This window comes from Brassica napus, chromosome C4, assembly GCF_020379485.1.
Source record: "Brassica napus cultivar Da-Ae chromosome C4, Da-Ae, whole genome shotgun sequence".
Taxonomy (NCBI): domain Eukaryota; kingdom Viridiplantae; phylum Streptophyta; class Magnoliopsida; order Brassicales; family Brassicaceae; genus Brassica; species Brassica napus.
In genome coordinates, this window is record NC_063447.1 from 32223856 (window position 1) to 32353360 (window position 129505).

A 129505-nucleotide genomic window follows, 5' to 3' on the forward strand; every position below is an offset into this window, starting at 1 on the left:
AATGTGCTTCGGTCACTTCCGATCCAGATTTCATCATCTCATTCATGAATAAGTCACGCTCTTATCTTTTGATAAACTTCCAAAAAATGACAATCAATTGTTCTTCCGTCTCACCAAACATAAGAATCTTGAAATGGGTTTAACCAACGTGGAAAAACATCATGTCCCACTCGTTAAAAGATATGGATACGGATCCGGTGATTGGATTCATCATCGGTCTTTACATGGTTTGATTTCCTTGGATTATGCATGTTTTACTGTAATTTGGAATCCTACCATGAGACAACATGTTACTTTTCAAAAACCAAATAATTACAACATATTTCTAACAAGATATTTAGGATATGATCCTATTGGACATATGTATAAATTGTTGTGCATGTCATATCGCTCCAGTGAAGAGACGCATGTTCTTACATTGGGAGCTAAAGAATCATGGAGACAAATAAAAAATATTCCTAGGTTTTCTTTACCAGGTAATGAGATATGTATCAATGGCGTTTTATATGTTGTTTTGAGCAATGGAGATCGAGCTAAATTATTAAGTTTTTGATATGAAGACTGAAAATTTCAAATTAATCCAATGTATGCACAAATACTTGAAGACTAGTCTTCATTTGGCGAAATACAAGGGAAGATTAGCACATTTTTTCTTAGAAGAGCCATCTTTTTCCAAATTATGGGTTCGTGAAGATGCCGAAAAAGAAGAATGGTCATACCAAGAATTTCATATACCATTTTATCCATATGATCATGTTCTCAATGTTTATTACTGTTTATGTGGTGTGACGGATGATGGTGAGTTTATCTATGTTTCCATATCATGGCAGGATAAAAAGATTCATGTATCTTATTATGATCCAAAGAGGAAGAGTAACATGACGATCAAAATTGAAAGATTTGATGATCATGAAGACTTTTGGCTTCGCAATGGATTTCTTGATGATAATAATTGGCAAGTTATGGGAATTATGCCGAATCACATTGAGAATATCATGTCTGTAAAGAACTTTACTTGCTTAACTTCTGTATGATTCTTCTGAGTGTTTTAGTTTTATGTGTGCACTACAATAAAACAGGACCTTAACAACTACAGTATTAGTAGCTAGTTGGTCGTAATATGGGCTTTACGACCAGTTAACTTCGAAAACCGATTGGTCGTTAGAAGCTGGTCGTAATTAATTATTAGAGGCACATTAGTCGTAATATTATGACTAAACGAGTTAGTCGTAAATCAGACGTAAATGTACGACTCAGACAATTGGTCGTAAGTTAATCGTAAAAACATTAGTCGTAAAGGTGACGCACATTTACGTCTCATATATTAGACGTACATTGGTCGTAACCTTACGACCAATTTACCTCTTATGTCGATGTTTATTAGTCGTACTGTAACGACCGCTTTACATCGACGTTAGATGTTCATTGGTCGTAATTTGACCAAATTTATTTATTTATTTTCGAATTTTATATTTATTTACGAATTTTATATATTAATTAAAATCAAATATTTAAATTTAGTTTGATTTAAATTTTTAAAAGTTGATAAAATTAAAAGGAAATATCTAACATCCGGAAACATAATAATATCCATAATATAAAACATTCAAAATATAAATTAATTAAAACCGAAAAAACATAAGTATTAAGGTTTATTTCGTCGAAGAGGTCGGAACTATGCTCATCCGCACGTCGCTCTAAATCCGCCAGTTCTTCCGGAGTGCGCTCGGGAATAAAGGTCGGACATAGAGACTGCTACCTAGAGGCAAGAGCCGGGTTTACGTTTGGGTTTGACTCTATCATCAGATCAAACATATTTGCCATAACCGTAAATTTGTCCTTGTGGTCGGCAATGACTTCTTTGGCAGCTGTCAAATCCCTACGGAGAGAAGATTTTTCTTCCATTCTTGCAGTGTGTTCAGCTCTCGCCCTCGGGACATCGTTCACAGTCCTGATCCCGACCATACGTCCCCTTTTCTTTGGGACAACCTTCAATTAATAAATAGATATTAATTAGTACATATGTAAAACTAAGTTAAAGAATAAAAAAAAGTAAATAAACATATATTTAAAAGATCGAATATTTTACCTGCTCAAAAATTTTGTCTTGTTCGACAGTGGATAGCTGGACCGGTGCACCTTCCGGATTTTGTTACGACAACTGAGTCTGGACCTCCTGGATCTGAGCCTCAACAGTGTTGCAGATCCTCTCTACTTGAGGATGCGAAAAGGTGCCATCAGAATGCTGGTGTGTCGTCTTGTAAAGTCGGGCCAGAGATGGTGGTGCTCCTTCTTGGGCAGCCTGTATAAAAAAAATTTAAATTAAACTCACGCATTCAATAAATACTTAACTAATATATATTTAATAAAATTAAGAAAGATCGCAGACACAATTTGTAGTGCCCTCCCAGCGTGTGGAATCTGTCCGGAAGTATGAGGTACTGGCAGAGTGGCAGGATACCATCATCATCACGGGTCAACCAAGCCGTAGAGCAAGTGAGAGACCTTTGAACTGACTTAGGCAAATTCCAATAAGCCATCAAGCCCTTCCCAACGTCATTGCTGAGGTAGGCTTCTTTTGCGTCGTCCCCCATAACCCTCCACTTCTCCTTCCAATCACCAACAATGTTCTTTAGGCGAGCCATCGCCTTTTTGTAGAACGCTGCCTTCACCGTTTCGTTGACAGTAATGGACCCATTCCAATTTTTGCTACAAAAAATCATTAATAAAAATAATTGAATTAAATAAATTATTATTTTTAAATAAAAAATAAATAAAATTATATTTAAAACTAACCGCGAAGCACTTGAACCAAGTCCTCCAAACATGGTCAGGTGTAAGAGACCAGTTCGGATGCGCTTCCCGGAAGTTTGCCCTGATGATATCTCCAACGCTCTGTCCCACACAATTGTCCGTCAAAAACCTACAGAATTTGAAAGAATACATATATTCAGACCAATATGTATAATTAGAATATTTAAATGCAATTAAAACTTTAATATATTAAAAATTACCAGTAAGTGTGGGGTGGTCGATCTGGATGGATGATTGGTAAACCTTCTCGTCCCGGCATCTGGAGAAGGTCTTCCACTGTATATCTTTCATATGGTGCATTCGGTGGCACCATCAAATCTGGATGAACAGCTGCAGGAGCCGGAGCAGCTTCGGGAGCAGTAGACTGCTGCTGAGGATGGTGTGGAGGATGATGCTGCTCATACCGAGGCTTCTGTGGAGGCTCATCGTACTGGGGAAAGAATTGAGCAGGGTCATCAAACTGCGGATAGTAAGCTTCAGGGTCATATGCCTGTGGAGGCACATACAGAGCAGTAGGAACTTGGCTCTCAGGGACATTCTTTTGGTCGGATGCTGTGCCGTAAGTAGAAGCTGATGGATTCGGCTGTCCGAGAAAGGTACTCGCGTAAGAGTTTTTAGGCGCAAGGTTCCTAAGTCTCTGTCTACCGCAAGCCATAGCAATATTGTCACTCTGGAAAAAAAACCAAAAAAATAGATGGTTATAAACGATTCAAATTTTTTATATAAAAATAATCTAAACATATTCTAATTTGATCATAATCTAACTCCATCATAATCTACTTCCATCCTAAACTAATTCCAAACATAATCTAATCACCTAACTAACCACCTAAAACAAAAAAGAAAAAAAAATTACCTAGAGAGAGAAGGGAAGTCGTTGTTAGAGAGAAGGGAATGAGCAACCAAATGGCTTTGCGAGGTCTGTGTATATATAAAGTTTTGGTGTTAGTCGTAAATGAGTTGTAATTTTGCGACCAATGAGAGACTAGCGGTCGTAAAGGGTTCGTAAATTTACGACTAATGGGGGACCAAATATTATTACGACCAATTAGGAACTAATTAATTTTTCCATTTTCGACCAACGAGAGACTAGAAATCGTAAAAGAGACGTAAATTTATGACCAATGTGGGACGAAGTCCTTTACGACCAATGAGGGACGAAGAACATTACGACCAACTAGGGACGAAGTACTCAACGAGCAATTAGGGACTACCGTTGTAATATTTGAAAAAAAAAGAGAAGAAAGATACTAGAATCACATGTGGGAAGAAACAAGGCGAGACCTACGTAAGTCTCACCTTGTCTCCGCCCACATGTGTTCCAGTATCTTTCTTCTCCTTTTTTTTTTTCAAATATTTCTAATTTGATAGGCAAACTTGTGAGTAATTATCTCTGATTAGAGAAGCAAACTGGTGAATAATTATCTTTGATTTGAGAAGCAAACTGGTGAGTATTTATAGGAAATTTCGAAAAGTTTTACGACTAATTAGCTTCGTCTCATTTCAGATTAGTCGTTATGGAGTCGTATATTACGACTAATTAGCTTCGATTCATTGTAGATTAGTCGTAAGGGAGTCGTATTTTACGACTAATTAGCTTCGACATATTTTAGATTAGTCGTAACTAAGTCGTATTTTACGACTAATTAGCTTCGACATATTTTAGATTAGTCGTAACTGAGTCGTATTTTACGACTAATTAGCTTTGGTTTGTGTTTATAGCGTAAAACCGAAACCCCAAACCCCAAACCACAAACATCATAATTGAGCAAACATGATCTAATAAGTTATATATATATTATTTGTAATGCAATACAAAGAGTTTAATAATACAATAGAACACAAACACTGTAACATAATCAAACTCGATCACTCATCATCAGAAACTTCATCCACTTCATCATTTTCTTCAAATTCAACTTCGTTGGCTTCGTCTGTTGCATCGTCTGGAAGTTCTTCATATCCCTGGTTGTATGGATCAACAAGTTAGATATCATTTGTAGCTTGCTCAGGTACTTCTACTTCATTTACGGCATCTTCTTGTAAAGGCGGTTGTTCATCAGTCAAAACTCGGCCCCGAGGTGTAACTTTTATAGCGGCTAACCAAGATATTCCAGATTGTCTGATCCTCGGAAATGGAATAAAACAAACTTGGTCTGCTTGAGATGCCAATATGTAGGGTTCAAATTTGATGTACTTCCGTGTATCATTTATATCAACAACTCCAAACTTGCTATACCAAATACCTCTATTGACGGTGGGGTCAAACCAGTCCCATTTGAAGAGAACACATTTCAGCTTCACCAGGCCGGGTAACTCCACTTCGATGATCTCATGTAAGATTCCATAGAAACCAGTTTCACCTTTCACACATACTCCATAGTTCATTGTTGCTCGCCGACTTCCATATTCGTAAGTGTGAAAAGTGTAGCCTCGTGTGAAATACATAGATTTTGTGGTGACCTTAGCGACCAGACCTTGTATCATTTCGTGAAACCACTGAAGATAAAATGGATCATCATAATCAACCTGGATCATCAACATATATATATAAATATATAACTTCATTAATTATATAATAAAATAACATATTTAATTAATTATATTGATGTATACCTGCGCTTTATGCCAATATATATGATCATTAAAGAGTTGGTCTTAATTATATACCTGCATTTTCAACTACTTCACAAAATGTTGGTCTTTCCTTTTGTTGAGATCATTGGTTGATATCCCTGGTATAGCTTCTTCGACTTGGGCAACGAAATCGCTGTTTTATGCCAATATATATGATCATTAAAGAGTACTATATATATGTGTGGTAAAATGTAACGGCCAAATTAATTTTAATTACCTTTCAAAGGACTCAATCTCCTCGCAGTTAAGGAGTATATATGTGTGGGCACTGTAAGCGTCATCTGTACTCGACCACCAAACTTCTTTCAGTTTCCCACTTAGACGTCCAATTTGACAGATAATGTCTGGAACATCTTCAACAATATATGTCGGCATAACACCACCATCATCATATATGCTCGTAGACATTTTCCGTGTCCGTACTTGGGACCCAAAGTAGTACGACATGAAGTGAGATGTTTCCTCATTCAAACTCCCAGCAACTATTGAACATTCCACCCTAGTCAGATTTTTTGCTTTCCCTTTCAAATATTTCATGGCTCGCTCGTAAGGATACATCCATCCATTATGAACAGGTCCACGAAGCAATGCCTCGTACGGAAGGTGGACAACTAAATGTTCCATGACGTCAAAAAATGACGGAGGAAAATTTTTCTCCAAGTTGCACATCATGATCAGGATATTCTCATCAAGTTGTCTGATGACATCTACAGTCAAGGTGCGTGCGCTAAGATCTCTGAAAAAATTTCCGATGCCTACAAATGTACAAGCCAACGTAAGATACTTTTTATATTTTTTTTCCAACAAAAAGTAATAATAACTTTATTTGTTACCTGTAAGTGCCTCGTGAACATTTTTTGGAAGCAACTCCGCAAATGCAGATGGTAGAAGTCGTTGCATAAACACATGACAGTCATCCCTGAAAACTTATGTCCCTGCTGATCAACACATCTTGATATATTTGAAACATATCCATCAGAAAACTTCACATCTGATGCCACCCACTTGAACAACGCTGCTTTTGCTTCTGCCGACAATCTGAAAATGGGAACCGAAATTTTCCCATCGTTTCTAAATATGCAGCTCAATCCTAGAATATAATGCAGGCAAATCCAACCTTGAGTTCTTGTTATCTTTTGTTTTCCCGGGGACATTCAAAAATGTATTGATGATGTTGTCAAAGAAGTTTTTCTCTATATGCATCACATCAAGATTGTGGCTAAGTAGATATTTCCAATATGGAAGTTCCAAAAATATACTCTTCTTGTGCCAATTATGCTGTGTAGCAGACATATTTGCAGTTGTATGCCAATTACCCCCTTTCTTGACTGTGTCTTGTCCACCATAGTAATCAATATCCTTCTCGATTTCCTCTCCAGATAAATATGGTGGAGCGGTGTCTCGTACAACCCTTTTTGACCGAAACAATTTCTTGTTCCTTCGGTACGGATGGTTAATTGGAAGAAATCTCCGATGACAATCAAATCAGGACGTCTTCCTACCATTCTTCAGCTGAAACGCGTCTGTGCTTCCCATACAATAAGGACAAGATAGCCTCCCATGCGTCGTCCAACCTGACAACATCCCGTATGCAGGAAAGTCACTAATGGTCCACAAAAGAACTGCTCGCATTGTAAAGTTTGTTCTCGTTGAACAATCATATGTCTGCACGCATGTTGACCATAATTCCTTCAATTCTTCTATCAAAGGCTGTAGAAAAACATCAAGGGACCTCTTCGGATGTTTTGGCCCAGGTATCAATATACTCATGAAAAGCAATTCCTTTTCCATACACATCTCTGGTGGAAGGTTGTATGACGTCAAGAAGACTGGCCAAAGCAAATATTGTCTTCCAGACATTCCAAATGGACTAAAGCCATTTGTGCAGAGCCCAAGATAAACTTGCTGGGGTTGCTTGCAAAATCAGGGTACACTGAATTCAAGTGTTTCCACGCTTTTGCATCAGAGGGATGATTGATCTCGCCTTCCTTCTAAGTATGTTCTGCATGCCATCTCATCGATGTTGCCGTCTTTCCAGAATGATATAATCTCTTCAGTCTATCCTTAATAGGTAAGTGCCACATCCGCTGGTACGACACCCTATTCCGCCCACGTCCTTGCGGTTTATATCGTGGCTTCTTGCAAAATTTACACTCTAACAATTCTGCATTTTCTCCCCAGTATATCATACAGTTGTCTATACACACATTAATCATCTCCGAAGGTAAGCCAAGGCTATGAACCAGTTTATGAATCTCAAAATAAGATTCAGCACACAGATTATCTTCAGGCAAATACTCTTTAAACAACTGAGCTCATGCATCCATACAAACTTCAGGTAAGTTATGATCAGTTTTGATATTCGTCATCCTAGCTGCCAATGATAATTTAGAAAGTCCTTCTCTACAACCTTCATAAATTGGCTCATTAGCTGCTGCTAGCATTTCATTAAATCTTTTTGCATCCAAGTTAGGCCCCTCTACATTTTCTACATCCTCTATTACTGATCTTGTTTCACGAAATGCATCTGTAACCATATCATGCATCCTATCATGATCTACCATATGATCCTCTTGAAGGTTACAACTTTCAGAAGGCAAATGGGGTTCATCTCTGTTACGAACATTTTCAACTTGATTACTACTACTAGCTTCATTCCTATTATCACTTTCTCCGTGGTTAAACCAGATATAGTAATGTGGAGTAAATCTTCTATTTGCTATATGTTTCCAAACCGTTTCACTAGCAGCAAATTTGGTATTGTTGCATTTACGACAGGGACAAAACATTTTACCCGTTTCCACTGTGAGAGACGTCTGTCCGGCCTGGTACATGAATATCTCTGCTCCGTTGAGAAATTCTTCTGTTACTCTTCCCCTTGAATCTTTATGCGCATACATACAACTCCGAAGCTCATAGATATTTCTAGACATTTTTTTTTACTCTTTTTCGTTTTTTTTGTGCATCTTAAGAATGAGGGAGAAGATCATATTTATAGGAAAATTTTGATCTTGGTAGGTAACAATGTTACAAGAATTTACGTTTAATAATAACTTAACCACCAATGTACAACTACGTTTCTCGTAAATTGGTCGTTAATCAGATGGTAGATTTTCGATGTAATTTAGTCGCAAATTTACGACTGCCTTACGACTACCTGAAAGTGTAGTCGTAAATGCGAAGTTAATTTACGACCAATTTATGACTAACCCGATTAATAGCAAAATTACGTCTAAGTTACGACGAAATTTACCATAGTCGTAACTTAGAGTAAAGTCGAAGTTAATTTACGACTACACATTTGTAGTCGTAAATGGTAGTCATTACTCTCACGTTTGTTGAGTTTGTGGGCTAAGCATTTCCCTCAAATTAATACAATAAGAGCGCATATTTTAGGATAATACAATGAAACAAAGAAAAAAATAATGAAATTTTCAGTTTGGAAAAAATGGCTCTTGGGATCAATTTACGTTCGTGAATGCTAAAGATTTTGAATTAAAAAAAAAATGAGAAGAAAGATGTCTTGTAAGAGGAAATGTGTAACTGAGTCCTCAAGTAACTTGTGACTAGGAGTCTAGGACACACCATTTCCTTCACTTTATCTCCCTCTTTATATACCTTAAACGTTGGAACTTTCTTGATGCTCTCTGCTTTCGCCAATGCCAAGCTCTCGTCCACATCCACCTATAGACGAAACATACCCAGTTTAAAAACCATAACTTGTTATGTAACAACACAAGATTGAGCATAAGAACATGTGGTCTCGCCTTGTAGAAATGTACTAATGGATATCGCAAGCACAACGTGTTGACGAATGGAGATATATATAACTTCACTTTGTCAGTTTGATGATGATTTGAAGTGAAACACAAAGATTCCTGAAAAAGGAAAGTTGCTATTTTCAGCAAAGAGAAAACTGAAGAATCATGCAACTCGCAAAGTGGGGTTAGTTAGTTAGTTTCTTACCGGGAAGTGATGTCATGGTCTTGAACTTATCCAAAGTTGAAACCTCTTCTACTTCGTTGTTGAATCCCAAGTACTTATGTTCTTCACATTTGTTCGATAAAGCGGTCTTTGCTCTCTGTAAAGACTCAACAACCTCACTCCCTAGTCCCTCCTGGAAGTTCCTTTCTCAATACCTCAATAGTCTATAACCGCATCATCCCAACTCAAACACTTCAAAACTCTACTGTTTCAAAGCTCTTTATACTTTAGCGCTTGATTACAATCATCAACAGATTGGTCCCACATGCCAAGCTTAAACCAACACGCTGCTCTGTTGCAATACAGAACCGAGTTGAAACCATCGTACTTGAGCCCGTCTCCGTAAGCCACACTCGCTTCTGAATATCTCCCGAAACTAAAAAGCTGGTTTCCATGTGTACGAGCTTTAGCCACATTGGTTACATATAACGAAAATGTCCGTTATTCAACTTTTTTCTTGGGAATGGAGGGAAAGGGAAAAAGACTTGACATATAATGAAAATGTCCATTACATGTGATTCTTATAATTTAGATTCTTTCATTTCACAGTAAAGAGAGAGACCAAAGCATTGTGCTCTCACCACACTTCAAATGCTAGATCATCTCTGGATCTAAACCGCTTGAAAGTTTCTTTATTCCTTTTCTCATGTATCTTCAACAAGTAAAGGAAGAGCTCCAATTCTTTTAATCTCTCCAGACTAACATTCACAAGAGACATCAATACTGAAAGCAGAGAGAACATCACATGTGGAACTCCAAAGAGATCATTTATTCAAACAAAACATTCACGCCTACAACTTCCAAAAGCTCTTGTCTATCTTTTCAAAACACGATTACAATTTTCATTGAAGCTGATAAGTTTAACAACCCTTACACTCAGTTGGACTGACGCAGCTCTGGTCGAACGAAATCTGCATCTTCAGGAACAGAGATATCGACCGTAGGCCTTAGCTGTGCACAAACCTCAATAGCACCATGGACTGGATCAGCAAAGAAGTTGCTGATCAAGTCTTTGTTGATTGGTGCACCATTGTCCACAGCCACCAAAGCTTGTTGAGTCAGGTTGTAGTCGAACCTCGGTGCCCATTTCCTCGATCCCAATCTTGCAGTGGTCGAGCAGTTGTCCACCATGAAGGACACTCCTCTAGCATGCATAAACGGGTTTAGAGAGTCAACAGATTCAATCACACTCTCGTTGATGATCTCTGAGTATGAGTGACCCTTCTTCCTCAAGATCTCGATCTACATAAGATCACAAAAACCAAGATTTAATGTTTCCGTTGACCAAATAAAAAGATACAGTAAAAACTCTATAAATTAATAATGTTTGAACTATATGGTATTTTATTAATTTACAGAGTTATTAATTTACAATTTTTTTAATTCTGTATTTTAGAATATATTTTTATAAAATAAGAAAAATAGTTGATTTTAATTTACATATATTAATTAAGTTTAAGAAATATGACTTTTATTTATGTTACTTGGTGTATGTAAAATAATTTATTAACTTCTGAGTATTATTTATCTACTGAATATGATTTTTAAAACCAAAATCAAACTGAACATAAACAAAAGACATGCGTACATACCTGAGCCATCATAAGAGCAACGTAAACTCCAGCAGTGAAGGGATACAACGGACCCAAGTCACCAGCTGGTCTTGACTTCCTGACGCGTTCACCGACCTTCCACATTCTTGTCTGATCAATCTTTCCCATTGGGAATGCAGGCAAGCCCTCCTTGTCCTGTTACAAGCAAAGATATTACCAATTGCCATCAAAATTACTTTGTGTAAATGTAAGAAGAGAAAAGGTTTGAGCGAGGAGCCATTACGTAGAAACGGCGACCGGCTAAGACAACACTCCTAATTTCGCTGCCAGCTGCTACGTCCTCGTAACATTCATAGAGAATCTCCATGCAAGGATAGAAGGATGCACTGTAGGCAGTCTCGAAATCTTTTTTGCCTTCTTCGGACAAGGAGTTGTAGACAGCCAACATTCCCTGAGTAGAGATAGTCCTCGAAATGTTTCCTGTGATGCACTCTACTGTATTCTTGTAAGCCAAGTCTTCACTCATTCCGTTCTCGGTGTACCTTCTGAACAGAGACTCCACTATTCCGTGAACGGCACCAAGCAAAATACCTATTTAACAAACAAAAAGATTGAAGATAAGTTTCAGCCTTCAGGCATGGGATTGAGAATAGAAAGACGGTTATATAAGTGAGGCCTCAACGCACCTCTTTCTCCAAAGATGTCACTCTTGTACTCTTGCTCAAGAGTAGTAGCAAAGGTAAAAGGAGAACCAAGTGCTACTGACCATCCTAGAGCAACATCTGCGGCTCTACCATCAACATCCTTCAAACAGATAGTGAGAAAAATGAACACGGGAAGGTATAAATAGCTTTAGCTGTATAGAGAGATGGAAAACCTGGTGGACAGCAAAACTAGCGTTGATTCCAGCACCGTTGATTTCTTTGCCTTGGACATAAAGCCTTCTCACAGATGGACCCATTCCTTTAGGGCAAACAGCTACCACGCTGATGTTCTTTGGGAAGTCAAGTCCCATTGACTGTAAATGCCCCAGTAGAAACCCGTGTGACAAACCGAGAATGCTGTTTGGTTTCATGTGAGAGAATATTTTCTCATAGTTATCAGCCTGTACAAACATGATACATTAGAGCTTAAATATATATACGTTAAAATCTCAAGCTAATTCAAGATTCTGAAATGCACTAACCTGAGCAGCGTCAGAGATCAAAAGCAATACAAGATCACTGCCGGAGATAGTTTCCCATATATCACCCAAGGTACCACTTTCTTCGGTGAAGCCAACAGCACGTGCCTCCTCGAACGATTTAGAGCCCTTTCTAAGCCCAATCTACATTTTCATGGAATAAAAGAAAAAAGAAACCAAGTCAGGGCATAGCCTTTCAAGTAAAAGCAGGAAGCAAAGATTTAATCTGAAAAATAAACAAAAGTATTAAAGACAACACATGAGTTGGGGATTACCTTAACAACGATGTCAGACTTTGCCTCCACAAGTGAATCCCTTAAATTCTGAGCTTGAGCAGGTCCCTGCAAATATATATATATATATATATAGAACTTAGCACGAGAAACGCAGAAGAGATAAATAAAATTGTACTAATCTAATCAGTTTTTTCTTTGAGACTCAAATACAAAAGAATACACCTTAATATTAAAGTTGTGACCAATTTAATTCACATGATCTAATCAAGAAACTATCTCCACAGTCAACAGTAATCGCTTTGCTTTTTAAGTAATGAATCACAAATCAAAGCATAGCAATTCAGTAAGAACCGAAAGAAGTAACATGTTGATTAAGGAAAGGTCAGACACTAGAAGATAAGAGACAAAAACTACCTGAGATCCCCAGCCAATGACACCAATCTGCTTAATCCCTTTGAAAGCATCAGGAAGATGCTTGAACAAGTCCCTTCCTCCTCTCACAATGTACTAAAACAAACATAAGCAAAAAACAAAAAAAACAAATATTAGCAATAATCATAAATGATTAACCCAAAAGAGAAGATATTTATAGAATAAGAACCTCTTCGTGACCAGCAAGAGAGACTTTCTCCTTTTTGAACACAGACGTCTCAAAATCGAGAGAAAGAGGGGCTCTGACCGCAGCCGACGCGACCATTCTCGCGGAGAGGGAAGATCCGGTGCCATTTCCAGAAACGGTGGCGGTGAGAGACCTCAGAGACTTGGAAGCAGAGGAGATGAAACCGATGTTGGGGAAAGCAAAGGTTGAGACTTTCGATGACCTAAGGGCTTTGGAGGAAGAAGAAGCAGATGGGCATGAGAGGGAAGGAGTGATGGATGAAGTCGCAGCCGCCATTTGAGCCTCAGAGTGTATTGCTAATTAGGGTGGAGAGACAACAAGCGCACACCTCTCTCTACTCAAGACGACGAAGTGGTATATATTTAATTAAAAATAAATATATACTATATTAAAAGGATATATGAGCTCGATTGAGCCTATCCACGTCAGTATAAAAAATCATCCAATTAAAACATAAATAATTGACACATCAGATGACACATCCTCTTTTCTTCTATCGACGACCCCTCTTCCAAAAAGTTATTGTTTCCGCTTCGTCTTCCCTTCTAAACCCCTTTTCTTAAGTATTTTCATCCAACTTCAATTATATTCCAGTTCCAGTCAATCGATTCCTCGCCTGCCTCGCCTTCATCCTCCAATGGAGAGAGATGATTGCTCGAACCTAGATCGAAGCTCTTCCCCTTCTTTTCCTTACTATGGTGATTGGAACTTCGGTGTTGATTCCAATCTAAAGCCTAAGGTAATGTAAAGTCCTATGTTTTCAAGTGTTTCGAGAATGGGTTCTTTGCCAAGAGATTGTTGATTTGATCAGATCTGTCTTTGGGGATTTTGTAAAGTTCTCGCCTTTATAATTCGGGCATTGCTATATGTACCTCAAGTATTGTAATCAAAGAGATTGTTGATTTGATTTGATTTTATCAGATCTGTCTCTGGTATTTGTAAAGTTGGTAACTTTATGATTTGGGCAATTTGCAGATATGTATCACGACTAGCACAACTGGATTGGATCAGATTCTACCGTGGATGTTCTATCATAAGGTTCTTCGCATCTCCACGTTTTTTCTTTTTGTAGAAGGGAAAGCTACTACGCCCACCATTTCTAAAGTTCCCGAGTCTATTCCTGTGAGTTCTAGCTTCTTAGACTCTTAGTCCTCTAGGTGTACGTTGACTAAGATAATTATATGCCCGGATTTTTAAAATTAGAATCACTCTATTATCACTGAAGAAAGCTAAAGCGAGTGAAAAACTATGCATCTAAAGGTAAAATAAAATCACAATTTTATATGTTTAATTATATCTATATATATGACAATAATTTGGATTGTAAAAATGATTTAGGGCTCAGCATGTATTCAAATATATTTTCACTGATATTCCCTAACAGATGAAGATGTCATCCAATTTGGTATCTCAGTATCTTCAAAAGAAATGACGGCAACTGAGAAATACTAAAAGTGTTTTTTACTAAAAATTTAAATTATTTAATATTTATAGAATGTATATATTTAATAATTATATATATATTTTAGTTTTCATCTAAATACTGAATATATTAGTTTATAATAACAAATTCAATAACTTAAGAAAAAGATGTAAAATATATGTAACATCGGGTTGAGACGATAAGAAATGAATTAATAACAATCCTAATTTTTTTTGGTTCTCTTTAACTGAAACGCTTCATCTATTCATTTTCCTCATGTGAAAGTTTTTGTTTTTTGGTATCATACATTTTAACTTACAAAATTGCTTCTTTTTTTTCTTTTAGTAGGCTTAGAAGAAGCACAAGTATGATGGTGTAAAACCGAAGAGACCATAAAAAGAAAGGAGGAGGAAGATAGAAAAAAGACGTGGAGAAATCAAAGAAAGGATTTTTGATAAAAGGTAAAAGCGCTTCCTTTGTTTCACAACCCAAAGATTCAGACTACGCTGTATTTTTCTACCGTTAAATATCCACTCCTTATCATCACAGTGTATGCAGTCTATAGTGCATGGAGTTAAGTCAGATGATGTTGCTCGGTTACTGAATCGTGCTCGCCACTACTCAGCTGTGCGCTCACATGGCTTATATCAGCCGAGAATATAAGAAAAGGTAATATGTTTTATTTTTTCTTTGAAGTGCATGTCTCTCTATCTTTATTAGTTAAGTAGATACTCATAAGCAAGAAAAACATATATTGAGTTTGTGAGCTTTGTTAGGCGATGCTGGTCCTTCCCGAAAAGTATGGAGAATGAGATGTTAGGTGAAGCTTTTAAGAAGCTTAAGAACCCATATGAGGTAGTGATGGTGGTTCATCATTTGTATCGGCGCATCAAGTTCATCCATCTCTGATCTCCCTAGCTGTTTCTATTGGGGGTAAGTCTTGATATTTGTTTGTCTTTTTTTTTCCATTCACAAGAGAATAGTTGATTTTGCGAGGTGATCCTTTTGATGATTGCACTCAGAAGGACTTAAACAAGCCACTGATTATTGCAGAGAAGGAGTTGAAGGTAGGAGAGGAAGACTAGGAAGTGATGCAGCTCCGTATGAGACACCTACCAATGTAAGTGTTATTGACTTCGCTCACTTTCACATCAACGTGATGGCTGTATTTATCATCTAATTATATCTTACTTAGTGGCAGCCAAAACCAACATGGAGGTGTTGTTAGAGGTGGTTGAGGAAGAGGCCAAGCTGGTGGTGGCAAAGCCGCAAAGACAATAAAGGTGGCCTAGCTAAATATTGTTGTGCCTAAAAGTGAGATTGAAAAATGGAATAAAAAGCTCTAACATGGTATTAGGAAGAACGTGTAGATAACAATAGCTGAAGGTTTTCTACATTTGTGGATCATTGGGTGAACATGCTCCTATCTCAAGGAGCATCCGGAGGTAAATCCTGTGTTGCTCAGATTTGTGCAGTGATCTTTTTTGTAATTCAGTGGCTACATGAGAGTTGTTTCTGATTGAGTCAGAGTTTAGAGTCTGCAACGAGTGTACGATAGGAGACGGTAATGATGATAGAGCTGAATGATAGCGGTGAATGACTGACTCATCACACGACCGGGAAGAAGTATAAGCTGAAGGTGAATGGTGAAGACGGACCAGTTATTTTCTTATGTAAGGAAGGCGGGAAGGATTCCATCTCCATCAGTAACTTAACTCTCTTCACACTCAAGATGGTGTGGTTACAGTTCTATGTTCTCTCGACTCTTGAGTTGTTAGTTGTTTATCTAATGGTAAGATATTTTCTCTGTATGTAAACTTGATCGTCTACGAATCAACCCTCATGTATTTTTGTTTCTATTTGTCAGAACAGAGTATGTCGATGATTTTAGCCCATAAAAGTGTTTAAAGTTTATAAACACTTCAGATTTAGCATTAAACAAAACTTGATGTAAACTTTTGAGGCCTTTTTTGCTACTTTTTGAGGATTGTTCTACAATGAGTAGTAGTCATCAAAAGAAGTGGCATCAACTCATATTGATTCTAAATACCATAAGGAATTTCTAAATACCATAAGGAATTTTTAATACTGTGACTTAGAACTTAATTGTTAATAAAAAGTGCAAGTTCACTGATTTCAAGCAAAAAATATAAATTTTTGAATATCTACTATGTTATAATAGTGATGTAGTATGTTCTCAGATTTTACACATATAATATATGGTTCATTTTTATCGCAACCAGATGACTTTACCTATGATTAATAAAAAAAATTTCATGATAATCCAATATATAAAATAAGAAATGTTTGGATCATAATTTAGATTTAACTATTCTTTATTCATTTCACATTTACTCATTTTTCTCTATATTTTTAGATAGTAAAAATGATAAATTGTTAGTTTACTCATTTCTAATTCAATATATGGTTTATACTTTATAATGTGCATTATATATATTAAATATATTTTATTACGACAAAAATATATATTTATATTTATCTAATCCCGGGCGTAGTCCGGGCAAAATCTCTAGTAAATTATAATAATGCATACAAATGGATTTCAACGTTCCCCTTAAAGGCCTGTTAAGGCCCATAAAACCATTATCTCAACGTTCTTTTATTGGTTGTTGTCTATCAACAACTTTTCCAGAAGTGGACGACACACGTGTCTGCTCTTTGTCAGGAGTCTAAAGAGTCAACACAGTGAACGGTCTAGATTTAATCGGATGGTCTAGCGGCAAAGCTAAAGAAAGCCAAGTCGTGAAGGGCCATTTAAGGCTCAAACTACGTGCTTTCATTGGTTGGTCCACCAATTGCTTAAATGTTGACTTCCAAGCGGTGATGATACACACGTGTCAAGTCTTTGTCAGTAAGTCCTTAAAGTCAATAAAATAAACGGTCCAGATTTAAAGTAAGTTAAGAGGATCGGGTGGAGTACAACTAACGCGAAACCTCTGCGTTTCTTCGTCTTCTCCGACTCGTGAGATTGTGACAGTAGGGCAAACAAAGACTTTAACTTTAAAGATTCTACGAGGCGTGGTTGATCGATTTAGTCATCTGGGTTTTCTTCTCTAGTGATTCTGAGAATGGATCAAGCTTCGTCTTCATCGAATGTTAAGGATGAGAAGAGATCGTCCACTGATTGGGTGGGAGGGACCCTACGGTATAGTTTCAGCTTTTGCAACGCACAAGTATGGCGCTTAAAACAGATTGGTGATTGACTCTGCTCGTGATGTTTCATGTGGTTTCTTGTTCATGAACCAGCATGTTGGTTACACACGACAGTAATCGTTTCTGGTTTTGTGGAATTACTTAGTGAACCGGTGTTTGAATTGAGAACCCAGTTTATTTTAAGTTAAGTGGAATTGAAGTACGAGTTATGACACCAATTCGAACCCAGTATACATGGTAGAGACTCGGCATGGAGAGAGAGTCCCACCAGGGTTCGAGCAAGAATATTGGTACAGACCCGAGAGAAGGAAAATAAGTTCCGCTTCTCCCTCTGGCGCGAGTGATTTCGCGGGAGGTGGTTACAGAGGGGAGTTCTGATCAAACTCTGCTGCCTCTGTCCCTGGATCTTCCCTGAAGTGAAGATCTATGGTCGGGAATCGCTATCCTAGACAATCATGCTGTCTGAGTTGGTAGCTGATATAAGGTAATCTAAATTACCTTTCTTTTTTTTTCCTTTTTTATTAATTAACCTAAATTTAATAGAAGTTAGGGGCTTTATAGCAGTTCTATTTAAATATGGTTTATTTCTCTTAATAAAATATAGGTTTCATTTAGCAGTGTCTATGTAAAATTATATATGTTTCAGTTCGAAAATACAGAAAATATTTTTTGACAATAGATTTCAAAGTTAAACGAAATTAAAACACAAATAATTCAATTCATTCATGTGCCTTGAAAGTTACCTTGTTAAATAAATTGAAGTTCCACAGAAGTACTCTGAAGTTGGCATGGGCATCCGATTTTTCGGGTCGGGTTCGGATCGGGTCTCGTCAGGTCCGGATCTTTTGGTACCTGGAAAATTAGACTCACATAAGTACTTATAATTTTTCGAGTCAGGTCCGGGTCGGTGGAATTTTATAACCTACTCAATATTCAATTTTTTTCTGTTACCCAGTTTATTATTCCACCTAATTATTTTGTCCATTCTAATGCATGAAATTTTAATTTGTGTTTAATTAAAATTTAACACATATAATTTAATAGAGATAACTAGAGGGATTTGGGTACCCATTTAGGTTCGGTTCGGTTTAGATCTATTAGGGTTTGAATTTTTTGGGATTAAAGATTTAAGCCTCATTAGTATTTATAAATTTGGTTTGGATTCCGTTCGAATCTTTGAGCTTTCGGTTCGGGTTCGGATAGCTATTTATTTTAAATTATGTAAACAAATTTAAAAAATCCCAATATACCTTGACATCGTTAAAATTCAAATAATAATAATATACAACATATAAATTTAAATAATATATGCTAAATATCTAAACTTAACATAAATTTGGGTTTGGTTTATATTTTAGAATGGAAAACTGTAGATATTTAATGTATTTCCGGTGTTCTGAATATTTTTTTTGTTGATATTTTGGAATTAATTTTAGCTATTTAAAGTATTTGGATAATTCTAAGTATTTTTAAGTATTTTGGATATTAAATATAAACTAATTAATATATTAGGTATAATTCCTAAACATTAATTATTTGATAAATGATTTGCCACATGGTTTCTTTACAATCACTTTCACAAAAAAAATGTTACATGTCTACTAAACTTGATGACATACCTCATTGCTAAATATCATGTGGACAATTACATTTAATGTTGATTTATATTTTTGATAAAATTTTTAGAATATGATAATAACTCATACATTGATTTATATATTTGGTAAAGTTTTTAGAATATGGTAATAATTCCTAAATCATTATTAACATAAATATATATTCAAATATGAAAAAAATATTATTTAGTTACATTTTTATAATTATAAAATTTTATCACTAAAATTTTCAATACAATTTACAATTTTCTAAAAAAATTATATATTTTTATTCGTAAAATCATTAGTTTCTTTTATAAATCTACAAATTTTATAAATATTGTTTAGTTTTATTTTTTGATAATTATATCATGTTTATATCATTTATTAATTTTATACAAGTTTATTTAATATATTTAACCAAAATAAATAGATAAAATATATTTAAGATTAAAATTTTAAATATATACATATATATTCTTAAGTATAATTTTAAATAAACAAAATTATTTTTATCTTAATTTTATATTTAATTAAATTCATATCAAAATACTTGTAAGAAAATAATAAAATCTACAATATCAATAAACAAAACGTGATTATGTTAATTAAATGCAATTTTGTTAGTTTGATAGAAAACTATGGAAAATTGATCACAATATTAGTTCAGTGTAAGGTTGGGAATTATTATCCAAGATGGATCCGATTCAAGATCTACTTCGAGTCCGTTCTGAAAATAAGATACCCGTGATGCCTGGATCCGGATTCGGATAGTAAAATCAGGATCCAGATTTTTAAAATATATTAAATTTTTAATTTTATTAATAATTATATTTGATATAATAATATTTATCCATACAATTAGGTTTAATTTTAATTTTTATAATATTATATACATGTATATATTTTCAAATATTGTATAAATATTTAATTTATGTATTAATTTTTAAAAAAGAATTATTATTATTTTAATTATTTTTTTCAGATCCAAATATCCGTGATTATTACAATAAATAGAATTTAAATACCAAAATCACAGATCCAGATCTAAAAACCTTGAAATTTTTGGATATCCGGATCCGTCAAACCACTGGGATCAATGGAACGGTTGAGAAGTTAACAAGTAGTATATTGGATGTGGGTACTAATAATAGTATACGGGGTAGACTGGAAGTTACGTCAACCCTTGGCTGGTCTATCAACTACTCAATGCTGACTTCCCAACGGTGGCCGTCCACAGCTGTCTAGTCTATATCAGGAGTCACAAAGGTCAATACAATGAACAGCCTAGTTTTAAAGATTGGGTGGTTAAGCCGTTAAGGTAAGCTCAGAAACATGCCATGTTGGAAAACGTCCGGTTAATCGTGCAACGGTGACTGGCCGTGGACGGACGAATTAATCCCGAGTAGGCCGAGGAATCATAAAGCCCATTCATTAAGGCCTGTTAACTGTTTTAAGGTCCAAAAGGCCGAAATCTCAACGTTCTTTCATTAGTTTGGTGCATCAACACCTCCTTTAATGTTGACTTCCCAGCGGTGGACAATATACACGTGTCTAGTCTATATCAGGAGTCACAACAATCAACGGTCAGGATTAAAATAAAGTTAAGAGGATCGGGTGGAGTACAACAAACGCGAAACCTCTGCGTTTCTTCGTCTTCTTCGACTCGTGAGATTGTGATCACAGTGGGGCAAAAGAAAGACTTTAACTTTAAAGATTCTACGAGGTGTGGTTGATCGATTTAGTCATCTGGGTTTTCTTCTCTAGCGGTTCTGAGAATGGATCAAGCTTCGTCTTCATCAAATGTTAAGGATGAGAAGAGATCGTCCACTGATCCTGTGACAGTCGATGAAAACGAGGAGAGAGAAGCTATAGAGATTCCTCTCTTCCAAGTGCCTGAATGCTACGTTTATTTGGTAAAATTTCTAACCTTTATTAGATTATATTGAGATGGGTATTTGAAATTTCTAATCTTGATTAGGTTCTATTAGGATTATTGGTTAGATAATTTCTCGATGGGGTCTCTGCAACCATATTAGCGGTTAGAGATGCCTTGAAAGCTCACTGACATTGTAAAGTGCCGTTGTTTAGATGATCTTGAAAATTCACAAAAGATAAATGTATAATAGACAACATTGCAGCTTGATGGACTCGTTTTATTCTACGGTTTATGTTTTCTACTTGTCAGCAAGTGAGCTCGTCTTCGTCTTGATTGTATGCAGATACCTCCAAGGAAAAGTGCAGCTTCCTACAGGTTCTTTCTTGCCTTCATGATCACACAATGTCTGATCTGTAGTTAGGAGATTCTTTAAGAACCCTTGTTTCTGCTGCTTAGCCACTGATCAATAACTCGGAACAAACTTATTGAACCAGTTCCTGAAGTTAGTAGGAGTGTCTGTTTAAACTTAATTTGTATCAATATAGTCACTTTTCTACTTACATTTGCTTTTAATCAGCTCAACTTGGCTTCTTAGGCCAAAGATGTGAGTAACCTGTCGGAAGATGGAGATAGACATGTGTTCATACCTTTTATATGAATGATCCTTACAGGGCAGATGAGTGGGACGTGAACAAATGGGCATGGGAAGGGGCATTGAAAGTGGTGAGCAAAGGAGAAGAGTGCATAATTAAACTTGTAGATAAAACCACAGGAGAACTTTACGCTCAGGCCTTTCTCCGAGATGGTGAACTTCATCCAGTAGAAGCCGTAATCGACAGTAGCAGGTAACAAAAGAAAATGAACTTGGTCTTATCTTATCAATATGTGCAGCTATTCTAACATCAAAGCTCTGTTTTTGTCTTGTAGATACTTTGTTCTCCGTGTTGAAGAAAACATAGGTACTGACCATATAGATATATCGAGATGTAACGTTGTTTTCGATTATACTTATTTGAAGCCATTGCAGGTGGTCGTGCTCGTCATGCTTTTATTGGACTTGGATTCAGAGAGAGAACTGAAGCATATGACTTCCAAGCTGCACTACATGACCACATGAAGTAACATTCCACTTCTATTCAGACATTAGAACAACGACATTATCTCTGAATCTCTCTCTCTTTGGTAAAGGTACCTGAACAAGAAGAAGACAGCAGAAGAGATGGAACAACACTTTCAGAACACATCATCTGTTGATTACAGCTTAAAGGAAGGAGAAACCATTGTTCTTCAACTAAAAAATGTAAGACTTACACTTATTAATCTGCAAGCTTCTTGTTTTTTTCTTCACATTGAGATGATTGAAACAGAGGAGCGAGAAAGACACAAAGACTAAACTGGTAGAGAAGAGTCTGAGCAATCTCTCGTTGGACGATAAGGGCAAGTCAATAGAAACCATTCCTCCAATCATCCCACCGCCTCCACCTCCTGGACCGCTTTCTCCTGCGGCAACCACACCGAAGTCCCCATCAAGCCTCAGCCTCCAAAGATCATCTGAACAACAAGATCTAGATACAAAGCGAGAAGAAGCAGAGAAGAAAGAAGACCAAGAAGCTAAAGAAATAGGCGCTGAAGATGCACCAGATGATGACTTTGGAGATTTCCAAGCTGCAGGGTGATTTGAGTAAACCATTTAAGTATTTTACCATACAGAAAGCATCGTTTTATAAGTAATGTGACTGATCAAAGTTTGGATTGTTTGCTTTTGAGAGAGTGAGAGAGAGTCCACCTTCTGTACAATTGCACACAAAACTATTTCTCTGAACTTATGATTAGATAGATAAACTTTCAAGTCTTTTCATTTATTCACCATACATAATGAAAAATTGTTAACTAATCTTTTGTGGAGGATTTAGTGACTTAGATAGAAAAAAAATTGTTAACTAAGTTAGAATTATTTTGCACATATATTAGATATTTTAGTTTTTGGGTTTAAATATAAAATTAGTTTGATATATTATCAAAATTAGATATATAAAATAAAAAAAAATAAACAATTTTTTTTTTAAAAAATACAATACTAATATTATTGTTTAGTTTAACAAATTTACACTAATTTAGATCGTATCAATTGAATTTTAAAAAACCATCTCGGTTAGGACGAGTTGCTGCCTACACCTATTCCGACCATCAAGAAAAGTACGGCAAACAGGAGCATCTGCAGGGAAAGGCATTCTAGAAATCAGCTGCTCAGCTTCCCTCACGTACCCGTTTCTAGCCAAAAGATCAACGGCGCAACAATAAAGATCCATATCTGGTTCAACTCCATAATCCCTCATCTTCCAAAACAACTCCATTCCTTCTTTTGCCATACCACTATGTCTGCAAGCAGATAGCATAGAGATGAAAGAGACACGGTCCGGCTTAAACCCCAGAGACACCATTTCCTTAAACTTTTCAAGTGCCTCATGTCCGTATCCATGAATGCCAAGAGACGAGATTAATGCCGTCCATGTAATGACGTTCTTCTCTCTTGTTTCTTCAAACACTCTGACTGCACACGTAACGCTTCCGCATTTCCCATACATATCAATCAATACGTTGCAGACGAATGTGTCGGCGCGGTTGAAATCTGTTTTTGTGATTAGGCCGTGGATAGAGCTTCCAAGCGCCAAGTCGCAGGACTTAGAGGAAATGCTTAAGATGCTAACGTATGTGAAGTTATCAGGGCGGATGTTTGCTTGGAGTATGTGTTTGAAAAGTTCAACAACCTCTCCGTGCCTATTATCAGAACGAGAGAAAGCCGCAATAGCAATGTTCCAAGATACAGTGTCGGGTTGCTCTAGCGTCGAGATCAGCTCTACGGATTCGTTGTACTGCCCTGTTCTGCTATATATTCCAGCGACAATGTTCAGTGGGACGACGGAAGAAGGCTCGCTAGACCAATCCAGCAGAAGAAGAGCATCGTTCATCAGCTGATTGTTAGCGTAGGATCTCATAAGAGAGCTTAACACATAGTCGTTGTCTTCATATCCCATTCTCACAATAACAGAGTGCAGCTGTTGTAACTCTATGACACAACAATGTTTGAGAGCTGTCGCGAGTGTATATTCAGTTGGTCTGAAACCCGTTTGAACCATTTGGAGAAACAATGAGAGAGTAACTGGATCGTCTTTATTGGCGTAACCCCAAAGCAGTGTATTCCAACAAACAATGTTCTTATGAGGTATAGAGTCGAAGCATAGGCGTGAATCTTCCAGACTACCACATTTACCATAAAAGTCTATCAATGCGTTCCCCAAGTACGTGTCAGTCTCGCAGCCATTCTTGATCAAGGTGCCATGAATCTGGTGTCCGAAACTCAACGTCTGCGTACGAGAAGCGGCGCTAAGAATACTGACGTAAGTACCTTGGTTCGGGGAAAACTCATGCTCTTGCATACTTACAAAGAGTCTGAGTGCTTTTAGAGGGCTCTCACCTTTGGCTGTTGCGCCAATTATAGCGTTCCATGACACTATATCCCATGAAACTGCCTTCTCAAACACTCTCTCTACCATATTTGTGTTGCCACATCTTCCATATGCACTGATAAGAGAGTTAACGACGTGAGTATCACAATCTAACCCTCTTTTAATAGCTGAGCAATGCAATTGTTTGCTAGTTTCCAAGTCATTTTCACAAGATACACTTGACAACACACCCAAGAAAGAGCTTTCTGACAAACATTCCCCTGTCCCAACAAGCTCACGGAAGAGAAACATACATTCTTTCAAGAAACCACCACGCCCCAACAAAGACATCATATGGTTCCACGTCACCAAGCTCTTCAACGGCATATCTTCAAACACCCGTCCCGCCACTCCCAGTAACTCAAACCTCCCATACAAACACAACAGCTTAGTACCAACATATGCATCCGCCGTAAACAACCCATACTTCAAACTCAAACCGTGCAACTGAGTTCCAACACGAACATCCAACGATGGAGAAGACAATAAGCCACAAACTGTTAACTGACTCGGCGAAAACCCAAACTCCCTCATATCCGAAAACACACGCCAAGCTTTCTCAGCGTGCCCGGATTTGCTAAACCCGCTAATGACCGTGTTGAAGGAAGCTGTGTTTCTCTCAGGCATTCTATCGAACATCTTGGCTGCACGAGATATCTCACCGAGCTCCACGTAAAGGGAGATGACGTTGTTGCAGATATAAACGGGCTGATAAAGGGTGTACCATAACGTGATGGAAAGGGCGTGGAGAGCTTTGGTTCTCGTAAAGGAAGGAGCTTTACGGCAGGCGTTGCGTAAGCTAAGTAGACGGTTGTTGGGGTTGGCGAGATCTCCATGGGTGAGGCTCATCCAGGAGGTGAGTGTAAAGAGAGAACTTTTCAGGTGCGATGCGTATAAATACAATAGCTCAGTCGCGAAGAGTCGGATTTGAAGTTGCCACGATGAGTCACGATGACCGGAGACGACGAACCGTGAGCAAGAAGACTTGCCGCAATTTGTTTTTTTCAAGTTAGACCTAGTCAACCCTCTGGTTCGATTAGAGAGTTTGATGTCAAAAAGAAAATAACTAAAATAGTTTTCATGTAAAAACAAGCTGCACTTAATTAATAATACACTGACTGTTTATTTTAAAGTATTATTATTTTAAATTTATATACTAATTCTTAAATTCTTGACCATAAATCATAATACTCAAATTCTAAATTTTCACTTCCAAAAAATTAGACTCTAATTCTTAACCAATCAACCGATTCAACCGTAAAGGTATATATGTTTTAAAGTAATTTCAACCTAATGAATGTTTTTTTTTTTTGAGAAAGGGCTTAACCTAATGAATATTACTGACTCATTTTTTCCTTATGTACTATATTATGGTATAAATTTTTTTCGTTATCCTAAAATATTTCTCTAAAAGCATTATATGATATGAGATTGTGTGTTAGGTTAAATAATATGGACATATTCATTTTAAGTTAGTTGTAAATTTTAATCTATTAATATTATGGAAAAAGTAAAAATTGAAGAGGAGAAAATTTATATGATATTTTATTATCAAATGATAAATATTATATGAAAAACAAGAAAGTGAGACATACCTAGATTCTCATCTCAATGCTACTCATAAATATTTCAGCAAAAGCGCAATTTGCCAAATACTCAGTGGAATCATAATAAGTTTTATGTCACATTATATGTTTATGTATGACAAGATATTTTTAGCATCGTTCGTTCTAGCCAGAAATGTACACCATTAGGACACAAAATAACATCTTCAAGAACATTAAAAAAAACAATTGGAAGACACCATACTTAATGGTATTCAAAATGGATGTCTTGCTTTCTAAAGGTATTTGATTGTCCCATTTTACATTGTTAAAATCTATACTATTATTTACGAAGTGATTTAGCTTATTTGTCATGATTTCCATGATTTTAGTTAATTTTGCTTATTTGTCATGTTTTAATTAAGTTTAAGCTGAATCATTAATTTATTAGTAGTTTTTAGTTGAGTCCATAATTTATTAATTTAAATAATATAACTATAAAATATGTAATTAAATATATAATTATTTTGATTTTGCTTATGTGTCATGTTTTCCATGATTTTAGTCAATTTAGCTTATTTGTCATTTTTATTAGGTTTTAGCTTAGTCATTGATTTATTAATAATTTTCAGCTGAATCACTAATTTATTAATTTAAAACAATATCCGTAATCAATTTTATATATAATTAAAAATGAATTTTGATTTAATAATATTTAAATCTATAAGTTATATTAAAATTCTTATTTTCTTATTTGTCATATTTTATTAGGTTTTAAACTTTTATATAGGTCACTGATTTATTATTAATTTTTTATCTGAGTATTTATCAATTTCCACAAAACCCGTAATGAATTTTATATATAATTAAAAACGAATTTTGATTTAATAATATTTAAATCTCTATATTATATTAAAATTCTTATTGTCATATTTTATTAGGTTTTAAACTTTTATATAGCTAGGTCACTGATTTATTATTAGTTTTTAACTGAGTATTTATTAATTTTCACAAAACTCGTAATGAATTTTATATATAATTAAAAGCGAATTTTTATTTAATAATATTTAAATCTATATGTTATATTAAAATTCTTATTTTCTTGTTTGTCATATTTTATTAGGTTTTAAACTTTTATATAGGTCACTCATTTATTATTAGTTTTTAACTGAGTATTTATTAATTTTCACAAAACCCGTAATGAATTTTGTATATAATAAAACACGAATTTTATTTTAATAATATTAAATTTATATGTTATATTAAATAATTAATTATAAACTAATATAATAAAATTGTGAAGATATATTTAAAAATTAAGAGAATTCTTATATATATTGTGTTGCTATCTGAAAACAATATTTTTATTATAAAGTTAAAAAATTAAGATATAAAACAATTTATAATTAAATATTAGTCAAACAAAAATATTTATATAAAGATAATTTCTAAACTATTTCTAATATATGAGTGTTTTAAAACTTTTAACACAATAATAAGTACATAGTTTGATGAACATTTTTTTGACATATATAAATAATTTGATGTTTGATTTAACTATTTAAAATCATAAATAATAACTTAACTTGTAACTTAGTTCAAAACAAATTTTCTTGTTTTCACTTTAAACCAGTTTAATCCGTGAAACACTATAGCTTCAATTGGTGACCACTAGAAGAATGAAAAAAATAAACAAAATAAAAAATAAAATTTTATTTGAGGAAATGAAAAAATAAAAAAAAATAGGAATTTTTGTTCAATTTGTTCCTTATCAAAATTGCATAGGGAAATTGTTTCTTATAAATTCATTGCTCCATGGGAAATTTAGAAGAAAAAAGAGGGATATATCTTTCAATAATTTGACTAAAATTTTAACATAACTGGTATAAATTTTGAGGAAATTCACTATAATTTTTTTCCTTCGATATGTTCACCAATTAGAGTTTTATTATGCCGATTTTTGGATTAATAAGACATAAAATAAGAAGTATTCGTACGATGATTATGCCCGCATGTGCGGACAAAACACCTAATTTAAAGTAAAAAACATTTTGATGGTCGCATTTTTTTCTAATCTTAATCAATAGTTTGATATATAATTTGAACTGCCTAATAGTTTGGTTTTCTCTTAAAACTAAAAGCAGTGCACGAGTCCGGAATATCATGGTCCAATAGTAAGGATGAGCTCCTTCCTGCACCCAGGTTACGAGTTCGAACCCTGCCGGAGGGAACTACCTCATGATGTCTCTGGACACCCTACACGGATATGGGTCCATGCTTTAGGGCTCATTTGCATACCTGGAAAGATGGTCTATCCGTGGGCTGCCCTTTGGGGATTAGTCTGGGCCCTTCTATAGGCCCTGGATACCCTCAGGTTAAAAAAAAAAAAAAAAAGTTGGTTAAGATCCATGCACTGATATGAATTTTTAATGCTTGCAAAATTGACGAAACCAAATCATAAGATAACCTTTTTACGAAAGACTTACTTGGTAACAAAAAGTAAAAACCTAGTTATATATGTTTCGGTCGTTAGTTTTTTTTTTTTTGAAAATGTTTTTAATGAAAATTGAAAAATTCAATAACAAAAACTTGTGGTAAAATAGCGGATGAATTACATATAGGATGAATTACATATATTTAAGCCGGGAAGTAAAATTATTAAAAAAACGTAGTAAAAACAAAATATATTAGCGGCTCCATTCCTACAGTAGACGCGACGACGCAAAATGATTGCAAACTGGCCGAGTAGCTCAACAGGACCAATAGCGTGACACACATTGAAATGACCACTGTTATTCCACGAGATTAGAAGCCACCAATGACGCCTCAACCCAATCATTTCGATCGCAAGATACAGATTATCAACCCGATAGACTCCTTGATGGCGATGAGGAATCACCACCCCAATGATGAATTAGAAGAGGTGATGGCGCTGGAAGAATCTAACTCGTCCGCCGTGAGCAGATTTTGACGCTTTGATCTTTGAGATAATTTCCAATCCATTTCTAAACATCATTCATCTATAGTTTTCTTCAAAAGTAACATCGATACATTGTAAAGATAAGAATTAGAACAAAACTTATCTATATATATTAGTTTTTATGTTTGAGAAGAAGTATAAAGATAAGTTGGAGATTATCTAAAATAATACAGGGGTGTTATCAATTGTGATTTAAAATCAATTATTAATGTTTTGTAATATAGTAAATTTTAAAATATTAAGATAGTTTAAATTGATGGATTCTAGAATCTCTGCAGTATGCATTGGATTTTGAGTTCAATCATTTATTCATGAGACTCTATAAAAATTTATTTGAAATCAATCAAAAATACAAATAATTTTAAAATCTTTAAAAGTTGAATAACAATAGATTTTAAAAACTGGATTTAAATAATTCATTGATTAACACTAGATTTTAAAATAGAATTTGTAATCATCATTCGAATAACAATGTATTGTGTTTAGATTTAAAATTTATTAAAATACATGATTGAATAACACCCCCTACATCTTTAGTATAAGATGTCGTTTTAGCACTACACAAATAATTAAATATTTGATTTACTTAGCTTATTAATGATTTAGCTGTGGATTATTTATTTTTTCTTGAAATTGAGTTTCTTAGAAACAAAAAATAAGAAACCGAATTGTTTTGAAATTTCTAATTTTTTGTAAATCAACAAAATGATTTTTTGTTGTTGTTTGGTCTGAAGTCCTAAAAGCTAATATGTACTTTTTTATACTTCAAGATTGATCCCACTGTGAACAGAAAAGTAAAAACGAAATCCTTTGCATCATTTATCAGCGCAAGAATCGATCCTCGAACTTTTCTCAAAGACCCATCCACATCTCAATTCTACAAATTAAAGATTTGCTCGATTCCAGTTTTTTTTTTCCCTTTGTCAAAGATCCAAGTTGGGTTACTAAAGTTCCGAGAGGAGACAAATAAAAACTGTATCTAGGGTTTCGGAGAGTTTGGTCGTGACGGGTTTTTAGGTGTGAAAGTAAATGGTGGATCAGCCTACCCTCGACTCTATTTCATCTCCCTTTCTTCGTCAACCTCTTCTTTCGATTCTCTGCTTCGATTGTGTTCGACAAAAGCAATGCTAAGCGTGATCCGCGTGCACCTCCCTTCCGAGATTCCTATTGTGGGCTGTGAGTTAACTCCTTACGTCCTTGTTCGCCGCCCTGATAAGACCGCCGCCACTGATGATGTCCCTGAGTCAGCTCCTCTCGATGGCTACTTCTTGAGATACAGATGGTAAAGTTTGAAACTTTCTCGGTCCTGGCTTGTGGGTTTTGTCTGATTGCTTGTGGGGTTTACTTAAAGTTTGAAACTCTGATCTAAAGTCGAGAGATTTACTCAAAAAGTTTGAGACTTTGGTCTAAAGTTCAGAGATTTATGATTTGGGTCGTTGATAGAATTTGCTAATTGGTTTGGGGATTGTAAGAAAGAGACAGCAACAATGGTTTTACATTTGTTCTTGTCTTAAAGTCCTAAAGTTTCATTCTTACTTTTGAGACGTTGGTCTAAAGTTCAGAGATTTATGATTTGGGGCGTTAAGAGAATTGCTAATTGGTTTGGGGATTGTAAGAAAGAGACAGGAACTGTGATTTTACTTCTGTTCTTGTCTTAAAGTTTCATTCTTACTCAAAGTTTGAAACTTTGGTCTCAAGTTCAGAGTAAGAATGAAACTTTGGACTCAAGTTCAGAGATTTATGATTTGGGTCGTTGAGAGAATTGCTAATTGGTTTGGGGATTGTAAGAAAGAGACAGGAACTATGATTTTACTTCTGTTCTTGTCTTAAAGTTCCATTCTTACTCAAAGTTCGAAACTTTGGTCTCAAGTTCAGAGTAAGAATGAAACTTTGGACTCAAGTTCAGAGATTTATGATTTGGGTCGTTAAGAGAATTGCTAATTGGTTTGGGGTTGTAAGAAAGAGACAGGCTATGGTTTTACTTCTGTTCTTATATTAAAGTTTCACTCTTTCGGATTTAGGTCGCTAAGAGAATTGCAATTGTGGAAAAAGCAACATCGACTATGGTTGTACTTCTGGTCTTGTCTTGAAGTTTCATTCTTTCTTCCTTTTCCTTGTAGGTATCGAGTACAGAGCGATAAGAAAGTAACCATTTGCAGTGTGCATCCAACGGAACAAGCCACCTTACAATGTGTATTCTGCTCAAAGCGTAGAGCCCTCGTCGCAAAAAGCTACCACTGCTCTCCCAAATGCTTCACAGACGCCTGGCAGCACCACAAGACTTTGCACGAGCGAGCAGCTGCAGAGAACGGAAACGAGGAAGATGAGCTAACTCGGTTTAACAGCACGGGCTCCGGTGTTCTCGCCAGTACCTTATCCGGCTCAATGTCGAATCTCACCCTCGCCAATAACGGCCCCACGCCGTTCTATCCTTCTAGCATCACGCAGAAGAACGGAGGAGAGACGCTAATCGAGGTCGGGGGTTGCAAAACGTACACACCGACCGCTGATGACATTGGCTACGTGTTGAAATTCGAGTGTGTTGTGGCTAATGCAGAGACTAAACAGTTTGTGGGACATCCTAGTACAATTTTGACATCACGTGTGATCCCTGCGCCTTCTCCGAGTCCTCGTAGGCTTATCCCTGTGAATGGAGCTGATGTGATGGGTCACTTAGATCAAGATGGTCGGACTCAGAGTGCGGGATCGTTCACTGTGCTTTCTTATAATATTTTGTCTGATACTTCTGCAAGTAGCGACCTTTACAGTTACTGCCCTCCTTGGGCTCTTTCTTGGCCGTACCGAAGACAGAATCTGTTGAGGGAGATTGTTGGTTATCGTGCTGATGTAGTTTGCCTGCAAGAGGTATGTTTTTATCAATAATGTTCAAGAAATCGCTAGGCGGTAGTTATGTGTTTTATTATAGGGGATTATTGATTATGCAGGTGCCTAAACCGACTTTATCAATGTTCAAGAAATTGTCAGGCGGTATTTAGGCATTTTATATGAGATTATTGATTATGCAGGTGCCTAAACCGATTTTTTAGCACCTAGACCGGTAAAGAAAAAATCGTTTCGTTTAGGTTAGATTTGTATTAAGTGGATGCTTAGGCAGGCGCCTAGACCGATTTTTAGAACAACTGGTTTTTATTGTATGGACACTAGTTTAAGTGTGGTTATAAATGAAAAAAATGTTCATTCTTATTCCTTTATGGGGCAGGTACAAAGTGATCATTTCCACGAAATTTTTGCACCGGAGTTGGATAAACATGGGTATCAAGCTCTCTACAAGAGGAAGACTAATGAGGTTGGCTCAGTAATGATTCTACACACTCCCTTCTTCTTATGTTGGAAAGTCTCTTAACCTTATCTTACACGTTGCTAGGTTCTAAGCGGAAGTACAAGTGCAATTGACGGATGTGCAACATTTTTCAGACGGGATAGATTTTCACATGTCAAAAAATATGATGTTTGTATCTGTTCTATATGCATACCTGCTCTTATCTATTTTATATTTTCAATGCTAATTCATGGGACTGTTAATCTAGGTTGAGTTCAATAAGGCTGCTCAGTCTTTGACTGAGGCTATAATCCCTCATACGCAGAAGAGAACTGCTTTAAACCGACTTGTGAAGGTAGTTTTTGGCATGCTTATAGCTGATTGTCAGAGAGTTAGTTTTGTACATGACTGATTCTTGTGATGACTGATTGTTATGCTGTAGGATAACATTGCGTTGATAGTTGTTCTTGAATCGAAGTTTGGTAATCAACCTACTGATCCTTCAGGGAAACGCCAACTTATCTGTGTGGTAGAGTTTCCCTCTTTTTCTTCTCATTCAATTGTTTGTTGAGAAGATGTTCTCATTTTGTTGCTGTAACTTGTTGGAGTGTAGGCAAACACACATGTTAATGTTCAACAAGAACTAAAGGACGTGAAGCTCTGGCAGGTATGTGCATCTCTCTCTATCTCTATCTTAAGTTTCATTGACCTCGAGAGAATTAGTATTCACCTCATTGTTATGTTTTTTTTTATTCTTTTGAGTTTTGTAGGTTCATACTTTATTAAAGGGGCTAGAAAAAATAGCTGCTAGTGCTGATATCCCTATGCTTGTATGTGGAGACTTCAATACTCTTCCCGGAAGGTTTTTGTTTAATTCTTCTGATTTGATATTATCAAATTTCAATACTCTCTTTGGTGTTAGAAAAAGCTAAAGCTCTGAATTTTTTTGATTGCAGTGCTCCTCATACACTTCTTGTAATGGGGAAAGTTGATCCACTACATCCAGACTTAATGGTTGATCCCCTTAATATCCTGCGTCCTCATACTAAACTGACTCATCAGCTACCTTTGGTAACATTATCTTCTTCTTCTTCTTCTTCTTCTTCTTCTTCGGTTTTGCCCTTTTTTGTTTGCCGAACTTTGATGAGAGAGTTTTGCTTTTTCAGGTGAGCGCTTACTCATCGTTTGTGAGACCGGTGATGGGACTTGGATTGGAGCAGCACAGAAGGAGAATGGATCTTAATACAAACGAGCCTTTGTTTACTAATTGTACAAGGGAGTTCATTGGCACTCATGACTATATATTTTATACAGGTTTCACCATATTTTTTTTAACTACCTCTCCTTGTTCCGACTACACCAGAAAATAACTTTGTTTTTTTTTTTGGTTTTCAGCGGATACTTTAATGGTGGAATCTTTATTGGAGTTACTGGACGAAGATGGATTGAGAAAAGATACAGCTCTTCCTTCACCTGAATGGTCTTCTAATCACATTGCACTCTTGGCTGAGTTTCGATGCATGCCTAGAACCAGACGCTAACCGCTCTTTCACTACCTTCTATCCATCCCAAATTCGCTTTACAGAAGATAGGTTTTTGTTTGTTTGTTTCTGGTTTTTTTTAATCAGGTTATGACAAGAACTCTTTAGACAAACCCCTGCCAAAAATATGTCATAGAGAGGACACAAAGGTCGGAAGTGGTTCTGATACTAGAGGCAGATCATGTTCTGAAGTTGGGTCATTCTTTAATGATGACCTCCTCTGTGTTGTTTTGTCTATACCTTTTGTTCTTCTCATTTTGATCAGTTTTAGAGATACCCCTTGTTGCTCTCATGTATCCTTTCCATTTTTAATAAAAATATGGTTTTAGATCTTAACTTATAGATGCTGTGTAAGACGAGAGAATTCTTGAAAACAATGGTCGACTAGTGAACAATTTGACAATTTTATGTATCCTTCCATTTTTCTGTTGCATGTAGATTTTTTTCTTCCATGGCTCGTCTTTGTAACAATGTAAATTTTAGATTCTTCAACTTAAGATTTTTTCTTCCATGATACTCTTGTCTGTGCACACAAATCCTTTAATGTCAGTGTTCTACACTCTTTCCCTTGTGGATAACTTGCAGAGATTGTGAAAACGGTCTGTGAACAACTTTCATATTTTTATGTAGCCCTCCAATAATTGCAAAAGATTCAGAACTCAAAATTTCAATTCAGACGTGAGACATGTCAACTAGTACATTATTTAAACATTTTAAACAAAGTTTCTTGCAAAATTAAGACTATATGTGAACGAGAAAGAAGTCTGTAGATAAGTTTATAAAAAGGCATAGAGAGTTCATTGTTTCATAAACTGGTGGTTAGATATCATGGCTTACAATCAAAATCAACAAATGCTGGCTCTATGCATAACAATAGCAATAATGTTTCTTGGAGTGAGATCAGATTTGAATCAGGACATAAAAGGGTGTCAAGATTCCATGTCTGATCTCTACTCTTGTCTTCCTTTTGTCACTAACAAAGCTAAAGCTCCAGACTCAACATGTTGCACCACACTCAAAGAAAAATTAGACAAAGGCCAGACAAAAAGATGTCTCTGCACTCTTGTCAAAGACAGGGATGATCCTGGTTTAGGGTTCAAAGTTGATGCCAACCGTGCAATGAGCCTCCCTTCCAGTTGTCATGTCCCTGCAAATATTTCACAATGCCCAGGTGATAAATCTCTTACAATTTAACAGCTACACACTGTCACAAAATTAGACTACTCTCATAATTTTATATTTTGTTGCAAAAGAGCTTCTACATTTGCCTCCAGATTCAGTAGCGGCTAAGATTTTTAAGCAATTCACTGAATCCTCTCAGAATGTTGGACACAAAGGTACTAACTAATATTACTTGTTTTACAATTTTATTTATGCTTGTGCAAACATTATTCATCCTGTTTCTTGGAACTGGAACAAACTAAAAAATATTGCAGCTGTATCCACAAGTTCAAGCGTTAAAGGAAGAGATAAGAAGCAATTTGGACTAATGATGGCTGGAGCTTTCTCAGTATGGTACTTAGTGTAATCCTTTGTTATGAAAGTTAATAAATACAACCAAAACCGCTATAAGATTCATATCAATCAGTTGTGGATGTACCATGGTTTGTTAAATAAAACATATTGAAACACAGCATCTGATGAATCTATCTAATATGTGATCGTATGTAATATAACTGAATATAATCCTCGTTATGGAGCCACTTGCCTTTAGAACGGGGCTTAATATTGTTGAAGGTTCTGGAGTTAAAGCAAATTAGCTGTGTACTTTGAAGCATGTCAGACGAGGAAACATCTGAAGCAACTCTTCACGGCTTCGTCTCTGCATAATTAATCATGCCGTTAACATTAGGTTAAAGAAAAAGTGTCAAGTCTCCATAATACACACCTTAATACCGATGCAGCCATTGACATCAAGAGTGGTGAGTGTGGCAGAGCAGGTCTGCGAGAGAGTCTCCAGACATCTATCAGTCACACCAACTATTCCAAACAAGCTGCAATTTTGTTTTTGTTTTCATTAAACGGTTGTCAGCAAAAAAGAATCATAAAGAATATAAAGCAAATAGTTCTAGAATTGGATTTAGTACCTGAGAAATTCTAGAGAGGTACAACTATTAGCAATTGTAATAACCCCTGAATCTGTGATCCGCACACACCTGCCACATGTTTAGATGCATTTGCTATGATGAAGATGCATCTTTATTATCGTCATCTTTCTTGTAAGTGGAGACTTGGCCTACCATGTCAAGTTGAGAGACTCTAGCTTGATGCACTTAGCCATATGAGTAAGCCCCTCATCAGATAAATTCTGAAAACCAAAGTTGCACTCTTAGTTACAGATCCTATAGAAGATAAGAAAACCATAACTAATGTACTGCACCAGCTTTTACCTGAGCACCACATAAATCTAAGAACCTTAGATCAGCCAAAAGTGATATTTTCTTGTAGGCTTTGTCTGTGAATCTACAAAAATTGCAAGATCAGTTCCAGAACTTACAACAGCTAGAGTTTCAATACAGCCAGAGTAAAAAAAAAAAAATGAAATATGCTTCTTGTAATACCCTGAAAGAGCATAGAGGTTTAAGGTCTGGAGAGTAGAACACTTATGTAGCACATGAAGTAATCCATCATATGTGATCTTAACACACCTGACAACGTCATAAACAACAAGACCAAACACCACAACACAAGTATTCAAATAACAATGTAGCCTTACAAATAAACTTCCATCTAGCAATGTTATGGATTATCCATCACCATAAAATAACCAACATTTTACTTACCTAGTGATATTCAGTGGCTCCAAGTCTTGATAACTTTCAGCTACTAGCTGCATACCTTTGTTGGTTATACTCTGCAGCAATTAGTGCACACATGTGAAAAAAACATTGCCATAATTACAGCTACTAATCACAAATAAAACTCCTAAGAATAAAGATTAAGATACCTTGCAGCCACTTAGGTTCAAATCAATGATGGTTCTGCAACTGTTCACTAGATGTCTAATGCAATCATCAGTCACCCTGTGAAAATAATCCTAGAATTAGGCTCCTCTGATAAGGTAAAAAAATAAAATCAAGAAGTGTGACATAAATGTTACCTCACATTCCAGTAGATAGAGATAGCTTTTAGATTGGGACATATGCTAGTTATAGCTTCGATTCCACCGTCAGATATCTTTTGGCACCCATTCAGATTCAAGCATTTTAAGCTTAAAAGAGCATTCTGACACTGAAATGTTCATACATCACCCAGTGAGTAACCAAAACAGGTAGAAAGATACAAGTAGTCAGATGTAATTACCTGGCTTTTCACAAGTTGAAGATGATTGCCTTCAATACCCTCAGAGAACTCGAGATTGATATGCTTCACTTGACGATATCTTGGCTGCAAGAACAGTGAATCACTTTCCCAAACACTCACAGTACAATCTCAAGAATCAAAAGAATCAAACTTCGTCAGTTTTAAACTAACCAATAACAGAGCAGCTAAGAGCTTATCCCCTGCATTAGTCTTCTCGCGCGAGTCAATGTTCTGAAAGAGAGCAATTCAACACTTATAACTGTGGTCAAATTGGAAAGACCTGAGAAGTAAGTCAAAGTTTGTTTTTACCAGCCAGATGGAAGGGTAAGAGAGGTGTGATAGAGAGCCAAGGGCTAACGAGAAGGAGAGAGATTAGATCCTTCTGAGGCAATTTCGTGCTCACTATCCTCATCAAGGTTGTCACTATCTCTATCCTCCATGTCTCTTCTGTTACATTCGTAGCTTCCATGATTGTCAATCCAAGTCCTTTTCTATCAATCAGCCTTAGGACTAGAGTCTAGGAGCACTAACTAGCATAAGCTAGTTGTTCAAAAAAAAAAAAAAAAAAAGCATAAGCTTCCAGAGTCGAGAGTGGGGTCCTCTCCACGCGTTGGAACTTGTTTGTTTTGTTTTACCGGAGACAAAAGTCGAAACTCTTTTAGGTTCTGTCTGACGCCAGCTCGTGAAAGGGCTTTACCTTAACTGTAGCATGTGGGCCTAATATACTTAGAAGTAGCCCTGCGGTTTTGGATACTTCGGTTTATTGGGGTCGAATATTTTTTGGTTAATCCGGTTCGGCAACAATTTCACTGAAGTAAACCAAAAAAATTTGGTTTGGTTTTTGATTAATTTCAAAACTGTAAATTATTTCGAAAATATTAGATTTTGTTATGAACCAGATTGTGGATGACTCATAACCAAGAGATTATAATTTGTAATATTTCCATTTATCTATGACAGTGTAATCTTCTATATAAGGAACTTCTATGTTATGAATAAAGATAATCTTTTCCATTACTTTTATAACACGTTATCAGCACCACGAAACTCTAAATCCCTAAGATAATACCTAAATCGAAAAACCCTAAAACCCTAACCCTAGCCGGTGATCCAACGAACCCTAAACCCCGATCGCGTCTCTTGTTCCCGCATCTGTTCCAGCTCGCGTCCTAGATCAGCTTCAGCCCAAGGCGTTCCTGATCCTAGCTCAGACATTCGCGACCTGAGAGCAGCTCCAGCATGCGACCTCTTCCTCGTTCGCAACAGCATCAGACAGCTCGCGTCCGACGATCAAGGCGTTCCCGATCAAGCAACAAATGACGTCTGCGACCCGATAGAAGCGACTTGATCCATTCCAGCTCGCGTCCCGTTCGTGTCCAGCTCGCGGCTCAACTCCTTTGGTGGTCCGATTCAACAATCATCTAAGGTTAAAAGGTAATTCAAAATCTAAGAACCCATAATCGAACATGGATTGATTGATAAAGAATGAAACCCTAAAACCCTAATCTTTATGAATCAAAACCATAGGGTAATAGATCAAAAATCCTAATTGAGTAAATCGAAGCTCTAAAAGTTCGATACCCCAAACCCTAAATCATGTTCCTACATGATTAAAACCCCAAATCGGTGTTTACAAGTTAAAATCCGATAAATCCTAACCATATATCTATAAACCCTAAATAATTAAGTATCAAAATTAATTATGCTATAATTATCAAATCACATATTAAAACCCTAATCGAATATTTTGAAATCAAAACTGTTTTCGGTTTTCATAATTGAGGTTTTAAATCTGATTGAATCTGATGCTATGTTGCTAGAATTGTTTGACCGTTAAATTGATAGATTTATTTTCTCATCCTGCTTGGTTAATTGTTCATCTGATTTTAAATTGTTTAAACCGACCAGTCTGTTAAAACATTGATTGAATCCGATAGGTTGCTAGCTTGCTTTGCTTATATAATCCGATAGGTTGATAGATTGACTGAGGTTTACTTGTTTAAAATCCGAATGATCTGATTGCATGATTCTTGAGGTTTAATATCATCTGCTAGGATTGATAGTTTTGTAATCTGATATGTTTTAAATAGAAACCCTAAATAATCCGTATGATAGGTTATATTGATCTGATTTGGATGTTTTTGAGAATTGAGAATCCGTATGCTAGGTTGATAGATTCATGATAAAATCTAATGTCTTGAGGTTTAAGATTGTATGCTAAGTTTGATTAATTTGATTGATCTGATTATACGTTTTTGAGGTTTGATAAATTCGGATACTAGATAAATTATTTACACATGGTTTATGCTAAATACCAATCAGCCTTGAAACTGATTCATTTAAATTCATGCTTGAAATCTATATTATAGTATTGCTAAAAACAGCCTTGAAACTGATTGAGTGATTAATAAATCTTTTTACTAGTCTTGCTAAAATCCATTGATTGTTAAACCCTAATTGCATGATTAATTGAATCCGTTTTTGCTAGTCTTGATAAACCGTAATATTATGAGCACATAGAAATAGTATTGTTGAGACTTGCTAGAAATTGACTGATTGATTAAATGCATTTAAGATTGATAGTCTCATTGTCCTCACAAGATTGAAATCCGAATTGATTGTTTTTAAGAGTAAGGTCGCATGAAAATTATACATAAATAGTGAGTGGTATATGATTTGAGATGTCGAAAATCAACCTGAATTTTGCTGCCCTAAATCTCTCTGGAGATAATTATTTACGGTGGACATTGGATACAAAGATTATCCTAAAGTCAAAAAGACTTGGTGAATGTATCATAGAAGACAATAATGCCAATGAGAAAAATTGATACATGACAATATTAATTATTAGCCATCATCTTATTAAGAGTCTCAAAGATCAGTATCTGACTATAGAGAATCCTCTAGACCTTTGGACAGAGTTAAAAATTGAGATATGATCACCAAAGAACGGTGTTATTACCAAAGGCTCTATTTGATTGGAGGAATCCCAGAATCCAGGACTATAAGTCTGTGGATGAGTCTATTGCTAGCTGGGCAAAATAATGGATTACTGATGAGAAACAATGAATTGAGACCTCCTGGATTAACCCCATTACCTGATACCAATAAGACCGCAGAAGAAAAAAAAAGGTAACCACGTCCAGAATGATAGACCACACGGTCATGGCCGTGGAGGGTGGAAAGGACGTGGCCATGGCCACTATAAAACATTTGGCCGTGGGAATCACTATGGCAGAGGCCTTGGGTATCAACCCAATTTGAGCCATGGTCAAGACAGTGGCCGTGGTATATTCTTTAAACCACAAAGCTCGACCAAATCAGTGTGTCATAGATGTGGAATGGGGAACCATTGGGATAAGATATGAAGGACTCCCAAACATTTTTGTGACCTCTATCAAAGAGAGTCTGAAAGAGAAGAATCCTGAAACCCACTTGGTCTATAAAGATGATGAAAATAATTTCGAACATGATCAAGATGATCTTATGGAATATGAGACTTATGATTGCCTAAAAGAATCAAGTTGATAATCTGATTTCGACATCAAACTTGTGTGATTGCTTTGCTTGTATGTTTTCTCTGAACTTTATCTCCTTGAATTTATTTCTATTACATTGTCTGCTTAGATTAAATGAATGAATGATTTTTCTATATGAGTACACTGAAAAACACCAATATAAGTACTAAAGCAGATATCGCCAATCTGAAATAAGACTATGGCTAGGCTAATATATTATTGCCTAAGGGTATGCATCTAGAAATCAGTGATGCCTTAGATTCACCCAGCTCTAAGAGCAATAGCAGCCTATTGAGTTTTAAAGATATAAGAATGAATGGTTTCCATATTGAAACAATGGGCAAAAGAAACAAAGAGTTCATGCATTCTCTACTGACCTAGACTATGCATAGATCAGTATAATAAAGGCTAAAAGCCTGCGAAAATATACACTTTATGGCACGACCGGATTGGCCATCCTGGTTCAAACATGATGCAAAAATTGATATTCAAAAGGCACACATTAAAAGATAAGAAGAGTTATCCCAAAGAATCTCATGTGTGTAGCATGTACACAAGGGAAACTCATTAGGCCATCACCGATAAAACGGCTACGAGCTCCTTTTTTCATAAATAAAGACTATATGTCTAGATAATACTGGTGAATACATGTCCCAAGCGTTTAAATGATTATGGTATGCCCATGGGGGTAAGTGTGGACAATTCTGTGATACATGTCCATACCAAGAACGGCTTGGCCGAAATCTTTTAAAACGCAAATAGCTGATTGATAGACCATAACTTATGAGGTCAAAACTTCCATTCACAGCTTGGGCCACATGAAATTACATGCACCTAAGTTAATATGCATCAAACCATTTAGTGAGCATAGATATCCCCTATCACAATTATTAACGGGTCAAGAGCCAGACATACCCCATCATAAGACATTTGGATGTGTTGTCTATGTACTAGTTGCTCCACCGCAGAGAACTAAGATGTGACCTCAAAAGGAGGATGGGGATATATGTTGGATATGATTCCCCCACAATAATAAAGTACTTTGAGCCAACTATGGGTGATTATATTTGAGGCCAGATACACGGATTATTTTAAGACCAGGAGGAGAAAAAATAATAATAATAAAGCTGGTAAAAGAATGGTAAAAGAATGGTAAAAGAAATAGAATGAAATCAACCATCAAAGTCTTGGCAAGATCCTCAGACTAAAGAATTTGAAATAGACGTCCAAAGATTATACATTTACAAAACTAGCTAATCAAATGCCAGACACATTTGCTGACCCAAAAAAGAATGACTAAGTCATATATAAACCAGCTTGTAAAGCACCAACGAATTTGATGTCCAAGAAGAGATAAGTCAAGTTGCTACAGAGTCTAGACAACATATGAAACGTGGTAGACCAAATAGGTTTCAAAAGATAAGAATCCTCGGAAACAAAAGAAAGATGCAGAGAATGATAATCAAAATCCAAATCCGAGGTTACTAAGGAAACCATCCCAGACATGGAGATAAGGCCGGCCGGCTCTAAGGTACAGGTACCAAACAATGTATCTTGGGACGCCAAGCTGCAAAGTATTAAAGGTCCTGATAATAATGAATCTCAATCGATTATATCATGTCTGGAACATAATGGAACCAATAAGGAATGTCGACATAAGATGATTTATTTGCATACAAGGTAGCACTTGAATTTATGAATATAAGCGAGGATCATGAACCCACGTCAATATAAGAGTGCGCACTCGTAGAACATATTGGATTGAATGGAAACGTGAGGTTAAATAGTTTAAAGAAGAAAGACGTATTTGGCCATATGATTAAGACGTCATATAATGTTAAAACCAATAGATATAAATGGGTCTTGTGAGGAATAGAAATCGGGAGATATAAAGCTGATGTTGCACAAGGATTCTCACAAAGACCAGTAATAGATTATGAGGAGACATACTCCCATGTGGTGGATGCAACTACTTTTAGATTTCTCATAAGTCTGGCTATATAAGAGAGAAAATTAGACTCGCAGCAAATTGATGTAGTGACTGCATATTTATATGGTCCACTGGATAATGAAAGTACTAGAGGGTATTGAGCTGAAAGTACAGCAAATTCTCGAGAACAATATTGATAATCATCAAAGTATATGATCTGAATATCCTAGTAACCTCTGGATACAATTTCCCAAACAATTGAATATCTCAAAAAAGAGTTTGAGATGAAAGATCTTGGAAAACAAAGTTTTGTTTGGGATTACAGCTTGAGTACATTAACAATGAAATCCTTGTGCATCAAATAGTATATACAGAAAAGGGTACTCAAGAGATTTAATATGGACCAGTCTCACCCATTTTCTAGTACATGGGCGTGAGATCACTTGTTTTGGACACTGATCCATTCAGTCCAAAGGTGGACGATAAAGAAGTCCATTTAGTCCTGAGATTGACGATGCAGAAGTATTGTTTTAGACACTGATATGATTGGTCCATAAGAAGGACGATGAAGAAGCCAAAGACGATGAAGAAGCCTTTGATTTTGGTTTATTTTATACTAACCAGCCCAAAGAGGGGTTATTTGGTTTTGTTGATTTGTTTTCAGACAGGTTATGTTTTACACATGGTGGTACACACATATTATAACAATATCATCCAAGATTTCGTGTGTGTATTTGAGGTCGATGACTCAATATGTTCGATCAGATTGTGACATGGCCGATGGTAAAGAAGAACCAACTATCATGTTCGAGGACGAAGCATATTCTGCCCAAGATCTTCATCACCCACGGATTGCAGAAAATTGGAGAGGTCCAAGGGACCTTCAGTAATGTCCAAATCAGGGGGGGATAATGTGTATTGTACTCTTTTTCCTTCACCATGGTTTTGTCCCAATTGGGTTTTCCTGTTAAGGTTTTAATGAGGCAACATTAAAGCACATTACAAGCTCTAAATAGTTATGACATCCAAGGGGGAGTGTTATGAACCAGATTATGGATGGCTCATAACCAAGAGATTATGATTTGTAATCTTTCCATTTATCTATGACGGTGTAATCTCCTATATAAGGAACCTCTATGTTATGAATAAAGATAGACTTTTCCATTACTTTTACAACAAATTTTGATTATTTTTTCTAAAATACTCGGTTTACGATGGCGCAAGTAACATTGACCCGGAAAGCGATCTCATGGAGAAACGAGCTGTGGGAGCTTTACGCGAGCCTTGAACTTGACTGTGCACAAGAAGACCAAGAGAAACTTGTAAGAACCTTATTTTACTACCGTATGACAACTGATATTTGTAAAGAATAATAAGAACATAAATTAAAATTATAATACCGAAATATAAAAATAAAGAAGAATTGCAGAGCCGAGATAGTTAATCTATTTCCTTAAATTTTTAAACGCCCCGTAGTGTGACGGTTTCATGGCGCTCAGATACCTTTATTAATCACTTTGGTTTAGCTATATTGAAATATGGGTTTGTTCCTAGAAACCAAACCCAGATTAATATACTACTCAATACCAAACATATGACTAATAATGTTTAAACAATAACTGCACAATAACAAATCCATCAACGTATTGTTTTTACTAATTAAATACCAAAAGTTAAAACATATTTTTGACCAAAAGCAATAAACCCTTTCCCTTTGCAATTTGTAACGGTTTGATATAAAACCAACATCATTTTTTTTTCTTTTTCTTTTCAAAAAACCATATTGAAAATGATAAAAAAACTGACATATTTTTTTTAAAAAAAATCATTAAATTTTGCAATTTAATATAATCAATAATAAAGCACAACAACCTAAACACGTAAGTGCAGGAGAATTATTTTAAATAATTCAACCGATCCTGCAAAAAAAAAATGTTAGCTCAAGAACAAAAGCTTTACACAATATCAAAAGCTGGTTATCCAGATTTTGTTTCGAGACTGTCGATTAACCTATTCTTAAAAAACAAGAACTTTTAACAAATATCAGTATTGTTAGTGCAAAAGCATAAACAATATTTAAAGATTTAAGAGTGTAAGAACCTTATTTTACTACCATAGGACAACTGATATTTGTAAAGAATAATAAGAACATAAATTAAAATTACAATACCGAAATATAAAAATAAAGAAGAATTGCAGAGTCGAGATAGTTAATCTCTTTCCTTAAATCTTTAAACGCTCTGTAGTGTGATAGTTTCATGGCGCTCAGATTCCCAGGATACAACTGCAGCATTGTTTCTGTTTACCATCACCGAAAAACAGAATCTATCGAACCTAATTTTGTATTGTACTCTCAGACTCAAAAACTAAGAAAAATATTCAAGTGGAGGATCTTGGTTTTGTTGTTGTTGATCGTATGAGTCCGTTTTTCTAAATGGTTTATTAACCTTATATAGAAAAGAGATTGAGAAGCACAAGTTAGTCGTTTTCACAAAACCAAAACGTACAAGTGCATTATGGAGACTTTTAATACATATATTAATCACAATAAAGATGAGTCAAACACCATTATCACCTAGATTTTATTGTGTGATTAAAATGAAGATATTATGTTTGATCAATCTGAAAAACACTAATATATTTCAATATGGATTTGCTTTTTTGTGTAAAATCAATTTAACAAATTAACAAATTAATGGATATAATGTCCAATTAACAAATTAAGACAATAGTCCAAATCCATAATCTCTAAAGTGGCTATTTGCTAATTATTACATTTAGCCAAATTTTGAAGCTTTATAAGCTTTTCAAGTAACCCACTCTAAATCTTCATTTCTCATTTAAACCACTACGATTTTGACATGTGGTTACACTACTTCATAGTGTCAAACATTCGGTTATTCCGACGAACGTCTTCGCCCAGAAACTTACCGAAATATAGTGTAAAACAATTTTGTCAAAAACGAGTTCCAACAAAACTACTTGAGAAGCACATGAGAGGTGAGCTCCACATTCCACATAAGTTCACTCGTCTGTTCACAAGATACCCTGGAGTTTTCTACCTCCCGTTGAAGTGTAAGACAACTACTGTGATCCTGAAAGAAGGGTGGAAGCTAGTGGAACCGCATCCTCCTACTCGTCTTAGAGATAAGTTCTATCATGTGATGAGAACAGGGTTTCTTCATAGGGCTAGAGGGTTAGGCATGGTCTCAAAAGAGGAAGTATTGGTTGATAAGGAAGACGATGAGGAAGAAGGATCTGGAGGAGAAGAGATTGTGGAAGAAGATTCAGAAAATGACTAACAATAACAGTTGAATCCAAATGTTAAGACACTATTACTGCAGTTTTGTCTCTGTAAGCATGAGAACTCTCAAAGGATATAGTGAGAGATTGTATTTCACCAAGAAAGATTGTCAACAACAATGGAAACCAAGAAGAAGAGCCCTTCCCTTCTGACCGTTTCTTACCACCACCAAAGGAAGTAGCACGTTAAGCGTATCTTGTGAGCCACTCAGGCACCTTTTGCTCGGCTTCCTGCATAACCTCAAGCGAGCTCCCTAGCCAGTGATGCATTGTTCTCATTGAAGAATGTGGTCGCTACACCAGATTTGCCTTCACGTCCTGTCCGTAAACTACGGTGGACAAAGTCATGGATATCATTCGGTAGATCAAAGTTCACTACCTGAGCCACGTGTGGAATGTCAAGACCACGTGCCGCCACGTCTGTTGCAACCATAATGGGTGTCCTCCCACTTTTGAATGACTCCAGTGCCACTTCTCTTTCCTTTAAATAAGCATAGCATAAAAGAAGCTTGCCAGATTTAGTCAATAATAGCAAGGTTTGATGTTCACATTAACATTGAAGACTTCTATCAATCAAACGAACCTGTTGTGTTTTATCTCCGTGAATGGAGGTTGCTGGAAACTCATTCATGCACAACCAATTTTCCAAAGTGTCAGCTCCTGTCTTTGTCTCCACAAAGACCAATGTCAATGACTTCTGTGTATTTTCAAAGAGATGAAAAGCGAGCATTATTCAGAGTGTGAAGAATCATGATCCATAATAAAGCCTTGGATAAGTAAACAACAGTTACTACCTCGTCCCCGGTGCCATTCTCTCTCTGAGCGTGTAGCAAGGCCATGAGATGGCTTCTCTTGTCAGAATCATGGACATACTCAACCTTTAGGGTGATTAAATCAGGGCTTGAACCAACCATTTCCACAGCCAAGAATATGTAGTTTGACAGGAAATCAGATGCTAGTCTCTGTACAAGAAAATTGAAAAGTTAAAAACCAAACATTTCTGTGCAGACTATAACACTGATAAGGCCTTTCAACCATCATGATTTGGGTAAGAAAACTATTATCCTCTGAAAGATTAAGCTCTTTACTATAATTTAATTGAGAAAGAAAAGGGTGTTTCCTGGAGTCTAAGTAAAACCAACCTGGATCTCCCTTGGAAACGTGGCACTAAACAACATTGTCTGTCTGACCCCACGTGGAGGCATGTCCATCTGTTCAACAATCTTTCTAATTTGTGGTTCAAACCCCATGTCCATCATCCTGTCCGCTTCATCAAGAGCTAAAAACTTAATCATCTGCATTGTGACTGTAGCTCTCTCTAGCAATTCATTTAACCGGCCAGGTGTTGCCACAAGGATATCAACTCCCTTCTCCAGTTCCATGAGCTGTACAACCAAGAGAAGATGAGATCAAACAAATCAATGAAGCTTGAAAAATTGATGTGACTAACACCTGGAACCAGGAATAACTCCGAAGTTTGTAAGAAAAGAGCTAGAGCAAACCCAAAATCAGTAAGCCATAAGCTGCTACTCACATAAACCAGACAAAGCAAGAAAACCAAGAAACAAAAAAACTATCTGTGTAGGATAATTACCTGCTGGTCAATAGGTGTTCCTCCATAAGCAACAACAACCTTCACACCAGTTTGGTAGGAGAATTTTTTGGCTTTATCACGTATCTACCAAAGAAAACCACATAATGAGAAATGTGTGTCTATTGTAAATACACAAAGGGTTTAACTGGTTACCAAAAGAATAAAGTTGCATTACATTCCCTAACATTTCTAAAATAATTTATCACTAGATCTCGATCCGCGCAACAGCGCAGATTTTTGTTTTCATTTATTTTTATATAAACATTTTGTTTTCAATTCTAAATTGGTATATATTATAATATATGTGTCTATCAATTTTTAAAACAAAATAAGTTTACGGTATATTTTTTCCGTTGAATAGATTGTTTCAAACTTTCACATGTATATGTATCTTCTTCTATATATATATTTTCGGATTATTATTTCATTATTAAAATCGTAACTATATATAAAGATTAGTAAAATGTTGTTTTATTATCATATTCAAAGATATTGTGACATTTCACAAATTTAGAAAGTTTTTAAAAAATTAAACTTTTTTCTTCATAGATTTATATTATCGAGTAAATAATTAAACATTTAGTTTTTGTTTAATGTTTAAAATAAACTATATAGTTGAAAATTTGTTTTCATTGGTTTAAAGGTAGTAAAGATTAATCATTGTTAGATAATATGATTTTTGTTATTTAAAAAAAAATCTTTATAATTTTAAAATTTAACATCAACAAATATTTAAATAATTAACATATGGAGGTATAGTATTACAACATTAAATTATATCTATTTGATTTATACTATCTATAAATACAATAGATCATCTATTGTTTAAATTCAATTATTGATAGCCCAATAAAAATTTCTGGTATGCCCAAAATTTAAATAATAAGATTAGAGATTAAATATAACATGACTTTCTATAAATAGGTCCATTAGGTCTAGTTTTTTTAAAATTACACATGAATCAAGGTTGTGACTTCTGTTTTAATATATAAGATTTATATAGTTTTCTCTTTTCATTCATTTTATTGTAGAGTAAATAAAACAAATTTATTGTTTTTCCTAATCATTCCTGTAATTTTATTCTTATTTGTTCTTCTTTTATTTGTTTTTGTGTTCTTAGGATGGTCACCAATGAGACCCAAAGATTGTTTCACTATGCGGGAAGCCGGGAACGAGTAGATTATCAATGTTACCTGGCTTGCTAGCTCCCTTGATGGTGAGAGGATGAGTGCAAGAGGATAAACAGTCCGCGAACCAAGAGGTCTCTCCCCACGCTGATCTCTCATGATTCCACTAATGATCGGAAAGCAAAACGCAGCCGTTTTACCAGACCCTGTCTGAGCACAAGCCATCAAATCCCTTCCGGCAAGCAGTATAGGGATGGCGTGACGCTGTATTGGCGTTGGCGTCACGTACTTGCACCTCCTGATGTTGAGATTCAACGCCTCCCCGAGATCTATGTCTGCAAATGCGTGAACGGGAGGAGGCACGACTTCCCCACTGGTCTCAATGGGAGTATCTGTTGGAATGAAAAACTTTATAAAGATGGAGAAAATGTTTAAGTGTTTGAAGAGAAAGAAGTTTTGTGAAGAAGAAAGCTTTTATAACTTAGAAGATGATTCTTATTACTTAGATGATTCTTACAAACTTGGATACTTCTTGATGATACAAAATGAAAGGGGAGTGGAGGTATTTATAGTCTCCAAAATACAAAATATCTTACATATTTTAATCCTAAATCTAGAGAATTCTACCATAATATCTAAGATTTTTTATTATAATTATCTAGATAATTCTATGAGAATATCTAGATTTTTATTCTAAGGAGGTGGAAGATGATTCTAGATATTGGACTAAGGTTGGACTAAAATGATTAGTAAATTATTAGCCCAAAATGTGATCCAAATCAAGTTTAACTTTCAACACCCCCTCTTAAACTTGATTTGGTTACTCCTAGCAAACTCCTCATCTTGATAAAGTCTTCTCGCTTGAGTGGCTTGGTGAAGATATCAGCTACTTGATCATTTGTCTTCACATACTCTAACTGCACATCCATCTTGGTAACACATTCTCTAATGTAGTGATAACGAGTATCGATGTGCTTACTCCGATCATGGAAGACAAGATTCTTCGCCAATGCTATTGCCGACCTGTTATCCACAAAGATTTTTGTTGGCTCCTCTTGTGGCAGGTTCAACTCCTTTAGCAAGTTTCGTAACCAAATAGCATGGCAAACACATGAAGTAGCTGCCACATACTCCGCTTCACAAGTAGAAAGGGTGACTATTGGTTGCTTCTTTGACATCCATGTGAAAGCGGTTTCTCCAATGAAGAACACGAAGCCACTTGTGCTTTTCCGGTCATCTACATCTCCACCCCAATCGCTATCGCTATATCCAATAAGCCTGTAATCTTCAGAGATAGAGTAGTACAAGCCAAAGTTGATTGTACCTTTGATATAGCGTAGGATCCTCTTAGCTGCCTTGAAATGAGTTGTTGTTGGATGCTCCATGTATCGACTCACAACTCCAACTGCGTGTAGGATGTCGGGCCTTGTGCACGTTAGATATCGTAAGCTTCCAACCAAACTCTTAAAGAGTGTTGGATCCACACTCTCTCCTTCTTCTTCCTTTGATAACTTGACTCCACATTCCATTGGCGTGGAAACTGGATTTGAGTCATCCATCTTGAACTTCTTAAGCACCTCTTTAGCATATCCTTCTTGAGTAATGAATATTCCATTTTCTTCTTGCTTTACTTCAATGCCAAGGTAGTATGACATCAATCCAATGTCGGTCATCTCGAACTCCTTTGTCATCTCCATCTTGAAATCTTCAAACATAATCGGATTGTTGCCAGTGAATATCAAGTCGTCAACATATAAGCATGCAATCAATATATCATTGTTTTGAGTTTTGATATAAAGTGCATGCTCATATGGACACTTGATGAAGCCTTTCTCCTTGAAGTACTTATCAATCTGAGTGTTCCATGCTCTTGGTGCTTGCTTTAATCCATAAAGCGCCTTCTTCAGCCTTAAGACTTTGTCTTCTTCTCCTTTAACTATGTAGCCTTGTGGTTGCTCAATGTAGACTTCTTCCTCAAGGTCTCCATTTAAGAAGGCTGATTTAACATCCTTTTCATGTATCCTCCAATTCTTTTGGGCTGCCAATGAAATGATTAGTCTAACTGTTTCTAAGCGAGCAACTGGAGAAAATACCTCATCATAGTCGATCCCGACTCTTTGACTATAGTCTTTTGCCACCAATCTTGCCTTGTACCTTTCAATTTCTCCTTTAGAGTTCTTCTTTGCCTTGTACACCCACTTCACACCAATTGCCTTGTGCCCATTTGGAAGTGAAGCTAACTCCCATGTATCATTCTTTTGAATCGACTTGATTTCTTCATCCATTGCACTTCTCCATGACTTCTTTTCTTGGGCTTCTTCAAAGTTCATAGGCTCGCAATCCGCAAATAGACAAAATAGAGTAAGATTGTCTTGATTTTCGGTTACCTCGTAGATGTCTTGTAGACTTCTAAAGCGTGGAGTCCTTTCACTTGATCTTTCATCTCCTTGAGAACTTATTGTTGGTGAAGTTGGTGGTGTATCTGGCTCTTCTCTCGGTTGCTCCACATTCTCTTCTTCAAAGGATGGAAAGAAGTTGTAGTCTTCATTATTTGAACTCCAATCCCATTCTCCTTCTTCATCAAAGATGACATTCCAACTAATGATTGTCTTCTTTGTTTCAGGATTGTAGAGCTTGTAGCCTTTGGAGTTAGCGTCATACCCAATGTACTTCTCACTTTTATCATCTAGTTTGCTCCGCTTCTCGTCTGGAACATGAGCGTGAGCAATGCTTCCAAAGACTCTTAGGTGTGAGACTCCAGGCTTCCTTCCGCTCCAAGCTTCTTGTGGTGTCTTTTCTAAAACACTCTTTGTTGGAGAACGGTTTGATATATAAACCGCACAAGCAACTGCTTCTGCCCACAACTCCTTTGGTAGCTTCTTACTCTTGAGCATGCTTCTTGCCATCTCAAGTATTGTCCTATTCTTTCTTTCTGCTACTCCATTTTGTTGAGGGGTTCTTGGCACCGTCAACTGTCTTCGAATGCCATTATCTTCACAATACTTCAGAAACTCCTTGGACATGAATTCTCCTCCTCGATCTGATCTCATGGACTTGATCTTAAGCCTTCTCAACATGGGCTTTGAACTTTTTGAAATTTTCAAACACTTCTGATTTTTGTTTCAAAAAGTAAACCCATGTTTTTCTTGAAAAGTCATCAATAAAGAGAAGGAAGTAGTTACTCTTACCAAGTGACCTTGGTTTGATTGGGCCACATACATCTGTATGTATGAGTTCTAGTGGCTTTCTTGCTCTTGTCTCCGACTCCTTTGGAAAATTCATCTTGAATTGCTTTCCAAGTAAGCAACCTTCACACACTTGATTTGGATGATTGATGCAAGGTAATCCTTTCACCATTTCTTTCTTGGAAAGTAGCTCCAAGCTTCCAAAGTTGAGATGCCCAAATCGAAGATGCCAAAGCCAAGATTCCTCCTTGTAGCACATCTTGAGGCATCGTGCAATGTCATTTTGAATGTTTAAGACAAACATTCTATTGCTTGACATTGGCACCTTTGTGATGAGATTATTTGCTTTATCTCTTAAAGAAAGGCTGTTATCTAATGTATCTTCATCTAATCCTTGATAGATTAGACAGAGAGCCTTCTTGTCTCTCTTCCTTGAATCTCTCAAACCATCCTTTTGAGTTTGAGATAGACCACCATCATTCTCCGGTTCATTGAAGCCTTTCTCGACTATCTCCCACACATCATGTGCTCTTAGGATAGCCATCAGCCTAAGACTCCAATTGTCATAGTTGCTCTTAGTGAGCAATGGAACTTGGAAGGGAACACCATTGTTTGCCATCTTCAAAAGGAACTTGTAGCTCTGATACCACTTTGTTGGAATGAAAAACTTTATAAGGATGGAGAAAGTGTTTAAGTGTTTGAAGAGAAAGAAGCTTTGTGAAGAAGAAAGCTTTTATAACTTAGAAAAAGATTCTTATTACTTAGATGATTCTTACAAACTTGGATACTTCTTGATGATACAAAATGAAAGGGGAGTGGAGGTATTTATAGTCTCCAAAATACAAAATATCTTACATATTTTAATCCTAAATCTAGAGAATTCTACCATAATATCTAAGATTTTTTATTATAATTATCTAGATAATTCTATGAGAATATCTAGATTTTTATTCTAAGGAGGTGGAGGATGATTCTAGATATTGGACTAAGTTTGGACTAAAATGATTAGTAAATTATTAGCCCAAAATGTGATCCAAATCAAGTTTAACTTTCAACAGTATCTTCGTAGTCGTCAAAGTCAATGCTAGTGTTCTCCTGATCAGCATCGCCTCCAAAGGGATTCACTTCACGGCCTGAGTCAGCCGCATCTGCCCATGATGCACTCATAGCTGAAAATTTTGGTTGTGGAAGTCCTAAAATCCATAAAAAGCTTGAAACTTTCTTAACCGTGAAAAGCAAGATGAGAACCTCAAACTCGGCAGAGGGAATCGAATGGAGACGAAAGGTAGAACTCAAAGTCAATGGTAGTCAAGAAAAGCCTTAACTTTGCTTTTTCTTTTTTGGATCGGACACCGACGCGAGAAACATTACATGTTCACCTTCACAACTTGTTTTATTTTTTATTTTAAGCATCTTATTTAAAAACATTTAAATTTATATTTTGAGGTATAAACATATGTTTAAAAAAGATATGTAGATCACCCTCTGGTATGGGTTGGATAGTACGGAATCATTTGAGTATTTTTCAACAGAGTGGCATGGGGAGGGAAATTCAAAGGAAGGAGCTCTCCTATTGAAGCTGAATGTCCGGCATTGATGTGGGCCATGCAGTGTTATGTTGCTGGTCTCTTGGGTATACGAGTTATTTATGAGGGTGACAACTTGCCCCTAATCAATCAAAAGGGATATGCGTTTACCTATGCTCAGAGATTCTATACATCAGTGGAAGAACCGTTTTGCTCAGGTTCAATTTGGGCACCAAAAAGATCAGGAAATAAAAGTGCTGACTTATTGGCAAAGGAATGGTATTATACTCTCCATATCAATGGTGTCTTTTTTTTTTTAGTTCTTCTCCTGGTTTCCTATATAATGTTGTAACAACAGATATTGGCACTTAATCAAAAAAGAAGATAATTATGATAAATTAATTGTGTCTCAAATTTTATATCAGTTTAATTAATTTTATATCAAAATACATTTCACTTTATTTTTTTCATATGAAAATATGTAAATAACTTTATTATTTCTTCTATTTTCAATAATTTAAATGAAATTTGTGAACTACTTTATTTATTTTTGATAAAAATGTAAACGCAGTAAAAAAAGTTTGAATATATGTATATATATATAGTGGAAAAGGAAAATGTATATCAATCTTTCCCATAGATTTGATTGTATTTTAGCTTAGCTCAATAATAAAAATTATTAAATAATAAATTATTCATTCAATTGTACCAAAGATATATAAGAACATGTTTAATGATAGTTTTTAGGGTGGAGTTCTTAGCGGGATATAAGAGCATTATTTAAGAGCCGACTCTTACCTTTTTTAATTAAAAGTTAAGAAACGATTTATTATATCCCGTCAAGAACCTCGCCCTAAGAATTATCCATCAGAGATGCTATAAGGAAAAAAAGTTTAACAGATTTTTGAAAACACTAACGACTTTCCTCCATAAATAGATGCTCAAGAGTAAGGGCACTAAAGTCAATTCGAGAGACGGCTCGAAAGCTAGTAGAAACCACCACGCGCCTCTTCCCTCACGCGCGCCCCTCTCATATCGAAGAAAACGCAGGATCCATCCAATTTAGGGTTAGGCCTGCCACTAATCGCTTTCCCCGATCCGACTATAGGAAGGAAGAGGAAGACATGGGCGCGAATTCGATTCCGACGGACGCAACACTCGATCTTGATGAGCAGATCTCTCAGCTCATGCAGTGCAAGCCTCTCTCCGAGCAACAGGTGCCTCCAATTCTCTTCCTATACAGATTTCTCGTAGTTTGAATTGGATTCGTATTGGAGATTTTTGTTGGAAATGAAAAAGGTTTTCGTTTTCTTGCGTGAGTATGAGATTATCCTAATTGATGGCTGATTAGTCGACGTATGTGTATACTTTCTCATTCACGTCAGTTTTGTGGGTCGAAAAAGAAAAGGACTTTATCATATCATTTTAAGATAGGTGATTCACTTGCACTTTGCTCTCCCTTGTATTGTGGGTTTGCCTGACTTACATCAAAGTTATCGTTTTGGATAGGTGGTTAACAAAATCAAATCTCATCAGTTAGATGCATTACTGACTTTTTAATTGGGTAAAAGGATTAAAAAAATAATGAGAATAGCGTTTGCTGGTATGCGATAGAGAGAGGTTACATGTTGATAAGTTACAGTCTGGAGATCATACGAGCTATATCTGTAAAAAAAGTAAGGTCTTTTTACTGTATATGATCTTCTTTTTGCTGCTTATGTCAAAATGGTCACTCTACTTTGACATTTCACTGTTATGTTTTTGATACTGGATATTGCTGCTAGTCGTGTTTCTCTTTATTAAGAATTAAAGGAGGTGAAAGATTTAACTTATCATGTCTACTGTTTTTTTGTTTTGTATAGGTTAGAGCATTATGCGAGAAAGCTAAGGAGATTTTGATGGATGAAAGCAACGTTCAGGTTAGTTATCGATCTTGCATCTCTTGGTGGTGAATATAATTTCCATGCGGTAGATTGTGTAACCATTTTGAATTCACTCATTTTGTTTGGTTTAAGTAGAGTTAATTTTATACATTTCCTTGCACGCAGCCTGTCAAAAGTCCAGTAACAATCTGTGGTGATATTCATGGACAATTCCATGATCTTGCTGAGCTTTTCCGTATTGGAGGAATGGTAAGATCTATAACACTTGCTGACATGCTTAATGGCCGCAAATATACAAGTTTTTTTTTACAGTATCCTTCTTTTCTAGCACTTATTTATTCTGGGTGGTGGGTAGTACAAAGTGTGCATACTCACTGAATACTCAGAATGATTTGGAGCCTCTCATGGGTTATATCTAATAGTAGTGCTTAGGTGTCTTTTCTGGTTCTAATTTGTTGTCTGATAGATCATCTTACGCTTTTTTTTTTTTTTTTGCAGTGCCCTGATACCAACTATCTATTTATGGGAGACTATGTCGACCGTGGATATTATTCTGTCGAAACTGTTACGGTAATTATCTGACTTTGAAGTAGGAAAACATCTTTTGTCTTGTTATGTTGTTAGATCAGATATTCTGTGTGTGTCCATACTGGTTGGTCTCTCTTCCTAACGTTTGTGTATGTTTGTTTGATTACGATGCTAATAGTCTTTCTTTCTTTTTAATTTGATTTCCAGCTGTTAGTCGGCTTGAAAGTACGGTATCCTCAGCGAATCACTATTCTTAGAGGAAACCATGAAAGTCGTCAGGTAAACTAACTTCGTCTCTACTTGTACGTTCACTTTCGGAGTTATACAGTGTTGTCATAGACGAGATGCTTTCGTAATTACAATGTTGGTCATGTCTATGCACTATGCTATATACATTTACAAGTCAGTTTAGGTTTTCCTAAATTTTGTTTGCTGTACTTTGTCTGTCCTCCAACTTTTTATCTGACTCACGGTTTCATTCACTTTTTTCGCAGATTACTCAAGTTTATGGATTTTATGATGAATGCTTGCGAAAGTGAGTCTCCAACATCCTTATGTTCTATAAACTACTAACTCACTCTGTCCATGGCATAAAGCTTCTTTTTTCACAAGTACTCTACACGTCCTTTTGGTTTCTGATATTTGCTTTGCTCACCGTAACTGTTCTCAGTCGTATCTTTTTCATACCTTAATTATTTGTTAGTGCTAATCAAAGCAATGTAATTCTCCTTCTACGCCTTTAGGAATATATTTTGGGTCCTTTCGTTTAAAATTTGCTTAACAAAGCTTCTTTGTACTTGCAGGTATGGCAATGCCAATGTTTGGAAGATCTTCACAGACCTCTTTGATTATTTCCCACTGACAGCCTTGGTTAGTACTATTTAAATCACACTGCAACTTTATTTACTCATATAATATAGATGACCCATTGTCTTCAGCGCTCTCAATATCCGATTCCATCAAAAATGTCTTTTTTGAACATGCATGTGCGTGTGTTAGCGTATTTAGTTGGTAGATGGTTTCTATCCTGAATTGCCGTGAATGACGATATGAATTGCATTTGCTACTTGCACTATCTAGAGCCTAGAGTGTATGATCTTTTAATTAAAACTGTGATGATTGAATTGATGGTGTTGTTAAGAGTTATAGTTACAATAATCCAACTCATGTCATGTCCTGTTCCCAGGTGGAGTCGGAAATATTCTGCCTTCACGGTGGACTGTCACCGTCTATCGAGACCCTTGACAACATTAGGAACTTTGATCGAGTTCAAGAAGTTCCACATGAAGGACCGATGTGCGACTTATTATGGTCTGATCCTGATGACAGGTGTGGCTGGGGGATCTCTCCCCGTGGTGCCGGATATACATTTGGTCAGGTATTGCATTACGTAGCCTCTGTTTCAGAAGCTGTCCTGAATCTCCTTTTTGTTTGCTACAGATAAGTGTGTAATTGACTTTACTTTTTTTCATTTCTGTTTTCGTAGGACATTTCCGAACAATTCAACCACAGTAACAACTTAAAACTGATTGCTCGAGCACATCAGCTGGTTATGGATGGATTCAACTGGGCACACGTAAAGCCAACTAAACTCTTCTTCCTTGCGTAGACTAGCCAAAACTCGAGAATCTTTGCTAACTATGTTAAAAATATGTTCCCATTGACAGGAGCAAAAGGTGGTTACTATTTTCAGTGCACCAAACTATTGCTATCGCTGTGGAAACATGGCCTCCATTCTTGAGGTCGATGACTGCAGGAACCACACCTTCATTCAGGTACGTCCAGAAATCTTCATTTTGGCCTCTCTGAAAGGAAAAAAGACTTGACAGAGTCTAAATTGTGAAACAGTTTGAACCAGCCCCAAGGAGAGGAGAACCAGATGTGACCCGAAGGACACCTGACTACTTCCTTTGAATACAGTCACCTCCTCTCAGCTGCAAAGTCCGGTTGCTAGTTTTTGAAGATCTCTGCTTATTTGATTTGGTACAACGCATCTGTGTTCCAGGTTGCTTCTCTTGAAAATCGATTTGAGCTCCTCCCTTCGAATAGTGTATAATATAGGCAACTGAGTTCAATGAACTTTAAAACCCCTATGAATGTTTGTTGTTTGGTTGAAATGATTCAGCTCCCTTCTGCATCAGAATCTGTTGCATGTGAGATATTATTATTTTGATTCATTACCATTATTTTCCCTTGAATTTCTATCATGATACTCTTTTGATATATACATGATGAGTACATGACATAAAGTTCTTTACTGCCGCAACAATCGAGACTGTGTTTGGTCAAGTGATGTACATTGGTATGATAAAATTGTATGTAATACCAAACAATGAAAGTATGAAACTGTTAATTGAAGTTAATGCAAGAGAATAGCGAAGGAACAAGGTCAAACAACAGACCAGGCAAGGCCTTGGTATCGCAAAAACCTTATACCTGTGTCATATCAAATGAGTCCTGGTTCAAGAATTCGCACAGTTTTTTCTTCCCATTTTCAAATCCGTTGTCAAGCTTGAGCTTGGGAATGCCACCATGCATTTTGCTATTGGTGATTGCTTCACACTTTTTTCCTAAAGCAATGTAGGCATGTGCTTATGTCGCCAACATGTTTCATAACCTCATCATCTTCTGCTCCTCTGTTTGTGATCTGCACTCTAAAACTTCCATGTGGGTTTGACTAGTTATGATTCTCATTTGTTCATCTAGTTCCTGTAGAAGACAACGTATCTAAGCTATTTATTAGGAGTAAGTAAGATATATATAAAATTTGTTCCTATTTTTTTTTTTTTTTTTTGCAGCAAACGGCTATTCTATTACTCAAACTTGAGGTGGTCTGGGAAGCCAGACCGGAATAAAACAACCAATAAAACATAAAGGTCTATGAAAAGAACGTGCATCCCTAGCTAACGAATCTGCAATCTCATTCTGCGTCCTTGGAAAGTAGCTGATCTTGAAGTCCGAAAAACACAACTGAAGAGTTTGAATGATTTCCAGCTCTGTTGAGAAGTTGGGCCAAGCTTGTGGCTGTTCCATCATTGCAATCAGATTCTTGCAGTCCGTCCCAAACCTCTGACATGTCAAGTGTTGTATCATGCTCTCCATTGCCCATTGTAACGCTTCCAGTTCTGAGTGTAAAGCTGTCTCCCGCCTCCTCAAGTTCCTTGACCCCATGAGTTGAATCTTCCCCATTGTATCCTTCCAAACCCATCCCATTCCACTATACTGAGCGGTGGAGGTCCATGAACCATCCACCATACAAATATTACCCAAGCTTAAGGCTTGTGTTTCTTCAGCAGTCTGTGCATGGGGCGGGACCGGTACAGTGTCTCTTGCATTGTACCAAGCTTGGTACTCACTCTCTGCATACCTGACTAGTTCCAATGGGTCTCTGTCTATTCCTCTAAAAAACTTATTGTTCCTAGCTTTCCAGATGTACCAAATTATCCAAGGATAAGGATCTATATCATCCTCTGGCTGCAGAATACCATTCTTTCTCCAAAAAAGATAGTCCATATTAGCATAAATACTAGATACCGGAAAGATTTGAGAGCTCGACGGCGTTGATGATAGTTCCCATGCTTGTAAGGCCGGTGGGCACTCAAAGATATCATGAGTAACAGTCTCTTCTGGCGTTCCACATCTTGGGCAATAATTATCACAACGCATATTACGGCGTACCAGATTCCTCGTCACTGCTACCTGTCATGATATTAGTTGCCATATAGGATGACATATCTTTTGTGGCACATTCACCTTCCAAGAAAAGGCTTGAAGTTTTGTAATACTGGGTTGTAGAACTTCTATATCCTCCTCATCCCTCATCAAATTTGTAACAACCCAATATCCTGACTTAACAGTATATTGTCCGTTCTTTGTGTAGCTCCAACAAAATGTATCACGTCGATGGGTAGGGCTTATGGCCAAACTCAGAATCATCGGGATATCCTCTTGAGCTACATATTGTTCCAGTAATCGAACATCCCACTCCTTGGAAACAGGATTGATAAGACTGCTTACGGTCATCCTTGGGTTTACTACTGGGCCCGGGCGCGAGCCGGTCTAGCTGGCGTCGAAGGGATCCAAAGATCCTACCACACATTAATTTCATACCCTGAATGCACTTTGCTTCTGATGCCCAGTCGTAATAGCTTCCTCGCAGCCATAATACTCGTCCATACATACGATGGGGTATCTGCTGCGCCAATCCGCAACGGCGGACTCAGACGGTAATATTTTCCCCGAAGAACTCTCGCTACTAGTGAATCCGGGAATTGAACAAGACGCCAAAGCTGCTTAGCTAGGAGAACTAAATTAAATTCATGGATCATACGGAAACCAATTTCTCCCTTCTCTCGAGGTGCACACATTTTCTCCCATTTTGCCCAATGGATCCCTCTTTTTGGAGGATTCGAGCTCCACCAGAATTGTGGAATGGCACTTGCCAGGTTCTCACATATCTCCAGAAGTAGCAGAAAGCTGGACATGACATAGGTCGGAAGAGCTAACAATATATATTTAATTAAAACCTCCTTCCCTCCCCTAGATAACCATCTACCAGTCCAACCATTCACTCTGTGTAGGAGTTTCTCTTTTAAGAAAGCAAATAATTTACACTTTGACCCACTGATGTCCTCTGGGATTCCTAAGTAGGAGCCCATCCCGTCTTCGTTTTGTATACCAAGAGTATCCTTGATCTGATGCCTATCATTCGCTGGAATCCTTTTATCGAAGAGTAATGAGGATTTGTCAAAATTAATACGTTGACCTGATGCTTTCTCATATTTCCTGACTACTTTCATAACTTTTTCACATTCACGGGGCTCCGCCTTACAGAAGAAATGGATATCATCAACAAAGAGAAGGTGTGATACCGAGGGGCTAGCGCGAGCGACTCGCATTCCCGTTATCTTCCCTTGATTCTCTGCTTGATTAAGAAGGCTAACGAGCGTAAACCTCTCCCAGGGACAATGTTTCCCCTTGGTTCTCCATTCATGAGGACTTTATACTTGACCGAGGTGATGCATCGCATAATCCATTCAATCCATATCTCTGAAAAACCCATCTTTCTCATGACTGCCTCAATGAATGACCACTCCATTCTATCGTATGCTTTACTCATATCAGTTTTTATGGCCATTCATTTAACTCGTCCTCCTGGTTTAGTTCTCAAAGCATGAAACATCTCCTGAGCTATCATGATATTATCCGTAATCTGTGTACCAGCAACGAAGGCTGACTGGGTCTCAGATATCCGCTGTGGAAGAACCTTATTCAATCTTTGACATAAGATCTTAGATATTATCTTATAGCTGACATTGCATAGACTGATAGGTCTGAACTTTTTCATCTCATTTGGCTTCGTTGTCTTAGGAATTAAGCAAATGTTCGTGTCATTCAGGCCCTGTGCCATTGTTCCCTCAAAAAGAAACTGATTAACCATACGAGTTAAATCATCTTTGACAATATCCCAAAACTTCTGATAGAAGAGAGCTGTCATTTCATCCGGTCCTGGAGCTTTCTCTGGGTGCATAGCAAACAATGCTAATTTAACCTCCCATTCAGTTACTGGAGCAGTCAGGTCCTCATTTATTGCCCTAGTAATCGTAGGTGAGATCTCTGATAGCGCATCAGCTATATCCTCAGGGTTGGAAAACTCAAAAATTTGTCGGAAGTAACTAGTAGCAATGGCTACTAACCCTTCCTCATCCTCCACCACATTCCCATTGTCATCTAAAAGTTGTGTTATCCTATTCCTAGCTCTTCTCTGCTTCACCAATGCATGGAAATATTTTGAGTTCCTACCACCTTCTCTTAGCCAGAGAACCCTACTTTTCTGTCTCCAAAACATCTCTTCTGCCTTAAGAGCAGTAGATAATTCCTTCAGAGCATCTGCTATTTCCTTAGAGGTAGCATCATCATTCGAATATAGGTCTTCCACCTTCTCTTTAAGCTCTTCTACTAACTTCTCGGAATTCACATTGTTCTGTCTCCTCCATTGACTTAACGCTTTTCTACAACTAGCAATGTGTTCAATTATATTCGCCTCAGGAGGCAAATCCTCCGACTTCCATCCTTCGAGGATGACTTGCCTGAGTTCCTCGTTATCCAGCCAACGTTTATCAAATTTAAATTTCTTTTTCCTCTTCACTGACTTTGTTAGGATGTCTGCTAGGACCGGACGATGATCCGAGCCCCAAAGCCTGAGATACCTAACTGCTGTATGGGGAAACTTTTCATGCCAGTCCTCATTCTCCACTGCTCTATCCAAGCGACATCTAACAGTCGTCCCTCCTGATCGTTTCCTACCCATGATAGCATATTTCCAGTAAAAGGAAATTTCAGCATGCCACAGTCGCTCAGCATTTGCTTGAATGGCAAGAAAGAACTATCAGAGCGCCTTCTACCACCTTCCTTTTCACTATGATCAGTTATTTTATTAAAATCACCTATCATGAACCAAAGTCCATTTCGTGTTGTTGAGAAACGCGTAAAACGTTCCCAAACTTGATCCCTACGTTCTAAAACAGGGTCTCCATAAACAAATGTCATAAAGACTTTTATTCCATCAATGAGTGCCTCAATGTTAATCATTATGTTATTTGAAAATAAAACATTAACTTGAAATTCATCCATAAATAAAAGAGCTAATCCTCCGCTAAGGCCAAGTGGCTCAACAGTAAATAAGTGATCAGATCCTAAGTTGGCCTGAATGTTTTGCAACAGCAGCCTCCTATTCTTCGTCTCAGAAAGAAACACGAGTCGTATTTGTTATTTGTTTTTATGAGAAAAATCGATGTTGGGTCTCAATAACAAGGTTTGTCGATATATCTGACATTCTATACGCTATTGACATAATAAGATCATACTTCATTTAAGCAATTAAGCCCTTAGACCTTAGTTCACCTTAATATTCAACCGCTTTTTTGTTTAATTTTCAGCTAATCTGTTTGTTTTTTCCATGGACAAATAAAAATTAGCTAAGGGTAAAAATATCAAAATATGATTCAGAAAATTACAAAATATTCACAGGACAAAAATATGAAAAAAAAAATAATTTATAATGAAAAGGTGACTTGTGAAACAAGTCACACACCTAATAAGAAGAACATTCTTCAAGCCCTTAGTTCTGCACCTTACATAACCAAAAAAAAATACTCAATCCGGCCACTTCATCACAGGTCAATTTGCTTCGTACATATCCTTTATACACAGACCTAAAGCCTCTCAAGTTCTTGAGAGAAAGGACTTCTCCCAAGACTTGTCCCCCTTGATCTAACCGGAGCAAAAGGAGATGGGTTTGAAGAGCTTGAAGCTCTTGGAGATAGCTGAGCTTGTTCAAGAACCCTAAACTGAAGCTCTGAAGGGTAATCTCTCATACAACTGATCCTAGGACCTGCACCAGTACTCCACCTCGAGTGCAGCCTCTCAGCTAACTGATAAGATTTGAGTCCTTTGTGTGAATCTATCCTCTTCATTATCTTCTCCTTAGGTACAGGCTTCTCATATTCTTCAATGTCTTCATCGAAGAGATGAGATTTTGGATATGCAAACTCTTCCTCAGCAATGAATGTCTCCTCTGCTGTCTCATATCCTTCTTCTGAAGGCGTTTCAGGCTCTTCTTCATCATCATCCTCAGCCATGTCCTTGTCTTTTGGATGGAACCTTGTTAATGTATGTAGCTCTGGATGGTTTTTAGGTTTAGCGTTTGGACTTAAACCAGTCTCAGCGTCCACAAAGTCACACGGTTCTTCTTCAACCTCTTTGATTTTTGAAGGCATTCTCTTGACCTTGAAATGATGTTCTCCATCATCTTCATCTGGACTCTTCTACAAAAATTGAAAAACAAAGTCTCTGTAATGGCTTGAATCATACCCTAAACTCAAAACCGGAATTAATGTTACCTTTACATCAGTGAGGTCAACATTGTTCTCCCTAAGAAAAGACATGAAGGCCAAGAAATTCTCTTCTGTTGGTAGATAATGTCCACTGTGAGGCCAAACTGCCTGAAAACATCATCCCAAGAACTCAAACTTAACACATAGAGAGTTACTTCTCGTCTTGTACATAAGGAAACATATTTATTTTTACCTTAAGAACACCATCATCAACCACAATCCTACCAGCAGATAAGGTAGCCCCTCCAGCAAGAAAACTAGAATGTTGAAAGTTGCCCTTTTTCTTCATTCCAACATACATGATCTTAGACACGCTTAGGACAAAGATCCACTTTGTATCTGGAGGACCTTCTTTTGTGTCCAGAACTATCCCACTTTGTTTATAGATTAGTTTACTATCCTCAATCACCACTTCATACTCTTCTCTTTCAGTCTGTTCATAAAAACAACAACAAAGCATTGGTCAGGAGAACACATGAATGTCATCAGAAATGGTCTACTAAGAACTCACCGGACCAAGATACTTGATGCTTTGTTGGTATAGTTTTGTTCTTGGACATCTTTCATGGTTCAACTCTTTTCCTTCTCCTATGTCAAGCCTGAACATACAAAGTTGGTTGTTAGCTTGTAAAATGTATGTACTCCTGATACTGTCACACTTTTGATTGGTTATATAGCAAACCCACCAATAGAAAAAGGGTTGGTAACTGTCACAATGGAGCCAAGCATGGTAATAGAATTGCAGATTGTGGCCATAGCGATGTCGAGGATCGATCTGTTATTATCACATTTTGGCATTACACAAAACTCATATCCACATAAAAAGACATTGTAAAAGAATGTTCTTACTGCCTCAAGCCAGTGCTGCAAAGCCAACTTCCTAGCTTTCTCATCTTTTGACAAGCCTTTACCCACCTAAGGCATTAAAATTGCCAAACCATTGATTAAAGATTAGTGCAAGGGAAGAAACCAACATATTTGATGCAGGACCCGTACTGAGCATAGCCAAATGAAACATTCGTTTTTACCTCCAAATATTAAATAACTATTTTATATAAGTTGCATTGCCCCCAATTGTCGATTATATATATATATATATATATATATATATATATATATATATATTAAGATTAACCTAAAATGTTTGTGGCCTCTTAAATTCCAGATCTGACTCTGGTCTGATGGGCTTAATGTTGTTACCTTAGCAGCTCTTGTTCTTGCTCTAGACCAGCGTGAAACTGCAGTCTCTTGCTTCTCAATTTCGAAAAACGATATAGAACTTCTTTTAAGCTCAGCAAAATCAAGTACCTTCCACCTGCAAACTCCATTATAGTTACTAAACATAGAACTATATTCTCTCTATCTAAACAATGATGCCAAACATACGAACCATCTTTGCTCAACCACCACAGCACAATCAGCTAGCCTCCTCCTGGTTCGAAAGCTTCTATAAACCTTCTGCAGCTTTAACGCAGCTTGGTATCTACTGTCACTTATTAACGCTAGAAACTCGTTTACGTGATCGTTTACGGATAAAGGTTTCCATTGCCGTATCTTATATTTGTCATCTTCTTTCATAAAAGTTAGAGGCTTTAAAGAAAGATTGTTCTCCACGTCTTCCGAAGAAAGGCTAGGTCTTTCTGTCCCTTTCATGCTGAGAGATCTATTGTAGAGCGTCTTTCTAGTTTCTGGTGGTTCGGTGATGGTTGAATCCGATTCATTGTCATTATTAAAGCTGACTGATCGAAGAATTGTCTTCATTTCTACAGAACCAAGACACAAGATGTTTTACCCTTATGTTACCATCAAAAAACATTATATTCAAAAAAAAAAAATTCATCAAAAAACATAACTCATGCACGTAACATTTTTTTTTTCATGCACAACGCAAAGGAAACATACCTTGCGATTCAAACATTACTCATTCGAAATGAGACAGAAGAAGGATGTTCTGTAATGAAAGATTAAAAAACAGAGGAATCTTGAAAAGAGGAGATATCGTGCTAAAACTCTTGAATATTGAGAGGTTGGTGTCTAGGATTAGATGTGAACGTGAGAGAGAACGACAATGACGGCTATCTCTGATTATGAGATTCTCAAGAAACGTCGATCTATCGATGCTAATGTGTTCCATTGGCTGGGAGAAAATAGGATCCTCTGTTTTCTCTTCTTCCTCCTAAACATAGAGAGCCTTCACGATGGAGCTCTAATTTTTGTTGTTGTTCCTCTGTTTTTCCCTTAATTTGGCCGGTCTACTAAAACGGCACCGGTCAGACTTTTATCTATTTTCGTAAAGATACAATAACTTTTGTTTATACACAAACTAATTAAATTTCTCAGATAAATATACTTGTTTACATATAAAAGACATGTACAGGTCTGTACAGGTCTGAATGAAACTTTCACATATCTCGTTGTGAATAAATTTGATATAGTTTACCAACATGGAACTTAATGAGTGGTTGGTAAGAAAATACTGGATTGATTACACTAGCTTAATATGAAAACATGATTGCAATTATGTGTTTCTATATGACCAAAGTAACTAATCATGATTAGTATTTAAATTTTAAGTGTATTAGAAACACAAAAAAATATTATGTGTTTTATTTGAAATGTTTAAAACACTGGGGACCATTCATGCAATTTCAGTCAGTTAGCCGTGTGTCTGTTAAAAGTCCTCTCCTTTCCGAGGAACTCCGTCACTGAAACAAAACGTCGACGTTTCAGCTCAGCGAGATAGAGACGTAGAAGATGAAGATCCGCTAGTGTTGAGCTCCCAAGCACTTGCAGCGCTCTCCATCTTAATCTAAGCTTCTACGTTGACTGGCTTGTAAGTTGCTTCTCTAAAGTCTCAAGACTGTTCTTTAGTAAACAATCTGATCACCAAAATCATAGCGTTTCCTTAAGAGGTTTTTCATTTCTGTCTTGTTCTTGGTATGTTAATTTCTGCTTATCTCAGGTTTCCTGTGTCTCAGCCCCATCGGGAGTAAGATTTTTTCATGTCTTCCACCAATGGTCTTGGAGTTTCCACTGCTCAACCGTTCTATGTTCTGTATCTTGTTGCAACATACATATTTTTTAATGTCTGATTAACCAGTATCATAGTTTTGGTTGTTGAGAAATCAAAGTTGTTTGGTTAATGATGTTTAATTGCACTACCAAAAGATTGTGTTTGTAACAAAGTGAATTGATTCACATTTCACAATGAATAACCACTTTGACCCGGTCTGAATTAAAAACACGAGAAGAGTTTTTTTAAGGTTTCTTCTTCCATAGTCGTCTAAACTCAAATACATGTACAATCAGCAGAAAATGAGGCCCAACATTGTTATAGTTGCCACCGAGGTGAGATCTGCTCAACTATTCTCCTTGATCTTCATCAGAAATTTGCTGATATTTTGGCTTCTTTGGTTATTACCGAGAAACTGCTAGTGAACGATCTATGACTGATAGCTGAAATCTACTCGAGTGGTTGTTTGTTCGATTGAATTAACTAGTTTTCAGTTTGATTCAGCACAGCTTTGTGGCACATCCTTTTTTGTAGTAGGAAGATTCTCATCATGATATATGGGTTTATAGCAGTTCGTAATTTGATTCCTGAAGTTGCGTTTGTTTCTATGTCTAGCTACCGTTTGTTCAAGTCAACATATATAGACTGGATACAACACTTTGTATGAAGTATGCTTCTTACCTTATAACGGTTGTAGTTTGTTGGATCATTTACCTGATATGCCTCTTAACTGGATACAACACTTTCTACGAAGTATGCTTCTTACCCTGGGAAATTATATCACGGTTACAAGGTATGTCATCCTAGTATTGAAACTATCAAGTATTCAATGTATCTATAAATCTTTTACTTTATAAAAAGAAATCTCATCATGTTTTTTTCTACATACGATTTTTTGATTTTATCATTACATGATTAAACGTGATGGTATTGTATTACCTCGTATGCATGAGCTACCAATAGTGACTCTTGCTTAGTTTATGTTCTCTAAACAATAAGTAACTTCTTTTTGGGAACCAACAATGATGATTAAATTTTTTTTGCACTCCTGTTTCACTCTTCAAAGTTTTAAAAGACGAACTTGGATGTTTTCTTACACCAGCTCTTCAGTGTCTCTCCTTTCCATCTACACGACTTTGAAGTATTCAATGTATCTATAAATCTTTTACTTTATAAAAAGAAATCTCATAATGTTTTTTTCTACATACGATTTTCTGATTTTATCATTACATGATTTAACGTGATAGTATTGTATTACCTCGCATGCATGAGCTACCAATAGTGACTCTTGCTTAGTTTATGTTCCCTAAGCAATAAGTAACTTCTTTTTGGGAACCAACGATGATGATTAAAATATTTTTGCACTCCTGTTTCACTCTTCAAAGTTTTAAAAGACGAACTTGGATGTTTTCTTACACCAGCTCTTCAGTGTCTCTCCTTTCCATCTACACGACTTTGAAGGGTAATCCTTAGATCATATCCTCTACTCTTGGTTCACAAATTTTGTTTGATTTCTATGTATTTGCATTCTGTTCTAATGGTTTCATTCTTGTCCTGCTCCTGTAGTTTCAACTCTGAGGAATCTTCATGGCAAATCACGGTGATACGAAGTCCATTAGGGTGATAAAAAGTTTCTCCTCTTGGCCATCTCTTATCTTTAACCCATTTGTGAATGTGTCTGCAAACGGTAAACACAACTTTTCCTCTATTGTCTTTGTTCATTTAAGTTCATTTGTTTAAATAAATCCTTTTCTCCCTAGTGGTTGGTGTCATGTTTCCACCACCAAAAGATACTCAGATGCATCGGAAAAAATTGAAAAGGAAAGCACGAATTTCAGTGGCTTTCAAGTTCTGCCTTCAAAGGTTAGTTTACAGTACGCACGCTCATTAGTTTTTTATTAGTAACCTTTTGTGTTCTTAATATCTGATGCTTTAAACATCTCTCTTCATTCTCAGGTAGAATCTGTGAGACTTATCTTTAAAAGACATCCAGACATTGCAGTTGAGTTCCGTGCAAAGAACCAACATCTGAGGAAAGCATGTATGGATTTCCTGCTCAGCTTAATCGAGACGATGTGCCAATCACTCGAGGAGCTATCCAATGAAGATCTTGTGGAAGCAGACGTTGCACTGACGTACTTGAGAGACGCTGGTTTTAAGGTGGATTGGTTGGAGAAGAAGTTGGACCATGTGAAAGTAAAGAAGGAGAAAGAACAATTTTGTGTGGCTCGGCTACAAGAGATGGAGGATAGTTTACTGGAGTTATGGAAAAAGTGTTCAGACCTGGATGCCTTAGTGGAGAAAGAAGAGGAAGAGTTGTCGGACACAAGAACTCCTCTGTCATTAGATGATGTTGTTTGATGACTTGTGTTCTTAGACATTTTGTGTTCTGTTGTCTTATATATTTTCCCTCTTTGTTACAAAAGAGGTTCTCTTGTTAGGTAATTAGTATTAGTGTCATTTTTTTGTGAAAATGCCTTTTGCTGTTATGGTCTATTACTAAATTTGTTGCATCTCTCACTACAAGAAAACACGCCGAATTCCGACGGAGGTTCCGACGGACACCAATGTCGTCGGACATTTGTGACGGATTACTGACAAATTTCCGACCAAATCCAAAAAATTGAAGTCGTCGGAATTCCGTCGGCCATTTCCGACGGAATTCCGACGAAACAGGTTCGTCAGAATTTTCCGACGACTTTTCGACGACATTCCGATAAAAAATGTAACCGTTGTAGTCGTCGGAAGTTCGTCGGTATATTCCGACGAATTTTCAACGACATTCCGATTAACAGTAAAGTCGTCGGAATTCCGTCGGTATTTTCCGACGAATTTTCGACGAACCATGTGACCGTTGCCGACAAATATATATGACCGTTGTATAGCCGTTTGAGATTGGACAATACCGACGGAATTCCGACGGACTGCTTTACATCCGTCGGAATTTCCTCGGAAAGTCGTCGGAGGTCCGTAAGCAATTTCCTATAAATACATCCCCTCCTCATTCAACTCATTCACACTTCATTCTCTCTTCATTCTCTTTAGTCATAACAATTCCGTGAAAATCATGTCTTCAGAAGTTTATTATCGTTCGTGGATGGATAAACCTCATTTGGATTCGAACACCAATTTGCTTACGGAAGAATACATTCAAGGGATTGGAGAATTCATGAGGCTTGTTCAACAGCAACCGGATGCAAAAAGTGGTATGTTAAGATGTCCCTGCTCTTCTTGCAATAATAATAAGGTTATAAAAGAATTTGATGTTTGGACTCATTTGTATATGAAAGGGTTTTCACGTAATTATAAAGTTTGGTACCTTCATGGGGAAACTGGTTATGAATATGGTAGTACTAGCGAACCTCAGCCTGTTAGTGAACTTCAGCCTGATATTAGGTTAGAAGAATCTAGAACGGATATAGATTATGGTGTAGGTACTGAGCAGATGGTACATGATCATTATAGAGGGGAAGAACCAAACCCCGAATCTAGGAGATTTTTTGACATGTTGGATGCAGGAAAACAACCTTTGTATCAAAATTGTAGAGATGGTCATTCAGTCTTATCATCTGCAACTAGATTAATGGGTATTAAGACAGACTATAATTTGGCTGAAGAATGTATGGATGCGATTACTGATTTTGTCAAAGGTATTCTACCTGAGGATAACCTTGCACCGGGTTCATACTACGAGGTTCAGAAACTTGTTGCAGGTCTTCAACTACCGTATGAAGTGATAGATGTATGTATTGACAACTGCATGATCTACTGGAGAGCGGATGAGACACGGAATGTATGCAAATTTTGTGGGAAACCTCGTTATCAGGAGACGAGGGGAAGAGTTCCGATCCCATTCAAAAGAATGTGGTATTTGCCTTTGACGGAAAGATTGAAGAGGTTGTATCAGTGTGAGCGCACAGCAAAAGCAATGAGATGGCATGCAGAGCATTCCACAAATGGTGAGATTAGACATCCTTCAGATGCAAAGGCTTGGAAACATTTCCAGTCAACATATCCAGAATTTGCGGAAGAGAGAAGAAATGTTTATCTTGGATTATCTACTGATGGTTTCAGCCCATTTGGAAAGCATGGAAGACAGTATTCTCTATGGCCAGTTATTGTGACACCGTACAACTTACGGCCGAGCTTGTGCATGCGACGAGAGTTTTTGTTTCTCTCAATTCTCGTCCCCGGGCCAGATCATCCTAAAAGATCACTAGATGTGTTTCTTCAACCACTAATATATGAGTTGCAACAACTATGGGCGCATGGTTTTGAGACATACGATGTTTCGCGCAAAGAAAACTTTCAGATGCGGGCAGTACTTATGTGGACAATAAGTGACTTTCCAGCATATGGTATGTTATCTGGATGGACAACACATGGGAAGCTATCATGTCCATATTGTCAAGATGACACAGATGCTTTCCAACTAAAGAACGGAAGGAAAACGTGTTGGTTTGACTGTCACAGACGATTTCTACCACCTGATCATCCATACCGCAGGAGTAAGACTTCGTTTACGAAGAACAAGCAGGTGTTTGATGGTCCACCTGAGGAAGTTAGTGGGAAAGATTTGTTGAAGCAGTTTAGGTATTTTGATGCAGAAAGGACGCCAGATGTAGGTGGACATGAAAACATTCGAGTCAATGCGGTTGGAGAGCTACATAACTGGCACAAAAAGAGTATTTTCTGGGATCTGCCATATTGGGAGAGTCATCTATTGCGGCATAATTTAGATGTCATGCATATTGAGAAGAACTTCTTCGATAATCTGATGAACACAGTCCTTAACATCCAAGGTAAAACGAAGGATAATTTGAAGTCAAGGTTGGATTTAGTCGATATTTGTGATCGTTCTGAACTTCACGTTGATGAGAACGGTACGGCCCCTTTTCCCATTTATCGGCTGGATGGTGCTAGAAAAGAAGAGTTCTTTGATTGGATTACAGATAAAGTGAAATTTCCTGACGGATATGCATCAAATTTGGGGAACTGCGTTGATAGAAGCGAAGGAAAGTTTACTGGCTTGAAGAGTCATGATTGTCATGTAATTATGCAGCGCCTCCTTCCGTTTGCTTTTTCAGCATTATTGCCACGTAATGTTCATGAAGCAATTGCAGGTATATTATATTTTTACAATTTAATTTATTTTTATATTTAACAATTATGCTTATAAAAACTTAATACTTACGAAAATTATGTCTTTTATCTATGTAGGGATTAGTGTTTTCTTCCGCGACTTATGCAGCAGAGTAGTGACTGAAGAGGGTATTAATAATTTGAAGACAAACGCACCAGTCAGCATGTGCAACCTTGAGAAGATATTTCCTCCATCATTCTTTGATGTAATGGAACATCTTGCTATTCATCTCGCAAGAGAATTGGAACTTGGTGGTCCTGTGCAGTACAGATGGATGTATATTTTTGAGCGTTATATGCATCATCTGAAGAAGATGGTCAAAAATCAAAGCAGGGTGGAAGGATCTATAGTGGCACAGGTGATCAATGAAGAAACTGCAATCTTTGCTGAAAATTATTTTCCACCAGAAGTGCATACAAAACACCGAAGACCTGCTCGGCATGATGATAGAGGGGAGAGAGCAACATATCATGTTACTGTCCCAAGCATGTTCAAGGAAATAGGACGACTTAGTGGAAAATTCACGAAGCGGAGACTTACGGACACTGAGCACGCTCATTTGCAAACATATTTGCTCACCAACTGTGAAGATGTTCTACAATATGAGAGGTAAAAATATTTATTCATTTATTGTTAGATTAATATTCAATAAATTTATTTCATATTGATAATATTTTTGTATATAGTGTATATATGGCGGAGTTGCGTATGACTCACAGGCATGCAACAGAAGATGAGCTTCGACAACTTAGAGATAACGGATTTGCTGCGTGGCTTCGTAGTTATGTGAGTCATATATCATATTACCCTATGCAAATGATTAGTTTAAATTTAATATATATAAACTAATTAACTTTTCAATCATATATGTTTTTAATTTATAGGTGAATGATGGTTTGGCCAGAGGTCTTGTGTTCGATGATTGGATACGCGAATTTGTGCAGGGACCAAACTATGTGGTCAAATCATATCCTAAATTTTGTACGCGAGGATATGCATTCACAAGGAAAGGTCATTCTAAGACAACATATGATGCTGGTGTTTCATCTTCTTCTGGTGACGATGTCTACTACGGCAACATAAAAGAAATATTGGAAATCCAATTTCCTGGAATGGTTGGATTGCATTGTGTAGTATTCTATTGTGATTGGTATGACACCACCCCAGATAGAGGAGTGAAGATTGATGCGTTTGGTGTTACATCAGTTCATTCGCGGCGGAAACTTCAATATTATGATCCCTTCATTCTTGATTCGCAAGCTGATCAGGTATGTCAATCTATTCATAATTTTTTACCAATATAATTAATTAATGTTATATATTTTACTAATACTTGTATAATTGATATGTATAGGTGTGCTACATCAGTTACCCTCGGGTGACGTACAGAGACGATCCTTGGGTTACTGTAACGCAAATCAACCCAAGAGGACGAGTGGATGGAACTTCTGATGATGATGAACCATTGCAACCAGAGTCTACCAGCAACGCCCAGGCAGTTGAAGATTTGGAAAATGTTCAACTCGTTGAGAAGTTGATTGTGTTTGGACATGATGATGTCGTACATTCAGAGCCAGAAGCTGGGGAGTTTGATGAAGATTCAGAAGATTCTGATTAGTTTTTTTTTTTTTTTTTTATTGGTCCGTCGGAAATCCCTCGCAATATACCGACGACATAGCGACGACAGTGGGTTTCATTGAAATTTGGAAAGGTCGTCGGTATTTCGTCGGAATATACCGACGACATTCCGACGAACTGGACAAGTTCGTCGGAATGTCGTCGGTATATTCCGACGAATTACCGACGACATGTGTTTCTATAAAATTTCAATCATCAAAATCTATAAATTTAGATGCCAAAACTATGAAAATAACACATAATAAGTGTTTAGTATAGTATTAGATCGCAACCGTTCAAATATAACAACTCATTAAAATATTTATGTATGCATATCATTGTTTTCATAACATCTCATCTTAACATTATATACTTATACAATCATATTTATATAAGCTTACACTACAAAAAATGTTGTTGTGTAAAATCGTGTTATAAAACATTTTTATTGTTAAATCTTTATGCAAATACTATATATATTATCAAAGATTTGGATTTTGCATTTAGAAACTTGAAATCAACACCCTAAACACTAAGTCGTCGGAATTCCGTCGGAATATACCGACGGAATGTGTCCGTCGGAATATACTGACGTACACATTCCGTCGGAATTTCAATTTGCCCGGGAGAACCAAACCGCTTGAAAATTTTCGCGAATCGGCATTTGGTATATTTTAATTATACCGACGGAATACCGACGAACCCGTGTCCGTCGGAATCCTCGGATATAATAACCCTCCTTCTTCCTTCTTCGTTATCTCCGCGGCCTCTCTCTCTCAAAACGCACACTCTCCGGCGATTTCTCCATCTCTCCGGCGATTCCGGCCCTTCTCCACCTCTCTTCACCGGCGAATCCTCTTTTCACCCTCATATCTCTTCCCCAAGCCCCAAATCATGTAAGAATCATCCCAAACCTTCTTTTATATCAATTGTTTAGGGTTTTGGAAGTTAGATCTCGGATTTTAGGTTGTTTGATTGAAAATTTTAGGATTGAATGGATAGTTTAGGATATATAAGTTAGGATTGTTGTTTGGATTCTTGTTTTAGTTTTTTTTGGAACATTTTTTTATTTTTAAAAACGTTTTTTGATTTTTAAAAACGTTTTTTTGATTTTTTAAAACGTTTTTTTTTTTTTTAAAAACGTTTTTCAAGTTTCCAGTAATGAAATATATATAATAAAACGTTTTTAAAATTTTTTAAAAATATTTAACAACATTTTTCTATATTTATAATTTTTTTATAATTTTGTATATATATATATATATATAAATCATGTATAATAAAAATTTTAAATTTTTTTATAATTTTTTATAAGTTTCCACTAATAAATTATGTATAATAAAACGTTTTTTAAAAAAAATATAAATATTTAACAATATTTTTCTTCATTTATAAATTTTTAACAATATTTTTCTATATTTATAAATTTTTTATAATTTTTTATACATATATATATATATAAATCATGTATAATAAAAATTTTAAAATTTTTTATAATTTTTATAAGTTTCCACTAATAAACTATGTATAATAAAACGTTTTTTTTTTAAAAAAATATAAATATTTAACAACATTTTTCTTCATTTATAAATTTTTAACAACATTTTTCTATATTTATAAATTTTTTATAATTTTGTATGCATATATATATATATAAATCATGTATAATAAAAAATTTTAAAATTTTTTATTATTTTTTATAAGTTTCTAGTAATAAACTATGTATAATAAAAGGTTTAATAGTTTTTTTTAAAACGTTTATAAAACCTTTTGTAAATATATAAATGAAAACATTAAAAGGTTAAATGTATTAATTTTTTTTTTTTAGGGCCGAGGATGAAGCCCGCCCCGCAGCCCATCTTCGACGTAGTTCGGTGAGCAGTTCCCGTGCATCGGGATCGTCTCATGACTCGGTTCCCGCATATATTCCCGCTCCAGCTCCCGCTGCCCCTCACGCTGCCCCTCACGCTGCCCTTCACGCTGCTGCTCAACAGGATCCGGGGGTCATGCCGGTTCATCTATTGGTTCAACAACCAGGTCGAGAGCATCTCCCGTTTCTCCAACCCAACCCACGACGAGGCCATAGCACTTGGTTAGTATTTTTTTTATTTGTACCGTTATATTTTTTCCTTTAATTAACTTGCTAACTTGTATTTTTTTTAAAGGTTCACCAAGTCGAAAAATGGCATTAGCCGGAGCATCAACCAGATGATGTACTCCATGCTCCGTTTTGGATATCCAAAGTGGAGTGTGATCCCTTCCGACGAACGAGAGTTGTGGTTTCGTCAGTTTGCGGTATAGTAACTCTTCATTTTTTTAAAGTTTTTACATTTTTTTTAATATATTTACTTATTAAATTGTGTTTGTTTTGTAGCAAGAGTTCAACTGGCACTCCGATCTTACGGAAACAGTCCGTAAGAAATTCAACGAAAAAGCCATGGACTCTTATACAAAGCAGATAAACGCGTGGAAGACAGTTTGGCAGAAGAACAAGAAGCCACGGTTCATCAACGGGACGGTGTGGGAGCAGTTGATAGCTCATTGGGAGAAGGAAGAAACTGCAGAGACGTCTTCTAGGAAATCCAGGAACCGGAAGAGCGATCGTGGCGGGAAAGGTATGTATGTGCACAACCTCGGTGCTTGCTCTATGTCTACTAAGGAGGATGAACTTGTAAGTTTTTTATTATTATTTATCTTTATATTTTTTAAATAAATATTTTATATATTCCTTGGCTAATAATGGCGGTTTTTTTAGATCGAAGCAAATGACGGTAATCCCGTTGATCGTCTCCAACTCATTAAGGTGGCTCACACTAACAAGACGACGGGTCAAATTCAGGACCCCGTGATCAAAGGTGTAGTTGATTTGGTGGAAGCTGAAATAGTATCTCAATCTCAGCCTCTCTCTGATGACGGCGACTCTACGGGAGCTTCAACCAACCTGTCTCTATTGCAAATAAATGAGATGGTTGAAAAGGTAATTTTTTTTATTAATATATTTTTTTATAATGTCGATTACTTACTTGTCCCTATTTACTTACTTTAAATATTTTTGTAGGCGGTTCCTAAAAGGAAAGGAGGCCGTTTAGTTGGGTTGGCCCGTCGTGCTTCTTCGTATCCGGCATCTTCTTCGCAAGCTCCGTATGCCGATCCCATGATTCTCGAGGAGCTACATGACAAAGATGAACGGATTGGGGCATTGGAGGAGCAGAACACCACTATCCTTTCGGAGAATGCCACTATCCGTTCGGAGAATGCCACTATCCGTTCGGAGAATGCCACTATCCTTGCTGAGTTGGCATCCCAGAAGAATTTCAACACCGAGATTATGCAGAAGCTAGATCGTTTGATGTCTTCGAGTTCATCTTAGTTTATTTCGGCTTTTTAAAACTTTCGGAATGTTTTTTTTTTCTATTTCGGTTTGTATGAATTTTAAACTTTCTGAATGTTTTTTTTCTATTTCGGTTTGTATGAATTTAAATTATATAATATTATTAGTTTTAAATTTCTGATTTTTTCAATTTATTAATATCAAAAAATATATAAAAATGCAAAATTAATTCGTTTTTAAAATTGGTATATACCGACGGACAATGGTCGTCGGAATATACCGACGGACATATATCCGTCAGAATGTACCGACGAACCACATTTCGTCGGAATATACCGACGAACATTGTTCGTCGGTATATTCCGACGACCATTGTCCGTCGGTATATTCCGACGCCCAAAGTTCGTCGGAATACACCGAGGAACACGCTACGTCGGAATTGTCCGAGGAACGCTCTCCGTCGGTACGTAGTTTTTCCGATGAACTCTGGTCTCGTGTGTCCGCATCGTAATATCGTCGGAAGTTCGTCAGAATGACGTTTCTCGGTATTCGTCAGAAAGTCGTCGGAAGTTCTGACGAAATTCCGACGATTTTTTTTTTTCCGACGAAACGATACCGACGGACAGGTTCGTCGGAAATTCGTCGGAATCGGTCTATTCCGACGAATTTCCGACGATTTCGGCCATCAGAATCCCTCTGTTTTCTTGTAGTGTCTGTGTTTCTTGACAAGAAAGTAACTCACTTTGTGACTGGAACACTGATCTTGGTTTGAAATGAAAATCTCTATATGTAAAATCGCTATTTTATGTTGTTGGGATTTATTAAATTCACGTCCAGCTCTATATTGTCCAATTAGTATGATACTGTCCACTTTGGACTTTAGGCAAAGCCTGCATGGATTTACTTTTGGTTTCCTTCCCAAAAGATCTCGTACTAATTTCCGACGAAATCAGGGGGATTCTGATGGCCGAAATCGTCGGAAATTCGTCGGAATCGGTCTATTCTGACGAATACCGAGAAACGTCATTCTGACGAACTTCCGACGATATTACGATGCGGCTACACGAGACCAGAGTTCATCGGAAAACTACAATTCCGACGAACGTGGTTCCTCGGTTTATTCCGACGAACTTTGGGCATCGGAATTTACCGACGGACATCGGTCGTTGGAATATACCGACGAACGTGGTTCGTCGGTATATTCCAACGGAAATGAGTTTGTCGGTAAATTCCGACGGATATATGTCCGTCGGTATATTCCGACGACCGTTGTCCGTCGGTATATACCCTTTTTTTTTTACAAATTAATTTTGCATTTTTATATATTTTTTGATATTAATAAATTTAAAAAATTGGAAATTTAAAACTAATAATATTATAAAATTTAAATTCATAAAAACCGAAATAGGAAAAAAACATTCATAAAGTTTAAAATTCATACAAACCGAAATAGAAAAAAAAAACATTCCGAAAGTTTTATAAAGCCGAAATAAACTAAGATGAACTCGAAGACATCAAACGATCTAGCTTCTGCATAATCTCGGTGTTGAACTTCTTCTGGGATGCCAACTCAGCAAGGATAGTGGCATTCTCCGAACGGATAGTGGCATTCTCCGAAAGGATAGTGGTGTTCTGCTCCTCCAATGCCCCAATCCGTTCATCTTTGTCATGTAGCTCCTCGAGAATCATGGGATCGGCATACGGAGCTTGCGAAGAAGATGCCGGATACGAAGAAGCACGACGGGCCAACCCAACTAAACGGCCTCCTTTCCTTTTAGGAACCGCCTACAAAAATATTTAAAGTAAGTAAATATGGACAAGTAAGTAATCGACATTATAAAAAAAATATATTAATAAAAAAAATTACCTTTTCAACCATCTCATTTATTTGCAATAGAGACAGGTTGGTTGAAGCTCCCGTGGAGTCGCCGTCATCAGAGAGAGGCTGAGATTGAGAAACTATCTCAGCTTCCACCAAATCAACTACACCTCTGATCACGGGGTCCTGAATTTGACCCGTCGTCTTGTTAGTGTGAGCCACCTTAATGAGTTGGAGACGATCAACGGGATTACCGTCATTTGCTTCGATCTAAAAAAACCGCCATTATTAGCCAAAAAATATATAAAATATTTATTTAAAAAATATAAAGATAAATAATAATAAAAAACTTACAAGTTCATCCTCCTTAGTAGACATGGAGCAAGCGCCGAGGTTGTGCACATACATACCTTTCCCGCCACGATCGCTCTTCCGGTTCCTGGAGTTCCTAGAAGACGTCTCTGCAGTGTCTTCCCTCTCCCAATGAGCTATCAACTGCTCCCACACCCCCCCGTTGATGAACCGTGGCTTCTTGTTCTTCTGCCAAACTGTCTTCCACGCGTTTATCTGCTTTGTGTAAGAGTCCATGGCCTTTTCGTTGAATTTCTTACGGACTGTTTCCGTAAGATCGGAGTGCCAGTTGAACTCTTGCTACAAAACAAACACAATTTAATAAGTAAATATATGTAAAAAAATGTAAAAACTTAAAAAAAATGAAGGGTTACTATACCGCAAACTGACGAAACCACAACTCTCGTTCGTCGGAAGGGATCACACTCCACTTTGGATATCCAAAACGGAGCATGGAGTACATCATCTGGTTGATGCTCCGGCTAATGCCATTTTTCGACTTGGTGAACCTTTAAAAAAAAATACAAGTTAGCAAGTTAATTAAAGCAAAAAATATAACGGTACAAATAAAAAAAAATACTAACCAAGTGCTATGGCCTCGTCGTGGGTTGAGTTGGAGAAACGGGAGATGCTCTCGACCTGGTTGTTGAACCAATAGATGAACCGGCATGACCCCCGGATCCTGTTGAGCAGCAGCGTGAGGGGCAGCGTGAGGGGCAGAGGGAGCTGGAGCGGGAATATATGCGGGAACCGAGTCATGAGACGATACCGATGCACGGGAACCGCTCACCGAACTACGTCGAAGACGGGCTGCGGGGCGGGCTTCATCCTCGGCCCTAAAAAAAAAAATTAACCCATCAAACATATTTTCATTTATATATTTACAAAAGGTTTTATAAACGTTTTAAAAAAACTATTAAACCTTTTATATATATATATATATATATATATATGTATACAAAATTATAAAAAATTTATAAATATAGAAAAATGTTGTTAAAAATTTATAAATGAAGAAAAATGTTGTTAAATATTTATATTTTAAAAAAAAAATGTTGTTAAATATTTATTAGTGGAAACTTAAAAAAAAATATAAAAAATTTTAAAATTTTAAAATTTTTACTATACATGATTTACATATATATATATATGTATACAAAATTATAAAAAATTTATAAATATAGAAAAATGTTGTTAAAATTTATAAATGAAGAAAAATGGTGTTAAATAATTATATTTTTTTCAAAAAAACGTTTTTAAAAATTAAAAAACGTTTTTAAAAATCAAAAAACGTTTTTAAAAATCAAAAAACGTTTTTAAAAATAAAAAAAAACGTTTTAAAAAATCAAAAAATGTTTTTAAAAATAAAAAAATGTTCCAAAAAAAACTAAAACAACAATCCTAACTTATATATCCTAAACTATCCATTCAATCCTAAAATGTTCAATCAAACAACCTAAAATCCGAGATCAACTTCCAAAACCCTAAACAATTGAAAAAAAAAAGGTTTGGGATGATTCTTACATGATTTGGGGTTTGGGGAAGAGATAGGAGGGTGAGGAGAGGATTCGCCGGTGAAGAGAGGCCGGAATCGCCGGAGAGTCGCCGAAATCGCCGAAATCGCCGGAGAGTTTTGAGAGAGAGAGAGGCCGCGGAGATAACGAAGAAGAAAGGAGAAGGGTTTTTATTTCCGTGGATTCCGACGGACACGGGTTCGTCGGTATTCCGTCGGTATATTTAAAATATACCAAATGCCGATTCGCGAAAATTTTCAAGCGGTTTGGTTCTCCCGGGCTAATTGAAATTCCGACGGAACGTGTCCGTCAGTATTTTCCGACGGACACATTCCGTCGGTATATTCCGACGGAATTCCGACGACTTAGTGTTTAGGGTGTTCTTTTCAAGTTTCTAAATGCAAAATCCAAATCTTTGATAATATATATAGTATTTGCATAAAGATTTAACAATAAAAATGTTTTATAACACGATTTTACACAACAATATTTTTTGTAGTGTAAGCTTATATAAATATGATTGTATAAGTACATAATGTTAAGGTGAGATGTTATGAAAACAATGATATGCATACATAAATATTTTAATGAGTTGTTATATTTGAACGGTTGCGATCTAATACTATACTAAACACTTATTATGTGTTATTTTCATAGTTTTGGCATCTAAATTTATAGATTTTTATGATTGAAACTTTATAGAAAAACATGTCGTCGGTATTTCGTCGGAAAATACCGACGACATTCCGACGAACTCGACAAGTTCGTCGGAATGTCGTCGGTATTTTCCGACGAAATACCGACGACCTTTCCAATTTTCAATGAAACCCGTTGTCGTCGCTATGTCGTCGGTATATTGCGAGGGATTTCCGACGGACCATTAAAAAAAAAAAAAAAAAAAAAACTAATCAGAATCTTCTGAATCTTCATCAAACTCCCCAACCTCGGCTTCCGGCTCTGAATGTACGACAGCATCATGTCCAAACACAGTCAAATTCTCAACGAGTTGAACATTTTCCAAATCTTCAACTGCCTGGGCGTTGCTGGTAGACTCTGGTTGCAATGGTTCATCATCATCAGAAGTTCCATCCACTCGTCCTCTTGGGTTGATTTGCGTTACAGTAACCCATGGATCGTCTCTGTACGTCACCCGAGGGTAACTGATGTAGCACACCTATACATATCAATTATACAAAGTATTAGTTCAATATATAACATTAATTAATTATATTGGTAAAAAATTATGAATATATTGACATACCTGATCAGCTTGCGAACCAAGAATGAAGGGATCATAATATTGAAGTTTCCGCCGCGAATGAACTGATGTAACACCAAACGCATCAATCTTCACTCCTCTATCTGGGGTGGTGTCATACCAATCACAATAGAATACTACACAACGCAATCCAACCATTCCAGGAAATTGGATTTCCAATATTTCTTTTATGTTGCCGTAGTAGACATCGTCACCAGAAGAAGATGAAACACCAGCATCATATGTTGTCTTAGAATGACCTTTCCTTGTGAATGCATATCCTCGCGTACAAAATTTAGGATATGATTTGACCACATAGTTTGGTCCCTGCACAAATTCGCGTATCCAATCATCGAACACAAGACCTCTGGCCAAACCATCATTCACCTATAAAAAAAACATATATGATTGCAAAATTAATTAGTTTATATATATTAAATTTAAACTAATCATTTGCATAGGGTAATAGGATATATGACTCACATAACTACGAAGCCACGCAGCAAATCCGTTATCTCTAAGTTGTCGAAGCTCATCTTCTGTTGCATGCCTGTGAGTCATACGCAACTCCGCCATATATACACTATTATCAATATGAAATAAATTTATTGAATATTAATCTAACAATAAATGAATAAATATTTTTACCTCTCATATTGTAGAACATCTTCACAGTTGGTGAGCAAATATGTTTGCAAATGAGCGTTCTCAGTGTCCGTAAGTCTCCGCTTCGTGAATTTTCCACTAAGTCGTCCTATTTCCTTGAACATGCTTGGGACAGTAACATGATATGTTGCTCTCTCCCCTCTATCATCATGCCGAGCAGGTCTTCGGTGTTTTGTTTGCACTTCTGGTGGAAAATAATTTTCAGCAAAGATTGCAGTTTCTTCATTGATCACCTGTGCCACTATAGATCCTTCCACCCTGCTTTGATTTTTGACCATCTTCTTCAGATGATGCATATAACGCTCAAAAATATACATCCATCTGTACTGCACAGGACCACCAAGTTCCAATTCTCTTGCGAGATGAATAGCAAGATGTTCCATTACATCAAAGAATGATGGAGGAAATATCTTCTCAAGGTTGCACATGCTGACTGGTGCGTTTGTCTTCAAATTATTAATACCCTCTTCAGTCAATACTCTGCTGCATAAGTCACGGAAAAAAACACTAATCCCTGCAATTGCTTCATGAACATTACGTGGCAATAATGCTGAAAAGGCAAACGGAAGGAGGCGCTGCATAATTACATGACAATCATGACTCTTCAAGCCAGTAAACTTTCCTTCGCTTCTATCAACGCAGTTCCCCAAATTTGATGCATATCCGTCAGGAAATTTCACTTTCTCTGTAATCCAATCAAAGAACTCTTCTTTTCTAGCACCATCTAGCCGATAAATGGGAAAAGGGGCCGTACCGTTCTCATCAACGTGAAGTTCAGAACGATCACAAATATCGACTAAATCCAACCTTGACTTCAAATTATCCTTCGTTTTACCTTGGATGTTAAGGACTGTGTTCATCAGATTATCGAAGAAGTTCTTCTCAATATGCATGACATCTAAATTATGCCGCAATAGATGACTCTCCCAATATGGTAGATCCCAGAAAATACTCTTTTTGTGCCAGTTATGTAGCTCTCCAACCGCATTGACTCGAATGTTTTCATGTCCACCTACATCTGGCGTCCTTTCTGCATCAAAATACCTAAACTGCTTCAACAAATCTTTCCCACTAACTTCCTCAGGTGGACCATCAAACACCTGCTTGTTCTTCGTAAACGAAGTCTTACTCCTGCGGTATGGATGATCAGGTGGTAGAAATCGTCTGTGACAGTCAAACCAACACGTTTTCCTTCCGTTCTTTAGTTGGAAAGCATCTGTGTCATCTTGACAATATGGACATGATAGCTTCCCATGTGTTGTCCATCCAGATAACATACCATATGCTGGAAAGTCACTTATTGTCCACATAAGTACTGCCCGCATCTGAAAGTTTTCTTTGCGCGAAACATCGTATGTCTCAAAACCATGCGCCCATAGTTGTTGCAACTCATATATTAGTGGTTGAAGAAACACATCTAGTGATCTTTTAGGATGATCTGGCCCGGGGACTAGAATTGAGAGAAACAAAAACTCTCGTCGCATGCACAAGCTCGGCCGTAAGTTGTACGGTGTCACAATAACTGGCCATAGAGAATACTGCCTTCCATGCTTTCCAAATGGGCTGAAACCATCAGTAGATAATCCAAGATAAACATTTCTTCTCTCTTCCGCAAATTCTGGATATGTTGACTGGAAATGTTTCCAAGCCTTTGCATCTGAAGGATGTCTAATCTCACCATTTGTGGAATGCTCTGCATGCCATCTCATTGCTTTTGCTGTGCGCTCACACTGATACAACCTCTTCAATCTTTCCGTCAAAGGCAAATACCACATTCTTTTGAATGGGATCGGAACTCTTCCCCTCGTCTCCTGATAACGAGGTTTCCCACAAAATTTGCATACATTCCGTGTCTCATCCGCTCTCCAGTAGATCATGCAGTTGTCAATACATACATCTATCACTTCATACGGTAGTTGAAGACCTGCAACAAGTTTCTGAACCTCGTAGTATGAACCCGGTGCAAGGTTATCCTCAGGTAGAATACCTTTGACAAAATCAGTAATCGCATCCATACATTCTTCAGCCAAATTATAGTCTGTCTTAATACCCATTAATCTAGTTGCAGATGATAAGACTGAATGACCATCTCTACAATTTTGATACAAAGGTTGTTTTCCTGCATCCAACATGTCAAAAAATCTCCTAGACTCGGGGTTTGGTTCTTCCCCTCTATAATGATCATGTACCATCTGCTCAGTACCTACACCATAATCTATATCCGTTCTAGATTCTTCTAACCTAATATCAGGCTGAGGTTCACTAACAGGCTGAGGTTCGCTAGTACTACCATATTCATAACCAGTTTCCCCATGAAGGTACCAAACTTTATAATTACGTGAAAACCCTTTCATATACAAATGAGTCCAAACATCAAATTCTTTTATAACCTTATTATTATTGCAAGAAGAGCAGGGACATCTTAACATACCACTTTTTGCATCCGGTTGCTGTTGAACAAGCCTCATGAATTCTCCAATCCCTTGAACGTATTCTTCCGTAAGCAAATTGGTGTTCGGATCCAAATGAGGTTTATCCATCCACGAACGATAATAAACTTCTGAAGACATGATTTTCACGGAATTGTTATGACTAAAGAGAATGAAGAGAGAATGAAGTGTGAATGAGTTGAATGAGGAGGGGTTGTATTTATAGGAAATTGCTTACGGACCTCCGACGACTTTCCGACGAAATTCCGACGGATATAAAGAAGTCCGTCGGAATTCCGTCGGAATTGTCCAATCCCAAACGGCTATACAACGGTCATATGTATTTGTCGGCAACGGTCACATGGTTCGTCGGAATTCCGTCGGAAAATACCGATGGAATTCCGACGACTTTGCTGTTAATCGGAATGTCGTCGGAATTCCGTCGGAATATACCGACGAACTTCCGACGACTACAACGGTTACATTTTTTATCGGAATGTCGTCGAAAAGTCGTCGGAAAATTCCGACGAACCGTATGTCGTCGGAATTCCGTCGGAAATGGCCGACGGAATTCCGACGACTTCATTTTTTTGGATTTGGTCGGAAATTTGTCAGTATTCCGTCGCAAATGTCCGACGACCTTGGTGTCCGTCGGAAGCTCCGTCGGAATTCGGAGTGTTTTCTTGTGGTGTAATAGAGTTGAACATCTCTTTATATATTAGACTTTTCTTTGTTTAATTTTTAATGTGGGACTTTGTTTGATATTTCACTAGGATTTGGCATAAAGTACCTAGTTTCTTTACGATGATGTTGGTACTCGAAAAGACCTTCAAAAGGGAGTGGCTCTGCGTAGACTGCTTTAATAGTCACCTTTTGCACAATTGATTAATTCGTAATCATGGCCAGGGCATCAATTCACGAAGTACCAAGCTTCATTGCACTCATGCACACTATTCGAGTTTCATGCGGCTAATACCTTTTCTTCATTTATTTATCTTTTGGAGGTAGAATCCCTTTAAAAGGCAGAAGTCTCTCTCTCTCTCTCAGTCACCAACTTTTGCTCTTCTTCCTGGAGTCATTTAAATTGTAATTTTTTTTTATTCTCTTGAACACTATTTTGTTTCTGTTTGTGGAAACTAGTCAACTTTTTTTGTTGAATGTGTTTTTTAAATCTAAGAATTACATAGTAGAATCTTAATTTTTTTTTTCTTGATTGAGTGTTTTTTTATTGTCGTATTATTACGAACTTGTGTGTGTAATAATCAGACGAAGGGGCTTTTTTTTTTCTTCAGGTTTTGTACTTTGATTAGGAAGTCTTTATCACATCAATGGCCATGCAAGTTGGTAAGAAGTTTTCTTGGGTGATAAAGGACTTCCCCTCATTGCAATGTGAGATCTGCTACTCTGCTCCAGTCCTGATCGGTGACTGCAAATGGTAAAAGAGAAGTTTGTTTCTTTTCCAAATGATTTTTGTCGATCTAGATACAAGATCTATCCACGTTTTGGTGACTTGTTTCTTTCTTGTTTTTGTTCAGGCGTCTTTGTGCATATCCTAAGGAAGACAAGGTTGATGACTTGTCTCTCTATCTTGAAGTTGCCGATTCAGAATCATACCGGATGGAGAAAATATGTAAAATTCCGACTCTCGATAGTGAAACAAGTTTTGGAAATTGATACAGAACTGCAAGGTGATTCTCACTTCAGTGATCAATCTGATAACAATTTGATTAATTATTTTTAAATGGTCCTTGTTAGCTTAAGTCTAGAAAAAGAAAAGTATTTGTGTTCTTGTTATGCTGCAATTAACTGTTTAAATAAATTATTTTTACAGAAACATATCATTGGTTTGATGAGAAGAACTCTTGCTGGGGGTTTCCATCCATGATTCCACTTACCAAACTTCATGATGAGAAAGAAGGGTTTCTGGTAAATGGATATCTCGTGATAGTTGCTGAGGTTGACGTTCTTGAAGTTATTGCCACTTTAGATGAATCAGAGGAATCTGAAGAGTCACGCCGTCCTGTGAAAAAGTCCAAGCACGGTGGTGGTGAAGAATCTATTGATTCGCTCAGAGAAGCTCACTTGGGAAAGGAAACCATGGACGTCAATGGCTTTCAAGTTCTTGTGTCACAGGTATGAAATCAATAATAATAATGCAACCTTGTTACTTTAGTAGAGGCAAGATCATTTTATGATTTCAAAAGACCCTATGTTATATGTTTTGTACATTTACATTTCCCTGGCAGGTAGAATCTGTGAGACGTATATTTGAAATGCACCCTGACATTGCAGTTGACTTTCGTGCAAAGAACCAACATCTGAGGAAGGCATGCATGAGTTTCCTTCTCAGCTTAATCGAGACGCTGTGCATGTCACTTAAAGACCTCTCTAATGAAGATTTGGTGGAAGCGGACGTTGCACTGACATATGTGAGAGATGCGGGTTTTAAGGTAGATTGGTTGGAGAAGAAGCTGGAGATACTTAAAGAAAAGAAGGAGAAAGAGAAGTGTAGTTTGATCCTGCTTGAAGAAATGAAGGAAAAATTACTGGAATTGAAGCAGAAATGTTCAGACCTGGATGCTCTAGTGGAGAAAGAGGAGGCAGAGTTGTTGGCCATCAGAACTCCTTCGTCATTCGTTGATGTTCTTTGATCTCTGGAGTTCTTAGGCATGTGTTTCTGTTCTGTTGTTATTGCTTCTCCTTTAGTTTCAAAAATAAGTAGTCATCTTGTAAGGTGATTTGAAGTTATGTCTGAAGTTGTTACATTTTGTTAAATTAAGTACTTTCTACAGCTATGGTCTATCAAAGTTTCGGCTATCACTTAGATGGGGACAAGTTAATCAATTTCTGGAACTTGTATCTGTTTTTGTAAAGTTCTTAGGCACTCATGCAGAAAGTTGTCACGTTTTGTCATGTATTGAAAAGGGGCTTGCGTTTGAAGAGTATCATGGTCATAATTATGAATCTTGATGGTAATGTAACGCTATTTTATGTATGAAAACAGTTTGGGGCACTTGTATAGTTGGCTCTTGCTAGATTTTTTTATTATTCGTCCAACTTACCATTAATTAAGGGCAAATCTCCAAAATAGCACATTTCTTAAGTTTATATCACAAAAATAGCACTCAAAACCTAAAATGACCAAAATAGCACATTTCTAAGTTTATCCTTTGAAAATTTTAATTTTTTTATTTTTCAAAATTTGAAATCTTATCCCCAAAACCTCATTTCTCAACTCTAAACCCTAAACCCTAAACTCTAAACCCTAAACCCTAAACCATAAACCCTAAACCCTAAACGCTAAACCCTAAACCCTAAACTCTAAACTCTAAACCCTAAACCCTAAACCCTAAACCCTAAAATCTAAACCCTAAACCATAAACTCTAAACCCTAAACCCTAGCTAGACCCTAAATCTTAAACCCCACCCTTTAACTCTAAACCCTAAGTTTGTGACTTTTGATAAAACATTAAGTATTATTTTTGTGACTTTTGACCTTGAATGCTAGTTTGGGAACAAAAACTTGATTTAGTGCTATTTTTGTCTTTTTCTCATTAATTAATTCGTAATGATAACAGAAGAATAATTAACAACTAACAATGAGCCAAGGTTGCTCGTAAAGAAATTTTTTGTACTACTGAGTAGCATGCACCAATTGCACTTGGTCAATTCATGTTCCCTAAGCAAAATAAATTTAACTGTTATTGGAACAAGCACTGAGGAGCAAAAGCGATTGATTTCCTTCTGGACGTATAAAAACGTTTGCGTTCCTGTTTTTCTCTTCAAAGTTGAAACCAGAACGTAATTGTTTTCTTTAAGTAGTGCTGCAGTGTCTGAGCTCTCCATATACGCCTACTCTGAAGGGTAATCCTTTTAATTACTGATCTTCTATGTAATCCTTACCTTTTTATTTGTTCTGGAATGCGTAAACTAATTTTAGTCTGGTTAGAGTGTTGTACGTAGTTGAAATGGCTCTGAGTCTACAGTTGAATCTTATTAAACTACTATATTTCATTGCGAGGGATGTCACCAGACCAATGGTCAAGCTAGGTGGAACGAAGATTACTTGGGTGATAAAGAAGTTTTCCTCTTTAAAGTCAAGAGTTTATCAATCTTATACTTACTAGAGGTTATTCCGCTCTACGCGCGGATTGTCTGCTTATATTTTTATGCTATATATTTTTTTGATCAGTAAACTATTTTATTATATTATTTTATTTACTCTCCAAGTATAATTTGTCAAAACCTTTTTAAAAAATTTCCTCTTTAAATTGTCATCCAGTGTTATAAAATATTACAAAATATTTTAAAAACTGAAGAAAAAAATAAACAAAACTTCAATAGGTTTGATATGCGATAACTTTCGTAGTCAATATATCAACACAAATATTAATTTACATTTACTTATGAAAAAAATTTGAACCAAAGTGAAAATAGTTTTCCAACCTGTAATAGTATATCATCATAAGTATTTGTTGGGTTGGATTATGATATATACACACATATATATATATATTAAAAAAATATTTTTTTCTTTATATGTTTGAAGAAAATTTAATTAAAATGCATATTATGATGTCAAATTAAACCATTTAACTAAATAAATTATAATATATCATAGTTTTTAAAAACAATAATATATAATTTTTGTATATAATTTTTCACAGAAATGACCATTAGGTAGATGTAACAATTAGAAGTCGGATTTGCTTTAACTTCCACGTTTGCAGAGAGAATAGGATACAATGGTTTTGAGCTTCCGCATGTGTAAATGATCTTACAAAGTTTTATGTAGTAAAGATACTTTATTTTACTTTTTAATACTGACATATAGTCAAACAGATTCATAATCTGAAATTTCTTTATTATATTATTAATATTGTGGGTAGTTGAAACTATATATTATATTTAGTTAAATGTTTTTTTATTTCAAACGAATAATAGTATACTTCTCTCTAACTTGAATTAGTCAACGATTATGATTTAAGTCAAGAAATAATTTTGGTAGATGATGGAAGCAAACGTGATGCATGGTCCAAAAGCGGCCAGCGAAGGAGTTGGCAACAAAGGATATGAGGAGAGAGGAGTGAGGAGTGAGGAGTGAGACTCGAAGTGAACTATTAGTTAGAGAGCTATAAGTTCAAAACGAACTGATACTGAGGATGAACGGCATAGTAATCAAATCCTCCATTTGGTCGACTTCGTTTCCCATGAAGTTGTGTCTGTTCTTCACTGATCTTGTTCTCTGCACCTTAAGTTGTCGAATGTTTGAGCAAAGTCAAAGCTCATTTTTGACTTCCTTGAAAAAGTGGTGACATCAAGCTTCCACGTGGCAGGATAGTGTTCGTCCAGAACCCCTTCAGTAGCCTGCAAGAAATATGGAATATGTATTACAAATTAATAAGGCAAGGAAATGGAGAATCCCAATATATAAAGACGGATAAGGGCCATGAGGCTACCTCAAAATATTTGATGAGTTTTTTTGAGTGATGCTCTAGACTTCCAGCATATATAACTTACCCTCCTCGTTTCATCAACAGAAGTTGCATACTTGCATTAATCCAAAGATGATTTGTCAAATGTATTCTGGTTTCGGGACTCAAAAGTAGAGTATTCCATGAGCAAACCTCATCGACGGATTTGAAAATGTGATGCCCTAAGAATAACCATGGCGGCAGCCCTTGCATACTAGATGTAGGCTCGTCCATGAAGATTAAAGAAATGGCTACTAATTCAACTGAAATAGTAAGCCTTTTCCTCTGTTCTGGCAAACGACCATTAACTTGAGGAAGGCCAAGTATAGAGTTTTAAGAGGTTTAAGTTCCACTAATTCCATTACTTCTTCAACAAACATCTATCATTCACATAAAATGGCAAAAGATGTTACAACTTTTATAACATCTCGCGAGTAGTTATGAGAACAAAATTAATTTTTCAGCTTAGTAATAGTACTTACCTCTCGTTTTTGGCATCTATATCAACATCTTTGCCACCTGTTATAATGGCATTCAAGGAACAACTCACAATAAGAAAATTCGCTCCGGTCTTGAACAGCCTCGGGATCAAGATTAAATTTGGTTTCTTCACCAGCCATCTTCATCACAACAAAGTCCCCTCTCTATCCCTCCCCTTCAGCCAGTCTGCTATATTAAACCCTTGAATTAGATTCTCCTCTCAAGCTATTCTTTATATTTCCCTAGCCATTGCTTTAGCCTCCACTTCCTTTCATGGACGTTATTTATCTCAGACGACAATATCTCTTCCCTTACCCATGCTGCATACGGCAATAGCTGCCTCTTCTTCTTGACCTTATACTCCTCATGAAAGGCTTTGTCAGCTTCCATGGCAAAAGCATGGAAAGTTTTATTCTGCTTTCTGTACTCTTTCTTGTACCAACATCATGTATATGTATCTTTAGAGGCTCCTATTTAATCAGAGGCTCAGCATCCCAGATCAAGTTTCTTTTGTAACATGGGATCCAAGACTTGCCACCGGAATCAACACCATAATTCTTGGGGACCTTCAACCTCCAAAGTACCTCTGAATTAAAAATTATCTCATATGAGGCATCGAGGAATCAAAACCATTTTTATCACGCATATTCGCCAATCTGCAAGAATTAAAAAAAATCAAGAATGAACTGAACTGTATGTAATATCGGTAGTAGATGAAAGGTTGAGTGGAAATACAGAGTAACATAATTTTCGAGACCAAAACTCAGATCATGATAACCATTTGAGCATATGAAATGGAAAATGGAGAATGAAAAAACTGGTTCTAGTTACTGAACTCTCAAAGGATCAAAATCTCCACAGTAAATGAAATATGTAAGTCAAATTAAGCCATGTAATCTTGTGCATGCCCAATTTTTTGTTCAACTAATTTGGTATGCGTAAATTTAACTATGTGAAGACTTACCGTGAAATTATGCGTTTAAGTAGACATTAAACTTGGTAATGACGTAACTATACTCATCACAATTAATAGGAGAAGAGCAAGTGCTTTCTCTGAAAATAAAAATAACCAGAACAATAGTTAGAGAGAAGAACATTGCATAGGCATATATTCAAACCAGAACCATTGTGCTAAATATGGGGCTATTTCTCACATTAACGTTCGGTTCTGTTCATTGAGATACTTCCTTGCACCTGTAACTTTCCATATCCAAGGTCCAATAGTCGCATATAGTGGATCTGTTTTGAACAATTCAAAATTCACAACCAGACATAAAACATATTTCATATAAAGCACTACTAAAATGATAAGCAATACCTTTGGCTTGACAACACTCTCAAACTGTCGAGCACGTAACCATTGGGTGTTATGGCCAAAATCTCAACATTAAACGAAGAAAACTATAGCCGTGGATACGACGGAGGGAGTCGTGTCTCTGACGAAGTATCTTGGATCAAACATGCAAGCACACGGAAGTCTCTCAGATTAAGGATATGTACCCTTGGTGGCAGACGGCGTCACCGGATCCAAGCGTGTGAGCTTCTCCGTCACGTCAGTGTAACGATGGAGAACCGGAGGCAAGTATTTTGTCTAGTGGTAGAAGCTGGAAAGATCTACAGACTCTAATGAATTTATATCGGAGGAGAAACAAAGGGAATTGGAACAATCTCTCGTGAATAGATGAGTAAAAACATAATTAAAGGAAAAGTGGAGGTCGACATTAATACACCTTAGCAGAAAATTGCAGAGAAATGAATTTTCTGATGGGAGTGCAAGAGGAGTCGTTGAACTATCTATAGTTGGAGTGAGAGACGTGGCATATTGGAGTCTTCTAATTGGTTGATTTAATTTGCTGAGGTGGATAGGCTGAGCGGACTTCATATTCCCCTTTTAGTTTTGTAAGATAAGATAGAACTAGATCTCTACCCGCGCAGATTTTTGTTTTATTTATTTTTATATAAACATTTTGTTTTCAATTCTAAATTGGTATATATTATAATATATACGTGTCTATCAATTTTTAAAACATAAAAAGTTCACGGTATATTTTTTTCGTTAAATAGATTGTTTCAAACTTTCACATGTATTTGTATCTTCTTATATATATATATTTTCAGATTATTATTTCATATTAAAATCGTAACTATATAGATAAAGATTAGTAAAATATTGTTTTATTATCATATTCAAAGATATTGTAACATTTCACAAATTTAATTTTTTTTTAAAAAATTAAACTTTTCGCTTCATAGTTTTCTATTATCGAGTAAATAATTAAACATTTAGTTTTTGTTTAATTTTTAAAATAAACTATATAATTTTAAATTTGTTGTCATTGGTTTAAGGTAGGAAAGATTAATCACTGTTAGATAATATGATTTTTGTTATTTAAAAAAAATCTTTATAATTTTAAAAGTTAACATCAATGAATATTTAAATAATTAACATATGGAAAATATAGTATTACAACATTAAATTATATCTATTTAATTTATACTATCTATAAATCCAATGAATCATCTATTGTTTAAATCCAATTATTGATAGTCCAATAAAAATTTCTGTAGGCCCAAAATTTAAATGATAAGATTAGAGATTAAATGTAACATGACTTTCTAGGAATATGTCTATTAGATCCATTTCTTAAAAAATCACACATGAATCAATGTTGTGACTTCTGTTTTAATATATAAGATTGGTTCTACTGGCTGCACCTGGTAAATATTTCATTTTCCCCCTCTTTTGTTCATTTATATTGCGTTGATTCATTTATTGTGTTTATGGACAGCCGCCTTTCGACCTCTGGCGATGCAACTAAACCTGAGGTCTTGTCTGTGTATATTTTCTTTGGTCCATCATGTTTGGGTCAAGATCGAATTTTTTTTTTCAAGTATCGCCTCACTATAGTGAACAAACTTCGGAAGAGCTATACATATTTAGAGGTAAGTCTTGCTAAAATTAGATCACTAATAGATTCACTTTCGAGGTTATTTGGTCCTTGCAGTGTGTCAGTATCATATCTAAGAAGTGATGTATTTACGGTAGAAATGCTACATACCTCATTGCGTGTACTTACTATGCATGGGGTATTAAATGTGTTGGGGTCAATGGTTCTTACAGTAGAAATGCTACATACCCCATTAGATCTAATCTTATATTTCATGTAATACTTTATTTGGTGATGATTAACAATTGGTGTGAAATGTTACAGATGGACTGCAGTGGTTTAATCCGTGGACAATATTCGATCCGTGTTCTCCATCCGAGTTTTTTCTTCCAAAATTCCATGACAAAGATGGTGGATACATAGTAAATAATTGCGTCAAGATTGTTGCGGAGGTTGATGTTCTTGAAAAATCTGATATACAAGTGGAAGTTGAGAAGATAAACAGACCTCTGAGAAAGATTGAGGAGAATAATGGCGCAGTTCCTAGCGTTTTGCTTAAGGAAGCTTCAGCAGTAGTGGAAAGCTTAGATGTCAATGGGTTTCAAGTTTTTCCTTCACAAGTAAGTATAATAAGTATGAATCTTCTTACTCTACAAGACTCATGAGTCATGACCATTGTTTGTTCTAACAAGTATGCTACTTTTCTTATTCTTATCACCAAAGCATGCATGCTCTATCTTATCCGTTTTTTTCTCTCTACTCTCCACTCGCAGGTAGAATCTGTGAGGCGTATATTTGAGAGACATCCAGACATTTGAGTAGGGTTCCGTTCAAAGAACCAACATCTGAGGAATGCATGCATGGACTCCCTTCTCGATGTGCCAATCACTTCAAGAACTATCCAATGAAGATCTTTTTGACGCAGACATTGCACTGAAATATGTAAAAGATGTAGGGTTTAAGGTTGATTGGTTGGAGAAGAATCTAGAGCAAGTGAAAGAAAAGAAGGAGAAAGAGCTGTCCGGTTTGGCTATGCTCCAAGAAACAGAAGAAAAGTTACTGAAACAGAAGCAAAAGTGTGCTGAGATGGAGGCTCTAGCTAATGAGATGGAGGCTATAGTTAATGAGCAGAAGGCAGAGTTGTCAGTCACCAGAACTCCTCTGTCATTTGATGATGTTGTTTGATGACTTGAGCTCTTAGTTATTTGGTGCTATGTTGTCTATTTCTCCCTTTGATTTCCAAAATTAGTGACCATCTTGTCATTGAGCATGCCTTGTTTCTTAGTAAATGGGAACTCTTTTGGAGTTAAAGCCTCTTTGTTCTATGTTTTTTATTATGTATGCATCTATGTTGGTTTGATTATCAACTAAGCATTTTATCCTTTGTTTTCTCTTCTTCATGCACATTTATTTGAGTACATATCAACTTCTGTTCTTCATGATTCATATAGTAGAGTAATGACTTTGCTTTTCCTGAGTATTACTGCATCACATTTTCACATCGTCTGTTTCTCCCTATAAACTTTACTTCTTTAACCATCAATCCTTTTGCTTTCACATAAATCCGGTTCAGCGGATCATATTAACTTGTTAAATTTTCTACTTAGTACTTAGTCAGCACATCGTCCGGATATGCACACTGTCAGGTACAGTTGCATAGCATGAAGCTAGAGGTCTTGGTAACTAGATTTTGTGCCGAAGAAGGAAAAAGGCTTTGGCCGGTAGAGCTCCTCTCTCATTCAGTGATGTTATTAGCTGGTTTAGCAGTTAGAGACTGAAAATGATGAAGAACTGGTCTAAGAAAAACATAATGTTTCCTTTGTTTTTAAACTATAGTCCCTTCTTTGCTTTCTTAGCAGTAAATATAATATAGTAGTATCTTGGAGACTATTGAATGCAGAAACTGGAAAACACCAATAGTTACTCCCGCTCAGACCAATTCCCTAAGGGATATTCTTGGGAATCAACCAACTATGTGATATAAAACGATTTGCTTTCCTTTTAGTCGTAACCAAGTCATTTAACCACTCATCCTTTAGTCTTGAAACTCACTCTTAGACTCTGTACGTCTTCTAGAGTAATTTTCTCCAGATTGTGCTTGAGTTGTAGCTTTATCAATTGTTGGTCTGTGCTTTTATGTTCTTGACTTCTAATGTTTTTCTTCTCTTCATGCGCTTTAGGTTGATTGCAAGGACTTTTCATCACGACAATGGTGAAGAAATTTGATGGGAAGTTTATTTGGGTGATAAAGAACTTCTCTACTTTTCCATCTGAGAAAATTTGTTCTGGCTCATTTGTGATAGGTGGCTGGTTTTGGTAAGAATATGATTTTCTTTTACTGATCTGGTGCTCATTAGCTTTTAAGTATATATTCTTCAGACTTTCAGTGATTATTTATTTTGTTTCCGTTTAACAGGCGTCTTGTAGCATATCCCAGGGAAAATGACGTTGATTACTTGTCTTTGTATCTCGTTGATGACATGCGGTATGCTGCTTCTAAATCAAAGCCTTATAAACTGAGAGGAAATGTAAATTTCAACATAACGATAATAAATCAACTTTCTAAGAAACTCTCATTACGAGAAGGTAAATGTTTATCCATCTGATCATTATGAAATCCTTTATCTCATGCCCCTTAAATAATGAGATGAAATACATTTTGATTTTGTGATGCTACAGATTCCGAGCACTTGTATGATGTGATTTCTCCTTTCCATCGGGGTTTTGAATCATGGATACCTCTTAACAAACTTCATGCAGAAGATGGCGGGTTCTTGTTAAATGGAGAACTCAAGATTGCAGTCAAAGTACAAGTATCAGATGTATCATGGGAACCAGAAGACGCATCTGATGACGCTCTAGTTGATGTGTCAGGGGGAATTAAAAAGACAACCAAATTTCTGAGGAAGACAAAAGAAACCATGGATGCAATAAATGGGTTTCAAATTCTTCCTTCACAAGTAAGAAATTAACATTTTAAAATATATACGTGTGCTGCTTATTGGTGTATAAAATGTTTTATACTTGGATTAGATGGTCCGATACCGTATATAGATTTTGAACTGTGTTTTGCATTAACGATCAATGTGTATACTTATACATGAAGTTGGTACAGAATATCTAAATAGATCTCTACAAAACTACAACTTAGTTATCCTTATCGTATACAACTAAGAGATAAGCCTTTATCTATACCAATACTGCTTGCACGCGCCACTAGTTGCTTTCCTCCTCAAAAGTCAGCGATTCTCTCTTCACAGTTGAATGTACGAACTAACTTGCATGTTTCTAAGTAATGGTGTTGCAATGTCTAACCAAGAGTTGCAAGGTCTGTGTCTCTCTTAGGTGAAATTTTTAATCCATTATTGGTCCTTTATTTTTTTTATTTTCAGCTATTTTAGGTGTTGTATGAACTTAAGATGGGAGTGAGTTCACCATGGAAACTTAGCTAGAGACTTTATATTTGTTTGTTAGGAACGTTTTGTCACATCGATGGAGAAGCAAGTTGGAGAGAAGTTCGTCAGTGTGATACAAAATTTCTCCTTTGTGAATTCTGAGAAGTGTTATTCTGATCCATTTGCAATCCGTGGCTTCAAATGGTAAAAGGAAAACCTAACTTTCCTTGCAAGGTTTCTAGTCCTTTTAGGTCTGGTGATTACTGTTCACTTTTCTCTGTGTTTTTTTTTTGTGGGGCAGGCGTCTTCTTGCTGAATGTGACCTTGTGGTTTTGCATCTATATATGTGCATTACTGATTGTCCACCATTTCCTTCTGAAGCTGTAAAAGTTCGCTTGACCATAGTAAATCAGCTATGCGAATACAGATCCATATTGAAAGGTGATTACTAGTGCGTTGCCTCCCAAAGCATTTCTAGAGATAGTATCAAATAAGTACACATGATCTTAAACAATAATAGTTCCATGTGACTTGTTTGGACCGGAGTTAAGTGTTGCTTTAGGATGTTTGGTTTGAATGGAATAGTTTTTTTAAGTTTCTTGCTGCAAACACTAATGTTTTTTACCCTGGACCTGGAGCATAGTTGTCATTAGATTGTATATATTATATACTGATTGGATGAACAATTCATTGGATTCTCCAGAATCAGACCATTGGTTTGATGAGAAGTCTCCGACCTGGGGCTGTGCAATCCCTACACAAATCCTAGAAGAAGATGGTGGATTTCTTGTAAATGGAGATCTTAAGATTGTTGCCGAGGACCGAGGTTATTAGCGTACCAAATGTATCTGAGGAATCAATTCCCCTGAGAACGTTAGAGGTCATTGGGTTTCACGTTCTTCCTTCACAGGTAAAAAAGTTAAGATTAGTACCCAACTCTACATTTTTATATTCTTCTAAAATCTCAAACCTGTATAAATAACATGTAATATTGTCTGCATTAGATAATGTTTTTCTTGTTACTTTTTGTTTCTGTAACTAAATGAACGGTATTCAGACCTCCAAAACCTTGTATGATATGGCTTAGAAATCTTTGGACTCTCTCAGGTACAATCAGTGAGGCTTATATTTGAAAGACACCCTGAAGCTGCAGTAGAATTCCGCGCAAAGAACCAGCATCTGAGGACAACATATATAATTTTCCTGCTTAGCTTAATCGAGACGCTGTACCAGCCACTTCAGGAGCTTTCCAGTGAAGATCTAGTGGAAGCGGACATAGCCTTAACATACTTGAAAGATGCTGGATTCAAGGTGGATTGGTTGGAGAATAAGCTAGACCTACTAAAGGCAAGGAAGGAGAAAGAGAAGGCTTGCGAGGTACGAGTACAAGAAATGGAGGTACAACTTCATGACTTGAAGCATAAGTTTGAGATTGAAAAGGCAGAGTTAGTCGTTTGCAACTAGAGCTCCTCTCTCCTTTGATGATTTTGTTTGATAACTTGCATTTCTTAGGGCATTATTGGCGTTCTGATTTGTTCCATTTTTGTCTTGGTTTTAATTGCTGAACGTTTTATGATTCTCTGAAGTTGTTGGCATGAATCTTGTACTGAAAGGTGGTTTTCTTACCAAACTCCCTGAGTAGTCACGTTTGAAATACTTGTGCACAAAAAAAAAAAAGTCACGTTTGAAATACTCTCCTCGATTTAGGGTTTTCAAATTATTAGTTTAAGTTGAGTTACTGTTAAGATTAAGAACAAAATTGATTGGTCTGAAGACTCTGAACAGAGTACAGACTTCCACTCAGAGATGTTAAAATGGTACAACCCACCCCATTTAGAACCCACTCCATTTAGAATCCATATCCGTTTAGACCCATTTAAAAATAGGCCTATTAGAGATACTCATTTAGAACCCGCGAAATTTACATGTACCCATTTAAACCCATTTAGACCCATTTAAATTAGATTCTTTTATTTATTTTTTCGTTTTAATTATGTTTGTAAAACTATTTTACAAAGATAATTTTTTTTTTTCATTTTTTAACCTTATGAACTCTAACTAAATTTAGTTAAACAAGTAAATTATTTATCAATAACTTTTGATATGTATTTTTTAGAGCAAATTTGTTTCACTGAAAATAAATATGTATCAATAAATTATTTGTTTCACCAAAAGGAGAAGCAAAGTGTCGAGTCTGCTGCAAAGAAAACCAAACTGAATATCACAGCAACATTTTGTGAAAAGATAAGATGATGATTTCACTTTTTCCTGAAAGAGCAACCCTCAGTGAGCCTAGCTTTACCACAAGTTTGAGAGTGGCTGAACACATTTGTTCTGCAGATGAACACAAAAGCAATGCGTTACTAAAGTGTAATCACTCCACATCACAACTACTTACTACAAAGAAGTAAAGCGACTCTTACAAGAAACAATAAAATACAAGCCTAACCACTAACAAGCCACAAATCTACTTTACTACATCTTCTGTCATCTACCAACTTAAAGACCAAACACAATCAATATAAACAAGAGATCCTAAGCAGTGTAAGTATGTAACCATTGTTCTCAGCCCCTTCACTGTCACATTCTCACACCAGCATTTTTTAAAAGACAATGACAACGACAACAATCCATACACAAGTAAGAAGTTTCTCTAAGATAAGAACCAATGATATTACCTCAAATGTTCAACGTACATTTGAATCTTCTGATCTTGAACTCTCGACTCCAGAAGTACTTGTAGTCTTCCTAGCATCTTCGTTGCACATATCATCAACATCTTCTATTGTACCTTCATAATCTGCAAATCCTCGTAACCAGTTACGAGTACAGAGTAAAGCCTGGACATTCTTGGGAAGCAAGCGACTTCGGTATGGAGTTAACACCCGAGCTCCAATACTGAAAGCTGATTCAGATGCTACTGTGGTGATAGGGATACTCAGTATATCACGTGCCATCATCGCCAAATCACCAAATCGAGCTTGGTTTTCCCTCCAATAGCTTAATACATCCAAATTGCGAAAAGACCTTCTATCTAACCTCTTCTCATCCAGATACACATCTAAATGTGTTCTTGTGTTTCCTACATTACTCCCAAGGCTTCTTTCCAATTCAAAGAGATCCTGTAATATATTACATTGTCTAAATCATCTTCAAAGTAAATGCAAAATTAAGAGTAAAGATGCTTGAAACTTACATTGTCAAAATCATCTTCAAGAGGTGATTCAGTAACTAGATCATGTGGAGTTGGTGTAGATGAAGTGCCAGAAGAACTGCCCCAAGTCCTAGCTTGATACTCTTTATAAAGTTTAGTCAAATTAGTCCTAAGCTCTTCAGTTTTTAAACTAGAAGTAGAAGGATCCACTCTCTCATAAGCTTTCTCAAGAACTTCCAACTTCAGCCTCGGATCTAAAATTTCCCCCATAGCCAAAATGATGCTGTAATCCTCTCAGTACTTAGCAAATTTAATTTGCATTTCCTTAGCCATCTGCTTCAAATCAAAATCATCACAGCTCGCAAAATGCTTCAGCAATAACTCAGTCCTTCAAACTTCTGTGAAGTACACACTAGATGTTGGGTACTTCGACCCTGAAAAGAGAGTAGTGATTTGATTGAAAGGTTTCAGCAACTCACTTATTTTTTGCCCACGATCCCACTCTCTTTCAGAAGGTAGCCATCTGTAGTGCCTGTCAAAAGCCTCCAAGCTTTTAAATGCTTCCCTAAACTTCAACGCTCTAACGAGCATTTCATAAGTAGAGTTCCACCTGGTAGCAACGTCAAGTGATAAACCAGATCCACCAGGAATCCCCACTCGCTCTACACATGCCGCAAAGGCTTGAATTCTTGTCTGAGATGCTTTCACATACCTCACACTTTCCCTGATGTTGTGCAAGAGATCTTTCGCTAATTCCAAGCCTTCTTTCACGATCAAGTTCAGGATGTGCGCACAACATCTCACATGTAAATACTTGCCATCCAACAATAAGCCATAACCACTCATCATCTGAAGCTGTCCCTTGAGGATCCTCTGCATACTGTCGTTATTATTAGCATTGTCTAAGGTAATAGAGAATACCTTCTTCTCTTAACCCCATTCCATCATGCACTCCAGAATCTTGTTAGCAATCTCTTCTCCTGTGTGTGGAGGCTTCAAATCGCAGAAAGCAAGAATCTTACTCTGCAAGTTCCAGCCATCATCTATGAAGTGGGCAGTAAGACATATGTATCCCATGCTATTAGGATGAGATGTCCAAAGATCAGAAGTAAAGCAAACCCGAGCAGTATGTCTAGCAAACACTTTCTTCAGCTCTTCCTTTTCTACTTCATACCTCTTATAAACATCTGGTGCAGCCGTTTGTCTACAAATGGGCTGACACTCTGGATTCAGATACTTGTCTCGTTGTCTAACCTTCTCGTATTCTACGTATCTGAACGGAAGATCATGATAAATGATTACCTCACTAACCATCTCACGATCTCTCTTGTGATCATATGCATCCTTAGCTTCCTTTGGAGGCTTCTTTGGACAAGTTTCCAAGTGGCGTTGTAGATGATGAGTTCCACAGCTCACATTCTTTTCATTACGTGTCACCAACTTCATACAACAATGCAAGCATCTGGCCCTTTCTTTGCCATCATTTTCTATCCCCACTGATACAAAATCTTCCCAAACTGATGTCTCGAGTTTTAACCCGATTATCTAACTGCAAGTGCACAGTAAAGTACGCAGTAGTAATACGGGATCGAATCCACAGGGACCGATGATCACACGTAGAGTTGCAGACAAGTTAATAGCTACAGCGAATCAAGATATATTTTTGATGGTTTTTATTTAATTTTCTCTAGTGTCACAAAGCATAAACAAGCATGTAAAAAGATGATTTAAACGATTTGAAAACTATTTTAAAACAAACGTTGGGCATTGGGAATTCTCAGGGATTTCTTTTTAATCAAGATACAATTAATGGAAGACACAGGGATATATTAAGAACCGTCTAGAACTCAAACACGATATTAGAATTAACCTACTTCCGTAGCGCTAATTCTCTATGTTATAGAAATCTTCACACTAACTTCCGCTGAGTTTCAATTTCTAAACAAGCATTAAGAACAGGTTCAATATGTTCACAAAGCGCAATAACATCAACTTCCGAGGGTTAAGGACACTTTGCTCATCTAAAGTATTTTCGGAAGTTCAAACAATCACTTTCGGTGCATCAAACAATCTGAAATCATGAACTAAGTGATCAATTCAGTTCAAGCAGTAAGAAATCCATTAGATGAAGAACCAAAACGTAATCCCTTAGTCTACACACGTTTTATGGATCAAAACATCAAGAAATCCCCTATGAGAACCCCTAAACCCAACTAGATGACTACTCACACATAACTAAGCAAGAACAAAACGATTTTGATGAAGAAAACATGATAAGATTGTATTAAAACAGAGTAAAGGTTCAGAAGATCTTCTCCAAATGGTTTTGAGATGAACTCCTTTACAAATCTTCACAAATCACACCAAAACAAGTACAAAACACTCAAATCTTCTCTCTAGAACTTGTAAATCTCCTCCTTGGTCGCCCCTGGTCTTTTCTGAGTCTCAAAGGTCGAGTTTTTTTTTCTGAATTATTGAGGGGAGTGGGTAAAAAGGAGTGAAAAGCTCGTGTGTGCGTGTGGAGCCCGTAGCGCCTGAGATCGGTCGATCCACATGGCCCGGATCGGTCGATCTCGTGTATGAAAGCCTAGGATCGGTCGATCCACATATCTCGGATCGGTCGATCTAGTGCTCTGTGCGATCAATACTTCATTCGGTCCATTGTTCGGTCCATCTTGCTTCTGAATAAATCCCGAATGCGTTCTTTTCTTTCAAGCTATCTAGTAACCTGCATATTACACTTAAGAACACCAAAACGCATCAAATAGACCAAAACATTAATTAAAACCGACCATTTAATTGCTCCAAAACGAGTTTAAAACCGTTAAAAACACGGAATATCAACTCCCTCAGACTTGAATCTTTGCTTGTCCTCAAGTAAAGAGGATTAAAATTTGGGAGCTCACTAACCCTCAGTAGACCTTACCTTGTGATTTCGCTAACCACTTAAATCAGAGACTGTCAAGGCTTTCATTCCAAATCCCCACCAAGACCGCGCAAACCTTTCCATATTTCAGACCTGCAAGTCTCAGTTTCAAGTAATCAACTCTTTACATTCATTAAAAAGGGCGTGACCTTTCCACCAAAGATATCTCCATCAGGTATAACGGGCTTGGTGTTTGGGAGGCTGTTTTAGTGTTTAATTAGGTGAGGCTCAAGTGTTTGTGGGTATCAGCGATAACAAAAAAAATGCAAAACATTATGCAAAATCGCTGGAGAGACCGAGTATATTGATAACCATGTTTTCGAACTGCTCAAGTCTCAAATGATCAAAACCAACAAATCTCAAACTCTAACCCCAAATTTAAACAAAGCATCATCTCTAGTACATAAAATAAAAATAAAATGTCTAAATCAAATATACTGAATGAGATATAAACATGAATAATTTTTTTTTTTTTTTTTTTTTTTTTTTTTTTTTTTTTTAGGAAAACTTATACAAACCGAAATCGAATATATACACTGCGATGCAATCACACACTTACAACACCCAATTTTTCTATTTACACCTCTAGACACACAGGTCCGTGTCTAACCACCTAAATGTTCCGATCCTACCTAAGCAGTCGGATGAACCATGTCTACCCTAATCTCTCCATTGTTTTTGCACATGTATGCACATATGATCAGTGTGTAAGAATGCATGGAGATGAAATAAAAGGGTAAGGTGTAGGTGTGGTACCAAACTATTGATGAGTCTGGCCATTCAGGATTATTAAAGAGTGGTAAAATGTGGTAAAGAAAATCCTGAATGTGTATATGGTGTACCGTTTCCTGATGTTGATTCCTGGTCAAAAGAAATTAAATTCATTAATGGTCAAAAATAGTTGAGTCGATTACAATTCACCGAGACTTGATAAAAGATTTAAGGAGAGGTTGTTTGGTCAAGTGGTTCCTCGGTTTGTCTGCGCTAACAGTCCTGAAAAATGGTCAATATGAAATGTAAAGCACAACACACAAGGAAGTAGTCTAATAATCATCACAGGGTCTGAGAAAAATACGTAGAGAGTTTTTAAAACACAAAGAAAATAAAAGAAATAAAAGCAATATGGTACATAAGTAGCATCCTCCCCCAGACTTGCTTCACACCGTCTCGGTGTGAAAATAATTCCAAGAGAGATTACCGATCAGGCGTTGCGGTCAGTACGCCTCTTGGAGCGCCTCTCCAAGGCTCCATCATCATCAGAGTCCTCCGCTGCCTCAGGTCCAGCAGCGGTGTCGTGAGCGCCTGAGTCGTCATCGCTATCTCCAGAAACAGCTGGCTGTGATGCGCATCCCTTCTTAATGTTGCAGATTCCCTTCCACATCTTCAGCAGTATGGAGTTGTTGGTTTGATGGCTCTTGATCGACCAAGCGTTGATCTCAGCAGCGGATGCAGTAGCGGGAGGTGCTGGTGGCAGCATATACGGAGTGAAATCCGTGGGGAAAAGACTTTCCTCATCTTCAGGTTCCTCCTCTATATCATCATGTGGTGTCTGCTGGTGTGTCGATGATGATGCGACTCCTTTCTTCTTCAGTGTCGCGGGTCTGGTGCAGAGAGATGCAGGCGGTGGTAGAAATATGATAGCACCTGGATCAGTCAGCTCGGTGATGGCGGTATCGGGTAGCTTGACAAATTGCTCTCTCCCTTGTTGGTTCTGGAACTGGTAGATATGAGGGGCGGACTTGTCGATGCTTCCTCGCCAAGGGCCGGTGAGGTAGTGGCTGCTAATGAGTGCTCTCATGTCGAAAAAGTTCTGATACATCCCCTTCTTATCCACCACTCTGTCAACAGGTGGAAGAAACACTCCACAATGCCTTAAGATCTGTGTGATAACCGCTCCAAACCCACATCTCTTCGTATCTGAAACTTTGAAGTACGCAAGCTTCTCCGCTATCACAGCTCCTATGTTTATGTCCTTCCCGCTAACATAGGTAATGTCCGCGCCTTGAGGCCATAGGTGTCCAGCCCCAATGAACAGAAGAGCTAGCTCATCTTTTGTCACTGCAGCGGGTTCTGTCTTCCCATAGATAACACTGCTGATCACTCTCACTGCATATCGCAGAACAGGGCTACGAATTCTAGCTTGCTTGGCCTCTCGAGAGATGAAGTTTCCTGAAGCGATGAATGTCCAGAAATCATTGTGTTCCGGGAAGTCAGGAACACAAGATTGACGTCCTTTCCCGAACCCAAATACGTCGCACAGCTGAAAGATGGTCATGGAGTGGAACTGCCTGTTCACAATGAAGGAGAACATCGCCTTATCAGCAACTGGGTTGTCCTCGTCAGGATGGTAGAGGCGGGCTGAAGCGAGGAACTGCTTGGTCAAGTCAGCATAGCAATCACAGTGGAGATCGAAGATGTATCCCAGGCCAATCTTCTCGAACAAGGCTTCAATATCCTCGGTTATCCCCAATGCATCTGTAGTGTCTCTGTGAGCGAAGCGCGACGGACATATTTCCACTCCCCTCATCTGCTCATAGAAATCATCATCATGTATATCCCACTGCTGGGTTATCTCTCGATTCGCAGGATGAGACCTATCCGTCTTTCGGAACTTGCCCTTTGTGCTGAGCCTACCAGTCTGTACCGAGGAACCCCCACGCTCACCCTGTTTCTTCTGTCTCTTAGGCATTATCTGCAAAATTAATTCATCAAAACCCAAGTAAGAGACAAATTGAAAAACACTCTTATAAAATCAATTCTGATCAATCCCCTAAACATTTTAAAATTTAGCACACATCTCTTCTCTAAACTCAAAATAACACATCACACTCCATTCCAATTTTCGTTTTTCAATTAAACTTGAAATTTTTTTTTTTTTTTTTTTTTTTTAAGCAAAATCGCAATTCATCCTACAAATTGGCAATCTAGGTAACCCATGAGTATAATCATCACAAATAAACCATCCTAGATGCTATTCCATTTAGAATTCGGAGATTCCCCTAAATCCAACCCTAGGGCGATTTTTGATTCTAAAATTAGAGAGTCATACCTGTGTCTTGATGAAAACTGATGGTAGAAATGGATAGAGCTTGAAAAACTAATGAGTTTAGCACCAAGAATTACAAAAATCGGTTGAGATATGATGAAAATCGATTTGCTTGTTCTTTAGAGGTTTGAGAGAGTTTGAGAGGAGAGGAAGATGAAATTATGAGTGTTTTGATCTGATTTTCGCGAGTTGGTTGTTTGTATGGGTGTTTCCCGGTTTAAATTGAGTGAAATCAAACCGGTCATGCCTTACCTTGGATCGACCGATCCTATACGAATGGATCGACCGATCCTTCATTGGATCGACCGCTCTTAGTGTTCAGGATCGACCGATCTGTGACATGGATCGACCGCTCTTCGAATTGTGGATCGATCGATCTATGCCTGATCGTGATACATGCCTAAAAATCATCTAAAAACACAACCAAAAATCAATTCACACAAGAAAACATAATCACAAAAGAGAAAGAAAATCAAACCATGTGGGTTGCCTCCCAGTCAGCGCTTGTTTAAAGTCGCGAGCCTGACTATTTTGTTGTCCTTAGGCGAGATCGGGTTCCGATAAAGGAATGTTGGTTCCTTCTTCGGGTTTTGCATCTGTGAAGTAAGGTTTTAGCCTCTGCCCATTGACGGTGAATTTCCTCCCATTGTCTTCCAAAACAACAGCTCCATAAGGTCTAACATCTGTGATGGTGAAAGGTCCGGACCAACGAGACTTAAGCTTTCCAGGAAATAGCTTGAGTCTAGAGTTGAACAGAAGGACTTTGTCTCCAGCAGCGAAGTCTCTCGGGATTATCTTTCTGTCATGCCATGCCTTAGTTCTTTCCTTGTAGATTTTGGTGTTCTCATAGGCGTTCAACCGAATCTCGTCCAGCTCGTTCAACTGAACCATCCTCCTTTCTGCTGCGGTTTTAATGTCGAAGTTCATCAACTTCGTTGCCCAAAAACCACTGTACTCCAATTCCACAGGTAGGTGACAAGACTTTCCATAGACCAGATTAAAAGGAGTGGTGCCCAAGGGAGTCTTGTAGGCGGTTCTATACGCCCATAAGGCGTCATCAAGCTTCACAGCCCAGTCTTTCCTTGTTTTGCCTACAGCCTTCTCCAAAATCCCCTTGATTTCTCGGTTCGATATTTCAACCTGCCCACTTGTCTGAGGATGATAAGGTGTAGCTACCTTATGCTTTACTCCATGTTTCTTCAGCAGTTTATCGAACGTCTTGTTGATGAAGTGAGAGCCTCCATCACTAATAACCACTCTCGGGATCCCGAATCTTGGAAAAATGACTGTCTTGAACATTTTCTTGACAACACTAGAGTCATTTGTCTTGCTGGCTACTGCTTCCACCCACTTGGAGACATAATCAACCGCAACCAAGATGTACTCATTTCCATAAGAAGATGGGAAAGGGCCCATAAAATCAATTCCCCATACATCAAAAACTTCAACTTCAAGGATGAAATTTTGGGGCATCTCATTTCTCTTACTGATGTTACCCTTCCGCTGACATGCATCACACTTTGAGACAAACTCATGGGCGTCTCTGAAAAGTGTAGGCCACCAGTAACCAGCCTGCAGGACCTTAGAAACCGTCTTGAATGTTGCAAAATGGCCTGCGTATTCTGAACTGTGGCAGTGGAAAAGAATCCCTTGCATCTCATTCTCCAGAACGCATCTCCTGAATAAACCATCTGAGCATCTCTTGTAGAGGAAGGGATCATCCCAGTAGTAGTGGTTCACATCTCTCATGAACTTCTTCCTCTCATATCCCTTCAGGTTCGGTGGTTCAATTCCAGCACATAGGTAGTTTGCAAAGTCTGCAAACCATGGGAGATCATCCTGAATTTGTCTCATGGCACAGCAATCAGCCTGATCCAAATACTCATCCTCCAGCAAGGTGATCACATAGACATTCTCCTCGGGTAATGTATCATCCAGTGGTGTTTCAGCTTCCACTCTCATTCGGGAAAGATGATCTGCCACTCCATTTTCTGCTCCTCTCTTGTCTCTGATCTCAATATCAAACTCCTGTAGGAGTAAGATCCACCTTAAGAGTCTCGGTTTAGCATCTTTTTTCGTCATCAGGTACTTCAAGGCTGCATGATCTGTGTGCACAATTACTTTCGAGCCCACCAAATAGGACCTGAACTTCTCGAAAGCATAAACTACTGCCAGCAACTCCTTCTCAGTGGTAGCATACTTGATTTGAGCATCATCAAGCGTTCGGCTGGCATAATAGATCACATGGAGTTTCTTGTCTTTTCTCTGCCCCAAAACAGCTCCAATCGCGTAATCACTTGCGTCACACATTATTTCAAATGGCAAGTCCCAATCTGGTGGCTGCACAATGGGAGCACTGACTAGAGACTTCTTGAGAATCTGAAACGCAGCGAGGCAGTCAGCATCAAAAACAAACTTCGCTTCTTTGCACAGCAGACGGGTGAGTGGCCTCGCTATCATAGAGAAGTCTTTGATAAACCTCCTGTAGAAACCGGCATGTCCCAGAAAACTCCGAATATCCCTCACTGTCCTGGGAGGCTGTAGGCTGGTCATAACTTCAATCTTTGCTTTGTCAACCTCGATACCCTGCTCTGATATCCTGTGACCCAAAACAATGCCATCTTTCACCATGAAATGACACTTCTCCCAATTTAACACCAAGTTCTTCTCCTCACATCTTTCCAGCACCTTGCACAGATTAGCAAGGCAGTCGCTAAATGAAGAACCGTAGACTGAGAAATCGTCCATAAAAACCTCCATAATGTCCTCAATAAGATCAGTAAAGATCGACATCATGCATCTCTGGAAAGTTGCAGGAGCATTGCACAATCCGAAGGGCATTCTCCTGTAGGCAAAAGTACCGTATGGGCAGGTGAATGTTGTCTTCTCTTGGTCGTCTGGATGAATGGGTATCTGAAAGAACCCGGAGTAGCCATCGAGAAAACAGTAGTAGGGGTGGTTGGCTAGTCTTTCCAGCATCTGGTCAATGAAAGGAAGTGGGAAGTGGTCCTTCCTTGTGGCTGAGTTTAGCTTCCTGTAGTCAATGCACATCCTATGCCCTGTGACTGTTCTGGTAGGAATCAGCTCATCCTTCTCATTTGTGATGACAGTGATGCCACCCTTCTTAGGAACCACATGAACCGGGCTCACCCAAGTGCTGTCTGAAATTGGGTAGATCACCCCTGCACTCAACAGCTTTAGAATCTCCTTTTTCACAACTTCCATCAGTTTGGGATTCAGTCTTCGCTGGTGCTCTATGGACGTCTTTGACTCATCCTCCAAGTGAATCTTGTGCATGCAAAGATCTGGAGAAATACCTGTAATATCATCCAAAGAGTACCCCAATGCTTTTCTATACTTTCGCAATTTTGAAAGAAGCAAAGCGGTCTCCACATTATTCAGGTTAGCACAAATAATAACAGGATATGTGGAATTCGGTCCCAAGAATGCATACCTCAGCCCAGCTGGGAGGGCTTTAAGTTCCACCTTTGGAGCATTCTCCTCACTCCAATCTGGTTGGGAGGATGACGGTTTGACGGTTTTATCGGTGCCTGAGTCTTCAAGGCTGACATAGGCGACATGCTTCTCAATCGGTGAGGCTGAATCCAAAATCTCAGAAAATCCAACCACTTCTTGGTTCATGAACCCGAACTCACTCTCCCTTTGGGTCAATGCGACTTGTAGAGGATCATCAGTGTGCAACTCTTCATCCATTTCCTCCACCAGTTCAGTCAATGTATCAACCCAGAAAGTCTGTCCATCAATAGTCGGATTTTTCAGCACCTTCTCCACATTGTATCTCATCGCCATGTCTCCTAGACGTAAGTCTATATGCCCATTCTGTACATCAATCATGGCTCCAGCAGTAGCTAAAAACGGTCTGCCCAAAATGAGAGGATCTTTAGGTTCCTCTTCCAGCTCCAGAACTACAAAATCGGTAAGCACGTATCCCTTTCCAACACCAACAGGGATGTTCTCTAGTACACCGACTGGTCTTCGCACTGATCGGTCAGCAAGGACCAAGGAGATCCTTGTAGGTTTGTAGTTCGTCATGCCTAGCCTCTCAGAGACAGAGAAAGGCATTAGGCTCACTCCTGAACCCAGATCGCAGAGACTCTTCTCAAAAGTAAGTGATCCAATGCGGCATGGTAGAACAAATGCTCCGGGATCTTCACGCTTTTTAGGCATGACATTTTGTAGAACTGCGCTACACTCCTCATTGAGCATCAACACACCCCGCTCTAGGCTCATCTTATCGGTAAGAATCTCCTTCATGTACCTTTTAAGAGAAGGTACCATCTTCACCGCTTCAACAAATGGCAATCTCACATGTAACTCCCCAACAAGGTTCTTTAGCTTCTCGTACTCACGTTCTTTGATCTTCTGCCTTGGTCTGGATGGGTATGGAGCCTTAGGAACATAAGCAGGAGGCGCCACATACACCTCTTCAGGTTCAGAGGAATTTGGCTTCGTCGACACGGGATCGGTCGATCCAGATGGACCGGATCGGTCGATCTCCTTTCCCTTGGATCGGTCGATCTGTTCTTGAGATCGGTCGATCTCTTTCTCTTTCGATTCCTCAATCGTTTTTCCACTCCTAAGTGTTATAGCATTCACAAACTCCTTGGGATTCGTCTCTGACTTCCCTGGTAGAAATCCAGGTGCTGTTCTGCTGCTGGAGGCGGTTTGAGCAACTTGCTTTTCCAAAACTTTCAAATGGGTGTTCAAAGCTTCGAACTTCCCATTAAGCTCTCCATACATGTTATCCACCTTGGTGTTTATCTCTGCAGTGCTATTCTTCTGACCTTCTAGCACCATTTGCAGCATCTTCTTAATTTCGTTATCCTGAGAAGGTTGTGACGAAGAGGCATTCTCTTGATTCTGGTAGTTGTTGAACTGCTGCCTTTGCTGAAATCCTGAGTTGCCCGAGTTGTTCCCCTGATATTGATTTCTGTTCTGATATCCTTGGTTGAACACACTCTGGTTCTGATTCTGGTTCTGCCTGTTTCCTGCCTGAGGGTAGGACTGATGTTGTGGATTCTCCACATTGTTGCTCCGGTAAGACAGATTATTTTGCTGATTTTGACTCCATCCAAGGTTCTGATTGTAGCCTCTGTTGTAGTTTCCTTGACCACCAATGTAGTTCACATCAGCTTGCATATCATCTGAATCATCACCAACAGTTTCTTGTGAGGAACGATAGCCTTGCTCCTCCACAAATTTCACAGATTTCTGATCTCTCTTGAGAAGCATCTCAATCTTGGCATTCAGCTCATCTATCTTCTTGGATTCATAACCAACACCCTTCTGGCTGGTGTCAAACCTTGACTTGCGGTTTGCTTTGCTGGATGACAGGTTGTTCAGCAAGGTGTAAGCTTCTTCAACAGTCTTGGTCATGAAATCACCATTACTTGCTGTGTCCATGGCATCTTGACTCTCTTCATGAACTCCATTATAGAAAATGTTCAGCAAACTCACATCAGTGTAGCCATGGTGAGGGCAGTCCTGTGTGTACTCCTTGAAACGCTCCCAAGCCTCATGAAAGCTTTCTGAATCAAGCTGCTGAAAGCTTCCAATTCTGCTTCTCAGATATGTGGACCTTGACTTGGTGAAGAAATGCTGTAGAAAAGCAGCTCTTGTCTCTTCCCATGTAGTAAGAGATCCTGGAGGGATGGACTTTAACCATCTGATAGCTTTATCAGCTAAGGAAAACGGGAACAACCTGCATTTCAAAGCGCCTTGAGGAACTCCATTATGTCTGCTGGTGTCACAGACTCGCTCAAAATGCTCCAAGTGATACATCGGGTCCTCAGACGGGTTTCCATGAAACGGATTTTTCTCCACCAAATTAATGAGACCAGTCTTGATCTCAAAGTCTCTTCTCTCAATGGGAGGTGGGCGAATCCCAGAACGATCGGCATAGAATGCATCTGGTGTATCATAATGTGCAAGCGTCATCCTAGGCATGCCATAGTCTCCAGCCTGTTGTCTTGCAGCTACACCAGCCTGCTGATTATCACCAGCATTGTTGCCTTCTCGTTCATTTACAGGAATTGGATTTTGCGGGTTGTCCTGAAATTGGTCTTCTTGGTGTTCAGCCATTTCAACCTCTTCAGCGGACTCAAGTCTTTTCTTTTTCACTTGTCTCTCTAGGCGGCCGAGCTCTAACTCCAAAGGTATTAAATTCGATGATCCTTTGCTTCTAGTATGAAATCCGCTCATTCACCTGAAAACACAAACAGAAAGAGAAAGACAGAAACATTAGACAAAAAAAAAAAAATGCTATAGTCTTAAACTGATCATTAACTCTAGGGTGACCAAATGGTCCCCGGCAACGGCGCCAAAAACTTGATGTCTCGAGTTTTAACCCGATTATCTAACTGCAAGTGCACAGTAAAGTACGCAGTAGTAATACGGGATCGAATCCACAGGGACCGATGATCACACGTAGAGTTGCAGACAAGTTAATAGCTACAGCGAATCAAGATATATTTTTGATGGTTTTTATTTAATTTTCTCTAGTGTCACAAAGCATAAACAAGCATGTAAAAAGATGATTTAAACGATTTGAAAACTATTTTAAAACAAACGTTGGGCATTGGGAATTCTCAGGGATTTCTTTTTAATCAAGATACAATTAATGGAAGACACAGGGATATATTAAGAACCGTCTAGAACTCAAACACGATATTAGAATTAACCTACTTCCGTAGCGCTAATTCTCTATGTTATAGAAATCTCCACACTAACTTCCGCTGAGTTTCAATTTCTAAACAAGCATTAAGAACAGGTTCAATATGTTCACAAAGCGCAATAACATCAACTTCCGAGGGTTAAGGACACTTTGCTCATCTAAAGTATTTTCGGAAGTTCAAACAATCACTTTCGGTGCATCAAACAATCTGAAATCATGAACTAAGTGATCAATTCAGTTCAAGCAGTAAGAAATCCATTAGATGAAGAACCAAAACGTAATCCCTTAGTCTACACACGTTTTATGGATCAAAACATCAAGAAATCCCCTATGAGAACCCCTAAACCCAACTAGATGACTACTCACACATAACTAAGCAAGAACAAAACGATTTTGATGAAGAAAACATGATAAGATTGTATTAAAACAGAGTAAAGGTTCAGAAGATCTTCTCCAAATGGTTTTGAGATGAACTCCTTTACAAATCTTCACAAATCACACCAAAACAAGTACAAAACACTCAAATCTTCTCTCTAGAACTTGTAAATCTCCTCCTTGGTCGCCCCTGGTCTTTTCTGAGTCTCAAAGGTCGAGTTTTTTTTCTGAATTATTGAGGGGAGTGGGTAAAAAGGAGTGAAAAGCTCGTGTGTGCGTGTGGAGCCCGTAGCGCCTGAGATCGGTCGATCCACATGGCCCGGATCGGTCGATCTCGTGTATGAAAGCCTAGGATCGGTCGATCCACATATCCCGGATCGGTCGATCTAGTGCTCTGTGCGATCAATACTTCATTCGGTCCATTGTTCGGTCCATCTTGCTTCTGAATAAATCCCGAATGCGTTCTTTTCTTTCAAGCTATCTAGTAACCTGCATATTACACTTAAGAACACCAAAACGCATCAAATAGACCAAAACATTAATTAAAACCGACCATTTAATTGCTCCAAAACGAGTTTAAAACCGTTAAAAACACGGAATATCACAAACCCGTGATGTTTTACGTCTCTTGCGTTGAGCTTGAGCTGATTCCCCAGAATGAGTTTCACTTTGCTGTTCTTCTAGTTGTGTAGCTTCCAAATTTATCTCAGCGAGAGCATCTTCTTCATTCATGTCTATAAACTCATCCATCCTGTAATTAAAAGCATATAAATCCTCCAGAACTCTATAAACATAAAGAACTCTATAAATATAAATCCTCCAAATCACAATAAAACTAACATTTAGATTTTACTTTTAGACTTTTACATATTTAGCTTTGCACTATATATATATATATATATGATTACTACATATTGAGATGATTCACAAAGCCAAATGGGTTTTCAGAAACGGAATCAAATTCAAAAACAAATCAAATTCAAAAACAAATCAAATTCAAAAACGGAAGGAGAAGAGAGACGTTATCGTTATCGGGTCGGGTGGAGATAAAGAGTCCTCTGTTCGATTCTGAAGATCAGCCAAGACGTTGGGCAGCTCGCCGGAGAATTTGTTGAAGGAGATGTTCAGTGAGACGAGGTTCTGAAGATCAGCCAAGAGCCCAAGACGTTTAGGTTTCCGGCGAGTTTGTTGTGAGAGATGTCGAGAGTTCCGAGATTGACGAGGCTAGAGAACCGCGACGGGATTGCTCCGGCGAAGGAGTTGCAGCTCAGGTTCAGAGATATCGCGAGGGTCGGGATACGGCCTATCTCGTCAGAGATATCGCGAGGGTTAAACGGAAGAGAAGATGAAAATGGAAAAAAAAAACTAAAGGCCCTTAAAGAAACCAAACGACAACGTTTAAAAAAAAACATTAGTGGGTTAAACGGGTTCCCGTTTATTTTAGCAAAAACCCATTTAATAAATGGGTCTCAAGTGGGTTACACATTTAAAACCCGACTAGCTTAATGGGTCTAAATGGGCATTTATTTTTTTCAGAACCCATTAAAAGCCCGCGAACCTAAACCCATCTTAAATAAATGCCCATTTAGACCCATTAAATAAATCCGACTAGCTTAATGGGTCTAAATGGGCATTTTTCGTACATGTCTCTTTAACTAATTTAGGTTTGCGGGCTTTTATCTAAATGAAAGAGTAACTGATAAATGCCCATTTAGACCCATTAAATAAATGCCCATTTAGAACCCATTAAAAGCCCGCGAACCTAAATTAGCTAAAGAGTCTTTATTTTCCACTATACAATCATTCTCTCCGCTGTTTCATCTGTTGCAAGTTATCATGTAATTAAACTCATTATCTGTTGCAACTTATCATGTAATTAAACTCATTATCTGTGTTGCAAGTTATCATGTAATTAAACTCATTACATCTGTTGCAAGTTATCATGTAATTAATAAGCTTATAAGCCAAACCGGTGGAAGAGTGAGGTTCTTGAACTATTCATCGGTCCACTTATAATGGATCATTCTGAATTATGTTTCAAGCCAAGTGCATTGACTACAAATGTATTAGCGACTAAAGACATAAGGGACAAACCTTGCAACATAATAGAGAAGACCAAACATAAACACAACTGATGTTTTAATAATCACTAATACGAACCTAATAGCTAAAAAAAAAATATCAAGTGTTAGGGAAATTTATGGACGTCAAAACATCACACATTAGAGAAAACATTTATTCTCAGCATAACATCTAATCACAAATAAATTCAAAACAGAGGGTTGGAGTGAAGAGGATGTGATCAGATAAAACTGATACGTTAGATGCCATATCAGTTATTCTTTCATTTAGCTAAAGAGACATGTACGAAAAAGTATCTAATTTTTCTGGATACTCAGATTAGAAACAGAGTCCTCTGTTTTCTTACGTGAGATGTAAGGACATGATTACACTGTCCATTTTTTTGTACAACGACCTTATAAAATAAACTTTATGATGTTGAAGGCTTTGAATGGAAGGGTGGGACAAAGACAGTTCTCCCACACATAGAACTGTCTTTGCAACATAATAGAGAAGACCAAACATAAACACAACTGATGTTTTAATAATCACTAATACGAACCTAATAGCTCAAAAAAAAATATCAAGTGTTAGGGAAATTTATGGACGTCAAAACATCACACATTAGAGAAAACATTTATTCTCAGCATAACATCTAATCACAAATAAATTCAAAACAGAGGGTTGGAGTGAAGAGGATGTGATCAGATAAAACTGATACGTTAGATGCCATATCAGTTATTCTTTCATTTAGCTAAAGAGACATGTACGAAAAAGTATCTAATTTTTCTGGATACTCAGATTAGAAACAGAGTCCTCTGTTTTCTTACGTGAGATGTAAGGACATGATTACACTGTCCATTTTTTTGTACAACGACCTTATAAAATAAACTTTATGATGTTGAAGGCTTTGAATGGAAGGGTGGGACAAAGACAGTTCTCGCACCCATAGAACTCTTCTCCACTAAAATCACCTTTCATTCTTCTTTTTGTTTCTAAAAAGCAGTTAGCTAGAGATCTGCATATGTCTATTTTTCTTGTAATGACATGATTACATTGTCCATTTTTTTTTACAAGAACGTTATAAAATAAACTTTTATGATGTTTAAGGCTTTGAATGGAAGAGTGAGACAAAGACAGTTCTCCCACACATGCAGTTCTCCCATACATAAATCACCATTCACTATTTTCTGTTTCTAAAAGGCAGTTAGTAGAAAATCTGCATTAAATCTGCATGCAGTTAAATATTTTTTTTGTCTTTTTGTGGGAAAATCGAGAGATCTGCATGCAGATTTCACCCGCTAACATTTTTCTCACCCGCTAACACTTGGTGGTGTTGATCTGCTTTTTTTTTTTTGCTGATAAATGATTTAGTTACAAATACTTAATTTAAATATATATTTATCTGTTTTTATAAATAATATTTTCATTTTATTTTACTTACCACTTTAACAATACAAAACTATCATTATTTACTTATATTTCTTTTATTTTTCATATAGTTTTTACATTTATTTAAATTGTTATATTTATATAATATGTGTTTAATTATAATATGTATTATGCAAATATATAGTAATATAGTTTAAATATATATACTAGTAGAATAGATTCATATTTCATATTCTAATGTCTTTTGTATTTTGATTTTAAAATTGTAGTAACATGTATTTCGCTAAATTCTAATGTTTTATATTTTAATTTCGTTAAAACTGTAATTTATTATTATATTTATATATGATATGTTTTGATATATTTCACAGTAATTTTTATTATTTAAATATATATTCTTCTTTATTCAAACTGTTTTTACCATTTAAACCTATAATAATTGTTTGATCTATTTGAACTGCATTTCTCACGCATGATCTGCACTTGTCCCACTTGATCCGCACAAACTGTTTGATCTACGCCGCTTGAACTGCTTTTACCATTCGAAGCCTAATTTGTAATCAAATTATAAAGTATATTGCTTCTCATATGTCCCACATACTCCACCTGTTTCACAAAATAGATTTTTAATGTTTTCACACATATTAAGAAAACACATTAAATCACTATAATAAATGTATCATTTTCTGTAATTTTCAATTTTCAATAATTTTCAATCAATAAAAAAATTAATTAATTTTTTTGAAGATCACAACTTTTTTCATAGAAAATACAAAAGTTTATCTCTGTGAAACAATTTTTTTTTTAACACATCTAATTTAATGAAACGGAAGGAGTACAATTTTTCTTATTTCATCATAAATGAGTTATTGTGATGGTTTGTATTAGGCTCAAGCTCAGTTTATGTTCCCTAAACAATAAGTAACCTCTTATTGGGAACCAGCGATGATGATTTAAAACGATTTGCTTTCCTCCCTAACGTAATTAAAATGTTTTGCACTCCTGATTATCTCTTCAAAGTTGAAGATACGAACTTGTATGTTAGCAGTACTGCAGTGTTTGACCTCTCTATGTACGTGACTTTGGAGGGTAATCTTTAGATTAGATCCTCTTGTTTTGGTTATAGATTTTGTTTGATTAATGGTTTCATTCTTTTCCTGCTCTTGTAGTATCACTGTTAAAAATCTTCATGGAAAATCAAGGTGAGAAGAAGTTCACTTGGGTGATAAAGAGTCTCTCCTCGTGGCTATCTTATATGTATCATTCTAACTCATTTTGATTCACTTTTCCTCTATTGTATTGATTTAAGTTACATGTGTTTAAATCCCTTTTTTTTCCTGTCGGTTTGTGTCATGTTTCTACTACCAAAAGATACTCGGACGCATCAGAGGAATCTGAAATTGAAAGCATGGATGTCAATGGCTTTCAAGTTCTTCCTTCACAGGTTTGAAACTTGAAAATGGTGCAAACTGCTTGTTAGTCTTCACTACACATGATCATTTGTTTTGTATTAGTAACCTTTTGTGTTCTGATGCTATATACATCTTTGCTCCATTCACAGGTAGAATCTGTAAGACTTATCTTTAAAAGACATCCAGACATTGCAGTAGAGTTCCGTGCAAAGAACCAACATCTGAGAAACGCATGCATGGATTTCCTGCTCAGCTTAATTGAAACGATGTGCCAATCACTCGAGGATCTCTCCAATGAAGATCTTGTGGAAGCAGACATTGCACTTACGTACTTGAAAGACGCTGGTTTTAAGGTGGATTGGTTGGAGAAAAAGCTGGATATAGTTAAAGACAAGAAGGAGAAAGAGCAGTCTAGTTTGGCTCGGCTTCAGGAAATGGTGGATAGTTTACTGAAACTGAAGCAACATTGTTCAGATCTGGATGCCCTAGTGGAGAAGGAACATGAAGAGTTGTCGGACACAAGAACTCCTATGTCATTCGATGATGTTGTTTGATTATTTGAGTTCTTAGACATTTTGTGTGTTTGTTGTCTTATTTTCTCCCTTGGTTTCAAAACAAGATGTTCTTTTGTTATGTAATTAAACTTGGCGTCATTTTGTGAAAATGTCTTTTGCCGTTACGGTCTATCTAAGCTTTGTCTACTAAATTTGTTGTATCTCTAAGTTTCTTGACGAGAAAGTAAACTACTTTGTGCCTGTAACACTGATCTTGGAAAGTTCTTAGAGCATGATTATCCTATAAACCCATTTGGGTTCTTAATTTTTTATTTTTTTTGTCTGATTAAATTAAAAAAAATTAAAAAGCGAACAAATCACGGACTGCCACGTGTCAGTGGGGCCCACAAACAGTGCAAGGAACCCACTTAAATCGGTTCTTATTTGGCCACTTTTATAACCGGTTTTTAGCATTTTTGTAGAGTCCATACACTAAAAACCCCACTCATCCACTGCGTTAAAGATGGCCGTAGCCTCTTTGAGTTATGAAAATCCTTCTACACATTTCCTCCGATCATTTGCATTCTTTGTAATATGGAACATTGCGTCGATATATTATTATTACAAACAGTATTAATTTATATGTTCTTTTTTTGAGAAAACTGTATTAATATGTTTAATCTATATTCTATTCCATTCATCATAAATTCAACACAGAACATATTAGAATTGTTAAAAGTAGAATAGTGGAACATATATGAAACGTTTGCACTATGAAGAAAACATGCACCGATAGCTACACTCGCTTAGTTCATGTTCCCTAAGTTAAGTAACATGCACCAATAGGGAACCTTGCTCAGTTCATTGAAGTATTATTGGGAACAAGGATGGAGCAAAAGCGATTTTATTTCCTTCTCAGCGTAATAAAAAACGTTTTGCATTTCCGATTTTTTTTCTATTTAGAGCATCTTTAATATAAACCTCTATATTTTCCTCTAAAATAGATATCTTTATTGTAGAGCTGAAAATGCTCCAATGTATACTTCTATTTTAGATGAACTCTATTATAGAGGAAAATATAGATGAAAATTATTTTTTGCCTCTATATTTAGACCATCTCCAACCCATCCCTATTTCTATCTCTATATTTTCCCCTAAAATAGAGAAACTCTATTATAGAGGTGAAAATGCTCCAATGTATGCCTCTATAATATAGTTTCTCTATTTATAGGAGAAAATTATAGAGATATGATATTTCTACCTCTAAATATAAAGGCAAAAATTAACTTTTCTCTATATTTTCTTCTAAAATAGATGAACTATATTATAGAGGTATACATTGGAGCATTTTCAACTCTATAATAGAGATTTCTATTTTAGAGGAAAATATAGAGAAAAATACATTGGAGATGCTCTTAGAGGTAGAGATATCATATCTCTATATTTTCCCCTGTAAATAGAGGAACTCTATTATAGAGACATACATTGGAGCATTTTCACTTCTATAATAGAGTTTCTTTATTTTAGGGGAAAATATAGAGATAGAAATATGAGTGGGTTGGAGATGGTATTAAAGCTGAAAACAAGAATGAAACTGTGTTCTTTTAGTGCTGCAGTGTTTGTGCTCTCAATATATATACTCTACTCTGAAGGGTAATTTTTCTGGTTTGAGTGTTGAACGTAGTTGTAATCAGGGGCGGAGGCAGAGAGGGGAGTGTGAAATTGGAGAAATTTTTTTTCTGATGTATTTTCTTGAAAATTATTGTAATATTTAGTTAAAATATAGTATTTGACCCCACTAATTTATGTATAAATTTTTATATGTCCTTTTGATTTTGTAAAAAAAAAGTATATTTCTGTAATAATAATATATACATATTAAATTTATATATTATGACCCCAGTCAAAAATATTTCTTGCTCCGCCACTGGTTGTAATGGCTTTGAGTCTAAAGTTTAATCTTAGTCAAACTACAATATTCTATATATTTTGTTAGATTGTCTGTCTTTAGTTATGTTGTAACGGTTTATTCTCATAATTCTCTTGTTGTTTTGTTGGGAGGAATGTCTCCAGACCGATGGCCAAGCTAGGTGGGACGAAGTTTACTTGGTTGATAAATAATTTTTCCTCTTTTAAATCTAAAACTCGTTATTTTGATCCTTATGAGATAGGCACTACTGGCTACGCCTGGTACACGTAACACTTAAGTCTTAACCCCACTCTTTTGTTCATTTATATTGTATTGATTCATTTATTTTGTGTTTATTGGCAGTTGCCTTGGAGCTGTTCGCAATGCAGTCAAATATGAGTGTCTGTGCTTTTTCACTACGGTCCATCTTTGCCCACTGAACTAAAAAGATATCTCAAGTATCGCCTGACCATTGTGAATCAACTTTCGGAAGAGCTTTCCATATTTAAGGGTATTTCTTACTAAACCTCAGGATTCTCTTTCGAGATTAGTTTGTCATTGTCAGTATCATACATTCGTATCCAAGATTCCTATTTAATGCATGTTATATTAATTTTACTAGTTTTTAATCTGTTTTATTTTTCTGCAATTACTTTACTGATGTTTATTAAACATTTGGGTGGAATTTTACAGAAGGAATGCAATGGTTTTATCCAATGAAAACAGACTTGGCTTATACATCCGTGGTTTTGCTTCCAAAATTTCTTGACAAAGATAGTGGCTTCCTTGTAAACAATCAAGTGAAGATTGTTGTGGAAGTTGATGCTCTTCAAGATATACCAGTGGAAACTGAGAAGACAGAGGAAAAAGATGTTGTTTTGCTGAAGGAAGGTTCATCAATAATGGAAAGTATTGATGTCAATGGTTTTCATGTTTTTCGTTCACAAGTAAGACATTTATTAGTGGTGTGTCTTTGTTATTCTACAAGACTCATTCCCATTGATTTTTTTTTATAAGTATAATACCTTGCTTATTCTAATGACCAAATAAGGCTATATCATATGTGTTTTATGTCTGTCTCCACTCTCTCAGGTAGGATCTGTGAGGCGTTTATTTGAAAAGCACCCTGACATTGCAGTTGATTTCGTGCAAAGAACCAACATGTGAGGAGCGCATGCATGAGTTCCCTTCTCGGCTTAATTCAGACATTGTGCAAATCACTTCAAGAACTATCCAATGAAGATCTTATCCAAGCAGACATTGCACTGAAATATGTGAAAGATGCAGGTGATAAGCTACAATATCGTTACGTGAGGAGGAAGAGAAAGATGGAAGAAGGAGGAACGCGGGAGAAGGGAGAAAATGGGAGTTTGAAGGAAGACTATGCTTCATCCAGCGGGTCTTAAGGAAGGGAAATAGGAGAAAGACTCTAGACAAGAAAGAGGGTTTTCTGTTAGAGTCCGTTGGAAGCTTTAAATAAGACGCTTTGTGTTCATTGTAATCTAGCTTTGTATTTTCGATTGAGTCGCGAGACTTGAGGAGAATTCGTCTGGGTTAAGCCAGCGATTCTCAGTTAATTCTTAATACAAAGTCATTCTTTGATTCTTATCGATTTGTTATCGAGTTCGTACAAGTTTCGATAGCTCAAAGGCTATCAAGTGGTTCGGTGAGCTGCTCGCGATGGATTTGATCGAAGATTCTGATGGAAGATTGGATCATATGGAGAGATCGGCCGTAGAGACGGAGAAGACGGTTAAGGTGATCTACGAGGGATGGAGGAAGTTGAAGGAGGCTAACGCAAAATTAGACGAACGAGTCGGCGCCGTCGAGTCACGTTTGGGCTCCGTCGAGTTTCAGTTACAGAAGATCACAGCTGCGATCGACAGGATCGGGTCCAATACGACTTCGTCGAAACCTCACGGTAAAGACGTAGCAGGATCTTCGGAACCTCAGGTACATGACTCGGTAACTGAATCGGAAAATCTCTCGTTAGGATATCGGAGGTATACATATATGTTTACAAGTACTGAAGAAGATTGAGTTGCATACGTTTGATGGTTTGATGCCGTATTGGCGGATACTGAATGTGGAAAGATATTTCAGAGCAGCGAAATATTCAGAACAAGAGAAACTTGAATTGGTGGCTCTGAGTTTGACTGGGGGGGGGGGGTATTGAACTGGTATCTATGGGAAGCAGAGGAGGAGATGTTCGAGAGCTGGTTCCACTTCAAATGGCGGATGTTGGAGAGATTTGCGGAGTCGGTTGATGATGAACCTCACAATCGTTTGTGTGCTTTGACGCATACCGGTTCTGTACGTCAGTATGTCAAGGAGTTTGAAGAGCTGATAACTCAAGTTAAAGGAATTGATGAGCCTAGCATGATCAGAAATTTTTACACTGGTTTGAAGCAGGAAATGAAAGAGGTCATCAAACTCAAAAAACCAAAAGGTTTACGTAACCACATTGCTGCAGTGATAAAGATGGAGAGCAGCACTTTATGTCAAGTCATGGGTGAACGTGTGAAACCAAGACATATGGATTACCATAAAAAACACCACCGATCAAATCATTTTGGTCAACGTCCTCTGCAGCCACTTGCCGACGACAAAAGTAAGCAACTGGAAACGCACAAGAACTTACCTCAGAGACCACGATTGCACTTAACTCCAGCTGAATTAGCTGATTTGAAGAGGCTAAACTTTTGTTTTAAATGCAAGACGAGTTGGTTCTGAGGTCATGTGTGTGCGAATGCAGAGTTACAAATTATGATGCTCATTGATGACATAGAAGTTGAAGTATTGCAAGACGCATACGCCGAAGAAGTGGAAACTAGTGATACGCAGGAGCAGGATGTGCAGGGACCACAACTGATGGAAATCTCTCTCAATGCTTACCTTGGCATTGACTCGCTTATGACAACTAAACTGAGAGGGTTGTTAGCTGGAGAAAAAGCTGTGGTCTTGATTGATTGTGGAGCCACACACAACTTTGTTACTCCTCAGCTCGCACTGAAGGTGGGATTATCAGCACATTCAAACTCGCAAATGCATTTAGTGTTGGGTAATGGCGTCGCATTAACGTAAGAGGAGTTTGAAAAAAACGTCAAGTTGGAGATGCAGAGACTTGGTTTTGAGATTGATTTCATAACTCTTGAATTGGGAAAAGTGGATTTGGTTCTTGGGATCCAATGGTTGAGAACGTTAGGTAAATTCGAGATTGATTGGATCACTCAAGAATGGAGGTTTTGGCACAGAGGAAGACGGGCAATGTTGAGTGGTGAATTAGATCTTCACCAACTGCAACCAGCTTTACAAAGTCTCTCTGTGGACGATGGGCAGTGGACGGTTCCTAGAGATTCTTGGTTCAGCGTGTTGCAGAAAGAGAAACCATTGTCTCCGGTGCTACCAGTTGAAGCTGAGAGAGTATTACAGTTGTATGAGCACATTTTTGACAAGCCACAAGGCCTACCTCCTGTAAGGGGCAGAGAACATGCGATCACGTCGAAAGCAGGAACTACAGCTATCAACGTACGACCGTATCGTTACCCACAGGCTCATCAGGAGGCCATGTCTTCAATGGTTGCTGAAATGCTCGAAAAAAGGTTGATACGTGTGAGTAGAAGCCCTTTCTCCAGCCCGGTTCTCTTAGTCAAGAAACAGGATAAATCATGGCGTTTCTGTGTTGACTACAGAGCTTTAAACCATGCAACAATAGAAGGTAAGTATCCTATTCCTATGATTGACCAGCTCCTGGATTAACTTCACGGAGACAAGATCTTTTCAAAGATGGATCTTACGGCAGGCTTTCATCAAATTTGTATGGAGGAGAAGGACATTCATAAAACATCATTTCGAACCAATGATGGCCATTACGAGTTCTTAGTAATGCCATTTGGGCTCACAAATGCTCCTTCTACGTTTCAGTCTGATGATTGATCTCTTCCGTCCTTTCTTGGGCAAATTCGTGCTGGTGTTTTTTAATGATGTGTTGATATACAGAAAGAATGAGGAGGATCATGTGCATCACTTGGAGGAAGTTTTGAAGGTGTTTGACAGACATAAGCTTTTTGCGAACAAGAAGAAATGCTTATTTGCGCAGAATCAAGTGGAGTACCTTGGGCATGTTATCTCAGCTGCAGGGGTAGCCACAGATAATGTGAAGACGGAATCGATGAGAGTTTGCCATACACCCAAGAATATTAAACAGCTACGGGGGTTCTTAGGCTTGATTGGATACTACAGGCGTTTTGTGATGAGTTATGGTTCCTTGGCTCGACCGTTAACTGACCTTTTGAAGATAGATAATTTTGGATGGTCTTAGGCTGCTCAGATTGCTTTCGATAACTTGAAACAAGCAATGGTTTCTGCACCGGTATTGGCTCTTCCATATTTTACTCAGACTTTTGTGGTGGAGTGTGATGCGTATGGGTTTGGTGTGGGCGCAGTACTGATGCAGGGGGGTCGTCCTATAGCTTACTTCAGTCATGCGTTGTCAGCGAGGGAGCAGTTAAAACCGATATACGAACGCGAGTTGATGGCAGTGGTTCTCGCAATACGCAAATGGAAACACTACCTTCTCGGTTGAAAGTTTGTGGTGCACACCGATCAGAAAAGCCTTAAGTATATTTTGGAACAGAGAGAAGTCAGTATGGAGTATCAGAAGTGGTTGATCAAATTGTTGGGGTATGAATTTGATATCATCTACAAGCCTGGTATTCAGAACAAAGCTGCGGATAGCCTTTCACGTATTGAATACTCAGCTTTACATGCATGTGTTTGATGCCACGTTGTTTGCTATCACCATTCCCATTTCTCTCCAGCTGCAGGATCTTTATAAAGAAATATTCGAGTCCCAAGAGATACAGTTGTTGATACAAAGGGTAAAGGAAGGAGACGCAAGTTTGAAGCATTATATAATCAAGGACGACAGACTTTGGCACAAACACCGTTTGGTAATTCCCAGTTCTTCTGCTTTCATCACTACGGTTCTGAAAGAGTGTTTCAAGGCGGTCACTCATGAGTGCTTAAAACAGTGAAGAGGGTACAAAGATGGTTCCATTGGGCAGGGTTATTACGATCAGTTCAGCAGTACGTTGCGGCTTGCCATGTGTGTCAGACACACAAAAATATTCAACCTTGAGTCCTGCGGGTCTGCTTCAGCCTCTACCGATTCCGGTGGCTGTTTGGGAGGACCTCTCTATGGACTTCATCGAAGGTTTACCAACTTCTTTCAGTTACAACGTCATATACGTTGTGGTGGATCGCTTGAGTAAATATACTCACTTCATTGGCGTTGCGAAGAAATTCATTGGAGAAGTGGTTCGTTTGCACAGTTTTCCGAAGTCGATTGTCCCAGACCGTGATAAGATCTTCCTAAGTTCCTTTTGGAGAGAGTTGTTTCGGTTGTCTGCGACGTCTCTGAAGTTCAGCACAACATTTCATCCGCAAACTCGATGTTTTGCTTCGACACACCCACACACATGGTACAAGTATCTTTGTTGGGCAGAGCTTCATCCTGTCTTTCATGTCTCTTAGCTCAAGGCGGTCTTGGGAGCTCAGCATAAGGTCCTTCCTCTACCTTCACTTCCTTCGGGGTTGGAAGATTTGATGATCATTCCGGAGGCTATTTTGGATACTCGCTACAACGACAAAGGAGCTTTGGAGTTTCTGGTGCAGTGGCGTTCTCTTCCTTCGTCGGAGAATACATGGGTCCTTTACGGGGAGCTTCGTGACCAATATCCCTAGTTCAAGCTTGAGTACAAGCTTAATTTCGAAAAGGGGGTATTGATAAGCTACAATATCGTTACGTGAGGAGGAAGAGAAAGATGGAAGAAGGAGGAATGCGGGAGAAGGGAGAAAATGGGAGTTTGAAGGAAGACTCTGCTTCATCCAGCGGGTCTTAAGGAAGGGAAGTAGGAGAAAGACTCTAGACAAGAAAGAGGGTTTTCTGTTAGAGTCTGTTGGAAGCTTTAAATAAGACTCTTTGTGTTCATTGTAATCGACCTTTGTATTTTGGATTGAGTCGCGAGACTTGAGGAGAATTCTTCTGGGTGTTAAGCCAGCGATTCTCAGTTGATTCTTAATACAAAGTCATTCTTTGATTCTTATCGATTTGTTATCGAGTTAGTACAAGTTTCGATAGCTCAAAGTAGATCAGCAGGATTTAAGGTTGATTGGCTGGAGAAGAATCTGGAGCAAGTCAAAGAAAAGAAGTTGAAAGAGCTGTCCGGTTTGGCCATGCTCCAAGAAACTGAGGAAAAAGCAAAGAAACTGAAGCGAAAGTTTGAAGAGCTTGATGCTCTAGCTGAGGAGCAGAAGAAAGAGTTGTTAGCCACCAGAACTTCTCGCTCCTTCGATGATGTTGTTTGATGATTCGAGATCTTAGTCATCTGATGTTATGTTGTCTTAGTTTGAGACACCAGAAACTCTTTCTTAATAAGTGGGAACTCTTTTGAAGTCACATTCTCTTTGTTCTATGTTTTTTCTTCTGAAAACAACTCTGTTGGTTTTATTTTCAACTAAGTTTCTCTTCTTCATGCACCTCAATTTGTTGTTATTTCAATGTTTAAGAATTTTTACTGCAAATCATCTGTTCTTCATGATTCGTGGAATACTGACTTTTGTTTTTCCTGATTCTTGGTAAAGTATTGCTGCATCACATCGTATGTTTCTCTCTTTATTTCTTTAGCCATTAATCCTTTTTGCTTTCAGTTATAAGTGTGGTTCAATTTCTGATAATAATTAGTTAAATTTGTTACTGAGAAGCTATGAGTACTTACTCAGCACCTTGTCAAGATATGCACACTTCCAGGTACATGTTGGGTCCCTCCTAGATGGAGAGAACCAAGTGGGCATGAGACATAATAATTCTCATGACCTTAAGTAATTAGTGATGTTTCCCTTTGCACTGTAGACTCACAATAATAGAGTTTAGAGAGAGAGACAAAAGAGAGAAAGAAGAGAGAAGGAGGAGAAAACTCGTCAGGCTATTTCAAGACTGGTTTTGGAGGATCAAACGGAACTTGATCGGGCTGATATTTTGTGGGAAGCTTGTTCAGTCAGTGGGTTAGAGATTCACCGAAGGGATTTGGATTTCAACGGTTGGATCTTCTGTTGTCTAGTTTTTAGTGAAGCTGGTCGTCACAGTTCTTCAGCGGAACAGTTTTGGGTGTTTGGTAAATCCGACGGTGAGATCTTCTCTTCTTGAGCTGAAATTTGGCAGAGGTATTGTTGACTTGTTTATCATGGATTTGTACGGTTGGATTAGTCTCTGGATGCCGGAATCCTTGTGAACTGAGGTCGTTTGGTTGCTGCCGGTTTTAAAGCTTTGTGTTGCTCTCTTGTTGTTGTTGTTTGTGTTGGAGATAGCTCTTTGAAGCTAGTGTCTCTGTTCTGTTCAGGTTGTTGAACAGGGAGGACGTGGTTGTACTCACAAACATTTATATAGTGGATTGTTGAGTGGACTACGGTCCCGTGGTTTTTCCTTCTCACATCGAGGAGGTTTTCCACGTAAAAAGTGATTGTCTCATTTACGTTTCCGCTTATACTATATTCTGCCATCGTCGAAGTATTTTCTTCACAGGTTCACACAAGGTCAGGGGAACACGACCATTAGTATTTCCGCTGCGCCGTGTGACTTTCCCCAACAGAGTGGTATCAGAGCTTCTGGTTTTAGAGCTTTGGTTTTGATAACTTTGGGTTGTTATTTGCTTGTGTGAAAGATGGAAAATATGAGCAGGATGATAAGCTTGAATGGTGCTAACTATCATCTATGGAAGGGCAAGATGGAGGATTTGCTCTTTGATAAAGAATTCCATGTTCCAGTCTTCGAGGAGCAGAAACCTGAGAAGAAGACGGATGAAGAGTGGAAGCTGCAGCATCGCCAAGTGTGTGGGTTGATAAGGCAGTGGGTAGATGATAATGTGTTGCATGATATTGAGACTGAGACGGATGCTCGTTCTTTGTGGAAGAAGCTGGAGAAGTTATATGCTAGGAAGACCGGAAACAACAAGATGTACATGATCAAGAAGTTGATTGAGCTGAGGTATCAGGAGGGGACTCCGATGACAGATCACTTGAATGCGTTTCAAGGATTTCTCAACAAGTTGTCTGATATGGGCATCAAGTTTGATGATGAGATTCACGGTCTGTGGCTTCTCGGTACTTTACCGGACTCTTGGGAGGTTTTCAGGATGTCTCTTTGTAACTCCGCGTCGGAAGGTGTTATTTCGATGGATTCAGTGAAGAACAGTGTTCTTAATGAGGAAGCAAGAAGGCAGTTGAATGCTAGCAGTTCGCGTTCAGATGTCTTTGTTACTGAGTCAAGGGGGAGAAGTACAAGTAGAGATCCCAACAGAGACAAGAACAGGAGCAGGAGCAAGTCTAATAGATTTGCTAATATGGAGTGCTACTTCTGTCATAAAAAAGGGCACATGAAGAAGGATTGCTGGAAGTTGAAAAACAAGCAGCAAGGAAATCAAGAAGAAAAGGTGGATCGGGTGACTCTCACCGAAGATCAGTTTCTCATTCTTCTTGAGGGTGATGCCATTAATGTCGCATGCCAGGACACCAGTTGGGTGATTGACAGTGGAGCTACTACTCATGCTACATCACAGCGGATTTGTTTTCTACCTATACTACGGGTAATTATGGTTCTGTGAAGATGGGGAATGATGCGATGGCTCAGGTTGCTGGCATTGGTGATGTTTGCTTAGAGACTAGTCTTGGTACTAGGCTGGTGCTTAAGGATGTTAAGCATGTTCCTGATATTAGGATGAATCTGATATCGACGGGAAGACTTGATGATGAGGGCTATTTCAGTTTGCACGGTGGTGGTAAATGGAAGCTCTCTCGCGGTTCTTTGATTGTGGCTCGAGGTGAGAAGTCTTCATCTTTCTATTGGATGCAGGCTAAGGTCTCCAACG

General features: G+C 37.3%; 13 protein-coding genes, 1 long non-coding RNA gene, 1 other non-coding gene and 3 pseudogenes across 16 annotated transcripts; 12 read left to right on the forward strand and 6 right to left on the reverse strand.

Moving 5' to 3' along the window:
• Nucleotides 1–10181: 10181 nt before the first annotated feature.
• LOC106415217 (ketol-acid reductoisomerase, chloroplastic) lies at nt 10182–13381 on the reverse strand. The gene is made up of 9 exons (XM_013855860.3): nt 13009–13381; nt 12822–12914; nt 12447–12512; nt 12175–12315; nt 11866–12093; nt 11675–11792; nt 11272–11579; nt 11028–11183; nt 10182–10677 (listed from the first exon to the last, which is right to left on the reverse strand). The coding sequence occupies exons 1-9, from the start codon at nt 13300–13302 to the stop codon at nt 10312–10314; spliced, it is 1770 nt and encodes a 589-aa protein (XP_013711314.2). The 5' UTR covers nt 13303–13381; the 3' UTR covers nt 10182–10311.
• Nucleotides 13382–13589: 208 nt separating this feature from the next.
• LOC106394729 lies at nt 13590–16349 on the forward strand. Its single transcript, XR_007322072.1, has 6 exons — nt 13590–14910; nt 14999–15118; nt 15226–15382; nt 15503–15569; nt 15645–15894; nt 15978–16349. It is a non-coding gene; the product is annotated as an uncharacterized LOC106394729 (long non-coding RNA).
• Nucleotides 16350–18802: 2453 nt separating this feature from the next.
• Nucleotides 18803–22949, forward strand: LOC125585148 (uncharacterized protein At1g03900-like). Of its 2 annotated transcripts, none has more exons than XM_048753724.1 (7): nt 18803–21134; nt 21441–21472; nt 21769–21942; nt 22025–22056; nt 22125–22215; nt 22286–22397; nt 22465–22949. In XM_048753724.1, the coding sequence occupies exons 1-7, from the start codon at nt 20997–20999 to the stop codon at nt 22771–22773; spliced, it is 888 nt and encodes a 295-aa protein (XP_048609681.1). In that variant the 5' UTR covers nt 18803–20996; the 3' UTR covers nt 22774–22949. The 2 variants fall into 2 exon arrangements, with proteins under 2 accessions (XP_048609681.1, XP_048609682.1); XM_048753725.1 differs by having other exon boundaries at nt 20894–21134; nt 21407–21472.
• Nucleotides 22950–23134: 185 nt separating this feature from the next.
• LOC106432584 (pentatricopeptide repeat-containing protein At3g58590-like) lies at nt 23135–25666 on the reverse strand. Its single transcript, XM_013873432.3, has one exon. The coding sequence runs from the start codon at nt 25450–25452 to the stop codon at nt 23233–23235; it is 2220 nt and encodes a 739-aa protein (XP_013728886.2). The 5' UTR covers nt 25453–25666; the 3' UTR covers nt 23135–23232.
• Nucleotides 25667–29904: 4238 nt separating this feature from the next.
• Nucleotides 29905–34284, forward strand: LOC106415824 (carbon catabolite repressor protein 4 homolog 2). The gene is made up of 11 exons (XM_013856624.3): nt 29905–30409; nt 31248–31992; nt 32348–32434; nt 32513–32596; nt 32676–32762; nt 32850–32936; nt 33021–33074; nt 33178–33269; nt 33364–33478; nt 33574–33721; nt 33803–34284. The coding sequence occupies exons 1-11, from the start codon at nt 30252–30254 to the stop codon at nt 33946–33948; spliced, it is 1803 nt and encodes a 600-aa protein (XP_013712078.1). The 5' UTR covers nt 29905–30251; the 3' UTR covers nt 33949–34284.
• A 411-nt stretch (nt 34285–34695) lies between these two features.
• On the forward strand, nt 34696–35584 carry LOC111212748 (non-specific lipid transfer protein GPI-anchored 22-like). Its single transcript, XM_022714330.2, has 3 exons — nt 34696–35119; nt 35202–35285; nt 35385–35584. Exons 1-3 carry the CDS (start codon nt 34777–34779, stop codon nt 35474–35476), a joined length of 519 nt encoding a protein of 172 aa, XP_022570051.1. The 5' UTR covers nt 34696–34776; the 3' UTR covers nt 35477–35584.
• LOC111212747 lies at nt 34865–38280 on the reverse strand (annotated as a pseudogene).
• Nucleotides 38281–43774: 5494 nt separating this feature from the next.
• Nucleotides 43775–48948, reverse strand: LOC111212749 (annotated as a pseudogene).
• Nucleotides 48949–54390: 5442 nt separating this feature from the next.
• On the forward strand, nt 54391–58043 carry LOC111208269 (serine/threonine-protein phosphatase PP2A-4 catalytic subunit). The gene is made up of 11 exons (XM_022707226.2): nt 54391–54651; nt 55297–55353; nt 55483–55566; nt 55816–55887; nt 56053–56124; nt 56340–56380; nt 56649–56715; nt 57032–57223; nt 57332–57421; nt 57513–57620; nt 57694–58043. The coding sequence occupies exons 1-11, from the start codon at nt 54559–54561 to the stop codon at nt 57757–57759; spliced, it is 942 nt and encodes a 313-aa protein (XP_022562947.1). The 5' UTR covers nt 54391–54558; the 3' UTR covers nt 57760–58043.
• Nucleotides 58044–62829: 4786 nt separating this feature from the next.
• LOC111212753 (IQ domain-containing protein IQM6-like) lies at nt 62830–67387 on the reverse strand. The gene is made up of 9 exons (XM_022714334.2): nt 65643–67387; nt 65131–65503; nt 64941–65055; nt 64590–64655; nt 64427–64515; nt 64252–64339; nt 63934–64173; nt 63747–63848; nt 62830–63671 (listed from the first exon to the last, which is right to left on the reverse strand). The coding sequence occupies exons 1-9, from the start codon at nt 65656–65658 to the stop codon at nt 63060–63062; spliced, it is 1701 nt and encodes a 566-aa protein (XP_022570055.1). The 5' UTR covers nt 65659–67387; the 3' UTR covers nt 62830–63059.
• On the forward strand, nt 65809–69114 carry LOC111212752 (MATH domain and coiled-coil domain-containing protein At3g58410-like). Its single transcript, XM_022714333.1, has 3 exons — nt 65809–65867; nt 68514–68616; nt 68710–69114. The coding sequence occupies exons 1-3, from the start codon at nt 65809–65811 to the stop codon at nt 69112–69114; spliced, it is 567 nt and encodes a 188-aa protein (XP_022570054.1).
• A 16317-nt stretch (nt 69115–85431) lies between these two features.
• On the forward strand, nt 85432–87706 carry LOC106350618 (annotated as a pseudogene).
• Nucleotides 87707–92204: 4498 nt separating this feature from the next.
• Nucleotides 92205–94541, forward strand: LOC106350616 (MATH domain and coiled-coil domain-containing protein At3g58370-like). The gene is made up of 3 exons (XM_048755780.1): nt 92205–92370; nt 94048–94343; nt 94497–94541. The coding sequence occupies exons 1-3, from the start codon at nt 92205–92207 to the stop codon at nt 94539–94541; spliced, it is 507 nt and encodes a 168-aa protein (XP_048611737.1).
• Nucleotides 94542–95932: 1391 nt separating this feature from the next.
• Nucleotides 95933–97570, forward strand: LOC106350615 (MATH domain and coiled-coil domain-containing protein At3g58370-like). The gene is made up of 5 exons (XM_013790477.1): nt 95933–96039; nt 96140–96309; nt 96403–96683; nt 97198–97322; nt 97420–97570. Exons 1-5 carry the CDS (start codon nt 95933–95935, stop codon nt 97568–97570), a joined length of 834 nt encoding a protein of 277 aa, XP_013645931.1.
• A 341-nt stretch (nt 97571–97911) lies between these two features.
• LOC106350614 (MATH domain and coiled-coil domain-containing protein At3g58410-like) lies at nt 97912–98582 on the forward strand. The gene is made up of 2 exons (XM_013790476.1): nt 97912–98028; nt 98226–98582. Exons 1-2 carry the CDS (start codon nt 97912–97914, stop codon nt 98580–98582), a joined length of 474 nt encoding a protein of 157 aa, XP_013645930.1.
• Nucleotides 98583–106991: 8409 nt separating this feature from the next.
• LOC111205145 lies at nt 106992–114063 on the reverse strand (the record flags this gene model as incomplete). Its single annotated transcript, XM_048755781.1, has 4 exons — nt 113923–114063; nt 108852–109097; nt 107997–108737; nt 106992–107678 (listed from the first exon to the last, which is right to left on the reverse strand). Coding segments are annotated over exons 1-4 (1815 nt in total), but the record flags the coding sequence as incomplete, so codon positions are not given.
• Nucleotides 111730–111836, forward strand: LOC125586692. The gene has a single exon (XR_007323228.1). It is a non-coding gene; the product is annotated as a small nucleolar RNA R71 (small nucleolar RNA).
• A 447-nt stretch (nt 114064–114510) lies between the features above and the next one.
• On the forward strand, nt 114511–118732 carry LOC106393144 (MATH domain and coiled-coil domain-containing protein At3g58430-like). Its single transcript, XM_022715472.2, has 3 exons — nt 114511–114641; nt 118138–118210; nt 118328–118732. The coding sequence occupies exons 1-3, from the start codon at nt 114511–114513 to the stop codon at nt 118730–118732; spliced, it is 609 nt and encodes a 202-aa protein (XP_022571193.1).
• Nucleotides 118733–129505: the final 10773 nt, after the last annotated feature.

Coding starts and splice junctions, on each gene's coding strand:
- LOC106415217 (XM_013855860.3), bottom strand. CDS start 13,302: ATGGCGGCTGCGACTTCATCCATCACTCCTTCCCTCTCATGCCCATCT. Junction 12,513..12,821: donor TCATTGGCTGGGGATCTCAG/GTAGTTTTTGTC, acceptor ATATATTTGCAG/GGACCTGCTCAAGCTCAGAA. Junction 11,793..11,865: donor CTAGTTTTGCTGTCCACCAG/GTTTTCCATCTC, acceptor ATCTGTTTGAAG/GATGTTGATGGTAGAGCCGC.
- LOC125585148 (XM_048753724.1), top strand. CDS start 20,997: ATGGATCAAGCTTCGTCTTCATCAAATGTTAAGGATGAGAAGAGATCG. Junction 21,943..22,024: donor GCCGTAATCGACAGTAGCAG/GTAACAAAAGAA, acceptor TTTGTCTTGTAG/ATACTTTGTTCTCCGTGTTG. Junction 22,398..22,464: donor TTGTTCTTCAACTAAAAAAT/GTAAGACTTACA, acceptor TGATTGAAACAG/AGGAGCGAGAAAGACACAAA.
- LOC106432584 (XM_013873432.3), bottom strand. CDS start 25,452: ATGAGCCTCACCCATGGAGATCTCGCCAACCCCAACAACCGTCTACTT.
- LOC106415824 (XM_013856624.3), top strand. CDS start 30,252: ATGCTAAGCGTGATCCGCGTGCACCTCCCTTCCGAGATTCCTATTGTG. Junction 30,410..31,247: donor TACTTCTTGAGATACAGATG/GTAAAGTTTGAA, acceptor TTTTCCTTGTAG/GTATCGAGTACAGAGCGATA. Junction 32,937..33,020: donor AACGCCAACTTATCTGTGTG/GTAGAGTTTCCC, acceptor GTTGGAGTGTAG/GCAAACACACATGTTAATGT.
- LOC111212748 (XM_022714330.2), top strand. CDS start 34,777: ATGGCTTACAATCAAAATCAACAAATGCTGGCTCTATGCATAACAATA. Junction 35,120..35,201: donor AAATATTTCACAATGCCCAG/GTGATAAATCTC, acceptor TTGTTGCAAAAG/AGCTTCTACATTTGCCTCCA. Junction 35,286..35,384: donor TCAGAATGTTGGACACAAAG/GTACTAACTAAT, acceptor AAAATATTGCAG/CTGTATCCACAAGTTCAAGC.
- LOC111208269 (XM_022707226.2), top strand. CDS start 54,559: ATGGGCGCGAATTCGATTCCGACGGACGCAACACTCGATCTTGATGAG. Junction 55,354..55,482: donor TGGATGAAAGCAACGTTCAG/GTTAGTTATCGA, acceptor CCTTGCACGCAG/CCTGTCAAAAGTCCAGTAAC. Junction 57,422..57,512: donor ATGGATTCAACTGGGCACAC/GTAAAGCCAACT, acceptor TCCCATTGACAG/GAGCAAAAGGTGGTTACTAT.
- LOC111212753 (XM_022714334.2), bottom strand. Junction 63,849..63,933: donor TTGATGATGGTGTTCTTAAG/GTAAAAATAAAT, acceptor TGATGTTTTCAG/GCAGTTTGGCCTCACAGTGG. Junction 63,672..63,746: donor TTGACCTCACTGATGTAAAG/GTAACATTAATT, acceptor CAATTTTTGTAG/AAGAGTCCAGATGAAGATGA.
- LOC111212752 (XM_022714333.1), top strand. CDS start 65,809: ATGACGGCTATCTCTGATTATGAGATTCTCAAGAAACGTCGATCTATC. Junction 65,868..68,513: donor CGATCTATCGATGCTAATGT/GTTCCATTGGCT, acceptor TTTTCTCCCTAG/TGGTTGGTGTCATGTTTCCA. Junction 68,617..68,709: donor TTCAAGTTCTGCCTTCAAAG/GTTAGTTTACAG, acceptor CTTCATTCTCAG/GTAGAATCTGTGAGACTTAT.
- LOC106350616 (XM_048755780.1), top strand. CDS start 92,205: ATGGCCAAAATCTCAACATTAAACGAAGAAAACTATAGCCGTGGATAC. Junction 92,371..94,047: donor GCGTCACCGGATCCAAGCGT/GTGAGCTTCTCC, acceptor GAAATGTTACAG/ATGGACTGCAGTGGTTTAAT. Junction 94,344..94,496: donor TTCAAGTTTTTCCTTCACAA/GTAAGTATAATA, acceptor CTCCACTCGCAG/GTAGAATCTGTGAGGCGTAT.
- LOC106350615 (XM_013790477.1), top strand. CDS start 95,933: ATGGTGAAGAAATTTGATGGGAAGTTTATTTGGGTGATAAAGAACTTC. Junction 96,310..96,402: donor GAAACTCTCATTACGAGAAG/GTAAATGTTTAT, acceptor GTGATGCTACAG/ATTCCGAGCACTTGTATGAT. Junction 96,684..97,197: donor TTCAAATTCTTCCTTCACAA/GTAAGAAATTAA, acceptor TTTGTTTGTTAG/GAACGTTTTGTCACATCGAT.
- LOC106350614 (XM_013790476.1), top strand. CDS start 97,912: ATGGAGATCTTAAGATTGTTGCCGAGGACCGAGGTTATTAGCGTACCA. Junction 98,029..98,225: donor TTCACGTTCTTCCTTCACAG/GTAAAAAAGTTA, acceptor GGACTCTCTCAG/GTACAATCAGTGAGGCTTAT.
- LOC106393144 (XM_022715472.2), top strand. CDS start 114,511: ATGTCGAGAGTTCCGAGATTGACGAGGCTAGAGAACCGCGACGGGATT. Junction 114,642..118,137: donor TCGTCAGAGATATCGCGAGG/GTTAAACGGAAG, acceptor TACTACCAAAAG/ATACTCGGACGCATCAGAGG. Junction 118,211..118,327: donor TTCAAGTTCTTCCTTCACAG/GTTTGAAACTTG, acceptor CTCCATTCACAG/GTAGAATCTGTAAGACTTAT.